The 144179-nt window shown below is 38.6% G+C and overlaps 1 long non-coding RNA gene across 1 annotated transcript; it reads left to right on the top strand.

The window, feature by feature from the left end:
- Positions 1-48297: 48297 nt before the first annotated feature.
- LOC135450564 (uncharacterized) lies at positions 48298-143576 on the top strand. The gene is made up of 3 exons (XR_010441095.1): positions 48298-48414; positions 142394-142521; positions 143333-143576. It is a non-coding gene; the product is annotated as an uncharacterized LOC135450564 (long non-coding RNA).
- The last annotated feature ends 603 nt before the right edge of the window (positions 143577-144179 follow it).

The following is a 144179-nucleotide window of genomic DNA, read 5'->3' as shown; positions in this document are numbered from 1 at the left end:
TAGTTACTTATCTGTTTAAATGTCAGAAACAATTCCAGACATTAGCCAACATGTCTGTAATATACAATGATATGCTGCCACAAAGGCAGCAGTTTTCTAGCACTCATAGACTTCCTCAGGACCCTCATGATGAGATGGACAGAAGCAGACAATAAATTCCACTTCTTGCATAGGGCTCTCCCTGTCACTACAGGAGGTGAATCTTTGCTTAAGGTCTGACCAAGTTAGTACCATTTTGCTGTTGAAGCAAAAATAAAATACATGGTTAGACAGTTGCCATGTTCCCACCTCCTAGTTCTTCACAAAGAGAAAAGAATTTTAGACAGTTTTGTCAGCTAGCTGAGCTTTCTGTTCATTCCTCCTAGGCCTTTTCACAGTTTGGACAACTTCAGAGTAATTCAATGTCAAGGACGTTGCTTCTTCTGAAAACTTCACATCTGCCATTTTCATAGTGCAGGGAGCTGTCTCCTGCCAGCTGCAGTACATTAATTTTGAAGGCATCAAAAAAGGCCACCATAATTGATTGTTTAAACAGCAGTACCTCTTTTCCACACCTGCAAATAAAGTGCAGACCTTCCTTGTCCTGTCACATCTGACAGCTGCCCTCACCTACTCACCAGTATTTGAAAATCCCTTTTAAGAGGAATTCTTTATGAGAGTTTTACCTTAAATACACTTTGCAACAAAACAAAATGCTACATTAGTAACTAAGCTGGTAGGCATTACCCCAAAGTGTTGATTTCTCCTGGGCTAACATTTGTGCTAAGTTTCTTCTCAGGTCTTAACTCTAAGCTCAACAAGACTGGTCCAAAAAATATTGTTGAATATCCTATGTCAGGTTTATATTTTATTATTTTCTGGACAGCTGCTGGTGAAGGTGCAAAGCAAGGGCAGGAGGGGTGATCTGTGTGACTGGGGACTAGTTTTAATCCAGGGGAAGTAGGGAGGGCAAAGTTTGGTATCTTCCTGGAGCCAGCCACCCCCTCCTGCTAGCCAAGGAAACTGAGGAATGGTTTTCTTCCCTGTTTTCTCATGAGCACAACGATCCTTCCATGCCTTTAGTCCTAGAATGTGACAAGAATGTCACCAGTTGTGACAAGAAAGGCAAAGGTCCCTTTCTTTCACTGCATCCACTCCTAATTCCTCTTTTCAGGGAACACACTGTGTCTCCTGTCTTCCTTAGTTCTTCTCTCCTAAGATCTTTGTTTTTATTTCTCATCAGTAATACCTCTCCATGGATCTCTTGTCAATTAAGCACAGAGAGTAAACCCATTTTTGTACAGGATTACTGGCGTAATTTGAGTAATATTTGCCTCTACTATTAGTTTGATGCAATTTACTGAGATGTGATGGGCATATACTCAAAAAAAAAACCAAAAACCAACCAAAAAACCTCCTAACTTTGGTGTTTCTTTGATACTCTTTCATCTTTGAGGATATTGGTGAAGATCACATAATTAGGGGATGTATGTGAATATGAAACATATGTTATTTACACCGTAAAAAATTTCAATTATATAATTTTATTTTTGCTTCTACATTTTAAAAGATTGCATGTTATACTGGCATGTTTGCTTGGGAAACTAACTCACTCTTGAGGTAAGTGTCCAGGCATAAATCAGTTTGACATATTCTGTCTCCATGGTTAGGAAAGGCATTGAAAAGAAGGTAATATAATTTTGAAGTTGAGGAATAATATGGGCCCCAACAACTGAGATAATAATGAGTCAAAATTGCTATTCATTGTGCAAACTTGAATATGAAAGAGGCCGTATCTGTGAAAAGAATCTGAGAAAAAAAAAGAGATAAAATCCAGCACCAGTTCTTATTTGCTCTTTGAAGTCTGATTTTGCCCACAGAAAATGCATAAAAGAAATTTGAAATGCATTTTTCTGATGATCAGGCTTTTCAGCTGTTGACAATTCCAGGTATTTGCCTGTTAATACACTGTGTCAAGTGTATATTTAAATATAGGTAATTGGAGATCAGGAAGATTCCTTTTAATCTTTCTTGGCTTCATTGCCAAGTACGGTGTTGAAATGACATGCATATTGCTGTTGAAATCAGTAGGGCAGAAAGAATCAGAGTAAGGAGACACCATTCTTCATATCCCAGGATGTTCTGCTTCATAGCAAAAAGAGTCTTAGAGGGGCAGATTTGCCTAAGAATTAACATTTCTGTAGAAAAACCAGCAAGATTTCAGTTTTAAGTAACATTTAACAAGAACTTTTTAGCCGTGTGGTAGAGGAGTTGATGTCTGATATCGAATATTTCCACAGCTCCATAAGCAGGGCAGGAAGAACAAACTGAATAAGTTTCTTTCATTTTCAGGTCACCATGCTTTCATGGTAAGATGACCTTCTCTCATTCTGAGTCCAATGCACTCTGACCACGTTCTTTTAGGTATTTTCCATGAGGAGGGTTAAATGTATAATACAAAATACATTTATTGGTTCCTTTTTCAGTTTTCATACCCTTTCACTGAGCTGAGATACTTCCCAGTATTGGTCCTACTATTTTGGGAAGAGAGTATTTGCATTTCTTTGATTAACTCTGGGACGAAGTTACAGAGGCAGTTGGTTCTCTCAGCTGATATAGCTGTTTATCAATAATCAAGACTGCCCTTATTGTTGAGCAGAGTTCAGCTTCCATTGTTCTTGCTGTGCTACATCAGCCTGATGTTCTTACCGAAAATTGATGAGGGCATTGCCCTTGCCCATCACCTGAGAATCACCTTCAGCTGCAGGGGTGTGCTGATTCAGCACACTTTCTCAGAAAATTTCTCAGCATGGTGGGTATTGAATTCCTTCACTTTCAGGAAACTGATTTCCATCTGCTTCTAGCTGTGGTCTCTACTAACAGGTCATGAATACTTGTTACAGTGGTTTAGTTGAGTAAGCAATAAGTCAGTTCTCACTGTGAGTGGATGAAGCAAATAGAGAACCAGATCTGGGATTGAAGTGAATACAGTTAGATTGTCTCTGTTCTTGGATCTCTGTTAAACACCATTTAGCACAATGCAGTTGCTATGGCTTAAATATTTGGGTTGTTCCTTAATCAAAAATAACAATGGGATCATCGAGTTTAAAAATAAAAACAGTAAAGCATTTTTATCTTAAAAATTCTGGCTGGATTAATAGTTTGCAGGAGTGCAAAGCATTTGGGGCCAACTTTTTACTTCAGAAGTTACAGCTGTTTGTCCAGTATTCCAAAACAGTTTTCTGCAAATTCATAGCAAGGAGAAAATGCAGTGGCAAGTGTCAGGTGATCCAAGAGCTGCTGTACATGTGTCCAGGGTGTTGTAGGACACATCAGCTGCATGAGCTGTGTGCTTGGTTGGGATCATGTACAGGCCAGGGATTGTGTTTGCCTTGAGCCTCTCCTTATTCTCCAGGATGGAGGCAGGAGGTTCAGGATCCGTGCTTTTGTCTGGTTTAATGGCTAGGTGTCATGGAATATGCTGGCTGCTGTTACCAAGGAAACTTGTCATGCAGACTTTAGAAACTGTCTGGGAAAGAATTAATGAGCAGTTAACTTGGTTTCAGATCTAGCTGAAACCAAAATTGTTTGTGTGAAAAATGAGGGTTCATCCGCACCAAAAACCTTTGCTGAAAGCTTGATTAGGGTTCTTTTATGTGGCTATCTGATTATTTTGAAATCTCTCTCAAAAAAATAAAATGTTTTATTTATATTTTTCTAACACATTGAACCTAACAAATGTTCAAATGAAAATATTTTGATTTCAGGAAGACTTTAAAAGAATAAGGCTGAAAGCACCCTATCTTGTCTTTTACTGTATTTCCCTTACAACAAGAACAGTTATAGCTGAACAATTTTTGGCTGATATTAGCCTAACCAACCCTTAAAAATCTGAGTTCCTATACTTTTTTAATTCCTTCTTTCAGTGCTAAGTCTTTCATAACATCTAGGTTAAACCTCCATTGCTGTATTTTATGCATTTCACTTTCATCTTATTTCCCAGTGATATAGGAGGCAATGTATTACCAGCTTTGTCTGAGTAACCTTTTATGAGTGTGATTATATATGTGTCTTCATTTTTATTTTCAAGACTGAACAAACCAATTTTCCAAATTTCCTTTCATTCAAAGCAAACCTCTGCTCACAGACAAAAATGCTGTAAGCAAAGACCTGCTAACAAAGAAAACATTCCTCTGCCTCACTGGATTCTTGGAGCAAGCTTTGCTAAGAGCTGAGGCAATCCTCCATGTACCTTACTGTGGAAAAAAAAAAAAAAAGCCAAACATCCTGTCTACCAGGGTGCATTGCAAACAAAATGAAAATTTGAGAAAATTCTGTAATAGAGGGATTTAATGGAGAGCACTTTTCAAACGTCTAGAAGAAAAGTAATTTATAATAGAAGCAAATGTATTGTTTCTGATTCTTTTATCTATATTCACTGCATTATTTTTTCACACATTTTTAAAGCAAATTGCTTTCATTCTAATTGTTATCAGCTTAAAGTTAGAATCTTATTTTTATAATTTATGTGTGTACATCGGAGGGTATAGTGGGCACATTTCTTCACCATTACAGCTCAATTGTAAATAGTGTGTTTGTTCTTGAACAAGTGAGACTGAAGAAAGTATTACTAGAAATTAAATCATGTAACCAGGTATATCTGCACTTGAGGTACACTGCTAATTTTTTACAGAATAAAAGGTGGCCTACTTTTTCTAGTGTTAGTATTAAAAATAATTTTCAAAAGTTGCCATTAGAATTATTTTGCCAACTTCTTTGAAGGAAGGAGTTTATAGCAAATTAAGGAAACCTCAGGAGAAGTAATTTATTTAATTCCAGCAATATGTGAAACAGTGACAGGTTTGCAAGCCAGAACTTTGTTTTCTCAAGTAGTTCCTGGATCATACATCATGTTAAACACACAGGTACAAGACTCTTGCCTTGCAGTTCATAGCTGGCGTTGCCAAAAGCCATCCGTCTAATCAGGAACTAAGATCTCTAAGTAGATAATAGATGCAGGTCCATAGAGATTCTCCAAGTGTCTCTCCTTGTTCCCAAAACCTAAGGGAATGTGTTAATTACTGCTGAGAACTAATCCTTAACCATTGTAGAACTTCAGGTGTAGGAGCACCTTTTCTTCATTCAGTCCACATAATGAAGAAAAAAAATTGTTCAGCTATTGCAAGGAAACTTCATCAGAAGGAGAAACCTTTTATTTTGTGACAACTTTGACCATTCTGGTTCCAGAGGGGCAAATGTAATTTCCTCTCCTTCTCATCCCTGCTATCACTGTCTTCACCCAAAAGGAGTCTGCTCTGCACCTAAAGGATGCACAAGTGCATGTGAATGTCAACCTGGTCCTCAAATAGAGGGAACAGAGATCTGTTCCCTAGGTCTAGATCTGTGTCCTAGATCTGCAGGATAGCAGGAATGCCGTCCTTTTCTTGAATTCTCCCTACTCTTTGTTGTACCTTAAGGCTTACTAGGAGAAAATTGAGCAAGGCTCTTGGAAGTCTTTGAAGTTCTTTGGAATGTTCTGGTCTCTGCTTGAGCTGTACTGGCACTCAAGGGCAGTTTAAATAATCTAAACAAAATTACATTTTTTAGTTACCATATTAAAAGGAGAAGGGGATCATTTTCTGAAAAATAGAAGAAAAAGAGTTTTGGAAAAGATCTTTAAACTCAAGAAACCTTTCCTTCTGTTTGACACAGCTTATGTGAATTGAGTGTGTTACTCATGTTCTTGAATGTCTGCAGTGCCCAGGGATTTTTGGTTCACTTGGTTCTTCTTGAACTGACACACATCACCTGCTTAAAGCAGCTATTTTAAAGCAGACAAACTCTGTAACATTTTAAAACAATAAGAATTTATTCTCAGGGTGAGCAAGTAGGCAAAAAATGCAATTTCTTTACTCAGTCACAAGAGACCCTCACCCTTTCCAACTGATATCTCTAAGACAGAGAGCATATTGTTGTTCTCAGGGATTTAATTTTATTCTTTTCAATATAATAGCAAGAAAAATGAAAAAGGGTTTTAAATGAAAGTGAGAAACATATTTTTTACATGTCAGTGTTACTGTGCATTATTGGCTATTAAGTATCATTTTAATTTTGATTGGTCAGTGAAGCTGTGAGACTACAAGAAATGAAATTATCTGTTTGTATTCCAGTAGTGACATCCTTTTACTTTGTACTTGTATGCACTGAGACAGAATGCCAGCTCATGCTGTGTAAATATTTATCTCATTTAGTGGTCTAATCTATAAATTAGAGTGCATCTATCTTTTCACTGCTTTATTGTAGTCCATTTCTGTGTACTGTTCTGTACTGTGGACATACTCCATTGGTCATTTTTCAAATGAATTTAGATGAAAATAATGGAAAAATTATTAATGGTTCACTGTCTATGATCAAAATGTGCAACCAGCTATCCTCATACCCTGCTGCTTGTACTTGACACATCCACCTGACCCATTCAGGAGAAAAAGCAGTGAGGCTTTCTCACCAAATCCAGGTCACTTCTGACAGGATCCTCTGCACTCTGCCTGCAGTTTGGGTGCCACTTTTAAGCATGTTAGTCTGGTAGAGTTTTTTGATAGCATTCATTGCTGCTTAAATGTTCTCAGTTAAATGAGGTTTTATCCATTTTGTGAGCTGCTGTTATTTCTTACTCTTGGGTGGTTTTTTTCACCTTGTTCATTGTTCCACTACCTATGAAGAAAGGATGAGGTGGTATCCTTAGTGTTCATACACATGTACTTAGAGTTTTGTGGAGAGTCCTCTTTTATCATTTCTTTTAGGACCCATAATAATGTAAGTATCTGTGTATTGGAGTGAAATATTCCAGGTGAATATGGAAGTGAAATGGAAGGAGCAAGAATTATGAAATGCTCTCCCGCACAAAAGGGTCCAAACCTCTGTACAGCCCAGAGAGTACCCACAATGATCTCTGAACAGAGCCACTGTCTTTGCCTCTGAACTTGAGAGGAGCCTTTCCTCACTTTTGGAAGCTGAACAGTGATTTCTGCCATAGGGTTCTGAGACAAATACATGCATACTGTTAGCATGATATGGCTACATTACATCTTTAGTGCAACTTTATTAGTGCATTCTACTTTACTGCTCAATAAATTTAAGCAAAACTAATCTGTGTAGAGCCTACAGTGCAATAATTATATAATTATTTCCATTCCTCATTTGCATTCATTGTTAACAGCCCCCTGTCCTTGTAAGTATCAGATGATGCTAATGATGTAACTAGTTAGGTATATAATTGTGCATATCTTATTAGGACAGCACCTTAGCCTCATAGTATAATATTTTTCATTGTCTTCCTTATGAATTCTTAAATCATTATGAAAATATTACCCAGAATGGTTTATCCATAGTTATTATCATTATATATTTATTTATGGGCGTCTTTTGCTCATATCTAATTTAGAAACACAAATTTTAAGTAAAGAAGGAAAGAAAAACATGGCATTTCAATGGCTCCAAAGCATAGAACTCTTCCCAAAAATCAACAAACTAAACAAAAAAGGTAGTAAAATCATTTTCACATTTTCTCCTTTTTGTAAGTACCAAGAAAAGCAAATTCAAAAGTTGTATTCAGTTACTTATATGTGCACCTGCAGTGTGCATTATGGAGAACCCTAATGACTTTTATAAGCATTATTTAAGAGCTGAAAGCATTAAAAAGTCTTGAAAAATCAACAGTAATCTGACAATCAGTCACTGTCTCTTGACATGTGATTGAAAGGATTATTTTCTCTTAACTTAAAAAACCGTTTCAGTATTCACTTTCCATACATAACGTAAACCATTTTAAAATTTTACTATCAAAAATGACTACTAGCAGGAAGATACAAAAATCTAGAAGGGAAAAAATTCACACACACACACAAAAAAAAAGACCAGAAAAATATAGAACATGATGGTATCAGAGAGATCTGAGTCCCATTCCTCTTAGTAAATATTTATCCTTGAGCAGATTTTGACAATAGGCAAAAAAGAAGCAGGTTAGTTTTCTGGCTGCAATAACCTTAAAGTTCATGCAGAGGCAGAAGGAAAACAAAGGAATCAAGTGCCTAAGTGACCCCTGAAAAAGTCAGTCTTAGAAACCAAGTTACAGTGCATGGCACCAGAAGTCATGGCAGCAAAATTTCATGTCTGTTTTTTTCTAGCAATTCCATGAAACACTAGCCAAGCACTCCACAGTCCAGTTGGTGTGCCCAGTGCTGTAGAACAGCCTGCACTTAGGTGTTTTTCCCACCCTTGTGCTTATCTTGTACCAAGGTATTGGTTGTCAAAGCCAGCAAAACTGTAAGGCTCTTAGTGGAAGGCACTTGCTCCAGAAGACAGAGAAAGGAAAAGAATAAAGCCAAATTAGGCTTCAGAGGTTTATTCTGTCAGTGGTCTGTGACACTGTATGAGTTTAATAAGAGCTTAACTGAATCCTTCTCAGAGAAAGGGAATTCTGTTGAAAGCCCAGGATTTTAAGAGGTTATCAAGGGACACAGATTTAGTTGATGAAATGTCATGTCATGAACTTTGCTCATTGTTAACAGCATGAAACAAAGAACATGCTGTAGGACCAAGCAAAGAAATCTTCTTGTTACTGATTTTATTTGGACTGAATGGCATTGTAGCTATCAATTGCAGAGAGCTGATCCCTTCTAAATTAAACCTGTCATTGGCCGTGTGTACTGTTCATAGGATACTGTGCACAAAGGAGAACATTGGGAAAAGAATTATGCTCCCGGTAGTCAGAAGGTTATCTTTACACTAATATTCTTAACAGTAATGATATCCATAGGACTGAGAGTCATTTATTGGCCTAAAACCCAGAGATTATCAGTATTTCTGCAGCAAGAGAGCTCCTTTGCCAGACAGGCATGCAGATACAGGAGAGGCATAATAACAATGTGATGAAAATCTTGAAGTAAGACAATGCAGTGAGGAAGTTAAGAACAGTTTGTCTTAGTTCTGTCATCCATCAATACTTTGTAACCCAAAGGACATGGTTTAATCAGGGGGTCTGAAATGTAAATGAAGCAAATTCTGACAGCCTTTGATCAAAGACAGAGAAGGATGGAAAGCTTCTCAGATAAGTCTCTAAGGGAGCAGTCAGAGTTATTCAAATAAACAGAACAAAAGTAAAGTATATTCACATTCCAAATTTTGCTAAATTTATCTTTGACGAAAGAATCAAGAGGTAGCCTTAAGCCAGTGTAATTAACTGGTTAAGAAGGTAGGGTTAATACATTTTGGTGGCAGGCTGTGCCCACTGCAAACCTGTCTGATAAAGGTGCAGGCTGCAGAGATGACACCATCAAAGCGACTTTGAACCCTTTGATGGGCGCCGAGAGACACAGCTGCTAAATGGGTATTCAGTCATGTACTGATTGGTAATTCAGGAGAAATCAGGTTAATACTTCCAGCTCTAATAACTCCGAATTAGAGATAGCTGACTTAGGATTCATTAAAAAAGCAGTCTGCTGGAGTCAGACTTTAGAGCACTTTGGTTACTGTGGAGAGGAAGAAAAGGCCCTTTGGAGTGTAAGTCCCATTGCCATTTATTTTCAGCAATGGAAACCAATTCATTATTATCATGAAATGTCAGACTAAGTACATGTCAGGATCTTACAGAGGGTACCCCACAAAATGTTGTTTCTTATGTTTGAAAAAAGAAAGTAAGCCCAAGACCTTATTTTATGTCACATTTCTCCATCTCACATCTCTGGCGGGGAAGCCAAGCAGAATTATATATCATTTTTAATCAGCATTTGTCATGACAGGGGTTAACCATCTTGCAGGCAAAGACTGATGGGTACATACACGATTTTGGTGACTTTAAATTTCAGTATTTCTCAGACAAACTACATTTTCATTAAGATTTGTATGAATTTAGGTATTTGATCTAAGTCTGGGACAGGACTTATTTATTTCTGTTGTTTTTATGGGAACAGTTTATTGTATGGTAAATTGATTGCTACTTTTAAGTTTAAACACAAGTGCCTAACCTTTTTACCCCTTGTTCAAGTGTGATATCATTCCTAGGAATGTTCATGAACTAAACATGTTCATATACTGTTCATATACTGTTTGATGGCAGTCTTCCTTATCAGCCTTAAACATGTAGAATTTAATCTACAATTCAAAGAATGAATATTATTTTACTACCCTACTGCTGCATTCCCAGTGGGATTGCTCTGCTCCATGAGGGTTTTCAGGTACCTATATGAAATTGTTTAATCAGCTGCACTCATAAACCAGCCCTGGGTGGTGAACAAAGCCCTCCCTTAGCACAGTGCTCAAGGCAATCACAAGCACATCCTTAGCACAGGTCTTGATCTTTTGAAGTTTTTGTTTTGTTTTGTTTTTGGTTTTTTGTTTTGTTTTGTTTTTTCTTTGTTTGTTTTTGTTTGGTTGTTTCCTTTTTTTTCCCCTTAGAAACAGTACTCTTATGTCTTTGAAAATGCATTAAATCCCAAATTGTTTTGATAGCACTTTGGAGACTATATGGTGGCTCATATAGCTAATTAGAAAACATTTCTTTCCAGATAAAAGAGGTATGGAAAATACATTATTAACATTTCTCAAATATTCATTAATGAGTCTTCTAGTGTAGACTTAATAACAAATGGGCGTTTACTAAGAAAATTTCCCTTCTGTTTCCTGAAGAAATGCTCTCAAGAGAATGTGTAGCAACACTGAGATTCACTGTTCAGTAGATAACTGAACAGCTACTCACATTGTTTTCTTTGTGCTGGAAGAAAGCTTTTATATAATTTCTCAGTATCAGAACAGAAGACATTTGAAAAGTGAGAGTATCTGTGAAGGAATCCAAGTAGTGTACTATGAACATTAGTAAAGGCTATTGATCTGAAGACAAATCAAAAGAACTGTTCCTGTGTTCTGAATTTTGTGTCCATTCCTGAGGGCAGTGGAAAGACCCCCAATGATTTCAGTAATTATTTGATTTTGACTTTATGTCCCCTTAGAGGATTTGAACAACTCAGAGTTGTAAAAGAGTATAGACATAAAACATATGTTCTTGCACAATATAATTTTATTGACTTTGACAATTATTTCAGCTGTACTAACATTTTCAGTTTGGGATACTTTCCACTGAAGACAAAGAAAGTCACAGGAACTTCTCTACCCAAGAATCTAAATGTACAATACTTACTGTCCTGCAAACAGTAAAATTATTCAACTGCACTTTTAAAATTATCTGGTTTTGCAGGTTTATAAATTTGTGCAAGTTCAAGTACAACATTTTAGTCGTAAAAGAAATATAAGTCCTGAACATATTTCTAAATCCTACATTAAAGAAGAATTTTTAAAAAGGGGGGAAAAAATAAGGCAGCTAGTATGATGTAATTTAAACTATTGGGCTCAGAATCTTCAGATTACCTTTCTTTTAGTCTGGACCATGATTTTTCCATGTCATCTGGATCATAAACTACATGTATTTTCCTTTTGGAATGTTACTCTCCATTAACTTGAGTGTACCCCATCCCTGATTCTATATTTGTCCTGTGGAAAGCACATCAGCAACAGGTGAGAGCTCACACTTGGGAATATTGTATGTGTATTTCACATGACTAACTAAAATCTTCAACTCCTCATCTCTGTGTTTTTTCCCTTGGTTTATAAATTCAGTAATGCTTTTGTAAATAGTTTCGCCAACTGCTAATACTCTGGAGTTTTGTTTAGGCATTCTACTGTGTGCCTTCTCTTTAGAGAATATATTCATAATTCCTTCTGGCTTCAACTAAAATCATTATTTTTTAAAATAAATTTTTGTAGAACAGACCTTAAAAATTAAAAATAATTAGATTGTGAGTTTTAAAATAATTATCCATCTTGATTATAGAAAAAATAAAAGGCATACTCAAGAATTTGCATGGCAATTTTGGATCTAGGTGTTTTAAGGAGAAGGAGCTCCATGGTGACGTGGACTTTTCTGAACAGAAGCAGGCAAAGCAAACTGATGAAAATTGGGGTTTAAGTTATGGAATAATTGGTAGGACACATCAAGAATATGTCAGTTCTCAAGAACAGACTGACTGTCCAGGCTGTGTGCAGCTTTACCTCCCAAGGACAAGAGCTCAGAGACCTCTGTTTCAGAGGGATAAAGATGCAGCCAAGCAGGGCATTCCTTCCTGTGAAAGAGAAAATCTTTTGGAGAAAATGAGAGTCTGCCTCAAAAGAGATAAGCCTGTATGAGCTGTATGAATGCTCAAGGGCAGCTGAGTAACCTGCCTTGCCTGGTTTCCAGAAACAGGCACAAACAGTTTGGCATGAGCAGAGACTCCACCTACAGCTTTGTAGCCCTTTGCCTTTGAAGAACCTGGTATATATGTTAGGATCATTTATCACCGCTTCCTACAGGCAATATATTGTTTGACTGCAGTTTTATCTTAATTTACAATACATTGGCTTTAGATTGTTAAGTACTAGACATCAGAGCTAAAAATATAAAAAAGAAAAATAAGCTAAGATTAAATAGCTGGGATTTATTCCCTGATTTTATGTCACAGGGAGTTTAGAGCAATAAACAGGAGTGAGTTAAAAATAACAATAAAAAAATCTCTGCCATAAAACATATTTTACCATTTAAGAATATCTTTTTGGTTGGCTCATAAAACTAAAATGGTCAAGAACTACACAATATTTAATTAGTGGGAATGGAGAATGTAACTGATTCTTTTTGGCTCTTACTTTCATTGAACTTCATATTCAGTTACATTATGAGAATATCAAATCAATTCCAAAAAACCCTTGGTGGAGGGGAGGTGCTGCAGATACATTCTACAGGGCCACAAAACAAAAGTAAGATTATTATTAGCAACCTTAAATTCTCTGTATAGGGTATCATATCTGCATTGGAAAAATGTCAGGGTGGCACTCCAAAAAGAGTTGATAATCTCCATTATGATATCTGGATCACAGAAATTTTAGATCATGAAAAATTTGAGTGTGGAAATTATTTTTTTCCCTTCATAGTCTCAGAATGTGTTTAAATTTTTAATTGAGTGCAATTTCCAGCTGTCATCCCCAGCATTCCTCCATTCTCAGCTGTTGTCTCATAAATGGCTAGAGAATGCTCTTTCACTATTTAGCACTAATTAATTTTGTTAATTAAATGTCACCCTGCTTTTTTCCTTATTAGAGTTTTTGTACCAAAATGGTTCCCAGGACACTGCTGCTAAAATCACTAAAGATTAAAAAGAAAGGATGGAAATTGAATGTGCAAGCACTAGAGAATTCATTAAACGCATTGTAAGACTTGCAAATGCCTCTTGACAAGCGGGATGGGAAGTGTAAGACATTTCCCTCCAAGGGTGAGTTAATAGGCCAGGCATTTCTGTCAAACCTTCTGTATATTGGTGAGCAAGAGTATCACAAACTGGTGCATTCAAGAACCAATGTCAACATGTAATCCTGCTCTGATATTTCTCATTATAGCAATTACATTGTCGAGGAATTTCCCTGTATTAATTATATAAAGCCAGTAGATAAACGTCTTGTTATTGCTCATTTCCTTTTTTAATCTAAAGTAACAAGTGCATGTGGGAAGAAAATGAGAAAAGCAGATTGTCTTCCAATTTATTGGTGGCTAATCCATCAATTACAAAAAAAAAAGAGGAAAGAGGAAAAAAATCTTGGATTGTTTTCTGGGGTATTCATGAGTGTATGTGGGAGCTGGCAAGGGGTCACATAAAATGAATGCTGCTTTTTCAACCCCTCTGAACTATGGCAGGGCATGATGCATCTGTTAATATGTTCTCTTGTGGCATTGAAGGGTTTTGCTGGTTTTGCTGGCATGGTACCCAAGCAGAGGCCAGTTGCATTGAGTAACATGTAAAACTGCCAGTATGGAATGTAGCCCAGGATATTATCGGGTGAAACATGCAATCTGCATTGATTTCCTGACACTGCCATTAATAACAAAGCCAGAGTTTCCCATGAGTCCCTGAAGTTTTTATTCAGCACATTCAGCTAGTTCTAATTGTCATTCATCCTCCTCTGAGGGCCTTTTGGGGAGCAGGGAGAGAGAGAAAGGGCTTATGCACCTGGTTGTGTTTCAATGGACAGGTTCTGCTCAGCCTTTCTCAGCTGCACGGGCACGTCAATGGAAAGTGCTGAGTGCAGCAACCTGGGAGAAACCTCTGCTGGATCTCATGTCAAGGTTCAGATGATATCAGAATTAAGCCTGGTATTTCTGTCAGCTTTTGGGAAAATTGGGTGGGGGCATCAGTGAGGGATATTTTGCTCAGTCCCCTTTGGTTATATGTGTGCTTGAAATGTCCAAGGATGGCCCAGATTGTCAAAGGGGGTATGGCAAGGAGTGATCACACGTACAGCTAAATTATACCAAGTCTACTTTTCTAAATGCCACGTTCAGCCTAATTATTCCCAGACAGCATCTGGAAATCTTTAGAAAGGATTACATATGCAATTGGAGTTTGTGAAGTTTAGTTCTCAAAAACACTGTTACTCACTCTAAAGTCTCTATTTCTCTATGGATTCTTCCCCTACGCACCCCCAACAGATCATAATCTGAGGGGAAAAATACAAATACATGCAATAGAGAGCTCCATTGCACTCTTCATTGCAAGACAGGGTTAGATTTACATTTGCTTCTTGAACCTTCCAACATTTGAATTTGCATGCACAGACACAGGGTCATGTGATCCTGTTGTATTAGTTTATTAGATAGTGTATTATTTAATGTATTTTCTGTTACCTCTCTTACTTGTTTCTATATGAGTAAAAAAGAGTAAAAAATTCGCAGTTGCTGTTTAGGGTATAATAACACTCTATTACCAAAGATCAGTGGGAGAGTTTTCTAATTCCAATGAGAAACTGAGACAAATAGATGGGACAGTATGCCTTGAGTAAAGTGCTAATATAAAATAAATATTTTAGTATAAATAGATATGTTGATATTAGGTAAAAAGCTACAACTTTGGGCCTGTAATAGATTTGTGAACGGAATTCTTTTGTTTGTTGGTGCATATTCAGTTCTTTAACTATTAGCTATTGGGGATCTGCTGTTCTTGAAGATGCTTTTGTTGCCCACATGCACATTTACATAGGACTGTTCCAAAATGTTCTTCACAGTTTAATGAAGCACAAGTGCAGGGCAGCCACTGATAACTGGGTATGTGCTGCCCATGCTGACACAGCATGGAATGCATTTGCTTTGCAGGTTCTTACAGACCCCTTAGAGAGCTGAAACTGCTGTCTCTCAATGTCCAAACTCAGCAAGGTCCACCCCTACCTTTCCTCATATGTCCTATAAAATCCTCTCTTGGCAATGGTCTCTTATTTTGGTAAAGTCTTAAGAAATACAGGCAGCTTGTAACCAAAAATACATTGAGCTAATCTATTTTCTAAACATTTCAAAGTAATGAATGCATTCCAAGAATTTTGGCCAGATTATCCACAAACAAACAAACATAGAAAGACAAACTCTTTTTTCCAAACTAGTTCTTTATACTTCAGTTAGTTCTAGAAATGTGACAACATTATAAGAGTGATCAGAACAGTAAAAATAATTAGAGGAGAAACTTCAAGAAGAGGGAAACAGTGCCTGACATTAAAAAGAAAAATGGAAAAGAAAGGGCAGAATTATAGAACAGATTTTTAAAAGTAGTAAGAACTATGTATATTGGCATCTCTAAAAGAAATGAGGTAAAAAATGCCCAACTAAATCATTATACATCTGGCTAATGTATAAGTATTACTGGATCTCAGTCATGCATAATATCACAAAAAAAGCAAATTTATTTTTCATACCCTAAACTCATAACTGGCCTAGAGTTACAGCATTATTGGAAAATTGTTTAGAAATAAACTATAGAAAGGGGACTATTGAGATAATCTTCCTGCACTGCCAAAGTGCAGGAAGTCAATTTATTATTATTATTACAGTCAATACTGTAATAATAATAATAGTAATAACACCCTTTATCCTTGATATTGACATGCTAGTAGTATCGAACATCATTGTGTCCAAAAAGCTCACATGCAACACTGATCTCTGAACCCAGGTGTTTGAGGTGAGCTGTTTCTAGACCCAGGAGGAAATTAGGCTGCCTGTGTGGCTGGACCAGAGGAGCATTATGACCTGCTCTTGGTGACAGGCTGTCATCAATTCCCTCTCTCCTGCAGGGTCACCGGGGTCTGGGGAAGTCAAAGCCAGCGCTGTAGCAAGCGAGATCTGAACCTCAATCCTGCCATTGATCCACCCCAGTGCCCTTTCCTGGGAGTGCCTCGTGCCAAGGTAAATACAGTTATTTGTGTGACTTCTCCCTGTTCGGTCCTGCCTGTGGCCTGCCAGGCACAGAGGCAGCATCTCTGGTGCTGTGTTTGCTATTAACTGAGCTTCAGCAAGTTTAGCTCAATTGCAGTCATGTCCCAGCTCAAGTGCCAGGGAGCCTTCTGTGATTTACTGCATAATGCATAATCTGAAGAGGGCTGAAATGGGAGATTAACTTGTAGCAACGGCATACTGATTGTGACAGAGCACAAAAATAAGAGTGAAAGCAAGATCAAGGATTAAACTCTAAATGCCAGTAGATACTTTTAGAGATTACCTGAGACCGGCCAAAGAGAAGAAATGTGAAACAGACTATAAAAAAAAATCTCAGAGGTTGTTCCTTTCCTTCAGGAAAGGAAGGGAGAACTTATTACACACATGGTAGTCATGTCTGAGAATGTAATCCTTGTGTCTGTGGAGATACGAGGGAAGAAAGGAAAGATGAACTCCTTGGGTTGTGACATTTCTCTACAGCCAAAATTTGGAGTATTTGAGGGATTTCATAAATTGAACAGGGCACTGAAAAAATAATTTTAGCAGCTTGTGTAAAAAGCAACATTTTTAAATTAAAACTCGGGCCTGGCTATAAAATTCCCGTGTCTGAATATGAGCTATGCTGTGAGGAAAAGGTTAGTGAATCTAAAAAGACAATAAAAGAAAAAGAAAAATGTGAGGTTCAATGAGAAGACAAAAATCTTCATAGGCTGGCTTATATTTGCAAGAAATAGATAATGTGGATAAACAGAAAATTTAGTTATTCTGTCTCTGTCCATGTTTTTGTTGGCACCATAAGAGCATTTTAGCTCTGCAAGCCCAAAGATTTTTGGTGGTGCTGCTGCAGAGGAGCCAGATCACAGTACAGTCAGGCCTTCGTGCAGTACAGGGGTAAAAATATCTGCTGCCAGTTACCTGTGGGACTGAGGCTTTGAGTGTTTGGCTCCACACATGAACACCTCAGGCACAGAGAGATTTTCAGCCTATAAAAACCAGTCTTCTCTTTAAAAGCAGGCACAGAGAGATTTTTAGCCACTGAAATCTGCTCTTTAAAAACCTTAGTAATAACAGGAGTTGGAGCAATTCCTTGTGGGAGCTGTTGCATTGACTTCTGCTTCACCTGTGCACATGGAGATTATTGCTGTTTTCTGATGTGGTGGTTTTGGTGTGGCTAACATAATCTATACAGTCATAAGAATCTAAGAATTTATGCTAGCTGATAACATGATTTGCAATCTGAGCTTGATTTGTTTTCTAAGAAACTAAAAGATGGTGAAACAAAAGAGAATGTAAGAAGTAGTTATTTGCAATCAGAGATTGTTCTATTTCGAGGAAATTAAAAGACTTGCTAAAACAACCCCCAGAATTTAACAAGAAATTAAAATATGGTATAATTAATTCCCTTCAGGCATTTCAGAATTGTGAGCTACAGGTACCTGGTCTGAGTAGCTTTGGTTGACCTTGAAAGTCAGGGTTGCTGGACACAAGATCCTTTCCCTGGCTTATGTGCAATGTTTATCATTGAAAGGCACACTAAACTAATATTGTGGAAATAATTTACTGGTTTAGATGGTCTCCTATTTAAATCTGCAAGTTTCTTGTGATACTGGTGAGATTTTTGTACCATCTGCTTTCTCAGAGATAAGGTCCCCTTTTCTCTACAGCTAACAATCCTCTCACCATACCTGTCATTGTATGGCATAACTGTCTAGGAATGCAGTTATAAAAAAAAAATCCATTGAATGAGTATATTTTTCCCTTATTATTTTATGGTATTGTGCTGAAATAGTAATGCATTATTTTTCATCCATACATGTAATGTTTCTTCTATTTTTTTTTATTTTGGCGTATGTCATCTGTTGCTTCTGCAAATACATGTATGAATATAAGATCGTTGGTAAAATCTGTGCACATTAAGTGAGTCATATGCAGCAATTTTGGCATTGAAGCCTGTATTTAGAAATCTAGTCTCTTAGACTTAAATAAATAAATAAATAAATATTTGTTGAGAAACAAGCACAGACAGTGTTACTCATGCTGAAAGCTATGTAGTTTTTTTAAAAATAAAAGTCATTTAATGGTGTGTGTCTCTAAGACTCAGAGAGAGTGGTACAGTGCAGTTCTGTAGGGGAAACAGGTAAACTGTGCAATGAGGATAAAAAATAAACTAATGAAAAATGAGACAGTTGAGCTGTGCCATGTTTTGTAAGACTTGCAATCCGTCATCCTTGGCTTTACATATTCAGAACGCTTTGCTTAACATTTTTTCAGGAGGGAAGGAGAACCAAGATGTTGACATAGTTGCTGAAATATTCACGTAAAGATACAAAAGTAGGGACTAACGCAGTTACAGGCTGCAGGCTGGTTTTATGTTCTCCTGTTCACTCACAGAATTAAGGCCTTCATTTAGTCTGTATTTCCTGTACTCAAGTAGTCTATATTTCTTTTCACCCATAAGTGAACATTTATCTATGCAAATATTAAGTCCATCATTTTCTTCTTCCTCCTTGTGATTGTCAGTAATTTTTTTCAAATACTCTGTTAGATCCTATTACTTTCAGTGAAATAATCTTATTGTGTGACAAAATTTAATTATTTATTGCCCTATCAGACTGCAATTATTATCTGATTTAATATCTGGCAACCGAAAACCAAGGAGAAGCTGAGATGGACTGTGAGTTAAATATTTTGAAATCATGCATTTCAAAAGAATGAAACAGTGGGACCCCATCCAGACTATGCCAAAAGGGCCCAAACTGTGCTTTCTTGTGGGAAATATAAAATATCTGTATTAATGAAAGCAGAAGGCAAAGATTTGGACATTCAGACTACATGTAGGAACATTTATCTTTTTTTGCAAGAAGAAAGCATACAATTATTGATGGCCGAAACACATGTGCTTTCCCAAAATACCTCATAAATACACAAAAAACTCTTCATCATTAGCAGAATAATGATGAATACTGACATTGTCATTGTTATATTTTACAGACAATCGATGAGTGGTTTAGAAACTCTTAGGAACTGAATGGAAAGCAAAATGCAAGTTCTCATTTCCTATTGAGCTACTTTTGCATCAACAAAGATAAAGTTCACAACAGCCATATGGTTTTCCAGCATTTTGTTTTCTCAGTTCTCTGCCAACTTCATTTGTCAAAGAAAAGTCAAATATACAAATCAAAAGCCACAAAATCTTTGACCTAAGGAAACTGTAAGCCAATTTCAGAAAACAATTTAGACCATAAAATTTTGCAGATTTTTGTCCAAGTCCTTTTTTTAGCAGCTGTGTATGAAAACATTTTAGTTTTTCATTGAGCAGTGCTTCTTGTTAGCTGTACTACAACACTGTCATACAAGTCAGAATAAGCTACAAATTCAAAGCACAAGAGCAAAGATAATTAACAGTGAACGGTATCCTTTCTGGATAATAAAGAAAATAATAGCTGACAGACTACACAAAAATCTGAGAAAGAAAAATCCATAAATCAAGGATGTTAATTGTTATTTCCACTACTTGTTAAGATGAAAGATGACACTATGTAGGCATTTTCTCAGCATGATCTCTCATAAACAGATGTCCAATGCCTTGGGTAAACCTGTACAAACTGAGAAGTATCTACTGACTGCATCATTAGTCTTCTTCTGATTTCAAGCCAGGGATGCTGGAGAACAAATTAGTCAACTGATCCTTGCCAAAGTCAAGTTTTATTAAGGAAAAGCATTTGTTGCAGGGTAGAAAGGAATGCTGTGTTTATGCTGAAATTTATATAACAAAGTCCCAGTGAAAAGATAAATTTTTTTTAATTTCACATTTGAGTAATTAATTGCAAACTTTACATCCTTCTTCCTTTGTCCAATTTATAATGTGCATTCATCATTCCTCTAAAACATGCACTCTTAATTCGTTAAAAAATATGAACATGCTTGAGGATACAACACTTGACATTCAAGTAAAATACCACGTTTTCCCAGCATCATTATTCACATGTTCTCCATTCAGCACTGCTTCCTTGCCTTTTCCACACCTAATAGAAGAAGTGAAGTGAATCACCAGGTCACCCATATGTGGGTTGTCAGCTCTAATAAGCCTGTAGGTACCAGCAAGCAACAAAACCACTTCTGATGTTGCAGGGCACTGTTACCTGTAAAGAGAATGATGCTGATCCTAACGGGTTTTCTCTTAAAAGTATGTGTACATTTAGTATGTTTTTCTGTATGCTTTATTTTCACTGAAGCTAATTATTTGTAAGATTTGAAATGTGACATTTAAATATCAGAAAGAAAAAAAAATAGGAATATACCCATCTGAAAAGTGGGGAATGATAGAATGAAATCAAGAAAATAATAATTTATATTTATACCAGGAAATAATTTTTGGTAGTGAGTGATTAGCTCATGGAAAAATACTGCAAAAGCCTTAATGGAAAAATGGGCATTTGTATCTCTTATCTGTATATTTCTAATAAATATATTATCTTGAAAATTACATTCAAGAAATGAATTAGATAAACTTAGCATTTCTTACTATCTTTGCTATCTATATATTTGTGCTTTCTTTGTGTGAAAGCAAAGAACAATGAATTGTCAGAAATTAATCATCAAGGAAGTAAGTGGCCTTAAGAGAAAAATTTACAGTTATATTGAAAACATATTTAAAGTAAAGCTGGTTCTTGTTCTATTGTCAGTGCTTAGCTCTTTGTGTAAGAGGAGACAACAAAAATAATTAGAGACTGAAAAAAACCACTTTTTTACAGAAACCCCTGAGAATTTCTCTCAGGAAAAAAATACCTTATTGCAAACAGGGCAGAGGTGCAAGTGAGCAAATCTTTGGTGGAACTGCAGCACCTTTTTACCACTGCTACAGAAATTAAACTAAATAGGAGCTGGGGGTACCTACAGAGATCTGACCTTAATGGCTCTAATAGGCAGTGCCTATTAGAGTGCAGCCTGAATAAAATCAGAGCAGAGCCAGGAATGCAGCCCTTTAATGATGGCCGTCCTCATGAGGGACAAAGACTGAGGGAAGTTTCCTGCTCCTACTGAGTGCAGCAGGAGTTTGGCCACGGGCTCCAGGCACAGCAGGGCCGTGCTGTAAGGCAGAAGGAGCACTCACTCTGCACTGGCAGCTCAGAGCCTCCTCACTCACCCCCTGTGCTCCCTCCCCAGAGCCTGCTCCTCAGGAGCTGCTCCAGCATCTCCTCCTGCTCCAAAATTCATGTATTTTCCTGCTGAACACTTTGCTTTGCACTGCAGGTACAGTAAGCAAGCCCAGTGCACACAACAATAATATAGTAAATATGATACTGAACTATGAAGTCTATTGATCTTGCCTGTGTTAGTGTTTCAGGGGTATTCTGGTTTCTCCAAAGAGCAGTTCCTTCCTAAACTAATCATCAGCACAAATATTAACGGTGCACTGGTTTGATTAGCAATTTCCCTAGCTTTGAGTAGACAGCAGAGTAGCTGTCAACATTTGTCTCCTAAAGTATGATAGTTAAAAATAACATTAAAAAATTAATTGGAAAAAAACTAATGCTTATTAACAGAAAATAAAAGTACAGGTTGTTTCATCTCTTTGACCTATTTCACACTGCATAATAACAAATTAACATTAGTTGTATAACAAGAATAAATGTCTTTGTGAAACTATTTGGAAAATTCAGTATGATTTTGAAATTGCTATATTTAAGTTCAAGGAGATACAAGTAAAATATGAGAAAGCCGTAGCAGCATGTAATTTCAAATGTTTTAACAGTTACATTTAAAAATGCATATTTTTTCTAGTCTTCATCACATCTGGTCATTAATTGGAATGCATCCATCAAATATTGCAGGTGATGTGATAAATCATAAAGAGAGATATCCAGGGCTACCATGACATTAGGATGTCTTTGATTAATATTGTTAAGGTGAAGCACCACTGGAAGCTTTTATCTACCACCAGTTCCTTTTTTTTTCTTCTTATGGGATAAAAACAAACTCCTCTTAAGTTGCATTTTCCTCCAAAACCAAGTAATAAATGTAGACAATTTGAACCTAAACTTATCTGAATTTGTGAATACAATTTGTCTACAGAGGCTGTAACTATATGCATTATGGCTCTATAGGTTCTAAAATGCAATAACCAGATATGCGACAAGTATAACCTAGCATAAAATGTGTTAAAATTTGCCATCAGAAGAAATGTTTCAAAGGATCTTAATGTTAAGATCCTGAATATAGAATCTGAATGTTTACTAAACACAAAAACCTACAGCTTGCAAAACAGAGATTAAGATATAAAAATGTTCATGTACAAAGCATTTCCTTAGTATTTTAGTTATTACTGTTGTTATTATTAACTGCAAGACTTGGATGCTTCTTTCTCTCTCAATTATGTTTTTCATAGTGTTAAAAAATAATTATTTCAAATTAAGCTGCATATTGCTGAATGAACAGGAGTTGAATCAACAGCACATTTAGGTAGAGGTATAAATTTAGTAATTCCAATTTTTTTATTTTTCTAACTCCAGTTCCCAATCAGAACTATGCTTGAGGGTCTCTTCTGAAAATAATATTGTCCCAAGAGTAATGGGAGGCTGATGCCAAAAAACCTGCACACAGTAATGCAAGGAGAGCTTGAATGTTTAATTTCATAAACAAGTTCTCGCTGTACATTAAAGTACCTGGTTACCATGGCTCTGGGCAGCACAACAAACCTCTCAGCACAGCACTGTGCTGGAAATTACTCTCACTGTAACTTTATTAAATATTTAGCTTCAGAAAAACTTAGCAGAGGCCCCACAACCCTCATTTTCCAGGGATTTCCATGTGTTGTGTGTAAGCACTGGTGGCTTGTGTGTGACCAGGTGTTCAGCCACAGGACCCAAGAGATCAATCTCCTGGCCTCTCCAGTGACTGAATCACGCTCCTGAATCGTGCTCTGCTGGGGAGTTTCTGTCTCTTGGGATGAGTGTGCTGAGTCTGACAAATTCAACTCCAACCTCAGTCTGGCCATCCCCTTTCTGGGAAGGGGTTTAATTGCAATTCTCGACATTAAATTGTTTGGATGGAAGGAAGAGGACTCAGACTCCTTTCTCTGTCTCTTTCTCCCTCAGTTGTGTATTCTGGGTAAGACTTTTGGAGGTTTTTTTAAAATAATATTTAAAATGTTAATATTATCAGAAAAAGGACATTGACTATAGGTCAGTGATACAGATATTTGCTTCAGCTGGAGAAAGTTGAGGTTAAATCCCTAGATTTATGGGCATGTTCCTCTCAAGCAGTTTTATTATTCACCTTTTTTCATGAACCATATGTAAGACACAGCTAATTATACCAGGAGTGTCCGCCATATGTTAAGAACAGTTTAAATGTCCTCAGTTTCAAAAAGCAATATAGAAGCTCCAGGTTTTGTGTATTTTCATAGGACAGGAGGGGAAAGTTGAAGAAAAAGTACAGAAAAATAATTTTAAAACCCCAGGAAAACAGAAGACATTAGGTAGAAGAACCTGAAAGTTATGAGTGTGCAAATCTTGTAAACTCGCCCACGTTCCTCCTTATTGCTTACAAAGCTGGGAGGAACATATGACAGCTGCTTAGAGGCAGGGTGGAAAATGATGAGTCGGGGAGAAAAGAAAAAGAAGTAGTAAAAGACATCTTATTCTCAAAGTACCTACTGAAATGCGGAGGAGTCTGTCATCTGGCACCCATCAGGATGTAAACCCTGGAACAGACACAAATAAATCCCAGAGGGAAGTTATCAATACTTCAAAGACACCAAGTTCACAGCTAGCTAGCAGTAGGCAGACCTCAAAAGTTTATTACAGAAATATGAAATATACTTCCCATGAATGAACAGTCCCAATATTTAACTCTTTTTCTGCTCTTTCTTAGAATGGTTATTTTTTTCTTAGTTAGTATATGCTGAAAACCTTGTGCTAATAAGCTTCAACCTATGTGATTTCCATGAAACATTCATGATTTCCTATTTGCCACTCCTACCATGTGCTTTTGTTTTTGCTTCCCAGTTGGACAAATAAAATATTCAGAAAAAAATCCCATCACTACACCAAATGCTTATAAACTTAGTTTTTCTGTGAAAGCTTAACTCTTCGTGAGAGCTATACAGGTATTAATATAGGGAGCAGCAATTTTTCAGCCATTTTTGCAAACAGAATCTTAATAGTCCAGATGTTCATGAATAGTAAATAAAAAGCAGCAAAAACATGAATGAATGGAGCAGCTGCTCAGAATGCTGAAGAATGTTTGCAAACATCATTTTGAAGTATGCAATCAGTACTGGTTCAGAGGGAAAACTTGGATAACCAACAAAAAGTTTGAATAAGCAGCTGAACATGTCAACAGTATTATCTGTTCTATGCTAACTTTGAGACTATTCAGCTGTAGTCTATCCAAACTTTGAAACTATTCAGCTGAAACACAACTTTCCTGTACTTTTATGATAATTTCTGCTCCCAAATGGATCAAAACTAGAGCAACAAAAATGCTACCATATTTGTGTTGATGTGTCTGTGTGAGGGTGCAGGGCACCTCAGACACATGCACTTATTAGCATGACTGCCTTCCTTTGTGATGCTTTAGGTGAGCAGGTCCTAAATTTTTAATTAATGAACCATCAGCTGTCAGAAGTCAGGCATAACTGGTGGGGAAAAGGTCAGGGTATTCCACCTACTCCTCTCTTCTGAAATTCTTAAAAATGATGGGTTTACAGATTGGTGAGTGGAAAGGAATGAATTTTGTTCTATTAACGGCCCTGATGAAGACTGGCCATAGAGGCTGCTCTTGTGGCTGCTCCAGCAGCACATTGTGCCTGGATGAGGCCAGGACCAGCTGTGTGCCCACAGGTGCTGCTGGGATTGTGCTCATCTTGAAACCCCAGAGCAGATTCCTCTCCTGTGCCTGTCTGTCCCCAGCAGTGAGATTGCAAGGAGCATCTGGAAACATAAGCTATACTTTCTGTCTTTACAAATTTGCTATTCTTTTCATTTTAGTGTGAGTTCAAGCTGACAAAAAACAACTGCTCCAGCCCAATTCAGTGGAATTTTTCGACTTTCCTTCTCCAAACCCATTGCTGCTGGATGAAGCATGTGGTAAGTTCCATTTTAAATACTGAGTTGAACCTTTGCAGAGAGTTTCATGTTGCAAGAGTGATGTTAACACCTGGAGCTGTCTGATGTTGGGTACATTCTTGTTTGCCAGATGCAACTTTGTGTGCCTGGAAAGCTTACAGGAATAAGCAGGAAAGTAGAGAGCAGCTAAAGGTCAGTGAAAAGTGGCAAGGAGACCACTGAGAAAAATAAGGCACAGGCATTTAGCTGGCCTCAGAGGTGACAGAAAAAATAAAATCCCTCTTAAAGACCCAGAGGGGATTTTGCAGAACTTGTTGCAATCCAGAAAGTCAGTCTAAGATGCTGAGTGAAAAACAGAGTATCAAGGATGGGCCGTGTAAACCACATCAGGGCAAAGAATTTTTTTCAACACAGGCTTTTATCTTCATTTACCTCACCCCATTTTTTTCTGTTTCTGTGTTATAATTTGTGCTCTGAGAAAACACTGATGTAGAATTTAAAGCCCCGTTGGGTTCTGGCTGTGCTTACTGTAAAGAAAAGATACAGCAAGATGCACTCAAAATCTCTGAATAGCCATCTGGTCAGTGCTGTCTGGCCCATTTATCCATCAAAATTAACTCAGTGCTGGTTCAAAGCTGAACACCTGCAAACCACAGCAGATAATGAATTTCCTCTCTTTGCTTACTTTACATCCCATCTGCAGGATTGTGCTCTTCTGCTGTAGGAACAACTGATATTAACAAACTGATGGTTCAGAATGAAGTAGATTTTGGAAGGAAGAGTACCAAAATTAGCAAAAAAATACTGGATTATTTATATTATTTTTCATTAATAATTTCTAAAATGCTCATTTTTACAACAATTATTTGTTTAAAATATTGGCAGCAACATTAAAGCAAGAAGACAAAAAATGCTTCTTTATGTACACACACAAGCTGGTTTCAACAATCAAGTATCAGAAATTGAAGATAAGAGATGCAGAGAAGATCAACCCAACTGTTTTGACTGCACACAGGCAGTATATAGCAGAGTTTTTTGTCTCCTAACAGCAACCAGTTTTTTGGTCTTTGTTCAAATTCTGTTGCTGACTCAGATTTCCTATTTAATGTGCCTTGTCCAAAGTTCAGTGAAGCCAGTGCAGAGGTCCCATTAAGCTTTAATAAGCCCCAGTTCAGGCCCATAGCAGAATGGACATACTTAAAGGCATAAAGGCGTAGCAGAATTAGAGCTTCACTGGGCCACCAGTGTCTAACAGGCCAAGTAACTGCCAAGATAAGTGTATGGCTTTGTGTCAGTAATTTTCTGGTTCCATCATTTTAAATTCATGTTGTCAGGCTAAAATCAACTCCCATTGAACCTAAAGCAGAACCCATACTGATGCAGCCTGGAGTTCATCCTCATGGCTTTTATGTTTTATGGAAATCCCTTGAGCTCAGAATATCAAGGACATTATTCTATGTTGGCATACAAATATCATCATACTTGCTGTCATTTTTTATTAGTTTTAAGATATATGGTACTATTCCTGTTTTGACTAAGTATGCTCTAAAATTTCCAGTAATCTGTGGAAAAGAAGCTGACTTGCATGCCAAGTCAGCTTATTTTTTTCATTAGCCTTTGCTCCACTTCTAAATTTTCTCTGTCAAAATATAAATATCCAAAATGCTCATTTTGGCTTAATGTCATCACCAGCTCTTAGTGTAAGGTGTTCCAGCTGATGCCTCATTTGTTTGTGGTGATCTCACATCATCTGTGTCGTTCATCTTTTCTTTCAAATTTGGCTGACCACCTTTGGCTCTCCACCTTTCATCAGGAGGGAGGAATAACAAAAAAAGAACTTCTTGCAAACTATTTTGAAAGCATTTCCCAACATTATTGTAATGAAATGAACAGGAAGGGGAGGTTCTATGCTCACAAAAGTAGCAGCATCCAGGAGACAGCTGGACATTCTTCTGGCATCTGGACTTTGAGCCGCTGATAGAATAATTTAAGATATCCTGTAAGGGAAGATACTTTTGCCTTCAGGGTCTTGCGGGGGGGGCAGGGTTTGCCTCGGCAGTGTCAGGGAGAGAAAGGATGGGACCAGATCAAAACCCCAGCACTAAGAATCAAGGTACATAGGTTTCATTCCAGAATATTCACTTAGGTTAGTCTCAGAATTCCAGGTGGAGGTGAAATACTGAGAAGCATTGTCTTTGATGATTCTACTTTAAATCTCTGGGAGGGCAGGAAGCTTTGCTAATGATTGTAAAGGCTTATTTGGATATATTCACACAGGTAATGCATCAGAAGTTGATTATTAAGTAATGTAAGACTCATAAAAGTGTAACAACTGCAAAACCTAGGTGATGATATAGATCTGATGTTGCATATTTGGAGGGTGTGGTGTACATAACCCAGGATTTTAATTTTTAGTGAATACACCTTAGGCATGTTTATAAACAGTTAACACAGAAGGATAAACACAGAGCTTCACTTAAAACAGCTTACACTTTTTCAGCTATTCCCTTTGATTTCCTGTTTTGTACATCTAATGCTTGGCCACTACAGCTTAATTACAAAATGCTGAGTATTATATCATTGAATGGTCAGAAAACTTGCAATTTTTTATCATTCTCCCTCATTTGAAATCCCACATGGTGTATTTTTAAATGGAAATGAATTATTATAGTATGACTAGTCATAAAGCAATTTTTTCCCAGAGAACCATGTCATGAAAGGGCATATGCACAGAGCTAAGTGTCTAAAATGAGGTCTTTATAGCCAGCTGAGACACTGAGAACAATGGACTGAGAGTGGTCACTAATGACATTGTTAATGATAGATACCATTACCTTAGAACAGATGTCAAAGTGAAATAGCATTATAGCCTTCAAGATGGACTGCCTTGTCCTTCTCAGTAAATCTATTAAGGTGGCTCGCAAGAACAAAACAGGGAGGTGTTTATTTTCTCTCCTTTTCCTGAAATGCAAAGTACTCTGTGCATTTGTAACATTTAACTGCAAAAAGCTCAAGTAAAAAAAAAAAACAACAAACTTCATGGGTAAAATATGCATGTGGGGAAGTAAATATAAAATATTACAGAGAAAATAATATATATTTAAAAAACAATAACTCTGATTCAACCAGCCTAGAATTATTCTATTCTGAAATCAAAGATAAAAATGGTGTCACCATGAATTAGGAAGAACAGAAACTTTGGATTGCTGTAGCTGTACCTAAAGACTGCAGAGAAATCTGCATGGTGATAGGTTTAAAGCTTAATTTTAAAAACTGCATTTCTAATCTAGGAGATTAGAATTCTTGTGTCTGCTTGGCTACAAATCTCTGTGAGTGTGATTGCAAGGATGTAGGCAGAAATGCAACAGTGAAAACCCTCAGTAAGGTAGGGATATGCGACAGTGCAGGAGTAAAAAGATTAAAACAGAAAAAGTTCCCTGTGATTCTCATTTTATTTCATTATGTCTTTTAAAACATGTGACTGTGTAAGGTAAATTTGATTTTAAAGTTGTAAATTGCATAAATGGAGCCAATTAAGCATACAAAGGCTAAAAAAACCCATGTTGAAATGTATCTGAGAAAACTGACAGAAGAGAAGCCATTTTGTTTTTTATTTTTTTATTTTTACTTTTTGATATTGTATTTTATTTACTTTCCATTCAGTAACAGATTCATAAACATGTGTATCAAATTCAACACATTATTACAATATGAATTGTACTTTTAAAGTACAATAAATACGGAGTGTATGAAGCCACTTCAGATGACTTATTTGGAGCTTAAGATTGAGTATTGGTTGCAAATACTTGTCATACAAGCTATATGGAAAGTTTATTTTCTAGTGTGTTATTTCTCTATATCTGTAGGTTTTCTCTGCTACAATATTAACTCCTATATGTGTCTATATTTCTGGTTTGATAATGAAAAAAAGAATGGACATAGTCTTTTGGCTAGAATTGTAGCTTAAATTATCATATCTGACAGTTAAATTGAGATATCCATCAAGCATACAAATGAATACCCAAAATATTCATGCATTATTCACCAGTTTTATCTGGATGATGTGCAGGGCCCCAGGATTATCATCTGCTATTGTGGCTCCACAAAGTGCTTTGCAAGGTACTAAGTGTGGTACCTACATTAGAAAGGTGGCTCAGGCAAAGGTGGATGCTTTTATGCTCTCAGAATTGTTCAGTCAAATTAAATCTGCAGTTTTAATGGGCTTTGAACATGTCCTGGAACAGGGGTCACTTTGACTTTGCAGAGGGAGGAATAGCAGAGGAGAGAAAATGTGGATCATAAAAACTTGGTCCAAAGTTCAGTGAGTGCCATAGAATTGGTTCAATTTCTGCTGATTTCAGAGTGCTCTGGATCAAGCTCATTGCATTGGTCTCAGATCAAACATACTCACAAATGCATTTCCTCACAGACAGGAAATTTTGGTCCAAATTTTTTAGCTTTCCTGCCATACAAATCGAGGGAACTTGTTATTCCTCTTGGTTATTTCATATCCTGAGTAATAAACAGGGAAACTGCCTCACTTCACATTTTGCTTCATGTACTGGCTCGTTATCTTTGAAGCAGAATTTTTATCATTTTGCTGCTGCACTGATCCTTGCCAAAAGAATCAGCAGAGGAGAGGTAAATGGAAATCCCTGTCCTTGCACTCCTAAGTGCCTGTCCTGCAATAGCACCGGGGCCAGCTGGGGGAATATGAAAAATTTACACTGACACACCCTTCTTAGTGTGAGCTTCCAAGACCCCAAATCTGCTTTTAAGACAGGCAGCAGTGCTTGGAGTTTGAAGGGGGATTGGAAGGGGGATTGACAGCCTTTGCAGTGTCATGGAGAGAGGAGCTGTTCTGCAAAGTGACAGCAAGCCTGAGCAAGCTGAGGATGAGCCTAATGAGCAAATGGAGGCAGAATTCAGTGATTTCCATGAGGCCCTGTGGGTTCTGTTTATTTGAGTCAGGAGCTTTAATGAGCAGCTTGCTGCAGCTATGGTTATTGTCAGCACCTGTATCTGTCGCTGCTTATTGGGATTTCAGTTCAAACTGCTCCTGGAAATGGGATTTGGCTTTACAGTCAGGCTTTGAAATTACTCTTACATGTTGCAACCTTGTACCATCTTTTCAGATGCTCAGCAAGAATCAGGGGTTGTAGTGACAGAGGACTTTTATAAGCTCAAACATGCTTATGGACACCAGAAACACAGCAAATCATAGAACAGGTGTGAGGCCAGCAGCTCTGTTACATATTTCCACAAATTAAAAGAAAAAAAAAAAAACCAACCAAACAGAAATTCCACACATTTTAGTGAAGAGCCTCTGTGCTAGAGAGCAACAAAATTTAAAGTATTTCTGCTTTGGGGCTCTAAATATGTGAACCAGCTGAATACTTACCTCCTTCTGTAAACAGGAATGTGAACATAAGAAAAGCAAGAGGTTTTTCTGAGTTTTCATTGATTTGAAAGAGATGTTCAGAGATAACAGCCATGTGAGTTATTCACATGTGCAAGTAAGAAAAAGAGACTTTCAAAAAAGAGCCTCCACATCAGGAGTTCCCTCAGTAAATCTTTTCCTAATACTTCATTCTCTCAATACTTTTTTTCCAATTCCAACACTGAATGTCTCCTCTCTTCCAAAATCAGCTGTGCCTTACATGTGCTCTGCTCCTGATTCTGAGAAGGTTGTCTGAGCATGTGAGCAGTGTAAGGTTGGGTGTTCTCTCAGAGCTATTTCATGAAGCAGCGTTTTAAAGAAACTTGAGGATATCAGAGATGGAGGGTACTGTGCATGAGAAAACATGGCATTGAAATATTTTATCTTTTATTACAGTCCCTGGAAGAAACACTGTTTTCACTAATTTCTGGCTCTCTGTAAATTGTTGGTATAAAAGTGGGAGAAGGCCTAATTTTAGCTCACAAATTCCTAGGAAGGATTAAAAAAAGAAATCTGATTTTCCTAGCTAAGAATACCAGTACAGTGGCATTAAGCTGATCCAGGTTCTGAAACAATGGTTCTGAATCAGTTTTATGTCTATATGTCTGTATTTTATAACTCTCCTTTGAAAACGATGAATTTTCTTTCTTGGCTATTGGAAAAGAAAACAAATGCCTGACATTTGATCTGTTGGAGTACATGACCATATTTTACTAGTCTTGTAAAACAGACTGTCATAATCATGAGGGGAACTGTTAATTTCATCCCACTCTGAGGTATAGAAGCTTGTAAACTCCTTTGCTAATGCTGATAAACCCTGCTCCTTCCAGGAAAGGATTCTTCCACACCACATCCTCTACAAGAGCAGCTCTCATTGCTGAGTTGTTTATGGACCAAACTGTCTCCCCCTGATTTATTTCACGGGAAGACCACTTTATCTAAGCAATTACGCTATTGAAAATTATGTGCCCTTCTGAGCTGTTTTGAACAGGCAGGGATTCAACAGATTTGCCTTCTTATAGAACTGCAACCAAGTTGCAAATCAAATTCTCTTCTCCAAATATTCATAAATGTGTGCTTGCTTTTATCTGTCTCTGCTGAAGGAAGACTAAAAGAAGGTGTTACCCTCAAGTCTCTGAGATTTCTTGAGTTCTTAAAAAATAATTGGAAAGTCCAAGGTCAACAACCTTATTTCCTTTTTTTCTCTTGTTCTCCTCTTTTCTTAAATGTAATGAGAAGAAATATTTTAACAAAGAAAAGCCACTCCTCTCCTAACACTAAAGAGAAATAGAGGTCTTTCCCTAAGACTCTGACCTGGAACTCCAAGAGCTTGCTAGGAAGGGAGGTTGTCTATTGTTGAAGTTAAATCATTCCTTTTGACCAGTCGTTTCTTTGGTCTTTTCTGCTCATAACCATGCTATGTCAGCCTAATGTTCCAGATGGATGTGTTCTAAAAAGCATCACACTGAATGCCTATCTCTGAGAGATTTATGAGAGACCAAATGAGGCCCACAAGTGCAAACAGGTGTGAGTGAACTTAGATGAAATGCTGGATTTGTCCTGATTCAGTTTTATCTCCAATATTATATCATCAGTCTTTTAAGTCTGAGAACTTAATGTGCCCTGAAATCTCTCATATATTGGAATGTATCAGTTCCAGCTCTTCGTTGTAGGTAAAATATGCTTTTCTTACTCCTATCAAAATTATGAGCTTATTGTTTCCAAAGATAACTTTTCTTCCTCTTCACATCTGGCAAAACAATCTATATCTTTTATCTGAAACCATATTGTTGTAAAATGAGATAAAGCAGAAGAAAGAAGAATCCTCTGATCTGTGTTGGTCTTCAGTTTTTGAACAAAGCCAACTATTTTCTCCAATTGAATAAAAGCCCTTTTTTCTGGTTTTTTGTTTTGTTTTCTTTTTCCCCTTCATTTAGCAGTTTAGGTGCTCAGACTCAAAAAGCTTTAGGTTCAATAGAAGTGTCAGTAAGAAGCTGTCAGAATTTGGTGGATATTGACATTTTTCAGTCAAGCTATGGATGAAAACAGAAAAGATAAAACTGACACTGTAAAACAAGGAGTAGAATCCTGTTCACGTTGAAGTCAATAACAGTTACTAAGATTTCACCCGAGGGGTTTGTAAAAGCATGTGGATGACCTGGGAGCCCTTATAATGGGGTTTTATGGTGCAAAGACACACAAACGCTTTTTGAAGTTTCTGACTGTGACCCAAATTGAGATATTAGCTGGAATGGTACATTGTGATTTTCTCTTCTTGATGTCTACACTGGAACAAGGAAACAATTCAAACAACCCACAACAACAGGGTTTGAAATCTCTGACATTATTCAGATGAGGGAGGTGGGACAAGGAACAAGTGTAAAAGGTTTTGTGCTTTTTTGTGAACAGTTCTTGCTTGTGACATGCTCTTCTAAAATTTTGGGAAATTCACTCTCTTCACTGAATGACTGCAGGTTGTCTAATAGGTGTTGTGTTTTCAGTCCTTCCTTATGATCCAGGCTTCCCTGCTATACTGCACCCTCAAACTGCAGAGAAGCTTTAGGAGCAGTGTGTTTACAGCATTTTCTTCCTTTGTGTTGCAGTAATTGAGAAACTAAATGATAAATGGTCACTGGTTGTTTTTTTCCATATACATTAACAAAATTAATACCACATTCATACAGAATACTCAGGAAACAGTTAAAAGAAAAAATATTTATTCATAGCAGGCTTCTCTCACTGAAGTTTTTCTGTCTCTCTGAAAGAGCCGCTTTTTATGAGTATGGCCAAAATTCATCTGTATTGCAGTAAACAAGGCTGAATTGGTGATTCATCCAGTTCCCTTTGTGAAGCTCCAGTTCTTTAGTATTTTATGTAGCCTGACCAAAGCACGGAGAGATTTAGTCAGTTAATTAACTTGAAGAAATGAAATAACAAACAGCATATATAATCTTCATGAAAAATAAAGATACCAGGAATGTGCAGTATACACGTCTTACAGATTTAAGCACATGATTTGATTTTATTTCTGCTTTTAGTAATTCCTCAATAATAATGGTAATAACACTCAGTTTATTTAGGATAAGAGATTTTGGGGAAAGTTTTCATTGAGCATAATGAGGATGTTTACAATGACTTTTTTTTTCACTTAGAAGAAATTGTGTCTGTCTTATATGTTTGATTTTTTAAAATTCAGACAGTCCATCCTATGGATTTGGGTTCTGGTTTCCAAAGCTGACAATAATTCTAAGTGCTCTAAGTATTATTTGTGGCTTTCTTTTGTATTGTGTTGAAAATAAAAACCTTCAAGATCACTGCCTTTCTTTCCTCATGCAATTTTGAGCTTGGCTACAAGATAGGCCATTGGATACAAAGTTGCCTTCATATTGTATTATGTCTTTACTTTCAAACCCCACATTTTCTGGTTTCACCAGCTTTGAAATCTCTTTTTTTCACTACTGACTGAATTTTTTCTAATTTCTTTCTACTGTGCTCCTGATGCAGTGCAGGAAGTGCTGAATTTTGTGTGCTGCTCAGCCCAGTGCAGGGCCTGTGCCTATCTTTGTTTAACAATTAACTGCTGTAGTGACTTTCACCATCTTCAGCTAAAACAAATGCCCAACAGGAAGAAAAAGAGATAATCATTCTTTAGCCAGACACACTGGGAACAATTAAAGGCAATGTTTTCCCCTTGCAGAAATTTGCAAATCTAAATTTCAATGCACTAATTGTGTCCATAGGCTCGAATCCCTGGGTAGGAGTAGCTCTCTCAGGGGTCTGGGTTTTGTGTAGCAGAACCCACAGGTGAGCCCAGTGCAGCTGTGACAGAGATGCTGAGCTCATCCTGAGTTGGGTTGGGTTGTACTTGGATATTGGATAGATCAGGATGTGGAGCAGTGTACAAGCATCTCATTTGTGAGAGGCTGAACACAATTAAAGACACACGAAGGACAACTTTAAGCTGTAAGAATGTAATGTAAAGGAGATAGTGCTCCTTTAATCCCACAAGTAAAAATATTTTTTGCAAAGAGGAAAGCTTAATAAAATCATTTGAAGTTTAAAGCTGACAGTAAGCGAGCTTTAAATGTGCCAACATGGTAAATGATATCTCTTCCCTGCCTCTTAATCATGGGAGGTGGTGTCAATGTCTGCCCTGCCTGAGAGCTTCACACACCCATCCCTGAGGCACACCATGCTTTCAGTGATCTAATGCACAGACACTCATATTTGCTGCTTGTAAATAATAACACCAATATTTGCTGCTTGTAAATTATAGCAGCAAACTGAAGATCTTAAGCTTTGGCTACAGGACACGTAAGATTGTGAGGTCATATAATGGATCATAGGCATCAAATTGACCTGATCATTCATTTTGAATTCATTCTAATTGTGCATATTTCTGCTCAGGCAAATTGTTGTTAAGGGCAGCTCTTTTTCTCTTTATTCTGTCTGTTTTGCAAACTAATACTTTTATTGAAGTGTCAGTAGTTTGTATGTGCACTGTCAGCTTGCTGCAGGTTCCACAGTGGTGTAAACATTCTCTTGATGTGTTCTGTGCATGGAGAATGTGCTGGAACCAGTCAGAAGATCACTAAAATTAAAGGTGAAATTGATGTTTCAGTGTAATTCTGCCACACCAAATGCAAGGAGGCACAAATAAAATGAGCATGCTTTTCTTTCTTATTCCAGATCCAGATATTATTTTCTTATAAGGGAAGAGAATATGTTAATAGAGTATCTGCTGTGGCTACAAATCTTAAGCAGTGGCAGGACACAAGCAATCACAGGGTGCCAGTAGTAGGTGTTGGGGCTGCTTACCTGATTACTTGATATCCTTTGGATATCCCTATAACTGAAAGAGTGGGATAAACACACAGTGCAAATTATGTCTAGGGCCACATCCGCTGGAGGGAGGAGCAGGTGTTATTCCCACATTGTTGTGCATTGCAGAACTTGGTGTGTTTTCATGAAAAAAACCAGTTTGTAACTGAGCCCTCCCAGGAAAATATAGAGGGGTGTTGAACAGAAAGATTATTCAGGATGGAAGAGATCTGTAGTGGTCACCTTGCCCAGCCTCCTTCTCAAAGCTTTTGATTTGCCTGCTGCTGCTCAGCCATGGTGAGCTGGCCTCTCCTCAGCTACCACCCATTTCATTGACCTAAGAATTTGGGGAGCAGAATTAAGTGCTTTCTTCCTACCTTTAAGCTTCTTGTTCCTACAAAGTGGGTCTGACTGGGCAGCCCTCTTTTCTCTGCTTACATCTCCTCCCTCCATCCCACTCCTGTGTGAGTGGCAGGCAGAATCTGGCTCTCAGTGAGCTGAATGCACAATTGGATTGGGAGCAGTAGCAAATCCCACCATCCCACTGCAGCTATGAGCTTTTAGTAAATAAATGGGAAACATTTCACATAATTAAATACCATCTTAGGAAACTGGGAAAAAAAGCGCCCTAATTTAGAAAAGCATTTAGAATTGCATATAAAACATGCTGCTTAAATGTATTTTATAGTGAATTTGCAGCAGAAGCACACATCTGAATATATTCATGAAAGATCACACTCAGCGTACAATCTTTCAATCTGTCGGGTTTTTTGGTGGGGCATGCTGTTGCTGACACTGCTTTAATAGCTTTGCCACATCCAAACTTCACCTGACTACACCCTGCCCCTGAAAACTTCCATTTAACCAGGGTTCTCATTTTATAAATCACATTTTGTAACAGAAGTCAGTTTTGTGTGCCCCAAGTGGGTAAGTATTTCCATCCTTATATCACGAATTAAGCATCTCCCGAGAAGGAAGAGAGGTCAAGTGCTGTAATAAACCAGATTCCATCAAGAGTGTGGAAAAAATGCTGCTCTGACCAAAGCTAAATGGAAGTATATCTGGATTGGGATGTGATATGAAAGAGTAATGAATAAGCTGAAGCTATTTCTAGAGTTTATGCCCACTGTGGCTGATTCCATCTCATTCTTTCTGACACTGTTATTTACCCTGAATTACAGTGAAAGCTCTTAATACATACATGATGTATTCAAAAGGCCAGGCCCAGAGCCAGCTCCAAGCACCTTGATTTCACAACACATATCTTTGCCTTTTCACTACGTACCTTAAAAACATATTGAACTCTTGGAAATGAAATCTGACTGGGGAGTGAGCATGAGCTAAGTACATGCAGGCAGGTACTGAATAGGAAAATAGTTTCACTGGACTTGTGGCCCAGAAAGAAAAGTGACTCTGGGAAATCTGTCACCATATCCCTGTAGCTTAGTAGGTTACTTTGCCACATTCATTAGACTGGAAAATCTCTTCTTGATTTCAGTGGAAATGCTATTTTTCACTGAAGATTTCTACTTGGTAACCTACCACAATATTATTTCCATTTAATCTATTAAATTACCAAAGAAATAAAATGCATGTTTTAGTATTTAGCAGAAACAGAAGGCTGTATTTATTAGCATGCTGTAGTATTTCTTTTGGGCAATAAATCTGGTAGTTTTCTTTTTTAATGAAAAAAAACAAAACAACAACAAAAAAAAAACAAACCACAAAAAACAAAACAAAACAAAAAAACCCCTGACCCTTTCCTGCTCCTTGCAAATTCTAAATATCCAACTGACAGAGATGAAATAAAATTTTGGTATTGATTATGAACAGGAGACATATTGCTTGAAGCAAAACATAGTTTTTAATCTAATGAAGTATAATACATTATTTAAAATATATTTTATCCCTTTGTTTTAATTTCTGATGGAATAATGTTGAATATCACCGTTAAAGTCTAATCTTAAAAAAATACTACTTCATATGCAAACTGCAAAAGATGTGGCTGAGAGGAACAGAGGCTTATATAATAATATTCACATTCTTGGTAGTTGGTAAAAGATGACATATGGAATACTCTGGGGCATAGCAGTCATAAATAATGATGAGAAATTTCTTCAATTTCTGAAGAATTACTTGAAAATCTTTAATTCGTACTCTTTATTTTTAGGGCCTTGTCTGAAAAAGATATTTTTGGGCAAATGATGATTACTCCTAATTTTTTTTTCTGTAATACTGTATTTTTCTGTATTGGCTGAAAATTCACCTTTTTCTTACAGTTATACAAACTAATACTACAAGGGATATTATCTGTTCCTGCAAGCTTTGTCTTTACTATGTCATACAGCTACAAAATAAAGACAAATCAGGACAGTACTATAATTGCCATCCACCTTACATTTTTAAAAGCACTGGAGGTCATTGCTGGGTGTTACTCTACAGGGACACATTGTCTTCTCAAAATAGGAGTGATCAGCAGGCCAAGAGCTTTTGAAAGTACCCACCAGCTTTCTGCTCTGTGTAGTGCTCTGCCTGCCTGCATTATTAAGTGGAAATAATTATTTTGAAATTTCCATTTTTAGAAGAAGACATCCTTCCTTGCCTATTACTCAGCTAAACCACCCCATATATCTGTGCAAAAGAGAAAAATGGGCAGCAGTCTGGATAATTCCATGTGCTGTGTGTTGAGTTCCCTGAATCAGGTCAGCTGGAGCTTCAGTGCTTATATTCTGTGGCTGATTATGGATATCAGTTTCTCAAAATGCTTCATCACTGCTGAAATTAACATTTTATAGTAAAAAATATTCTCATTTCTTTTCATATCTTTCAGCCAACATGGTTTCATCACTATTACTGCTTGCTTTTTATGCAAAAAATATTCAATCTTAGGTTTCAGTTTTTACTTTTTTCCTCCTGAACATACTAGATGAAACTTCCCAAGAATACTTTAGCCTTAAAGATGAATCAGCTTACATTGTTATTAGAAAGAATGCCAGGACAGAAGCAACTTGATTTTCATAATATTTCAATTGTAGTGGATAAGGAGATTTTTCAGCTCTTTTGGGTTTTGACAATTTGGAAAAAGGAAACATGTAGTTGTAAAAGGTATATTTAGGGATTTCTGGACAGACCTAAACCTGAAATGTAAAATTCCATATCATGACTATTCAGCTGTTCTCTGCAGGCATGTTTTTATTTCCATAACTTAAAGGTTAAGAGTAAGTACTGATTAAGAGTATATATGTTATTAATTCTAGGTGTGAATAACCATAATAAATCCAAATTATATGGTTTGAGAAAATTAGCAACTCTGAATGTTTTTCTCAAAAAAAAATTTTAAAAAATTAAGTATCATGATGTATTGCATTGAATTGTTTCTCTCTGAATAAAGGTTTTGTTTGTACTCCCCCACCTCCAAGCAAGTCAAGACTGGTGTATGCCAGCAAATTCCCAGTCTTTGCTCCAGGCCTGGGGGGACCCTTGCAAGTCATCCTGTCTCTAGGCACAGGTGGAAAGCCAAGGTCAGTGCTCCATAGCCTGGCTTGCCCATGGCAGCCTCACCAGTATCCACAGAGACATCTTTTTTTTGGTTCTTTGAAATACTTCTGGCACAAACATAAGAAAAGTATGACTAAAGCTTTGTTTTCATAATTAAAAAAGCAATTCACTAAGAGGAAAATGGAAACATTCTTCAGGAGACTTGTGGTGTTCAGTCTTCTAGAAAGCTTCAGGAACTGCATCTGTAGAAAGGTTTTTTTCCTGTTTACCTTATTTTTGGGCAAAGATAACTCTCTTGCCTTGCCTACAGCCACTCTCATGTTGCTTCTAAGATTGATGAGTCGGCCTCATGTGCATAATATTAATTCACAGATCTTAAGTCACCTCATAAAAAGATAAATGTTATTCCAGTAAAGGGACAATGTCAGAAAGTGCCTTATTAAAAGATCATCAATGTGAAGTCATGATGTTGGGTTGGGGAGTTTTTAATGAGGAGTAAAATGATATGGGACACAAGGATTTGATCTGTGATGGAGACACCTGACATAAATAAAGAGATCTCACTATGGTCTGGCCTTCACAAAACTGTCACTGAGAGGAAAAATGCTAGTCATGGTGGGGAGGGCTTTTCATAGTCTTAGCTTCAAGCTGCTCATGTGGATTATGCTCTCTAAAATAGTGAGGAAAGTACTGAAACACAAAATACAATGCTATGCGTAGGTTTTGGAGCTGTATGGGTGTTCTCAGTACAGATTTATGAGGTATGTGAGGGCTTGGGAAGTAAGGCAGCAGGTGTAGGTCAGAATTGCTCTCAGTCTGTACATCTGTGAAGGGTCAGCATTGGGAGTTCTCCCCACTCACTGATCATCCTTAGGGATTTGTGGTTCCAGAGACACACTTGTGAGGGGGAGTCTCCTCAGGGCTGGCTCTCCTTTTGTACCTCCAAAGCTCAAGGACAGGGCGGGAGAAAGAGCCACAGCAGCTGAGAGGGCATGTGGGGTGGGGACCAGCAGGGCCATGACAGTGACTCTGTGTGAGCATCCATGGAGTGCGAGAAATGAGGATAGGGAAGAGGGGAATGTGCCATAGCTCCATGGAGTGGCAGAAACAAGGATAGAGAATGTGCCATAGCCCTCAGGTGTGTGTGCACACCTCAGACACCAAAGAATCTCCCTGTGTAATTTGCTGCAACATGATTTAGATGTTTGTCCTTGGACTGGTTCCTGTCGTTATTAACTGGAAGTGCAATTTGCTTCTCAGAATTTTGCACAGGCTTCCTTTAATGTCCAAGTGATGTAATGAAGATGTAAAGTAAGTCTCAAATGGAGGTTTTGTGGCACTTAAAAATTTCTGAAATCCCTTTTTAGTGTTGTAAAACTAATCTCCCTATTGTGAACTCATGCAGGCATGATCTCACCTTTGGCTTTAAAATCATTGCATCTCGCCAAAGACTGTTGCTATTCCTCACCTTCTGAATATAATTTGATTTTCTCATGCAGGTCTAACAATAAGGTTTTTTGATGAGCTGAAGACAATTGCAGAAAATAACAAGTTGGCACAAGGGAATGTAAAATGACTGGTAATTTTGCAGAATAAAATACGAGCACGTGACCTCTGAGGCTGTAGGCCAGCAAATGTCTTTGCCTAAAGCCTATAGCAAAACTGAGACTTTCTAAAACATTTTTTATTTCCCTTCCTAGTGTTAATCTTCCAAAGTGCATTCTCATTTTTGCCTTTGCTAATAATTTTATCCTCATTAAAGGATACCATTGTCATCAGAGATTTTCATGTGGCAGACTTGCTTCCAACTATTTGTTGAAGGGATACAAAAATGCCTTCTAGACCTCTCCCTTGTTTGACTAATGCTTCCCTGCACAGTTGAGAGCCCAGGAGCTCCCCCAAATGCCAGCTCCATTACCATATCCCCAGCTAGTCTCAGCCTAACTCAGCAGCATCATTACATGGCTCTGCAGTCTACAATTCAGATACAAGTCCTTAGCCCTTGGCATGTCACTGTTAGTAAGATCATCTCTTTCAAGGTAAAAAATAAAGCACTAAAGAGGCACTGTAAATTTTTAGGACATTATTTGTATCACAAAGCAATTGCTGTCACTTAGCAACTGCTGCTGACAATGGTATTTTATGAACACAGAGCTTTAGCTATAAACCCCTGCTCCAAAAGTATCTTTGGGCATCTTGGTTTTGGGTGTAAAAGCCATGTCATTGCAGTGACAGAGACTGCTTGGTTCACCATGCCAGCACTGGATGGAGGGTGTTAAGGCTGTGATAAACTGAATAATGCATCGAGTTTGGAAGGAAAATGTATTGTAATGGAGCTATATACACTATTTATAAATATGTGATGGACTACTGTGATCACTACAACTCATGTTCCAATTAAAGGTAAAAGACAGTGCAAAACCAGACAAAAAAATTCTTCTGCTCTTTTCCAGGAAGCCTCTCTTGTTTATCAACAGATATTTCCCATTAGGGAAGGGGAAGGGCATAAGTTTGTTCTGATTATACTGATCATATTGATTGTATTTAAACCAACTGCTTTGGATATATCAGTTTTAGGAAATATCACTTCAAAAAGTATAAGTCAATTCAAAATTTGCCTCTGCAATCTGGAGCCCAGGATGGAATTTATAATGTTCCAACTTCCAGCCTGCTGGACTATTAGCATTAATTGCTTCCTGAGAATGCTACAAACCAAGCATATTAAGATTTCTTTTCTCCTTAGTACAACCCTAACACTATCATTATGGAAAGTTGATATAAATCTTGTTGTTCTACAGTCAGAATTGTAAAACACTTGAATTTGAATAAATGTATTGCAAGCAATGTTCAGACTTCTAGACATCTTTAATATTCCATGCATGTAAAAATAATTTTCCCCTTTCTTTTTCCATGTACTATAAAGCCTAAAACCAATATGTAAGATAAAAATTGTCATATAACTCTTCCACACCGATGTTAACTTGACTGAATTGTGAGGATGTGCTTAAATTTTCATCTAAAGTTGTTACATAAACCAGAATCAAAACATCACCCAAGTACAATATCTTTCCTATTACATTGTACAGATTTGGCTTAGAAAGTAGGGAGAAAATGTCATTGTTTTGTGCAAAATAAAAGAAACAGCTGCTGTAGTGGTGATGCATTTTATATAGATCAGTTTCTGTTTGGTTTTTCTTCCCTTAAATATCTGTGTTTCCATCCACATGGGATATGAGTGGAACTTGGTGTCCCAAAACTGACATTCCCTTTGGTGAGGAAATAGTTTTTTTCCATCTAGACTCTTTGCAAGAAATGACTGAAAGCTGGGTCATTCAAATGCGCCATGCAGGTTCTGAAGTTCAATGCTGATGATAACAAAGGTAATTGATAGTACTACTGTAATCATGATAAGGTCAGATTTTTACAAATTCACTTGTGACTTTAAGAAACTTGAAGGTATTACAGGCACTTTTATGTACATGTGTACATAAAGCTGCTTAAGAATAAAGCTCCTGATTATTTGATTCTTGTTTTACCAAACAAAAGTCTGGTCTAATTAAAGAAATTTCTAAGAATTTCTGCTTCCTTTTAAGAAGAATTCAGGACAAAAACCTGGGGTTTGTCCCCCAAATTCTACACTTGGCACTTCCATACCAAACTCTGTAATTTCAGAGTTGCTATACTGTTTTTCCTATACAGTGTGCTATAATCCACATAATATTTGGGAGACAGTGAAAAGTGAAAATGTTAGTAACCATGACTGAGAGATGTTGATTAGCAAGTTTTTGGCAGGAGTTTTAGTTGTGTGCTGTTGTATATCTGTATATATGCTCTAGATGGTCCAGTTAAGTAAATTAATGAATTGATAATTAAGTTTCTAGAGGCAAGTGTGCATCCTGGTCAGACAGAGCAGTAGCAGGTAATACTTAATGCAGTCACTTCCCAAACCTATCTCCATTGATTGTGTCTTCAATTCCCTGCAATGTCCAATACAGCTGGTATTGAACACTGCAGGGGGCAATCCAAACAGAAATATTTCAGCTTCTCATTAGGAAGGGATGGATCCTCAGCAGGCATCTGCTTTCTCATGATCTGCACTCCCAGGGTTTACATTCCAAACCTGGTGATTATATTTGATTTATAGCATTGTTGAGTGCTGAGGAGGCAGAGGCAGCTGGGTGTTTCACAAAAGTAGTCCCTTGCTGTGTTTTAGAAGCTCTTTCAAAATTTTATTAACTCTCCTAAAATTAAAACAAATCTACTGGAGCAGGTCTCTGGAGGTGTCTTAATTCAGCCCTCTGAATTGTGAGAACCCCATTTTCTTGTGTTACATTTGCTGGATAGGTTAAGGGTACAGATTGGTCAGTCTATATACTATCAATTTATCCTATCAATCTAAATTTCCTACTGATTGGACTGAAGTAGACTTGTGTGAGTGCTCTGTTGCAGTGAGAATAGATATTTCTAATAATCTGCAACATTTTATTTCCAGCTGAAGCTCCAATTGTCACATATTCCCCGTGGAGTATGATTGCATTTCCCAAACATTTGTATAGTATCCAAATTTATTTTGTATTCTGCGATTTTTCCAATATCATTATTTACTGTTAACAGGTGAGGAACAAAATCTTCTATTTCCATATAAAAAAGGAAACAGAAGTTTTTGAGAAGTGAAATATTGTGTGAGGAGAAGAGGAGCCTTTGATTTGGTTTTTTTTAGCATTGTTAGATAACCATCTGTAAATAAACTAAGTCAAACTTGAGAACATGGATTGAGAACAGGATTCTCTTAATCCAATTGTAACAAGGCTTTAGCTAATAATACTTTGACATTATTTTAACAAGGGAATTTAGAGTGAGTCCCTTCTAGCTTTGGGATTGATTGAAATAGTTTCCCCTGAAGCATAAAGCGCGTCTCAAGCCACTTTAGAAGTACAGAGTTCTGAATTCTAAACATAAAATACTCTTTATCAAAACAAAATTCAGTAGCAAATCCGTGGTACTTTTCCAGCTTTAACTTCTGCTACAGTTGTATTAAGTTTTTTGCCTTGCAAGGAATTTTTTCTGTTAAAAAAAAAGACATAATAATATCACAAACATCTGCTGTGATTCAGCTGAGTGAGGCATAAAACTTCTGAAGTCAGTCATTGATTGTCAATTGCAGTGTTACTTCTATCAAAATAGCAATAATTTTTATTTAGTAGTTTCTTTGGATAAGCGCACAAAACAGCAACTTAGTAGGCCCTACACCACCCTGCCTCTAGAACTCTTTGAGGAAAACTAGGGCAAATTTTGGTCTTTCATACTTGCATTAATAAAGGTCCTCAGTTCCTGTAAAGAACAAACCAATCTATAACATAATCAAAAGCTTTGATTTCTATTACGTCAGCATTTTATCACTCTACTGTAAAAAACAGATATATGCAAAAGGGTACCCACCATTTCAGAAATGTGTTGCTTGCATACAAAATATCAAGGAAAGGTCTGTCAAAGTGCTAGTTAATAAAATTTCTGAAATTCTAGGTGATTGCTACAAATGCATCTTGAGAGTATGATGGGTTACTTAGTGGGAACAAACAGGGCTGTCTAATGGGCTAACCCTCGCTGCAGAATGAGACCTTTGAAAGGAAACTGCTCTCTGAAAGAGTCATCCTTGCTTTTAGTTAATTCCTGATTTTCTGTAAAGTGATGTGGCTCACAGCAGGCAGCCTGCTCTGCAGGAGGACGAGATCCTCAGCCCTGGGGCTGCACACCTTCAGTGAGAGGCAGGGCCAGACCTGACACTGCGTACAGCTCTGGTGTCTTGTGGGGATTCAACATGGGAAGAGGAACTGGCTTCTCAATTCCATCACCTGCACGGCAGAAATGCCCTGTGGCACCCAGATTTGCAAAAAAGGTGGGAGTGAATCAGGTCAGACACAATTACTGTAAAAGAGGAACTTATCAGGTCCAGCCTCAGTGAGCTGGGCTTGCCATCCTGAGCTGACTTCTTATCTGGAATCATTTTTCCTATGGCTTCCTTTGTCTTTGTTATTTCAGCAAGTGTCCCAATTCCCTTGCCTGGGCATGAGACACGCCTGTGCCAGAGCTTCAGCCCTCATCCTTTGCAATCTGTGTCCCTCTCTCCTAACTTCTGAAGCACAGCCATTTCAACTACCTGATCAATTTTATTCTCCCACTTCATGGGATTATTTGGACTTTTTCCATCTAAGATCACATACTGAATTGCTGTGATCACTGATGACTAACAAAGGAATGGAGCAGCATCTTGTAACATACTTAAAATTGAGCTTGTACAGAAGAGACAAAAATAATTTAAAAAATCCAGAAGTATAATATAAAATATAAATAATAACATAAATGTTAAAAAAAGTAGAAAAGGTTAATAAAATGTGATAATCCAAGAAAAAGGGGTAATAATCCCTGCTCTGTGCATTGATGCAGCCAGGCTAGTCAGAATCAGTCTGCACCACTAGACAGAGCTGAGTCTTGGGTGAGGCAGCAATAATCAGTTCATAATAAATCCATTAACACAACGGGCTTGAGGAGGCATGTATTGGGTTACTCACAGGAAAAGAGGGAATTTAAGTCACCCCTTTCAACTCAGAGATCCAGCTGGAGAACATTATCAGGTAAAAACCATTCCAGTAACTGGGCTCCAGCCTACCAGCATAAAGCCTTTTACACTCCTGCATACAGGACAAGGGACAACATTTTTAAAAACTTGGAAATCTTTTACACAGCCTTGGAAAAAAGCAAGTTACTGTGGCAATATCAGAGTTAGCCATTGCCGAGCTTATTCCAAGCAATATTCATTCAGGACAGGAGAGAGCTAAGTCTATTAGGAGACTGTTAGTGATTTATTTGCTTTTTTTACAGAGTCATGTAGTGGGGAAAGGCAACTAATCTTGTTGGACTCCATTAAGAAAGTCTCTTCAGGCTTCAGACAGCCTCACATCCCCACACAGCCTTCTCAAGCAACATGACTGGAAATTTCTTGTTATGTCCCAGGCCTATTTGCATAAGCATGGAAGCAGACTTGCATTAATAATCACTGTATTAAGGGCCTAAAAAATCCTGATCACATCATTAGACATACTCCCTGGACATTTTCTGTACATCATAAATATCTTCTCATCACCTCCTTTATTTCTGTCACATCCACGATAGTTTTAATAACAGTTTTGTAGTACAGCTGAAGTCGGATTGAGAAGACATTTCTTTTAATTGATTCAATTTTTTTTTTTGAAAGAAGAGAAGGAAGAGTTTTAAAAATATCTAATAGTATCTGACTTACAGAAATATTACTCTTAAACCTTCAGGGTTTAAGATACGTAAAGGAAGTTTGGAAGATCATAGGCAGGATTTGCATAGGAGAGGTAGGAAAATCTGGATTCATTTTGCCATCTATTTAAGGGGACCTAGCATAGTATTTCTGCACTTCTCACAAGCCAGGATTGCAGTTGAAAGTGTTCTACATATGCAAAAATTTGCACCACCAAATTAGTAGGTAGAAGTAATTGAATTGCAGGGCAGGTGTGCCCCCTGTACAAGGGGGAAGTTTGTCTAGTGAGAATTAGGGGGTTTCAGAGCTTGCTTTTGTTTTCCCAGCCCAGAGAAAGCCAGGTTTAAACTGTGAAAACTCACTGGGAGATTTTCAAGCAGAGGATGGCTGCAAGCCAACAAGTACATTTTCCTCATGAAAGGTAACAGTGGGGCTCCCTGGCTGGCTGAGCTGCTCTGAGAGTTAGGAGAGTTCACTTGAAGGCAAGAGCTGATTTCTGCCACCCTCTCCTGACACTGAGTCAGACACCACTGAGGCCCTGTGAGCCCCCTCTTTGGGGCATGAAGCTGGGTCCCTTTGCTCTGGTACAGGGGTGGGGTCTCAGTCTGAGGGACCCTATTGACCTTCCCTAATCATGAAAAGCTGATAAAGGCTGTTATCAATTAGATGCCTGTAAGAAATCAACATTCCCTAGTAATTATGGTGCACTGGATTAAAAACTACATCCGTTTTCTCTTTGTAGCTTTCAGTCAGATCCCACTAACTTTTTATTCCAGCAACTTCTCAGTGAAATCCAGACATCCCAACAGTACTTGGGATCCAGCAGTGCATAAGCAGCCACACAGGACCTCACTTCCCCTAAAGTCTGCATGAACAAAAAAAAAAAAAGGGGTTGGCAGCATTCAAGCAATACATTCATGAAATCCTTTGAAATGGGAATTTCAGCATAATTCAGCATGATTGTAAATGCTGTAAAATGTGTAAGCCTAAATGGCAAAGGGAATTGTATACTGTAGTTAGTGATAAATGTTCCATGCAATATACTGGGTTTAGCTGCCCCACTTACCCAATGCTCAGTGGAATTAAGTAGTTAAATTTATGTGCATAGTACTGAAATTGTAATGCTGAGTGTCAACCTCAGACCTGTTTTTCTCCTAAAGCATAATAAAAAATATCAGTGGAAAAACTGTCCCAAGCCTTAGTCTGGTAAAAGGACTGCAAGTCAAGCAGAAAATGTAAAACATTTCTGGTTTTCTTGACCAACCTGTCACAGCCCAATCTGTTGTGACAGTGCAGGAGGCACAGCCTGAAAGCACCTTGGGAAAGGGGTCAGGGCTTAGGCTCCTCTCTTTTTGACAGAGGTGAAAGTCTCAGCACACAGTGCCTGCCTGCCCATGCTAACAAGGTGGCCTTTTAGCAAGCCATCAAAGGCAGAGGTGGGACACTGTGGGTTTTTTGTCCCCTGGGAGGTTCCAAGTTGGCCACTGTCCTTTGCGGTCTGGCAGCTCTCTTGATTTCCCGTGAAAGCTCTGAAAGTTCTTGTTTGTCCTTAGTGTGGAAAGGACAGTTACTAACTGTAACAATCAGCTCTCTCCGTTTGTATTTCTGATGCCATGGAGTACCCTGGTGGTTCCAACCCCTGGTGGAAAGGAGAGAGTGAAGAAGGCTGTGTCACTGCCCATTCTGCAGGCATGGCACTGGGAATGGCCTCACCTGTCCAGCCAAGCCCAGGGATTTGCTGCACCTGAGTGTGCCTTGGAGGAGAGGAGGGAACGAGCTAATGAGCTGCACCTGTGTGTGGTTAATGGCGGGGCCATCTCAGCTGTTCCCAGTCTGTGCTGATGAGGCAGCCTGGGCTGGAACCTTCTAGTTGCACACCGCTCCCAGTTCTGCCTTTTCTCAGAGAGGTGCTGGCTCAGGGAGAAGGAGTTACACACAAAGCTGGAGCCATCCTTTGTGGAGCTGCGTGCCCCAGGCGGAGGCTGTGAGGGTGAGTCACTGCTGATGGAATTACCTGGCTTTTCCTGTAATGTATATTAGATCAAGGGACTCTGACGCTCCTGAGTCAGGGACTTAAGGAGATGAAAGATTGGAAAACGTAAGGATGACGTGAGTTGTTCTGGCTGTTTTAGGGTTTCTGGAACATGAGGTGTTGAGGAGGTAGAATTGCTGGTTATGTAAGATAGGCATGTAAGCTGCAGTCTTTGAGAGGTTGGTCTTCTTAAGATGTACCCACTTTCTCTGACTCTGTTTTTGAGTAGTGAATTTTCTGACTGTACCTGAAAAAGTCTAGTTCTCTGCAAAGCCTGATCAAGTAAATATGTGCATCATGTATCTTAAAGCATTTCTGGGGTGCTAAGAACTGTCAGTGTATGCAGGGCCAGTAGCGCCTTGTGAAACTTGTTTATTTTCCACCACCCATTGCCCTAAGTTTGCTCCTGTATCTGAGGAACTTGCTTGAGCTTCAAGTTAATGCCTAACAAGTCTAGATCAGTAGAAGCAGACCTTGGTTATCTTGGGAACAGAGTTGTAAAAAATGTCACTTGTATATTGATGGCTGTAAGACTTCATACAAAATATGGGGAGATACTTGCATTGCTTAAGTGAAGCTTTCTGTAATAGAGCAGAGTCTCCTGAGTGGGTTTGGATGGGCCCTGGGGATGCCTGTAGCCTCTGGCAAGGAGCCTGAGAGATGCCAACATCAAAATGGAGAACATGTTTCCCTCTCTCTGCTGACTCCCTTCCTTCAGTTTTCTTAGAAACAGTGTCTTCTTAGATCTGCTATTGCTGCATTCTGCACTTTGCTTTTACTTCTGCAGCTGGGTCATAGGGATCTCCTTTTGCCTTTGTTTTCCTTCCCTTTTTTTGGTTAAAAAACCCCTCTCATGGTATCTTGAAGTTACAGACAAATGTTTTTGTTCCTCTTTGACTAGCGCAGTCCCAGGCTGCCTTTATTTTGCATCCTTAACTCATACATGTGATGCGGAGTGTTTAACTTTGTATTCTTTCTCAGCCTGAAATGAAGTTTATGTTGAAGTGCTTGAAAAGCACAAACCACTTAGTTTCTGTTTGATAACCTAAATGAAGACTTAGTTCAAAATGTATATTATGAGCTACTGGTTCAAGTAGGCCCTGAATTTCTGTGGGAGTACATTAAATTCTCTTTCTACTATCTCAGGAGATAAAAAGGTTTGAAATGTAAGTATTGGTGTTTTAATGTGGGGTTCCACCCCTGCCCAGATTTGGAGAAGTTCTTAAAACTTTTAGTCCACTGAAAAGATTCCCCAGTACTTCAAACTGAGGATATGTATTTTTGGATTTTGAATGCTTGATTAAAACAGAAATACTTTGGTTTGATTTTACATGGCCTTTATCTCCAGCCTGTGGGGGAAAAAAAAAATAATTGTATGTTTGTGTTAACTCATTCAATGTAAAGTTTATTGCAAGGATTTGAATTCCTAAATTGAAATGTGTGGTTTCTGGTGGTTTGTGACCAAACTGAGAATGGGGACATTCTGAATAAAATAAAACGTGTTGTGCTGCTAGAGGCCAAATACTTAAACTTTGAGATAGCATGAAAATGTATGTGATACTGAATGTGCCATAATCAAAAAGAAGAAAACTAAATAGCTTGAAAAAAGAGGGGGCAGCTGTAACTGTAGCAAAATTAGGGGTAGGAACAGAGGAATCTGTTGTGTATAGGAGCAGACTGATGGATTCTGAGCAGAAGAGCAAAGCACCTCTGAAAGGCAAGTTTTTCTTATTCCTTTTCACTTACCCCTACTTTTTGGTTTTTTTCTTGCCAAATTTCTGCAGGGAGGTTTCAGAGTAGCTGTGCATACTTGAATAGATTAGGGCCTACCAGACCAGGTGTTGGCTGCAGTCTCCCAGCTGTAGCTTTTGTCCTGCATTTTCCTGCACCACCTCCCTACAGCCTTTATTCAAGCCTGTTGCCTAGGGGAGGTTCTTTTGCAGCAAAGCTTCTGGGATCCTTTGGCAAATCCACCAGTCTGGTGCAGTTACTCCGTTCAAGTCAAGCCTCTGGGGTTATCCTGGTGCTCTGGGGTTATAGAAATTAACCAACTTCCAACAGGAAGTGCAGTCTCTCCTTCAAAATGAAAATATTTTAGTGAATAAACTTCTTTTGCATTTCACATGTGGTATTATTTCTGAATGCTGAGTATGTGGGTGGTAGTTTTACAGCAACTATCTCAAGGAAAGTAAATACGTGAGTTAAAGACCATATGCCATTGAATCTTTCTGCCCTATCCCCTCAGTATTTTGGAGATGGATACCTAACAATCTGTTCTGTTTGATCACAATAATTTTCCAAAGCATGATTATGGTTTTTGGGTTTTTTTGAGGTTTTGTCTTTAATGTAAATTCTGGGTGACAGGAATACCTGCATACTGCATTAGGTAATGGCATTAGATGCAGCAGCGATAAGTTAGCAAGCATGTAATATCCGAAGGCAAATAGATTTATATGTTCTCCTTCAGACTGGATGATTGTGTTGCACTCTCTAAAGACACTTTAGATCAGTAAGAATGTCTCCTCAGGGAATCATAGTGATAACTAGTTTTGACAAGTAGTAATAACAGAAGTTTGGTCCAAGCATGCAATGAGAGACTCATGCTAAAGCCAGGGTTACTGCTAGTGGACTGCAGGGGCACTGTAATTGCACATTGCTTGCTTTAGTGATGGCATGTCTGCCTCCACGCCATCTGTACTTGTGAATTCAGAATTGCCTGCTCCATCGTATCAAGCAAAAAGCCTAATATTGATTTGAAGGGATCAATAGTGAGAAGCATTGTTTTAACTTACTAGTAGGCAAGATCAATTCCTTCCACAGGAAACCACTGTATTTTATGCCGCAGTCCCAAATACAGGAGAAAATCCTGAATTCTGTGTGACTTTATTGATTAACATCACTCTTGGCTAATTAGACAAGACTTACCAAACCTTTCAATAGCTCAGTTAGGTGACAAGCTCCCCAGGTATGTGTATCATGATACTTCTGAGGGAACATTTGCAGTGATCATGACTCTTCCTTCATTCTTCCTCACTGTTGTTACTTTACTGAGCCATCAAAGGCTGTCGTTATTGTGCATTGACACAGTGCTGCAGAATGGTTGATAAATCTATATTCAAGTTGTGTTTAAAATCAATATTATAGCAGTTAGCATGCCAAATCAATATTTGCCCAGTTGCCAGCTCCCACTGCTTGATGCACTGCAATAATTCCTCTTGTCCCATGGAACATGGGGACCTAATCCTACAGTCACTGAAGACAGATTCTCATTGACCCCAGGCCTTGGATCAACCCATGCTTGCCTTTATTTACTCGTGTTTGCCATAGGGTTGTACAAGTACTCACTGGGAACAGAAGTCCTGTTCACCTTATTTCTCCAACTGATCAAAACCATCTTTGCTATTTATCTTTTATCTTTGCTATTACCAACAGGCACCAAGGTGTTACCTTGCCACTGCTGGATTGTGGAGCTGCTTTGGTTCTGTTGCACAGACAGTGTCTGCTTAATGCAGATAAAAAGCATTTGCTCAAAAATAACCCACAAGTTTTGATGATGCGGCAGTTCAGAAACAACACATTTGAGACAGATCAAGTAAGGCTAATTATCAAAATAGACTTGTGTAATCATCTATGCTTCCATGTTTTAATTGAACAGTGGGATATTTCTTTCGGAAAAGTGTGTTAATTGGGGTCTGCTCATGGGAAGGAGTGACTAATTGAACTGGCATGAGCCTGATAGCAGCTTTTTTCATTAAAATGTTAACTTTTAAAATCAGTGTTACATTGCAAATATTGTCTTTCTTTCAGTTGGACTAGTCTATCTGGCACATGCCAGCTCAATTAGCAGCTTGCTTTCATGAGCAGACCCCAATTAACACAGACTTCTCTTAAAGAAGTATTCCACAATTTAAATTAGCACATTTGCATTAGAAGTAATTATACTGGTTTTGGTTGTTAGTTGTTCCTAATTTTTGTGACGATTAAATATGCTTTAATGGAAAATGACATTTGTTGATTAATTACTGAAGTTGTAATGGATGTTTTTAGAAAATATTCAAATATGGAAGAGAGAAACGAAGCTAAGACCAAAATATATCAATGGATATCAGAGGTGGAATTTGTCATTTCTTATATGCAATTTCGACATAAATGACACCCTTTCAAGTTATAACTACATTAAATTTAACCTATTATTTAATGAATTGTTTCTGTATATTTGGCCTGAGTCTGTGTGACCTTAGAATGCAGGACCATGTGAGGTAGCAACCAAATAGGACACTTGAGCTCTAAGACACACGAGCCCAATATGTTTTCTGAGTGGAAATATCTGCAAAGGCATCAAAGAGGTGTGATGATGGAGGACTAATGCAGGACTTCATATTCAGAGCAAGAACAGGAGAGCAGTCTCCTGGAACCAACAAAAGCCTCTAAGCTCAGTGCTCTTGCTCTTGAAGGAGATTGTTCTCAGGGGACTCCTCAGTGGAAAGGGTCTTCAAGTTCTCTGTTCAAATACTTCTTAAATAGATGCTTAATCTGTAGCATGGACTCTGTGCTGTCATTGGTTTACTTCATGTCACATCTGAAGTAATTCATAAATTTTTGATCTATGTGAGCAGTATGGCCCTGTGTTTAACAGAGCTTTTTTTCTTTTTCATTTTTATTTTTTTCTTATAGAGTTAGAGATATTTCAGGTGAAAATGGCTGTGTTAGCTTAAGTTACATAAACTGTATGAAGGGTATTTTACAGTTTGCATTTAAACTTGGAAGGGATTGTTAATTTTAAACTAGTACCTGTATGATGAGATTTAATGAGTCTTTTTACATCTATGTAACTTTTCTTTAAGGCAGAACTTGTAGTTAGCTAGAACATTCCTACCTGAAAGGCATCCAGTCTTCAAGGTGTATTAGCTACCATTTTCCTTAACAGTATGCTGTGATGATTAATTGCACTCATAAGAAATGGTATCTTATCCATAAGAAATGGATAAGAAATGGTCATCTTATCCACCTGGATTTTCTACAGCTTGAGGTTTTGGCATCTAAACCTTGCTAATCTTTAGTTTTTTTTAAATGCACATCCTTTCCCAAGCAATAAATGACAACAAAAAACCCAATGAAACAGAAATACACAAACCACCCAGAACTCCCCAGCAACTCTGCTTTTTATTGTTGGAGTTTTTTTCCCTTTTGAAGAGGTTTCTCTCACTGTTTTAAAAATGTAGTCAGTGTTGTCCTGGTGTCCCTCTGCTCAGCTAACAAGGATTCTAAAGCACACAGAAGATAAACATTGTCCTTCTGAGAGCTTCTTCTGTTGTAGTTTGTCATCTCCAGCTACTGAAGTGTTCTTACACCGAGTGTATTTATGCAGTGTAATCATAGTAGTGTACAAATCAATCCTTTCCTAAAAGCACCATTCCCCAGTGTTCCCATATATCTGGTATTTGGGTTGGGGGTTTTTGTTGGTTTTATTATCTATGCTATTATAATTGGCATACATAAACCATAAGATTTGCCAAAAATAAAAAAAAAAAGGTGGAAGATTTGGTGGGAGCAAACACAATCGGGTTGTGCTTAAAAGCAGGTTTTCTTTTTCTTACCTCTCCTCTATGTAATGGATGTGAAAAACAAGAGAATGCTTTTTCCAGGTGAAATGTCTGTTAGGAACAGGCATCTATGCCATGTATTACAACATCTGACAGGAAGCCTCGCTCCAGAAATAATGCAATTCTCTGGAGGCTTGTCCAGCAAATGTATCATCCAAGGTCACTGCCATTGCACCTGCATGGAGCTGCCTGGCACTGAGCCTTTGGAAGGAGGCTGGAGGCTCACAGGAGAGCTGGGGTGTTTGTAAAAAGCAGGATAACACCTTGCTTGGAACAACAGAAAAAACAAGACTAGTCCAGAGTAAATATACATAACAGCAGTGGAGAAATGAAAAGCCAAATGAAAAGTTCTTTCGCAATGAATTATCAACTGTCTTCTTGAAATAGAGAGAAATTGCTCTATGCTGTTATTTCAGGGAGAATCATGAAACTGTAACAGGCTACTTAAGGGGATAAATTCCTTTTGGAGCAGGTTGTCTGGAGAATCTGTGGATGCCCCGTCCTTGCTGGTACTTGAGGGCAGATTGGATGAGGCTTTAAGCAACCCAGTGTAGTGGAAGGTGATGGAGAGTCAAGTAGAGAGAGCTTACAAAGCTACAGGCTCATCTGAGTCAAATTATTATCCATGAAATGGAAGTAGGGATATCATGAATACTGTGCCAGAAGTGTGTTAAGTCCTTTAGAGCCAGCAAACAAACCACAAAGCCCATGCTTACAGGCTCTGTGGGGTTGAGCCCAGGTGAGCATTTAAAATGAAGTAACCTCTTTAGGTAAAAGGGAGAAGCAGGAATTTCGCGTGGCAGGGAGGCCTATTTTGAAGACTGCTTTTTCTTTTGAGTAAGTACCCAGACATTTCTGTGGCTGTAGGCTCACTTGCTATTCAGGACAGACTTGCTCCTGTGTTTACTCAGCCAGCAGCTGAGTGTGCTCAGGGGGTAGCGTTAGAGAGCTCATTTTTGTGCCATCAAGGGTAAGAACAGAGTACACAAAGGAAAAGGGGGAAAAATGATAGTTAAAAGCTGTGTTCCTGAAGGAAGTGGCTGTGTGTGTTGTCAAGGGGAGGTTCCTGCTCTCAGCCAAGTGATAAAGTGTGCCACTGCAGGGGATGTGGTGCTGATCACAGAGCTCTGTGCTCCTGGGACACACTGGCAGAAGTTTTGTGTAGTGTTACCCCATTTTCTTAAATTCCCTGGTTGCATTTCCCGTGTGTGCTTTTTGCTGCCTATTAACAGCAGATACAATCTTGCACTTTGAGAAATGGCAGAATTAAAACTTCCACCCTGCCTTTTGCTTTTCTAGGAACATTTCCTGGGTTTTTCAAGTATAATTATTATCCTATTTTTTAAGATATAGCTCATTCTACTGAAAAATAAGCATACCATCACCCTAAGCAAAACAAAAATATTTAAATGAGTTGGAAATATGAAAATTCTGTATATGATCATGTGTATGGGCAAGAAAACTCTATTGTTACAGTGCTGAAGGTGAGTTTCTGACTGAAAAAAGCCAGGCATGATCTACTACTCTGTAGCAGACTTTAACAAGGACACAGCTTGGATGATTGATGAGATCTTTTCCCACCTGTATAGTCTGGGATTCTATGAAAGTAATTCCTTTGTTCAATTTGATGGTAAACTAAGAAATAAATGTGAGTTCCATCTTTTAAAGACCATAAGCAGAAAAAATGTATGAACAGTTATGGCATTAGCAAAGACCTGAATTATGTTTTGCTCTGGTATTAAGTATTTTAATCTCTCAGCTAAATTGGTTGATTAAGATTCACTTCATATCAGAGTCATTCAAAAGTTTTACTGAAGAAGAAATGTAAAACTGAAAAATGGAAGCATTGTGCTTATATAGACTTCCTGTGGAGGGCAAAGAATGTTGCAACATATATTTTTTCCAACTCTATAAAAACTCTGCTGCTGTTTGGACATACCTAAACTACAAGAAAACTGAAGGTGGGAAAGAGTCCTTCCAAAAAGCCCGAGTTTTTAATTTTTTTTTTTTTTTTTGGGTCTGATTAATAGGTACTGTTAGAATCTTTGTTATTCTTAACCTGGTGAGCACCAAAAAGGTGAAATGTGTAACCACGGTCCTCAGAGACAAGGCCTAATAACCTCCTGTGATCTTGTTCAAAGGACATTTCCATATATTTGTTTTCCAGTTTCAGTTGCATCTCCTCCCAGAACATGACTGTAATCCCCCAAAGTCACAATGGTGTAAGAAATCTACCCTGAGTAGGGAGCAATATTTTGTCCTAATGATGTCAACAGCTGCCATCTAACATTTAACCATGTAATGAGGGCAAAAATAGGCTCCTTTGACATCCAGAGGCAAGAAGTGCTGCGTGTCCATCGGGCAATCCATTAGCTAGCCAGAATGCTCACAGCTGGAAGCCTTTGTGAGATGGCATTTGATATCATCATTGTTAGCCTTCACATAATGCAATATTTATTACAGTAAGGGAAGAAGGGAGTATTTTTAGCTGCATCTTGAGTAACTTATCTCCATGGCAACCCTTTACTTGCCTGCCCTGTTGCTGCTATATAGAATGTTGTCACATTAATAATAAATGGAACACATCTAACACATTTGGCTGCCGATTGGCTTCCAGCCACATATTTCTCTTGTTCTAGTTGAAGGGTTTGCAAAGCTTAGGGGTCCATAAGCAAATTTCATTCATTTTGTTTCTTGGAGAAAATTGCCTTGGATTATGTAAAGCACTCAGGAGGTTTCATCAATGTATGCATTGTGTTTGTTGGGTTGGATTTTTTTTGTTTGCTTTTGTTTCTAGTTCCACTTTGAAATGCCAAGGAAATCCGTGAATAAATACAATTAGAAAAGCTAGAAACCCAGCAGCTGTGGAGTAATTTTATTTGACTTACATTTGTATAGATAAGAAAATGACATTTTTAAAAATTGCTTATGAGGAACCCCTGGGACATGTTTTTGAAGAACAATGCCTCCATTTCATGGAAACTTAAAGTGAGCAGGTCTCCAAGTGAGATTCTAGAATTTCTGATTGCTTCCCTGTGCATACAAAAAAAGCAGTTGCAAGCACTCAGCCCTCATTTTGTTGTCTAAATATATCAACGGCAAATTTGGTAAATGCTTCTTAGAATGGTGAAGAAATAGATGAAAGAACATTAGGTTTGGGTTGATATCCTCCATGTGTTTTTTCAAGAGATTATAACACTAGTGAGCAATACAGTGCAACTGGCTTTGAAGTTTGTATGTAAAGGCTTTAATACTCCCTGCTTGGCCTGAGGAACTATTTGGAGCCTATTCAAAAGGTACTACACAAATATTCATATCAGGGTGACTTAGCCCCTTTCTCCCTCTTCTTCCTTGTCAACTCTTATTTCCAAATCTCTGAAAAAGAGCAGCAAAAGTCTCTAAACTGTTACGGTTTTATTATATGAGAGTTGATCTTTCTGCAGTCTGTTTAACATATCTAATGAGAAATGTGTGTGCACAGAAGTAATTCCCATAGGAATCTTTATAAAACATCTCTTCCATTTTGGTTGATATTAATAATATGTTGCCAGTGATACCCAATGGGTCAAGGAGCTTGTACTATTGCTACATCTTCGAAATATCCTCATTTTCAGCTTCAAGACCAAAAGAAAAAAACCAAACTTGTTCTTGCACCAGCTTGTTTAGCTTTTCAAAACAAATCTTCTGCCTTAAGTTCATAAGCTAGCATTTTAAAAGAGGGAGAACATAATTTAACAATTTTTATATGAGACTTTCAATCACATGCATCATGCTGTTTCCTCCAGAATTAATAAACAGGAGAAAATAATAGTTCATGTGAGTTTTTGACTACTACTCAGGAGCTGAAAGTTTTTAAAAGCCTGATGCAAAACATTTAGTAGCATTCCCTGGGAACAGTGTACTGACCTCTGAGCCTTGAGTTAATCTCTACTTCATGAGGCCAAACTTTGTAAAGGGCTTTTTACTCAGAAGGCATTTTGGTTTTTCAGGGTTTTCTGAGGTTTTATTACAGTAAAATGTTGAAAACTGGCAGCATTTCCCTCATTATTTGTTTCTAGACAGCCGCAGTTTTCTCAAGGAAAGTAGCTCCTAGCACTTTTTTATAATGACATTAAACAGCCCTGAAACTCAAACTCAGTAAATAATCTTGCATTGCTGCTGTTTTTATGTGTCCAGTCCTGCTTTTAACAAGTAATAGCTAATTCAGGCTGAGTTGTATTGAGCTGGTGGCTTCCTGGCAGTGCTGCCTGCCAAGGTGAGACACTTTGTAGTGCACATGACCCACTGCTGCTCAACTGTGTGGGGGCCCTGTTTAATATAGAGCTCCACTTCTGGAGTGTCAGACATTCCTGCATGTTTATCTTGAACTGGAACTCACTTGACATCTGTTGGAAGGCCAAGAATTGCATGGACATGGGCAAGGATGATCATCTTCTTGCTGCAACAGGTCACTTTACAGGCTAGGTGTGCTTCTGGACTCTAAATGAGAGACTTTGGGCCAGGCACTGTGGTGGGTGAGAGACAGGCAAGAATCTCGCGGAATGTTCATCTGTCCTGAGCAGCTGGAATCCAGACTTCTGCATTGCTACATTTAGCATAGCAGAGTGAAAATTTCCTTAATTAATGAAATGTCTAAGTGCAATGGAGGTGAAACTTACATATATAATTGCTATCAAGGTGATTACACTTTAATTCATGGCTCATCTCTGCTTGAGAAAAATCTACACGAAAAGAAAAATCTTGTATAATTAATCTATAAGTGATTGATTTCAAGAAAAAAAAATACAACCACTGCTGTGCTGAAGGTTTGTATTTGTGATCCTTATTGGAAAGCACAAGAATTTTAAGGAAAGCAGCCTTTTTGCTGAGGACTCGTTTTGTAGGAGATTTGCACCTGACTTCAGTAAAGTGGGAAGGCAGTCTAACCTCAGTGAGCAATTTTGGGTGCAGGCTGCATTTCCATCTGGCTGCTACCTCTTTCTCTGTGGGCCTTCACAGGCACACATTCTTGATATGTGGTTCAAAACTGATTGCAGTGACTGGCTGTGTTGTGGAGTTCACTGTTTGCCTACACTAAATGTAGGAAAAAAATATGTATCTTATTTTGACTGTTTTATGGAATATTTTGTATTCAACTCTACCCTTTCTGAGAATTCTAGGTGTTGAAAGAGCTTGGAATGTATCTGTTCCTTTCAACTGTGATGCTACATACTGCCCTTATTTTACTTGGTGCTTCTTTGCTTTTGTTCTTTCCTCTCCAAAATGTGACAGCTGAAAATGCTGACTGAAAGTCAGAACTCCAACCTAAGCACAGAGGCTATAAAACTGAAATTATTTGGTCCTTTGTGTTCAGCAAGTCCTCTGTTGTCTGTGTAATACTGCAGGTTTGGAGAAATTATGTCAGAGATTGTCCCTGTGGCATGTGCAGTTGATGCATTCCTAGAGGAGGGAGCTCAACTCTAGACCAAGCAAACCCCTGATGACCACCCTGGGGTTTCCAGGCTTTGATTCTCCCTTACTGGCTCTGGTCAGAGTGAGCAATGACTTTATTTCAACCTAATATCACTAAATATGTTTTTCTACTGGTTCAAGGGCACAATTTATACTCTTTTTAATTTAACTTTTGGAGCTACTTTTGATCAGAAATCTAATGAACTACTTTAGCTCATTAGAAAGGAAGGGACAGCTCTGCTTCAGAAATAGTCATTAATTTGAAAAGCTGGGGAGGGTTCCAAGCCTGCTTTTGGGATCTTCTATTTTCCTGTGGTGTGTTTCAGAGCAGAAACTCAGTCCCAGTAGAAGCAGACAGTAAAAAAGCTGAGCCAGTACCAGAGACACATGCCTTCTTTGTGGTGAGATATGCATCCTTGAGCTTCCCACAATGGGATTTATCTTCCACCTGCTCCCTTACTGTACACCTGTCCCAGACTGGCACTGCTTTTGGCTTCAGTACAGTTGATTCTCAGTTTTGAAGCCAGATTTGTTCTTACAGTTATTTTCCTGGCACGTAATAAAAACTGTTTCCTGTGCTCAGCAAAATGCAGCTACATAAGGAGTCCAGGTGTGCTGTGTTTGTCAGCCTTTCTATGGTGTAATGCTAATCTTTACTCCACATAAAAAGCTATAACAGACTGTATAATAACCCTGTGGCTACCTGCCCCTGATAAGGAACAGGAGATAATCCAGGCCTCTGGACACAGGTTGGACAATGGATTTGGTTGAAGCTTGTGGCACAGGTGTCAATGTAATTGGAATAATGATCCATGAGGGGCACCCAGAGGGTTCAGCCTGCTGTCGGACAAATGTTTCTGCTGGAGTGGAGGGCAGCCTGTCATTAGGTCATAGGTGGGGGTCCAGCCTGACCCACGTGGGAGTTCAAAACAATATTTTAGGTTTTTTTCTCTATTTGTTTTTATTAGAGGTCCTCTCCCTCTCCCACCCCCACCCCAAAATAAAAACACCAACCCACTCACATCCAAGCTTTGCAGCTCCTAATATAGCAAGGGGTACTTTTTTTCCCAGGTTATATCTATGTATTTGAGCTAAACTGATCATACTTCATCTTGCTCCCTCTACATGTATTTTGGTATGTCTGTATATACATTTGTTTATGTTACACTTCATAAAAATATGTGACTAGTGATTATGAATTAACTCCTGGTCAAGTCTTTTTTCAACAAAGAGCTGCAAATCCACATAAATATGGATTCTGAGTATTTTATTGCATTCTAGTATGTTTTCATACATCTAGACCTTTTAAAATTAGAATGCCTGATACATGAACAATAGCTTTAAACACAAACATGAGAGGTACAAATGTGTGCCCTTGACAGATGAAAAGAGGTGCATCTGGAATGTCTTAATACAGACAATGGGTTGTGTCCTTATGCAAGTGTAATTCTGTACTAAGCTGCTGGTTTAGGACCTGAGCTAGGAAGAGCACTTAGCTATGATTAACTGTAAGGATGTGGTTACAGCTTTTGTGGGACTAATCACATTACTAATACGATACTTCTGCTTTTTCTGTCATTGTCATATCCTGTTTGACTGGGAATTCATCCTCTGTAAGCCAAGGATAGTTACACAGACATTGAAGGAGTGAATTGGTGTTATCCTCAGTGATTTAGGCAGACAGTGTGATAAAACAATGTTGTTAAGTCAGACTTCAATCTTAATTTGTTCCAAGTGTTTGTTTCCTCAGTTGTTGCAAGATTTTTAATTTTTGTTTGTCTGTGGATTATAGAGACAAACAGGTACTGAATGCCTTGAGTAATCTTCAACTACTCTAAAGAACACAGAAATGGAAGATGTTTGTACTCACCTGAATGAATACTGGCTCATTTGAGCATGTACTATGATCAGTGAACTTCTTGCTAATTACCCTTTGCTTTGTCTTGACTGTGTGACTAAGAGGAAGACCAAGCACCAGCTCAGACTTTTATTTCTTGCTTTCCAAAAGACTCATGAAGCTGGTCCTTCATGCTTCAATATGATTTTAAAAATCCAAATACTTCCTAGTGCTTGCTATTAAGTCTGATCTGCAAGAGCCTTTCAAACAGGTTCTTCTTCTGAACTTATTTCCTCATTTTGATCTTGAATTGGGAGCATTTAACTTATTTTGTCTGCTCTATCCTGTATGCTTGCTTGAAGTTGTTCTACTACCCTAATATATTCAGAACAAAGAATTCATTGCAGGTGGAAATGTTTCCAATGTCATTCACATCTCTTCTGCAAGAAATGGGTGTGGAGGAGCACCTCAATAGAATCTCATCTCTATTATCTTGGAAACATTTCATTATGAAGTTTCCTGTGGAGCAGTGGGTGTGTGCACTCTTGTCCTGTCTTTTCTAAATCTAACCAGAATTTAGGTGTCTTGCTTTTGGATCAATAGCTTTATACTTAGACATTACCAAAAGCTTGGTGAGCTCAGTTTTCTCTGTGGGCACATCTGCTATTTCAAATCTGGCATCCCCTCTTCAGAGCCCCACATTGGTCAGCATCTGGATTCCTGAAAGGCCTGGGGCATTCTGCTGGGGAAGATGGTGTCAGGATCTCTGAGGCAGCATAACTGAGGTTCTGGTAATCAATCCCTTGGGGTGAATCAAAGTGAAATGGCAATGAATGACCAGTGTATACATGAAGCAGATTTGTTCTAAAACAATTCAATCACAGTGGAGAGGAGCTACTGTCACAGAGTTACTCTGTTGGGATGGGAGTCCATGAAACAAAGAATTTGTCAGGTTCAAGTTATCATGGCAATGCCTAAATCCCTCCTCAGAAGATAACTGATTTCTAATTCCCCATCATAAGTCTTATGGAAAAATTGTATTGCTGAAATTGATAAATTATTAATTACTCAAGACTCCTGATAAGAGCTATAAATTCTGAATGTGTGAATGTGTTTGTCTGGTAGAGACATGGAGAAAAGTCAGCCAATTCTGTAACTGACTTTATCTAATCTTAGCTTGACCTGGTGTAGATCAGTGAGGTCTGTATGAGGTCTCCCACCCTTCACAGCCATAGTGAATAAATCTGTTCCATGGAAATCTCTAGTGAACTTTCCACTGTCAGTGGTTTTATATGTCTGGCATCACCCCTTGTGACATCAGAGGGCACAAATTGCGTCACTGAGGATGCAGCAGAACAGAAGCAATTAAAAGAACAAACATGGACTAATTGGACAACTTAATTCGCATTCTTTAAAAGCTACAAATGAAGCAGCTATGATGCATAATCAGAGAACCTCTATGTATAAACATTCATAGGCTATTTCCATGGTTACTTTACTGTCACATGGATGCTGGAAAAGTGAATCCCTACCTAAACAGCATGCAGGAAGAGGTGTTTAATTCCTGCTTCTGTTTCATTCTTGCTGAGAACAGCTTTGTTATGGTTGCTCATTTATTGAATTCCACCGTATCTGCTTCTTATGAATGGGAGTTTTGTGTGGGCTCAGCAGAAGATAACAGCCCCATGTCTGATACTCTTGACCATGAACACGCTCTCAACACCACTCTTGTCCTTTGTCACATTCCATTCTCATGTTGCAGCCCGCGGGATGTTGAGTGTGGTTACAGATTTCTCCAACACACTTGAGAGGCTGTGAAAGGGAAATACAGCTGTGGCTCATTGGTGCAGTACTCCAAGAAAGACCTTTGGCTGGTTTTCAGATGACACTCTGTAATTACAATCCCATCAGTAAAAGGAGGTCAGATCTATCTTTGTGCCATGCTTTATAATGATGGAAGGACTTTGGAACACCATTCACATGGATTCAACACCCAGTTACTGGTTATTGATTCTGCATTGTTCCATAGCAAATCACAGCCTGATTGTTTGTATCACACTGTCTGTTAACAGTGGAATTTACACCTCTGTTAGCATTTTGTTCAAGCTTTAAATGTTAGAGAAGCAGAAAGTATATTCTTTCATTTCTGAATGCGCACTTCAAGCATTTTCTCTGTTTTTACCAAGAGATACAAGAAGTACTTGTGTGGTTGTTAGTATTTACTTGAGTTTTATTGCAACTGACACCTTATGGCTAAGTGTTTCGAAAGTCTTTACTGCTCTTAGAGGATGTAGCTTGGCAAAACTTATAAATGGCTCATCTCATCAAATAGACCAAGTGTCCTAAAAAGCTTAACTTTCAAGGCATCTTATTTTTTGACATTTCAAATGCAGCCAAAATACATCAAAAATGTTGGTATTCTCTGTTTCCATGTGAATTATTGTTAGTGTAGTTACAACACTCCAGTTTTCTTGAAATATAAACTTGCATAAACTTTTCAGAAAATTCAGTGTAAAGACCTCCAAATGGTAGCAGTATTTTATTTCTTATGTGGGCTGTTTTATCATATTATTCTGGAAGTAGTTCCATGGGTGGTGGGGTAGGAGGATGTTTGAAAAAGAAAAAGAGCTGAGAGTTTTCACTAATCTATTTATAGTACTCATTAATTGATTTTATTCTTGTGGTTACCCTCCCATTAAAACCCATTTGAAGCTAGAGTGCTCTTGTCTATTAAGGTACTCACTAAGGGTTTTAAATTACTTTGATAGTTTAAGAGAAAAATTACACTTATTTCTTAGTGTGCCTTACTGTTGTGAAATGTAGTACTTTGTGCTCAGTCTGTAATATTCTTTCTAGAATTGCTGAGATTCTGAACTAATTCTGAAGAGGACAAGGAGGTTAAAATCAAAATTAGTTCATAGTGTCAGTCTCAAGCAGTTTTTGGCACCCTAAAGAGATCACCCATGCTTATTTTGTGTTCTGCTCAGCATACAAGTTTATTATTGCTTTATAAATAAAACTGGAAAAAGGCATTCAGGTGGAGATGAACAAGGAGTATAAATTGTACAAACCCAGGGATGGATAGTGTTAGACATGTCTGTGCTCTCCTTGTTCAAACACATGGGAATACAAAGGGGGCAGGTTATGGTGCTTGCCCTGTTCTCTTAAGCTGCTGTGGCTCTGCTGCTTAATTGCAGCTCGGACAGCTCTGCTTTCTGATGGTTAACCCAGCCCAGAAGATGGGCTCTCATCTCTTAGACTGGTGGCTCCAGTTAACAGCATTTTATCCCAGTGTTGCATGCAATTTACCTTCCGTTCTGCTGCTTAAAACTTCTCACAACAAAATCCACATTCTACTTTGCAGCTGAGTTTCAGTTGGAAAAGTATCTTCCGTGTCCTGTAATGAAATATTTTTTTATGAAGATGTCAAGGGAGAGAAGTAGTTATGAGCCCTTTTCATGATGGTATAAATTCACACATTATTCATGCTTCATTGGCCTTATTCTGCCAGATCAGCATAAAGCCATCTAGAAGAATATGTACCTTTAGCACACCGATAATACTCGACAACGAGGTAATAACACCGGTGACATTTGCCAAGCCTGACACACTTGGGCCTCTCTGAGTTGACATTAATAGAAATGAGACATCTCTTTCTTAGGCTCTAGTGGTTCAATGACCTTTTTCTTATTTCTCAGACTTCTGTTATTTTTGCATGCTCTTTGTGGCCATTGTAAGGAAACAGGAAAATGCTTCCTTTTCCTGCTCTTCTGATTACTTTAAAAAGTCTTCCCTTTTTAAATGGCTGTCAAAAAGGGTTTCCTCATAGAATTTTCTTGTGGGCACCCTAAACGATTTGGGCTGTGGAGAGTTGATTTCTCATTAGAGCTGACTGAAGAAGTGTCAGTGGCATCTGGAAGCAGCAGAGTTGTGATGACTATTTATCCCTGCCTTGCAAAATGGAGTACAGGACATTGCACTGCTCATGGAAGTCAGCAGAATTGGCCTTAGACTTCACTGCAAACTCTCCCCTTAATAGAGGAGTACTCCAGCCCAAAGGCTATTTATATTTCATTTCTCACTATAAAGGAAGGTAGAAGATTGACAGCAGTGCACTATGATTTTGTAGTAATTGATCTTTTTCAAAGCACTTTGGCTTTCTCTGAAGAACTGTCATGTGGTTCTGTACCTCGTTATTGCTATAGGTACATTTTACCGTTGTTTTCAGAAAGTGGCCATCAAGATATCACGGGTTTTAACCACAGAATTGCCTTTATTCTGCATTTATTCTGATCCTAGATGTAATATTAATGGAAGTACCCTTCTGGCAGGGTAAGCCACGTTATCAGTAAATGTGTAATTGACTTCTGTACGGAGTCTGAGGGAACAAAGGGAGCGTGGAGATCAAGAGGCCTGTGCCTGGCTGCCAGAGCAGTGTGATTGTTCTGGCCGCAGCCTGTGATCCTGCTTACACAGGGCAGTGCTGCGAGTTATCACTCGAGGGCTGCTGCTGGTGGTTGTGGTTTGATCAGCCTAAGTGGTAAATGACAGCGCGATTGTATCTGGCGCTGTTCATCGGCATACCTGCGTATCTACTGAAAGAGGAGCAAGGAGAGCTGCTCTAGTACTCAGTGTTAAAGATCTACATAAGCATGGACCTGAAGGGAATGGGCAAAAAAAGAGGAGAATGTCCAAGGTTTAATACATTGCAACCAGTGTTAGGTACAAGCGCTGTGGAAGGACTGGGAAATCAAGATAAAAAATGTTTGAAGTTTTGTGTTTAAGAATTTTTATTTATTGAGGGGAAAATGTTTCTTGCTGTGAGGAAAAATGCTTTGCTTCTTTTTAAACTGTATTTGTAAATCAGATCATGAGAGCTTTGTATGAATATAAGGAATTCAAAAGGGCGTTTTTGACACTGTAAATATGAAGCTCTCAATTGTTCAGGTGTTTTAAAGATTTAAAGTACTCAGACCTCTTAACATTAAATCCATGTTATGATCTCTCATATTACAAATCAAAAGACAGAAGGGGAAAACACAACTTTTACATAATGCTATTCATCATGACAAATGTTCTGTATCAAAGAACATAACATCCTGGCAAGGCTTCAAGATTACCCAGAGGAGAGGCAATGGACAGACTGCTGAGCCAAAGTAATTTTAGAAACAATTCCACACCTTATTTATCCCTTGTGTGGAGCAGAAAGGCTGTAAAACCCTCTAGCACAGTCACTTTGTGCATTTGTTTAACCTGCTGACCTTAACTCACACCTGCCTGGCAGCCTCATGTTTCTGAGCATGGATTTCTGTGCAACTCAAAGCATCATGGTTTCAAATCTTTCTATGAGAGGTGATTCCTTCCCAGCTCCCTAACCCAAGCTCATTTCAGACACCTTCACTGGGCAGCCTCGTAGCATCAGAAGAAAAAGCTCTCCTTTCACATTAATGTGCCTTTAAACAAATTTCAAATTATACTGCATATAAACTTCTGGCTCAAAATTGAGCAAATGAAAGCTATTTGTTTTCATGAACCTCGAATTTAATCCTCAGTAAGTGGGGGCTTTTTTGTTTGGTTGGGGCTTTGTTATTGAACTTTGAAATATTAAATCAATTTATTCAGTATTATTAGCACTGGATGATGCAACTTATCTGTCATAATACTGAAAACTAGAAATCTTGTTTATGCAAGTCAGGGTAGAATAGAAATTATGTAGAATCATCTATGTAATTCATCAAAATTACATATATTTACTTGTTGGTAGCAGAATTTGGCATTATACTGAGGGCTGTGGAAGAAGTCCTCATGCTCTTACATTACTGTCTGTCCACACAACAGTATCTAAATGAACTAGTGTGGTACGGTTTGAAAGATGTCAAAAAAACATCCTAAATATATTAAATTAACTCTTTGTTCAAGCACATAGTCAGGACATGCAAATCTAACCAGAAAGGAGGGAATTGTTTTTTAAACAAACCAAAAAGCCATGGACAAACCCAAAAGGATCCCACCCCTGTTAACCCTTAGTTTGGATGCCTGAGGATAAGAGCTGAGTTTTGGGGTGGACATTTGTACTTTGCTGTGTGGGAGGACAACATATTTTAGGTTTCCTTGCAGCACAAAGTCCCTACCTGCTGTTGTGTTAAAAGCAAGTCTTGATTTAAATTGGGATATGCTTTAAAAGGGCATAGAGAGCAAAGGGAAGATTTGGGTTGGCATCTTTTTTCACATGTTGCCCATCAATTTGCCTCGGTTTGTTGAAGTTAAGCATCTTCTGTTCTAACAAAAGCCAGCTTTAGAAAATGAAATTCACCTATACCATGCTTAATTTTTGAAAATCCCATTCCTGACACTCAGATCTCAACCAATTAATTTTAATATAACAATAAACTTAATATCTTCCAGGGAACCACTGTAAATGTTGAGGTCATTCTTGATATTTAAACTCTGAGAGAAGACAGGCTTTGTATTTGCATTTCAGATTGCATCCTGTCATGGGTATTTTTTAAAGTTCACCTTATTACTAAAATGCTAACTTGTTTTTTTTTTTTTTTTTTAACTTGTGAAATATAAAGGCTCTTGAGCTTATTTGTATTTTACTGCAAACTGCAGTTCACTCAGTTCATGGAGCTCAAAAGGGGCCCTGGGAGGCCTCATCCCGGTCCAGCTGGCACTGATTTAAGGCAGTGACATCATGATGATGTCTCAAGTGTTGCTTTGAGATGTTGGACTTGCTTGAACATGAGGCTCTTAAGGTGCAAGACCACATGACTAAAATCCAGGAAATGGTTCACCTACCTATTCTTGTGGGGTAAGTGTGCAGTTCCTGTAGAAGTTCAGGAAAGAATAACAGTTTACAGTAGTCAGTTATTATTATGATGAAAATAGTGAGGCTGTCCTTTTTTCAGAATGTTTTAATGAAAGATGAATCTATTAGAGGAAACATCATACTGAGAGGAACATCTGACATAGATGGGATCTTAAGTGGATGGGGAAGGTCCTGATTCATCTCTGGGGGTTCCTGGTTTGCATGATGACTCTGAGCCCTTAAAGTGTCCCAGGACATACCAAAACTTTTAATGATTTTGCCCAAGCCAGGGCAACAAACTTTTTTAAACCTGGAATACCCAAGATGTTCCTTGTGCCTTTAGCATAGAAATGCCTTTTCTCTACTTTTCAGCTCCTGAGATAAACAGTGTTCTCTGGGAAAAGAATGGATTGTAATTTCAACACACAATCAGCATAGAGAAACTTGGTAAACAGAAAACATTGCTGATGGCAGTCAAGAGAGGAGGCAAGAGGAAAACCTCATTAATCTGATTGTTATGGCACACAGTGATAATGGTCTTGTACAGAAGATAATGATTTACCCAGTGTCTCAGGAACACGATAGGTTATATAGGTCTGTGGGCTTTTGTTTTAATTGAAAGAGCACCTATCGTTAATGGCCAGTGAAATAATTGAGTAAATCTTTGTGCTGCAGAGAGGGGAAAAAAGTTAGAAATATTGACATAATCCAATTTCATCCCATAGTGAACCATAATTACTAATGTTGGATGTGTGACCTTGGCAATACAAAGTTTGCAGAGAACTTTATCTTTCTGTGCTTTTGAAACTAGCAATGATGTAACACAATGGTGGCATTTAGTGGCTGGAGTTTGATTCATGCTAACACAGAGCTTACAGTCCTGAAATAACTTCTTAATACAATTGTGTGATTTGAGTAAGAGTGAGTCAATACCAGTCACCCTCTGATTGTACACCTGAGCTCATGTAGTGAAGAAGGAAGTGTGCAGTCTAGTTCCCTGTGCTAGATCCTGTCTCCAGCCTGCTCTTTCCCATTCAGAGCAGGGGCTGTGGTGGCTGTGGCGGTGGGGCTCAGTGTCTGCCCGAGGGGAAAGGAGCTGGTGAGGTCCTTTGTGCCCTGCTCTGCCTGCAGGGCTGGGGCACCCTGCTCTGCCTGTGCTTTCTGCCTGCAGGCTCACGTCAAGTAGAAATAGGAACCAAAATGTGGTCAGCAGGGGTGTCTGAGCGATGAGCTGACACAGCAGTGCAAGGAAGACCTTCTGTCACTGCTGAGGTTTGAGCTGACTCTTTCCTGTAGCCGACTGCAGACAGCATCCTCCCAGTCACTGCCCTGGCCAGGGCTTGAGGACTTGACTGGCTTCAGCAGCCCAATCCCATGTCCATTTATTTTCCCCTACAATGTCTTGCAGAGCCCTGCAGCTGTCACATTTGCCACTTTTCTCATCCTACTGAAGGCAATCCCCTCAGTCTTTTGAAACAGCAGCAAATTAAAGCTCTTTTTGAAGGCTTCAGACAAGCTAATATATATTTTATATGTTCTGTATATATACATGCACTAGCATATCCTTCAAAGTTGAAAAGAGACCATTTGAATTAAAGAGAAATTAATATCTTTGCAGATCAAAAGAAAAAATTAAACTTTTGTTTCTGGTTTTAAGAGGGAATTTTTCAAGTAATATCCAAACCTTTAGGGTCTTTAAAGTATTTTCAAAATTGCTGGCAGCTTATCTCTGAAGTTCAGCTCTATGAATTGATCTAAAATTCACTTACTGGTCCTTATCATTCCATCTGTTTCAAGATGCTGCAATTGTAATGAAACAATTGTTAGAATAGCTTATCTACAACATGTGATCAACGTGTTTTCCCTGATCGTGTGCTCGTGGATCACATAATCATTGAAATCTGCAAGTTCCAGTGCATGTATTTCTCAAACTGCTGTGAAGTGCACGTATGCCTGTGGTTATAAAGGTTTGTTTGTAACCACATTATGGGGTGATGCAAGTCATGGCACAGAGGAGCTATCTCATGTTTTTTAGGGTATGCACATGGAAAATGAAGCACAGAGTCAGGGAAAAGACACTCAGTAGCAACTTTCAGAGAAAATCCCCTTATCAGTAACCATCTCTCCCTGTTGGTTGAACAGGTTTTAATTGGCACTTCAACTGGGCAACAGTTTCTTCTGCTGAGTTGCTTGGTAAAATTTGCTATTTTTGTTGAGATTATTAATAATAGCAGTATCTGCAAGAAACTCACAAAATTCTATTCCAGCATCTCCATGCAAAGGAGACTAGAATAACAGTATTGGCTCAAAAAAATCAGGTCCCTCAGCTTTGGGAAGAGAAAATGCATACAACTAAGGAATTATTGGAAAAAGAACTCTATTAAAGAGTGAAAATAAAATAAGTACTAGTCTTGAATGAAAATATTGTGGAGGAAAATTTGTTTTTCGTTTAAGATACTGGCTTGATGGAGATTCTCCAGAAGTGACCATGGGAAAGTAACCTCAGAGTCATGACCTCTTTTTGCATTTCTGACTTAAAGTTCTTTTGTGACCAAGGCACTCTCGGGAAGTTTTGATTATTGTACTCCCAGTTAGCACCCTTCTGATCACTGAATGGGTGCTGAGGGGCAAATTTATGTTGTAAGTATATTGAGAAATAAATTGAACATGTTTGAGTAATGCAAAATAGAAAGGGGATGTAAGCATCTCCTAATTGCTGGTGACAGAGTCTAACACTAAAGCTCCGTGTTTGCTGTTGACATATTTCCTATGGAATATGTGAGGAGATACAGATGAACTTTCTCATGCTAACATAGGAATCCAGAGGAAAGGATCAGATTCCACCCCCCTCCTTTTTAGCAAAAAAGGAACAGTGAGAAAATCCATAGTCAGACCATAAAAATAAAACATACTGCAAGGTGATAGTGTAAGCTTCTGAGGATGCATAAGGAAAAAAACCCAACATTTATAAAAATGTCTGACTGAGAGAATGAAAGTAAAGACTGGATTCCTTGCAGTCAGCCTGACATAAAGCTGAGAAATTTAACACCCTGGATGTTATGGAAGAAATTCAGGGTTTTTTTTCGAATAACATTCTAACACTCCAGTGGTTGGAAGTATTCTTTCACTTGTAAGGGGTTTCCCTGCTATTACTTAAAAACAAAGAAACAAGCCATAAAACTTGTATCTTCTCGAAACTCAAGTAGTGTTTTTTCTTCTTAATTATGTGGCATTATATTAGTACCTGAAATTTTAATTAATGCTTGTAGTCAACATAAAAAAGATCAATACTCTACAGTAAAAAAATGTGTTCTTTTCATACTCTTTCAGTATGGCAGAGTTTGATCTATATCTTGGTGTTCTCAATTTTCTTTTTTGTATCTTGTGCTAAAAGATGCTAATCAATGGGATCTTGCATGTGTTCAGATCAAAGACTATTCCTCCACCTTTTAAAATCGCGTTTATGTGCTACATGCTATACTTTTAGGTTCAGTGGGAAGGGTTTCAGTGCCGTTGGTATGCAAACGAAGCCTTATTATGGGATGTCAATGGGTAGTTGAGCCTGTGTGAGCACCGGAAGGATGCCAGTGCCGGGATACTGGGCATCACTTGGGTGGCTGCTGGCAGAGTCCAGCAGGAGGGAGCATTGAGCTACCTTCCTCTGGTGGCTCAGGGAGAGCTGGTGCTGCTGAGCACAGCCTGGCACTGGGGTTAGAACAGGAGCCCGTGCCTCGTGTGTCTGCACTGCCTCTGCCCTACCCCTGCCGGCGGTGGGGTTAGTAGGAGACTTATTTGCTGGTGCCTGCAATGTCCAGGGGGTTGAACTGCATGTACAAGAATCGTTTTGAGTACTTGGTGTTCATTAAAATAAAGACGGAAGAGAATGAAGGAAGTCACGGCTTAACTCAAGGTTAACTATATGTGGTGCAAAATCTGTGTGAAATTCAGTTCTCTTGTACCAAAGCTGACAGACAAATCTGTGTGCTCTCATTAGAATGTTCTTAGTAAGCAAGAAATACATAAAATTATACCCGTATACTTGAAAGCTCCTTCCAGATGTCACAAGACATTTTTAATAAAGATTTTTAAAAAATTTTTACACAGTCCTGTACCCCCAAAATATAGGTGTTCTGTAACACCATACTGATTTTTTTCTAGTTTTTTGCTTCTATACAATAATGTAAATGTATATCAAAATTATAGTGAGAATGAACCTGCCCCTGGTGTGCATTCCTCAGGACCTCACAACCACACTGTCTGCTTAGTGTGCCTTTGAAGTGGATGCAGTATCAGTAGGTTGCTTAGTTAATAAATAAATAACTTTTGGATAATGCTAACTTGGAATGAAAAACAAATGCTGCTGATGAAAGTAGCACAACTGAAAAGAAGTTATAAGAAAAATGCATTTGGGTGAGAATTGCAGACAGTGGTACTTGAGATCCATGTCCAAGTGATCTACACACCCTCTGTTCCTCTGGCTGACTGAAATTCTGATTAAGCCTAGCTAGAAAGCATTGAAGAGTTTTAGAAACAGCCTGGGAAGGAATGAGAAGAGCAGAAAGAGCTCTTTGAACTCAGCAGAGGCCTGAATGAAGGTAAAATCCTCAATATTATCCCAGCTGGCTAATAACAGGAAAAGGTTAGAGTAATATAGTAATTACTCAAACTTAGAACTGCTTTTTCCCATTGGAAAATAACACCAGCTTTAAGTCATGAATAAAACATGTTGGCCCAAATCTATTACCTTAAGCAACTTCAATAGAACTAGGGACATAATGTATATTTACTTGCTTGAGGAAAACCTACTCATCACTGAAAAAATCCTCACTGTCTAATTAGGATGCCTAATATATTTCAATGCTTGATGTATTTCCTCCTGCATATGCTTAAATGGGTCAAACCTTGAATCTGGTTAAAAACATAAAAGTACAGTGGAGCACTTTATTTGAGCTTCTTATTCTAAAAAGAATAAGCTTGTAGGAGAACAAACAATACGTTCTGACACTTATTTTCTTAATTAAACAAAATAATATAAGGCAGCATCTCTAGACAATTGTCTGCAAGTCTTTAGTTTTATGTTCTCTTCTGCCAATAAGCTTAAAAATCAAACTGCCTTTCCAATAAAATGATAAATTGAATTTAACCTTTGCTTTGATTATACTGGTATCTGTTGATATCACTGATGACTGAAATTCCTACCTAATGTCTGTTCAGCAGTTTTAGCAAATTAACATGATCGGAGTTTCACTGTCAGCAATTAAAAAAATCTGCTTGCTGCACCTTCATTCTTGATTTTTGTAAGTGAAATCTAGTTACTTGCCCTGCATTCAGATACGTACGTTTTTACACTCAGATACACACTGAGTGTGTATAAAATGGACATGTCATTAGGTTGAATCAATGCAAATATTAGAATAACGATTATGATTCCATCGACTATTACACATGAATTAACATGATGCATCTATTCCTAATCTGTAGTTAGTAAATAAAAATTCAAGCATCTACTTTATCTGAGTCTTCACTTCTCAAGTATTAATGAGTGGCTGACTCTGCCACTGTGTGTCTCACTGAAAAACAGGAAAGTCAAATATTTGTTGGTGATGTGTAAGATGCCACATGGTATCTCTGACAGCGGTGGGGTCAGAGATGGACCCCAAATTCCTGCCTGAAGCAATGCCCACACTGTGTACAGGAACTGCAGTGTTCCCAACAATGCACTAACTATATATTAAAAAAAAAAGATGATTATATATGTGCCCTATTGGGGCAGTTTCTCATCTGGAACTAGCACATTCAAATTAAAGTACTTTGTTCATTATAATTCACCCATACTAATATTAGGATAACGCATTAATGGGCAGTTACAAGTATGCTGTACAGAACTTTTAGACAAAGTGTTAATCTTGATGGGATTAAGGAAAAGCATTAAAATTAATGAAATGATTGCATCTCAATCTGCATATGCAAATTAGGATAAATCATATGCCCTACAATAGTATAAGCGAAAGATTATGATAATAAATTGCGTTATCTGAATTAATGACTGGCTAGCCCCACTTGATAAGGTCATGGTAAGTCCCAGTGCACTTATTACTAAAATTTATCATTCAAGCATGTGTATGCATTTAATTATTACAGCCTATTTAACAAGCACATAAACTTTGAGAGCAGTGGAAAGTTTTCCTCTCTGTAAAAGAGAACTTTTCCTTGTTCAGAACGCGTCAAATCCCAAGAATGGAAGATATGTAGAATATTGTAATTTGACTTAAGGATTAATAAATAATTCAGTTTAGTCCTTGCTTCTTACTATTTTATAGGGTTAAAGATTTATGGCTCAGATGGAACATGTTAAAGCTAGAATAGCCATGATGAGAGAAGTCACTAAGATTGCTTTATCCTTCTATCTGTGTGTGTTGATTTCCCAGCAGCCCAGTCTACAGACCATTATTCCAGGCAAAAAAGTATTTTCTAGCTGTATACTGCAAGAGTCTTTGAGTAATATTACATTATGACTAATATAAATATTTAGTAACTTTTACCTTGAGTTATCAGAAGGTTCCAAATAAAGGTTTGAGGTTTCGTTCTTGAAAGGGTATCATAATCTTGTTTGAGATGGGCAGTAAAAGACCTCTTTGCCTCACTGGAATGTCATTTCAAGCTCCCTCTTGCTTGTATGACAATTCCCTACTGTCTATAGGCATCCTTACAGATAAGTAGCTAATTTCTCATACATGGGCACTTCACCAGTACTTGCTGAAGATACATCTGTTAAGGGTAGAAATATGTGTGTGAGACCAAGCACTAAAAGCCTGTAGAGGGGTTCACTAACAGCTGAGACTGTCAGGGCAGATAAGTTGCTAAAAAACTGCACCCAAAAGAGCTCAAAAACGTCAGGTATCTGAGCTTGTCAAGCAGTTGTGGAGCACATCCCCTTTAGTAGCTACTGACTAGATGGAGGCCAGTGCCACCATTTCTCCGAGCCTTTCAGGTTGTGGTGAATATGGAAGAAAGCTTATCCACTGCCTGGGGAGGTGTAAAAAGAACTGTAAAAAATTGGTAGGCCATTTTGGATACACTGGGTGCTCCTGTTTGTTCACATACACCGAACTGCTGTGAATTAACTCTGAGCTCTGGGCAGCAGTGGCTGTGCTGGCCACAAGCTGAATCAAGGAGAACCTCATTATATCCAGAGGATCAGAAAAATTCTGGCACCTTTAGCAAGGCAGAAATGTTTTGAGGCTTTAGTACATAAATTCTGCAGAAGCACAATAGCCACTCAACAGTATGATGCCTTGGTTCAGAACTATCAAATTAACTCCAGTAAGAACACTCTCTAATGAATTAATCATAGTAATACACATTTTACTCCCAGAACAAAACATAGATGATCCAATTAACCAATTTCTACTAAGGCCTACGATTACTTTATTAGGGCTCTAAAAAATGGTTTCTGCAAAGCAGTGTTTATTCCCAGATTGCTGCAGTTATCAGACAGTGCTAAGACCTGCAATTGAGGCCTCTGCTGTCCCTCATCTCATTAAGTGTGACATAAACACCTTTGATGAAATGAAATGGTAAAGTGCAGCAAATTGAGTAAACACTTTCTCTGCTGAGCAGTGCCCTGCTACATGCTTAAGATCTGATTTCGTGGCCTCTATTGACAGATGATGACATGTTTTGTACCCATGCCAGACAAAGATAGCCATTTAGAGCTTCTAAATAATTAAATATTGATTAATCAACCTGGAAACATATAGAACTTTTTTTTTTCCCAAAGCTTGTGTTCATTTTTAAGCTCTTATTATTGCTGCAAGAGAAAGCAGGGGATTCTTCCATACACCTTTTGCAGCCATCAGGGGCTTAAAAACTTTCAGGTTTGTGCTGCTGTGAGAAAACTGGCATGGCTGCCACACTGCCATAGCACAGACATGCCTGACTGCATTTGCTGTGCTTCTTCTGCACGGGATCCGTCAAGAGAAGGACCCAAATTTTCTAAGCCACAAAAGCCATTAGTAAGGGACTGAAACCACGTTTTAAGTGTTAGACAATGTGTCTGTAAAGATGGAAATGTGTGGTGGCTCATCTGGCTCATGTCTCTTGGCACAACTGTGTTGAAAAAGCGAGCAGTTCATGGGTTTGGGGCAAAGTTCAGGAAACAAGTCATCCTCCCTGAAAGATTTTTAGCGTTTGTTTTTTGCTTTGTTTTGTTGGGTTTTTTTCCTTTAATGTAGCAAGTGTGTGACACATGCATGTGAAAAATAAAGCATTTGGCATAGAATAGAAACTCCAATGAACATGATAATGATTGTAAATTATTATTGTCATGTGATCTGAGCTACTTCATTCTCCACATCTTGGGGAGGATTTCAGTAATGCTGAGCTAGTTTATTTTTCTTAGCCTGCAAACTGAGATTACTCTATAGGTGGTAAATAATACACATGTATTGGTTGATGAGATTTCTTATGTATCACCAATTACCAAAATGACATTTACAGTAGGTGAGTGGGTCTTAACAATATTGTTGTTTTTATTATTATTATTATTGCAATCAGAAAATGCTGATAGGAGTTTTCATTGGGCATCTGTAAGAATTTAGAAGCGCTGGTTTATCCAGATGATGATAAAAGCTTTGAAAGATGCCTCCTTACTTCCATATCACACAGAAGATATTTGGAGCATAGTTCATGTGTTTTCTGCCTGAAGTAACACTCCAAAGCATGCTTCTCTCTGGGGTTAAATGCAAGCTCTTGCCCCTGTGGCATTGCAACTTTGCTCAAGGGCTCTGTATCGTTATAGTGGCTGGATTTTGGTTGTAAGGTGCCTGCTGTAATCTGTGCTAGATGCAGAAAAAGCCCAAAGCTCTATGTTTGCAGTAAAACACAGCTTAACTTGGAAGCTCTCAAGCAGAATGTGACTGGCTCATTGTGTGTGGCAGCAGCTCTGAGTGCCATGTGGTGTGGCAGACCTCCTTCCCCTGCCGGCACAAACATGCCCCATTACAGTTCTGCTGGAATGTGGCAAATCCCTCAGCAAAGTGAAACCCGAGCCTGTCTGTGCTGCTAGCAAAAACCAGGCAATTTTTGTTGACAGGGTTCATAGCTAACACTTCTGCAGGGCAAAAGCAAAACAAGTTTTCTGTGGTACTGTGCACAGAGATAGTCTTTTGTTAGCCACAAATGCCAGCTGAAAGTGGTTTTGCCCTAAAACCACAGGACATCCTGCCTTGGATTTGAGAGAATAATGGAAAATGTGCCGAGTGATAGTGATTTCTGATAGTGAAATGCCTGTTTGTGGGTGACAAATTGTTGCAGAGTAAGGCTAGATCAAGATTTTGAATTTTTCTGACACCATTGGTAATCAAGGAAAAGAAGCCAAGGAAGAGGAGGATTATCTGTCATGGACCTCAAACATATATAGGATCCTCTGTTATGCTCTTTATTGTCTATTGTAATTCAAGATACACGTATTGCCTAAAAAGCTGTCTAAGATGTCTGAACACTGCACCAGTAGCAGATTTCCCAGATCAGAATAAGTCTTGATAAATCAGGCTTCAGGGGATACTCCAATTAGATGTAAGAGGAAAACTTTTCACAGCATTCAGCCATTGGAATAATCTTCCCAGGAAAGTGGTACATTCCACAACATTGGATACTTTCAAAATTCTGGACAGGATGCTGAGCCATCTTGTCTAGACTGTGCTTTTGATAAGAAAGTTGGACCAGATGATCCTTCAGGTCCCTCCCAGCCTGGTATTGTGTGAAATTTAATGATAAATATGTAACTGCCTGAAAGTCTGAGTTCAGCCTTGCTGCTTGTTGGCTGCCTAGTTAAAGCTCAAAAGTCACAAGTAATTGCCAAATTCTTTTTTAAAAAGTGGTCATTAGTTCCAGTAACAAGCCATATGAAGTATTGTTGTGAAGGACGAGGAAGGGATTGAATGGCAGAGTTATCTGAATGAGCTAAGATGCTAATGACCAGTAACAGCTGACAAGGACATCAGCAGTAAGATAGAAATAAACTGAGATTTGCTCTTATGTGGGTGAAATAGCAAATATATCAAAAGCTGCTTTTTTGCCAGTTTTGTCACTGTTGAAGAAGAGTATTGACGCATTTTGCTTGGAGGGTCATATGTTTTAGAATTATGATTGATTATGTAGGAAGTTAGGAAGGCTTGTGTCCAAAAGCTGGTTGGGTTTTTCCTTAGATTATAATATGTTATCTGATTTTTATTTTAAAAAATCTGCCTCAATTAGACCATCACAGTAACAAGAAAAAACATACCCTTAAATCATAAAAAATTATACTCTATAGAATGGATGACTGAATGGCCTGGAACCTGAACTAAAGATGCCCATGTTTTGTCCAGTAGCTTTGTTCTCCATTGTGCCCATAGACCTTATCCATTTGTGATTGTAAATCAAGTTCTCTCCACAAATCTGAATTCTTTCATAGTGTCTGCTGCACCAAAGCCTTACAACTCTGAGCTGTTTTCTTTGGGTTAGGCTCTGGGGTTTTTCGTCTCTACTGCCAACAGCTCTATTAGCATCGGCAGTGACTCAATTTCTGATTTACTTTTCCCCCTCATAGTTAACTTTATGTACCTAATTACTCTCACTTCTTTGTCAACAACTGGAGTTGTTGGTGATACTCAAGCTGAAGTTTCCTTGGAAAGTGAGGCAATGCAGCAATTAGAGGTTTATAGCATTGCATGAAGAGTTTGATGCTACTTAAACAAAGCTATGATTAAGCAAAATTGTCTCCTGCTCCCTTGAATGATAAACATCACCCTATTTTCTCTGGCTGCCATAACTTCTTTCTGCACCCTTTTACTCATCTTTTGAGGGTAGTGGAAGAGAAAGATGCTGAGCAAGCTTGCTGTTATCCAGCTCTGCTTCCTGGTACCATAGAGGGAGCTTCTAAGACCTATGAGAAATAACAATTTTTGTCTACACTACTGAAAACTGGGAGGGGTGCTTGATGAACCAGGATAATATAATGTGAGGGGAAGGTAAGAATGAGAAAGTGACACTGCTTAAATCTCAGCCTGATTTGAATTTTGATCAGTACAAGGGTAGTTGAATTGTCTTTGTATTGAGGTGCGCTTTAGTTTTTAATATCTTACATTTGACTTTTGATCATTGCTTGACTTAAATAAACTTTATGGGAGAGAGTTAATGAGGAAGACTGAAGGGAAAGAAGCTTTATCTAAGGACTGAAATACTTGAAATTACTTTTGTCATACTTTCTTCATTCTAAGTTTAGGGAGAATGTAATGTGCTCAAGGGCTAAAAGACTGTTTAAATTCTCAATTTGCAATCACTGAAACTTGGGGTGAAACAATCAAATTTCTGTGCCAGATTAGAAACCCTTCAAAATCAAGAAAAACCCCAATATAAGAAAACTCAGTATGTTCATGAGCTATTCACTAAACACTGGAGCTGTGTTATGGGCAGTAGTGAGAAGAGACCAATTCTTAAAAGTAGTTGCTGACAAACCTTTTCCTTCTTTATTCTACCATGGGGGGGAAAAAAATCAAACAAAAACAACAAGCTGGCTTGTGTGATGAAAAGGAGAGCTAGATGAAGGTGCATAACCTCTTTTTCCAACACTGTTCTGGGGTTGTTGACTGGGAAGTTGTCCTGAGTATGTATCTAGGCTTAGAAGAGCAGGCTCTACTACTGATGTTGAGCTCAGTGAAAAGGTTTTCTTTAATAGAAATGCAGGCGCAGTGAGCATGGCCACTCTGGGATAAATGTTGAGCTATTAATATTTTTCTTAGTGATCACAGGTTCTTGCTAGAACAGAAAATGTACTGCTTTAAATAGAACAAAAAAAAGGAATACCTGCATCCTTGTCTGACAGCTCTTTATACCATTCTTTGCCACAGCATGAATTATTTGTGCTAAACTAAGGAATATGCAATTTTATTTGGTTGTAAAAATGAAATATACAGCTTTGATCTGTTACCTGGATATAGATACCCTTATAATGTATTAAAATACTTGGTGCTCTTTCTATTTTGAAGTATTTTAGATACAAAACCCAATAATGACATTATAACTATTGCAAAAAGAAAATTAATTCAAGATTAATAGAGAAATCTAAAGAAAAACAGAATAACATAGATGTATTTAAAAATAATTGTGTATTGATCTTTTTTCAGCCTCCGATTTAAATACACCATCTTGCCACCATAAAGCTTCAGCAGAATTGTGTGTGTGTTTGGTTATTTATAAGTAATAACTTTACAACAAATATTGAGAATGAGGTTATTTCAGGAAGGAAATTTAGAAAAAAAAGTTAGCTCAGGCTTTTGTGCTAAGACAAAAGATTCTTATAACATAGGAAGGGTGGTGAGGAGGAAACATAAAACAGAGAAATATCAAACTGCTGTTGGTTTTAAGTTTTGGGGAGAAGGAAAATCATCTTCAGACTGTTTTTAGAGGCATTTCCAGCTTACCCAGAATGAGTTTTTGTGAAATTTTTGCTGTGCCTGGCTTGGGCTCTGTCGTTAGCTCTTGGTAAGCAAACCAGAGAGAGATGACCCATGAGGGGTACAAAGAGCGTTTTTCTCCTCTCAGCATTGGTTCACACAGCTTGTGAGGGTAAAAAAAATTGTGCACATGATAAAGATGAATTGTGAAGAAGAAGAAATCCAAAAAGAAATAAAGAAGAAATAAAATAGGAAATTGCAGCATCAGAAAAGTAACCAATGGAGTTTGGGAGGTCTCACAGCATCACACACAGTCTGCAGCTTTACTACTCTGGTTTTGGGGCTTTCGTTGTTTGATTTGGAGGGGGTTTTTTGCCACAGAAGTAGAATTTGCAACAGTGAAGACTGTCACAGAATACACTGTCCTGAAGGGTTATAATGCACTTGTAAAGAGAATATGCATTGGGAAGATTTTACTCTTACAAACACAGTCAAGTTATAGAGATGTCTTGAATCAATACTGAGGGCCAAGTCTCCACACTCTTAATTTTGTATCAGTGTGAGATTATTGATCTCTGGAAAAGTTGGAAAACTTTCTGTAGCAGCTGGATACCTATATGTAATCTTTTAACTTTTGTTCTGAATTGTATTTTTTCAAATCTAGAATGCAAAATTAGTCTTGGAAAAATATTATTGTGCCCACTCCATCTGATGCTTTCTGTATGCATGAAACAGTGAAAAAGGCATTATCTCTGAAAGATCAAGTGGATCTGCTCCCCAAAGTGGCTAGAAAATGCAGCATGGTTTTCAGTGAACGTAGACCTATTAAATAGTTCTCTCTCATTGGAAAAGACATCTTTTGACATGCCTTTTTTTTTTTTTTTGTCCTGTGTGATGCTGTGGCTGCTCCCTTGAGGCCAAAAATCCATGCATTCAGTCTACAGAGATAGTTAACCCCCCTTGTTTCTAAAATTTAAATTATTTTATGTTTAAGCAAAAGCTAGTAGTTTGATGGTCCACTTTTTTATATTACAGTTGCTTTTAATAACCCCTCTTCAAATTCTAGTAAGTCGGTAAAATTCCAATGTGACTTCAATTTAATATAAAAACATTAATCATGCAACCAAGCAGCTACTTTTGTATTTATTTTTTGGAAAACAAGTATACAGAACCATTGTTATGCTTTTGTTGTTCAATTCAGGCTAACTTGTAGCTAAAGAATGCTTTTACAGTTGGGGATTTTGTGTTTGGGTGAAGGGGAAGATTCTGGTAACACTTCTAACCAGTTGCCCAGAATCAGCTTAATTTTCTTCAGCTTCTTTTTCCATCTGCTTGGTTTTCACTTCTCTCGACAAGCTAGCAGGCTTTTCATATTTACAGTCCAACCAAACAACTGAGTGTATTCAAATTTTTCTACATAGCAGAATAAAGTGAAATTGTTTTCATCCTTCAGCAGTTCCAGTCTTTCAATAGTGTCATAGCAATAGAAATAGGGCACTTGCACTTCACCATTCAGTAAAGGCTAACTAAGTGTGCTTGAAGTACTCTAAGGTTGAGTGACCTCCAATGGCTTGTGTGTATAGATTATCAAACATCATAGCTGAGCTAACAGACCATGAACACTGTCCGTTTCCTTTCAGGCTAAATAGTGCAGATAATCATAATTATTCTGGGTGCCAGGGTCACAAGAGCTGCTCATCACTTTTCTGGCTTACTGGAGAATCTTTTAAAGTACTAAATGATACATCATCCCTGTCAGTGTGGTATAAAGGAATTAAGTGAAGCAAGTTCTAGAAGAGATTTTTGACAGCATATATCTGATATGTCTCTGTCCTTTCATTCATATCTCCTCCATTTTTTTTTTAATGCAGATTACCAGTCTGTCACTCAGATGCTTTATTTTGTAGTGAGACAGTTTTCATCTCTAGTAGAATTTTCTCCATTAATCTAAATGGACATTTTAAGAAGCAGTTAATTAATGCATGGGATCTGTTCACCATAGGCAATCAACACTGCATCATTTTTCAGCTTATGGAATAAACCAGGTGTAACATTTTTTACATCAGATTCTAGTTTCTAAAGGTATTATGAAGCAGCTTTTGTTAGGAGAATTCCTTACCTAAAACCTGATTCAAACTAGCTTAGAGTAGCAAGGAGGAATGAATATCATTTGTGACAACAAAAATTGGGCTGATATTTTTCTGGTGGGTCACAATTATTTGGAATGCACTGGAAAAATTATACCTTTAAAACTTATATTTATTGTTTCTAAAGTTCTATTACCACGATACCAAGATTATTCAAAAGAATGTATGAATAATGTTATGTATGTATGCATATCTAGGTATATATACATATAAAGCTCTGTGTAAGTCTATGAAGAAAGGAACATTTTAAGATGTTCCTAATGTTAATACAGAAAGTTTAGAATGGAATCCTTAATTAAATGTACTACAGCAATGGTTGGGAAAAGAGGAATGGTTATAAAACAAAAGAATGAAGATGAAGTCTAGAGCAGCAGTGAGATGTTACATTTGTGCCAAATGAACATTGGAAAGCACAGGTGAAATCACAAACTGACTGACCAGTTCTTTTCATGTGCATGTTTTCTGCCTCCTGAGTTGTGGCATGAGTACAATGGAATCAAGGTATGCAAAACTGAGCAACAATCTCCTTGGCAAACACAAAATAAACATTTAAATCAACATTTAGGTGAATGTACGTGTACTAAATTTGTAGAATTGAGAACCTTGACTTCGTGGGAAATAAAAATATAAAGGGAATAATCATGAGTCTAAAGGGGAAAGTAGAGCAGAGGATAATAGTTCTGTGTACTGAAATCATTAGGTATTTTACTTGTACATTTGGAAAACACAATCCTTGACAAACTGACTGCAAAAGATTATTGTTCCTCTGAATGAGCACAAGTATTTTAGGTCTACAGTTCTTTTTCTAAGAACATAGCAAGCCACCAATTTGGCTGGTGCAGTGCTCAAATGCTCTGATGGCATGAAGTGTACCCTGAACAAACTGTGAGCTCTATTTGAAAATAAAGTTTATAATTAAAACTGGCACTTGTGGGCCTCCAGCTGGTGAATGCTGTTTTGCTGACGTGAGGCTCCTGACACCCACAGTATGGTGGCTCATTGTCAGCCCTTCTGCCAGGCCCTCGCTATTCCAATGCCTCAGATGTTGCCATCTCCACAAAATGGTGCCCGGCAGCAGGAGGCTTGCAAAGGCTTCATTTCCCTGTTGGTGCAGAAAAGGCTTTTGCATGCTCTGAGACTAAGCTGTTTGTTTTATTAGGCAGTGAACCTGACTTTGAGCTCTGTGTAGAATTCAGCCAGTCTCTTGTAGCAGCAGGGCTGGTTGCTTTTCTAGAAGGACCCACAGGTCGCTGCAGGGGGAAGCAATTGGGCAGCAGCGTAATGATGCTGCACCAGAACTGTCCATGATATCAGTGGCAGTGAGTTGGGTTTCTTGTATGATCTTGCTTGCTGATGGCTCTGCATTGTCATAACCAGATTAGTTTGGCCTGATGCATGTAGTGCTGTAAATGGAAGAGAATTTGGTTCTCTGTGTCTTCAGCTACTGGTGGACACATGGAGAGCTTCTGGCTATGAGAGTCTAAAAACACGACAAAGCAACCACTATGAAATTCCATTTATGCTCAGTTTTAAAAAAAATTGGTTTTTTAATCTGTATGTGCTTATGTCAGCTTCAGGTGACTTTATGTTGTAACTTCAGCTTTACTTAAGCAAGATTTCAGGACAAACTTTCAGGGTTCGATTTCAAACACTATTAATAATAGCATTAAGCTTATTTGTTCAGTGGTACAGCCCCTCCTTGTTCTTATTAAACTAGCAGGAAATAAGACAGTTTTAGCATCACAGTTCTCATCTCAAGTTGTTATTGATCAGCTATAAACACAAAGGATGCTCTTGCTCATTACAAAACAACTTTACACTAATCTTTACTAGCTTATATCGACAAACATTAAGTAAAATATGAAATGGCAAGCTTTGGATCATTATAATGTTGCTGTTTAAATAGTGTGTCTGCACTTTTGGGGAACTCTTCTGGATGTGGAGGTTTTCACCTTTATAAAGTTGTCCTTGAATCAGGTAGCAACAAAATTACCCCCTCATAGACACTGTAATATTTTGACAATACAAGTTAAAAAAAAAGTTATGCAAAAGACACTTATTGCATGCTCTTTTATTGCCTTCAGTGGTGCCCTGATACAAATGTGGAGGATGAGACAATTACAGTAGCTTGAAGGCTCACAGTGTAAATAAATCTGTGTAATGATTAGCTGGGTTCTCAGAGCAATGAGACTAATATTTTTAAACAAAATTATTTATAAGAAGCAAACATGCATCATTTCTGGTGCATCATCTGTTCAAAATATTGTGTTAAGCTGGTGGGGAGGGGGAAGAAAAATTCATCTGAGAGATCCAAATATTTAGACAGAAAACTATGCAACATGTCTGCCAGCTGCAAGCAGGACCAATGCCAGACCATGGTCAGATTGCTGGGTACCCAAGCAGGTTTGGTGAACTTTGCCACCCCCCTCAAGGTGCCACTTAGCTCTGTCAGCTTGCAAACACATTAGGGCTTAGCAATGCATCATGCTATCATTGCTAGAGCATTTAGACAATGAAAGGAAAGAGCAATGTTATGCAAACTTTTTGTTATGTTGGGTTAACAGAGAGTCAGATTAAAAATTATTGTGCAGATATAAGAGAGAAGGTAGAGAATGTGAGAGGTGTCCTAAATATGTTCCTGTCAAATGAAGGTCCAAGGGGGAAAAGAAATCACAATTTCCTTTTGTGATTTTTTGTGGAAGGCATTTGTATAGCTGGAAGACTTTTTCTATGCTGTAAAAATTAATGAAACCCCATCAGTGAGATGGGGATGTATGAAGGCCTGGAGAGAAGATAAGCTAAGCTTGTTTTTTGGAACTCTTCATGTGTTTATTATTTTCTGCTGCCATCATGGGTGTTGATGGTTTAAGGATGTTGATGAGGATTCTTAGGGCCTCTGGACAATCCTGCAGCCTGGCACTGTAGAGGAAGACTTTTTTCCTTGAGCAAGCACTAGGAGCACTTGAGTTTCACTGATTAGATACATGGGCTAACTTGATTAGACAAATGGAATCAGATCAGTGTGATGCATTCCTTGCACTTTGTTTCTGGTAGGCAGCACCTTCTTAATCAAAATAAGCCATGGGTTTGGAAGAAAATTACTTCTTTTAAACTCTATTCAAGTTCAGACACTTTTTACAGGAGTCCTTCACCAGAGAAAAGTCCTCTGTCTTTGAATTTGTCCTATTCCTCTCTTCCTTCCTTTGTATCAAACTGTATTACAGACAGACTACTTTGGAAAAAGTGAAACATTTTCCAGAACAAGGAAAAGAAAATCAGCATGCTTTTATCCTTATTAAAAAAAAAAAAAAGAAATAAAATCTTGTTCCTCTACTTCTCGGGGATGTTTAATCTTAATAATGTTGCCATAAGCCTTTAATATTTGAAATGAAAATTAGTGGCTCTATTAGAGTCCAAACTGCTACATTCAATAGAAGTTTCATGTGTCAAATAAAAAAAAAGCTTTCTCTCTGGGTTGTTCTTTCTACTTGTTTTTCATAACTCTAAAAAAAGGCATAGGCCTCTCTGTCTTTCACTTTTTTTTTGGACAACTTGCCCTGGTGACTATAATCACTAATTAGACACCTATAAAAGGCACCTAAATTGTTTTTTAAAAGTTGCACTTTGTTGGCTTCAATTAAGCTTATATAAGCTTTTACACATGGGGACTTTCAAAAGAGAAGGGAATTTGTGAGCGTGGCAATTTTTCTTCAAATTCCTGTTGCACTCATCAAAATGACATTGATTTGCTCAGATTAGCAACTGATACCTGACACTTCTTTATTTGAGCTACTTGACTCAAACTAGCAATTGTTTTCTCATAGCCCGGGATCTGCATCTCAACAAGTACAGGCTCCTTTCCAAACCAGGCCATCCTTCAACTACTGCTCTGGCCAGCAGCAGGAAAGTTTCTTTCCCATAAGCTGATTCAGGAGAGAGCAATGCCTGCTGGACACTGCACATCAGTCCTGTGTCTTAAATCTGTGTTGCACTCTTTTAATGCAGCTTTTTCTCCATAGTCCAAGTATCATTGCATGCTTGAAATCAATATAGCTGGATTTCATTCTTTCTTGAAATACAGGGAAGCAGGAACAGAAATCTCATATGTAAACCTTCTCCTTGCAGAGAAGAAAACTCAGTGAAAGTTTCCAGCCCAAAGATCCTGTGCTGCCTTCCTTTGATTTCATGCCAAAAAGCTGATTTTGAAATTATACATAGGAGGCTTTTGCTAGGAAATGGCCACTTGCAGCCATGCACAGCAGAGTTGTAATAGAGGCTGATCTAAAAGAAATGGAAGTGTACAGCAGGCTAAACAAGCCTTTCTGTTCTTTTGCTAACCAGGCCAGAAAATCTTCTGTGAAATACGTCTTGAAGTACCTATTCTATAACCCAGGATATAGAAATAATTCTCTTTGATTATTCTCTGCAAAATGAGAGCACTGGAAAATGTGGGGAGAAGTCATCTTGGGCGCAGAGGAAATGTGCTTGCATGGCTTGGTTTGCATAAAGAAGGATGGCTTGGTGGGAGTACAAAGCATAAATAAGGCAGATAAGGAACTGCTTTCACTGGAACTGAATGAGAACTCCAAGTGGTAAAGTATTCTTGAAACTTATGAGCTTTCTAGAAGCCCACAACCTTTCAAAACACTTGAACCTTTTGAATAACCTTTCAAAAAACTCTTTCTCTTGCACAAACAACCAAAGGTGCTACAAGGTAATTCTTGTTTCAGCTAAAAAGGCTTCATCTTATTCAGTTGCTGGTGTGGCACAGCATTAGAAGCAATCTTCTCTTGGCATCTCATCAGCATCTAATTTCAGTTGTCTGTCTGCTCTCCTTCCGCCCGGCGCTGCGTGACAGTGCTTTAAGCTGGGGGAGTTTGGGTTATCAGGATAGATTAGGGAGCTTCTGCAGCACAAACCCATGGCAATTGCAGGGCCTTACACGGGGCTAGTTCAAAGTTTGCTGTGTTTATTTAGACATGAAACTTGCAGGAAGGACACAAGTGGTGCCCCAGAGGTGCATTTTCCATTTTCCAATCAAAGCAGTTGAATTTAAAATTGGCTATCAAATCTTTCTAGCAAACTTGCATCGTTCTTTGCTAATTTCCTTCTAGTGGCCCCTTGAGAGATGCAGACAGTCTCAATGCTGCATATTAAACTTTAATTACTGATTTCTGTTATGAGGTCGAGATAGAACTTGGCCAGAGATAGCTGCATCATAGCTTAGAAGATCCTTGTGCTGAAAAACACCCATAAAATAAATGAAAAATGAGTCAGCAACCTCTCACCAATCTCTGTCAGTGCATGCTGCACCTTCAGCTCCGCTGTAGAATGCCAGCTGGTCTTCTATTAACAGTAAATTGTAGGCTTTTATTTATTTATAAGTGTCATTAATCTGGTAGGTTGAATGCAGTTGGCTTGCCAAAAAAAAACATACGGGGCTTAGCATTATCTGGGCAGACACAATTGGTGGTTTATGAAAAATATCACAATGAACAACCCACAACAGCCATGCTGTTACATGAGGTTGGAAGCATTTGGCTTATTACATGGCACAAAGTACAAGCCCAAAATCAACATTGCTTGACTGACTTTTCATGAGGAAATATCGAATGCTTTCAGGCAAACTGCTTAAAACCCCACATGCCTGACATGGAATCACTTTAAATTCTATGCAAAATTAACACACAGGACTTTAGAATTATTGATAACCTTGCTGAATTAAATGAGACTAGAGATTTCTCCTGAGATGGCTGTATATCTTCCAGACTGGAGCAGGTATATGTGGGCTTGCAGAAGTAGGTAACATGAGAGAGTTTATTATGGAGGTGAGGGGGAAGTGGCAACATTTATACCAGTGTTTTAGGAAATTTGTACTGGAATTCTGTAAGTGTTCTGACAGGGCACAGACAAGTGGTTTGCACTTGTATAGAATTAGGATGGTACAGTATTTTCTTTCTATGTCTGGCATTTTCTTTCTGTATCTTCCTTTTGCTGCTTGTGTTATCCACCTGCTCTGGATTTGTCTAACTGTGCTATTCCCTCCTTGGCTGTTCTTCTGCCTTTCTCCCAGACCTGCCTGGACTGTCATCATGTGGTGTTTGAATACTGCACAGTATCTTTTGACACTCAGAAAGTGCTTTGGAATAATGAAGTCCTAGTTCTCAGCGTGGCAGTTTTTCCACATACCAAATTAGCATCATTTTTCTTCTCTTTCTGCTGCCATGTCACTTTTACTGCTTATCTAAATAAATGGGATTTCAGAGGAAAATCCTCTTTTTAGAGGGGAACTCTTGACAGTCTGGCACTTACTTTGTAATACCAGGAAATGAAAGGGAAATAACTGCAGTTTGTGGGGCTGCTTTGGGCTGGCAAAGGGTCTGCTGGGCTTCAGAAACTATCTGTATATTGAAGATGGGTATTATACCCAGCTTGGCTGCTGTGGGAAAACGCAAGGGAAGCTGCAGGACCAGTGTGCTGCCAATGTTCTCTGTTTTAAGACCTTTTTAAGACTCATTTTATTAGTTATCAAGGCCTGTGTGTTTGCGGAAGTGTTAAAGCAAACATATTGTTCTAGGAGTCAGAGTAGAGAGTCTTCTGTTTGCTTAGACATTTTCAAAGTCACCGTGTGAGACTGGCAGAGTTCACTAGATTACAGTGCAGTGGATGTCATAAGTAGCAGCAAGATCTCATATCTTGTACAAGCAGATGCAAGCAGCTGAATGTATGAGCACAGATTTTAGTTATTACATTTAAAATATTAAACAACCACTTTACTTTCATGGCCCAGTCCACAAGCCACCATTCCTCTTGCCTCCCTGCTTTGAAGTTCTTCTGTTTTAACTTTCAGTGTTGCCTTTTGTTTAATGGGATATTGGATTGTGAATGGTTGGGGTTTGGTTTTGTGTTGAAGTTTTTTTCTGGACAAGGCTTGAGTTGATTTCTAAATTGCAATTTATTTAGGCTATTTAATAAATTGCTTCATATTTGTAGTATCTACAGTTTTGGGTCCTATGGGTACTGGTATTAAACATGGAAAAAGTTTAGAACTTTAATTAAAAGTAGATGTGAGTGCATAGTTTTTAAAAATGACAAAATACTGCTAAAACAAATGTGTATTTTATACATGCAGCTAGTAAGTTTTCAATTTGCTAAATATGTTATATGTTTGCTTTTAATTGTATAACCCCAAATATCGCACTTGTCTTCATTAAAATTTATTAGTTCACTCATGCAAAGAAATTCTTCTAAGTGTCTCCAGTAAACATTCACTCTTATGGACTATGAAAATAATTATCTCCTTAAAGCCAGTGCTGTCATCGTTCATTATATAGTAAGCAGGCAAAGTGAATTTCAATGTATTTGCTGGTCTGCCTCTCAGGTTTTTTTTTGTACTTTTAAGTCAACTCAAGTTTACTCAATTAAAACATACCAGAAAAGCAAGTGACCAAAATGTGTGGAGAGCTGTACAATGGACTATTTTTTATTTATATACTGGGATGGAGGAAAGAAGCAATTCAAACCAGCAAAACACTTGTCAAGGTTGGACAGCAGACTGTCAATAAGTGAATTGTAGCACTTGGGAAGTGGGAGCTTGGGTGGTTGTCCTGTTCAGGGGGCGCTGACAAGAGCCAAACACCTCTGGGAGCTGTTGCAGCCAGCATGAGGCTGTTCCACACAGCCATGCTGCCCAGCAGCTGGCTGGCTCTGTCTCCTCCTTCCCCTGCCTGAGTGTTCACAGCATTCAAACAAAGACCCTGACTAAGGTCTAAAGTTCAGGAGCAGATTGACGCACATGCCCAGACTGATGGTTGTGTGTCTTACTGCAAGGTATGCTCTAGTTTATTTAAAAAACAGTCCTAATGTGCTGTTTTCTCCAGTTCTGCTGAATTGCCTTCTTTTTACTGCAGCCAATAGCCATCTGATCAGATCGTTTTGGTATTTTTCTCTGAGTTTAGACTAATTTCAAATAAGCACCAGAGATTTTTGTGGACCCACTCAACAGTGAAAAATGTACTTATACTTCAAAAGCACTGCCAGTAATATAGATTGCTTTTAAAACACATTTTTTTCAAACATTTCTACTGGGGTTCTAACACCTAGAGGTCATGTTGGTTTGCTTATGCTAAAATTAGAAAATGAAGATACAATATTAAGTACATTTCATAAATAGATTCATATTATATTTGTTTGTTCTAAAACATCTGTGTTTTTAAAATTAAATTACTTACATTTTCAGGTTCTGGAGACTTGGGCAATTTATTATCTGTGCATTCTTATTGTGGTCAGGAGTGGCGTTAGTGTTTTTTGGCAGATTTAAAATGAGATTTCTTTTGAGGGGTTATTTTGTGTGAGTCAGACTCTTGAAACTCCTGATGGTCTATTTTGACATTTTTTTGTCCTTTTTTTTTCTAATAAGATAAATGGGCACAATTTGCAGTAGTTTGGTTAACAGGATGGCATTTTATTCACCTGTAGTGATATTCAACAATTTCTCACATTTTCATAAAATGTATCTTAAATGGAACCTCAGGTGTTCCTGCTTACCACAATTGTATTCCACCCTGAAAGAAAGTATGCTGTGATTTAAAAACCAGATGCATCTCACTGAACCTCTTTTATTTGTAGTATTTGCTTCTTGCAACCTAACTTGGCAATCTGTTTATTAAAGGTACGATTTGGTGCTTACTTTATCCATGCCCCATTTATAGTTACAGCCAAAAAGGGAAGACTCATTGTAATTCCTATTTTGCATTATGGATTTGAGAAGGGATTAAAAATAGGGAAAATACAGGGCAATAGTGAGAGGCTATATCACTACTCACAGGAGTAGTGAGCCATAACAGATCTCTTAGGTTCTCCTTGCTCATCTGTTTTGTGCTGACACCTCCACTGGACAAACTCATTTGAGGAGTGTGTGGGAAACAGTTTGTGACTGAAACTGTTCCACTGCCTTTTTTTATTTTATTCATTTAAAATTTATGAAGTAATCCTGGGTAACACAATGTAACCGTGATATTCTAAGACCATGTGATGCTAAAACAACAAAAATAATCTTGTGGCTGGATTTAAAGAGATTAAAGTAAAACCAGCTTTTTTCCCAACAGTGTTGTGTTAGATATTCACTGAATGTTCTCATTTATTAGAAAATCTGGCTACATCTATGTAGCAGGAAATACTACATGTAATTCTTATTGCTATATTTGCCTATTCAAGGAACACCAAAGAAGGAGAACACATCTTTTCTTCTGTGGGATCTCTTATGAGTGAGGCAGGACAAGCCCAACCAACACTTGCTCAATGAGTCTTGCACTGTGCCCTGAAGTTGATGAGACTATTAACATTAATTATTCATGTGCTGACAAAGGCTGCTGCAGGAGACACAGAATGAAGACTAATAAGCTGAAATAGAGAAAACTGGATGCCTAGGAGAGCCTGGAGAATGGAATATCTTTCAGTATTTTTCCTCATTAGTTTGGCCTATTTCCCACAGGGACAGCAATACAAGACTTTGACACCAGAACTTTCCCTTAAGTGTGCCGGCAAATTCCAAGCCACAGTCCCTCAGTGAGCAGCACTCTGCCCATGAGCCTTGACCCTTTTGTCAGCTCAAATATGCCTGCTGATAGAGGATGTCTTGGAGTCTGACAGACGGGCCTCATCTGCCTAGGGCGTGGTGCAACACAGGGAAGAACTCAATTTTGAATTCTGTGCTTGAAAAAAACAAAGTCAAAACAGGTAGTAAAAACACCTGTGGAAGTCAGTGACTTCCCCACTGGGCTTCTGATTCCATCTTCTCACAAAGATGCTCTGACAAGAAGGAATTTAATAAGAGGCCCCCTCTGTAAACAGAAATGCTATTTCATTTGAAGCTTAGTGAATATTGGGGCAGGTAGAGCAATAGACAGAATGCTCAGAGGGAGTGGTTTTTAATGAGCTTTCTCTCCCCAGGGATCATATAAAATTCTGATACTTGTATTTCTAAGTTTTAGAGCTGTGAAACCAAAATACACCTTTATCTGTAGTATGCTGGATGTTTATGGCTACTGGCTATCAAAAGGAAAATCTCCTTTTAATAAAGTGTTTGTATCACCTTTTTTATTTTTAGACATGCAGTTTTGCAGAAATTTTTGAGTCTCTGTTCATGATAGTGTTCCTAAGATTCCGAACTCTTGCATCGTTCCAGTTTGCTTGACAGTTTTCCTAACAAAAAAGAACACAACATCAAGGGTTTTTAAACAACTGACCAAAAAAAAAAGTTCACATTTTTTACAATTTTTTTCTTGCACAAAAGAAAAGAATTTTCATGCTGAAAAGGCTCAGAAACCAGAACCCTTCATTCAGCAAGCTGATTGGTGCTCTGCATTTATAAAAATTGCAGGAAGTGAACTTAAATAACATCAGTGGTGTCAGAAAGCTGTCACTTGGTTCTTAGGTGTGCAGAAAGTCCACAATCCTGATAGCACTTGTATGTGTTCAGTTAGTCACATTATTCAGCCAGTCATCTACAAGAAAAAAAGCCCTGTGTCTTTTCATCAGAACAAAAAGTTGCTATAGCATGGAGTCATCCAAGGGTGATCCATGAATATACATCCGTTAGTTTTAGATCTGCACACTTGTGTCATGGAACAGTTATTTTTAAAGCAGTGTCTCCTGAGCAAATGTGTTTAAAAGTCTGTTTGAAGTCATTCAAATGCTACCTGCAAGTACAATTTACAGTTGCAGGTGCAGCTCGGGCCGATGCCCGTGCCCCGGAGTCTCTTTTCAGCACCCCGAACAGCGCCCAGAGCCGCAGCCAGAACTCAAGCTGTCCCTTCCTTCATGTGCCCGAAAGGGCGGGCACAGAGGGAATTCTGCGCTCTTAACCGGGTGGTGTGCATGTTCAGCAGTCACACAGATTCTTGCTGCTTCAGCCAAAAACTTGCTGAAATAATTACTGCATAGGGACAAGACTTTATTTTTTTTTTAGGCATATCACAACCTCGGATATGTTATTTTTGCTCGAAAGAAATGAGAAGCCTGGCTGACCTATGTTCCCAAACTGTGCTAGTTAATTATTAAGATGTGTTGAAACATGAACTATTGAGTTGGTCCTACAGAAATACAATTTTCTTATGCTGTACAGCTAAGCAATATTGTTAAAGCCAGACATTCACAATACTGAGACTTGCTTAAAAATAGCGATTTTAAAGAAACTCCCTTGTGACACGCTTTTCTAATTATTCTTTTAGATTTTTTCAAGTTATTTTTTCGAAGTTCTCTCTGCAACTAAATTTCCACTTGTTATAGAAAGAAACCTGGGGCTTATACAAGTGTAGGAACCCTAGGACAGAAACTTTCAGACATTATGACTCTCAAAATTTTAATAGTTGGTAGCAAAGTGATTAGAAGAGAGTCAGTGGTTGAAAAAGCCATAAGTGCAGAAGTCCAAGTACAAGACTTATTGCAACAGAACTACTCAGTAGGGGAAAAAAATTATTGAATGCTGCTCATTGCCATAGATAAGAACAGGTTAAATCTCTCTTGTTAGTCTTTAGTTAACTGCAGTAAAATTGTTAGTATCTTTCTCTCTGTCCACTTGGTCAATGGGAAGTTCAGTTTCATTTGCTTGGTAGAAACCTGAAAGTTGAGCTAAGAAGTACAATTTCATTGACACAGTTCTCCTAGTGAAGGAGAAAATCCTTTTCCTTCCTCTGTTAAAGATAAAACCTGGAAGAAAAGAGATGGCACCAAAAGCTGTTCTGCTTTAGGGGAGAGAGGGTAGTGTGGTAAGATTAGTGAATACCTGAGCTCTGAGTTACTTCAAAGAGGCAACCATTGTCTCTTGCCTGCCAAAGGTTTGTTGTAGTTTTCTGGTTGACTGGCTATTAGTTGTTTCAGCAACCTGAATCTCATAAAACATTAAGCTTATAACATTAACTTTTAAAAAATTATTTATTTTTATTTGAGCAAAGATTCCAGTTTCTTTCACAGAAGTGTTTGGTCAGGCAGAAATTTGAAATAAATAGGTGAAAGTTTGAATTTTAGCATGGCAATTTTCTACCTCTTGTTGTGGTTGATATCCTCCATTTCCATGTCTTCAACTGGAGGTAGACCAGAGTATACCAAGCTTAGAAGCTGTTCTGCTAAAAAGATGATGCACCAAGGATGTAGTTCTGTGAGAACCTTTGTAAACTAGAGATAAGCTAATAAAGAGATAAACTAATAAACTAGTTCGAAGATAGTCATAAGTGCTAATTCAGAGAATTTTGCAGTACAGTAGAAAGCTGCTTTGTGACAGAAGGATATTGCTGTAGTGAAAAATGTCTATTGCCATGGAAGGTGTGAGGTTTAGCTACACCTTCCCAGCACAATAAAGGAGAGTTCCATCTCTCCAGGGCAATGTATTTGTACAAAATAGCAGTAAGTATTTGTTGGGCTAAGAGTATGGCGCATTCATATTTGGAGGCTACTATAAACTTCTTCACAGTTTTTTTCTTTTTGTCAAAGTTTAATGCAAAGCCTGTCAGAAGTAACATTTAGCTCTTTTCTTTTTATTGTGCAATGATGCTTTTGTGACTCTCTCCTAGCTAGTTTGAGAAATAAAACTGAATTTGCTGGACCTGAAAGATTTCAATTAACTCAAGTGAATGCCAGAGCTCAGAGATAAAGTGTCCTGATTTGCTTCTTGCCCATCAGTCTAGGTATGTCCTAACAAAGATTTTTCAGGAAAGAAAGCAAATAAAAGATTAGAGGAGAGAGAGTGGAATGGAGTTATGAACACAAAATGAGTGTATGGATTAACATTTTCAGAGGAAAAAACACAAAGAGAAGGAATAGAAAAAGAATTTTGGCTGTTGGTTTTTTTTTTTCTCCTTGTTCCTTAACATTCAGAGATAGTAAATCCATTCTGTCTTTACCCAGGCAGTGACATGTTGCAGTAAAATTTAGTAGCAAATATTCTTTCATCTTTGTGGAAGTACATAGGCTTTACTTGGGGAGTCATTCTAATCTTCAATTTCTTCTGTTTTGCAAAGAAAATTATGATTTAGAGATTAGAATAGAAATAATTTTAATCTTTTAAATTAAGCACATTTTTTGCAACAGAAGGAATTACTGTGTTTATTAATATTGTGTGATGGAAACCAAAACAAATTGTGTCATAGGTTTGCAAAAAGAGGTGATCAGAAACCTCTAGAGATGGTTTAGTACAACCTAGTGTTCAAGGAAGGTCAGCTGGGCCAGATTGCTCAGGATTGTATCTGGGTTTTGGCCATTCTTAAGGACAGAGACTCCAGAGCCTCTGTGGTAAATCTGCACCATCGTTTGACCACTCTCACAGTCAATAAGTGTTTTTTCATTCTGTTTCAATGCCATGTCTTTTAATTTTATGTGCCCATTACTTCTCTTGCTGATAGTGGATAGCTCTGAGAAGGATCTGACTTCATCATCTTTGGGTATTTATAGACATGAGTGAGATCTTCCCTGAGCCCTCTCCTCTCCAGGATGATCAGTCCTGCAGTGTCAGCCATCCCTTATGTGCCAGATGCTCTGATCCCGTCACCTTTGGGTCCTTTTATTTGGCTCCCTGCAGCACATGCTCCTGTCTGCCTCACAGTGGGAAGGCCAGAACTGGACACAGCACTCAGATGTGTCTCACCAAGGCAGAGTAGAGGGGAAGGATCCCCTCCTTGATCTGCTAGCAATGCTCTTCCTAATTCAGCCTCGGACAGTCTCAACCTTCAATGTCACAAAGGTGCATCATTGGCTCTGCTCAGCTTGCTGACCACCAGGACCTCTAGATCTTTTTCTGCAAAGCTGCTTTCTAGACAGTTGTGTCAAGCCTGTAGTGCTGCTTGGGGTTATTCCTTCCCAGAGCTTTGCATTTTCCATTGAACTCCATTATATTCCTGCCTGCTCATTTCTTTAATCTGTTGAGATCTCATTGAATGGCACCTCAGTCATCCATTGCATCAGTCACTCCTCAGAGTAGATTCCTGAGCATTTGCTGAGGGTATTTGCTCTCCCATCATCCACAACACCAGTGGAGATGTTAATTTGACCTCACTGTCAGTCTCTGGAGCACAACACCAGGGACCAGCCTCCAGATGGAATTTGTGCTGCTGGTTACCACACTTTGGACTTGTTCTTTTGGTGGTTTCCATGTCACTGTTTCTCCACCCAGTAGCTGAATCTTCACACTCAGTTAAAGCAGTGTTAGTTCTGAGAAATAGGAATCTTCTGAATATCAATAAAGCTTTTAGCCCATTCCTCCGGGGATGTCTGAGGGGAAACATTTAACTTCATTGAATATATGATCCTTGAAATGTCCAGATGAACTTCACTCTGAAAGATTTAAGCAATGTCTGCTATTTCTGAATAGGGTATACCCCCAAGGTGAAAGGATAGTACTGTAACCTATTTTATAATGTGAAAGTTGTAGGCAACTTTGTTAGTGCAGGAAGGTTCAGCAGAGCTTTTGGAGATTAATCCAAATGTGAATGACCTCAGAATCATGAAACATTTCCTCTCAAGTCATGGCCATAAATGAAGACTTCTCTGGAATGTTTTCATTTGGGGAGGTAATATGTTGTATCTCTGTGAGAATGTTTCTACTAAGGAGCATATCAGAAGAAGAACCAGATCAAATCGCTAGCCAGGAAGAAATACTATGAGGCCATGAACAAGGACTTAATAAATGAGATTGTGCTCATTCAGGGCTGCAACTCAATCCACAGAAGCCAATGGGAGCTGTTGCCTTTGATGATCAGGTAGCTTTATTGCTGGTCTAATGAGCTTCCCCCTGCAATGCAATTTGAAAAACACTGTTCTGCCCTGCTGCCTTTGGTAAAGAGTCTCAGAGCTCTACATGTTAATCAAAACTCCCAGCACACTGAGGTGCATTATCCAGAAAATGGGATACAGAGACTAAGACTGAAAATGTTTTTGCTTTACTCCAAAAAGGGACACGAGCACAATTGTCAGAGCAGTTAGACCACAGCAGCCCTGGGCAGGAGGCCACACTTCCCACATAGTCCAGGTAAGATCTGGTCAGACCAGAAGACCAAAATAGGAAGAAGCAAGAGGGCAAGGTAGAGAACAATTAGTTTGTTCACTGAAATTCAGACAGTGCCTTAGTAACCAAGTTGACTTGTGATCCTTTTCCTGTGCTTTAACGTGTCAGAAAGTCACAGAGATTAAAACAAATGTGTATTTGTGATTTCAAATCCACTGGAAGAAAAAGGTAAAATTGTAGGTAGTTTTTTAAATTACATTTTTATTATCACACTTTTATGTAAGTTGTAGTCTTGCAGTGCTACCCAGAAAAGATTGTGTAGTTGTGGTGCATTTCAGTGGACCACAAAGGGCTTGAATATTGTCCACAGACAAGTCAAAAATCCTAATTTCCCACTTAAACATCAAAGCTTTGCTTATTTAAAAACTTATTTAATTAAGAAAAATGAAAAAGAAGAAGAAATAGGGGAAAGAAAAAAAAGAAAACCACAATTTGACTCCTCAGATGTATAAAATATGAAGAATACCTGCAGGCTTCCCAGGATATCAAGATGTGGAGCTCATAAGCACATAACAGTGTGAGTCACAGATGGAAAGGGGCACTGGAGTGATATTTACATTATCTTTTATCATTGCTCTCCCACTTAAAGCTTGCATTGGAAAAAGTCTGTACAGTCAATTGTATTCGCACTGTAGAAAAGAACTAATTTTTAAAAAGACTTTTTGATTTAATAGGCTTCACTTCGAAAGAGAGCAGAAAAAGTGTTGTGATTTTAAGTGAAATTTCTCCACACGTGTTTAAATACTCTGAGTTTCACTGAGAAATAAACAAGGGATGCTGCATTCTATAGCCCTTTGAATTTGGTAGAAGGACTCTTCCTTCTTGGCTCCTTCATTTCCAGTAATTAAACCATCTGGTTGATGAGGGAAATTAATTCAAGACCACATTAATTCCTACTTCTAAATTTCTTTGTGGAAAACACTTCAGGAGAAAATTATGTTTGCTGGATGATCAGATGTAAAATTAAGAGAATGTGTTGTTGATCGTCCTATAGTGCTGCTTACAAAATTAATCATGGATGGTTAGAAAGTCTTGTGATAAATCTGGTGTCAACATTGAGATGGCAAAGAAAAGAGTAGAAAGATCATGAAATTCTCACAGATTTGTTTAGGTTGGTACATAGAATGAGAACAAGTGTTCAATTTATTGAAAAATTCAGGCCAAGCTTTTACAAGATATGGAGGAAGTAGAAGAGTTTGTACAGCTTGCAATTGTATGTCTGTGCTCTTCACTATAGAATGCTGGGCTATTATGGTGTGAGACTGACAGTGAAAGTTTGGAACACAAATTTAAGTGCTATTCAAGCTACTTTTGAAGTTGTTACTGTTTCTAAACAACATTGGAAGGATGGGGTTTTATTATGTTGCTGAGCAAAATCCCCAAGTCATCCCTCGATGTTCCTCCACTCCAACACTAAAAGAGGCTGAGGCTGGGTAAACAGAAGTTACAGCTGGCTGTGTGCTCTTGTGGATCCTGGAATAGCCTCTCCTGGCCACAGAAGAGTCAGAGTTGTTTGACCAAGCTCAGGCTATGAAGGGTATGCACAATTTGAATCTCAACCTTCTGATAAGCACTGCTGAGGCTCTGGACCCATAACACATGGTTTAGCATCTCTGCTTCAGTTGCACATGGGAGTTTTTCTTTCATTGTAATCACGGCCAGCCTCTAGCAGAAATTTTGGGAAAAAAATATTGCAGAACAAAATATGAGAGTAACTATTTTGGGCATAGCATTTTGTCTGAAATGTAGAGCATGAAGTAGTGCAGTAATAGTAATATAGTGAGAGCAGTGTTTTTGTAGTTAAGTGGAAATGATCTTCCAAAGGGCACTTAAACTCAGTTTTTCTAGGAAAGTAAACAGAATAAAAGCAGTGGCTATTTTCACAACTACAGTGAGTTGCAAAATATAAGTGTGATGTAAGTGCAGGCAGCAATATTTCTTCTGTTTTCAGATTACCCTTCACATTTCTCTCAGTGAGAGGCCTCACTCTCCTCACGGAGCTCCTTCACGCCAAAGCATACCTTGCTATCTTTTTTTAACAAAGACTTCTGCTCCTTCTTGCCAGCATTTTGCTAACTGGGCAGAGGCACCCATTACTAAAGGAGCCAGTGCATTTCCAGCCTCTCAGGGACAGCACTTTACTGGCTCAATTACTTGAGATATGAGGAGCAGGCAGCAATCATGTGTCTATCCTTCCCTGATTCAACAGATCTGGGCTGCTCTTCAAACTCTGACATGCCCGTTAATCTTGTAGTGACAGTGATGCTGCTGTCTGTGTGCACTGCCACCACAGAACTGTCACTGCAGTAGGTGTTAATAAGCAAAGTGGCTGTTTAATGAAACACTGATTTCTGGACAGTAAGTAATGTGTTTAGGGCCCTGGGCTGTGCTTTGGAAGACAAAGGAAGGCTATTAGGCTCAGTTTGTGCCTTGCCCACCCGGGTGAGCAGGTAATGATGTGTGCCAGACACTGGTGCTCCCATTTGTTTTCCCTTCCATTTCTTTTCACAATGCATCAGAAATCTGAAAATACTCACATTCTGTTTTCTCAGAAGAGGAAAGCATTTGACCAAAGATCAAGATATTAGTTCAGGTATTCCAGTTGTCTAGGATTGTGAGTTAGTTTTGTTCTAAATTTCTGGAGAAAAAGGCTTGATTCTCCACAGCCCTCTTCACCACATGGCCCCTCATTCAAAGTTCTGCTAGATCAGAGTAGCAATTAGTTAAGCACATAATTTTGCTCTTCATGTTGCATAGAGCTTAGATGAGATTTTAATAATCATACCTGCAGAAGTGTTCTGGCACGAAGTTGAGAACCACAAACTGTATTATTGTGCTTAACCTGTGCTTTTCTGATCATTTCACCCCATTAAACTGCTTGAAGAGGGGTTAATCCTTGAGACAGCAAGCCACAATCCTGACTGGTGTTGGCCATTTAGCAGCGTTCTAGGGATAATTAAACCAGATAATAAAACCAGAGTGGCACTACCATGAGCCAAAACTCCGATTTTCAGAAATTTTTAAGCCTTCATGAAGGGTTCGCAGAATCCATTTTGGCATATTGCCTTAGAGTTAGCCCTTTGCTATGTGTCTGGGATTCAGGATGCAAAAATTATTTGCTTCAGGGTTACTTCAGGGCTGCAGTGTGCAATTTTTAGAGTGAAGGTGTGTTTGTAAAAAAATAGAATAAAAATGTTTATTCTGTATAAAAATGTTTATTCTATTAGATCTCATGGGTATGGCAGGAAGCCAGTCAACTCTTCTAACTTAGCATGTACAGGGCATGAAGAATCAGCAACAGTTTTTAAACCACAGATGAAAACTGCAAATTCAATCAAAAAAGTTTTCATGTAAATTGTTGTTTTTCCTGAACAAGTTGTGTATTACACCCAGTGGTGCCAGGATAAGTTCTGAGTGTGCAGCACAATGCATGCCCTCCTACACCCATAGTACTCCCTCATCCCACTCAACTAATTAACAGCAATTAGATAATTATGGTTCATAAAAGTCTTTGAAAGATGAAGATCTTGCTGCTTGGGACTCATTAGCCCTTTTTAACACATTTATTATGCTTTTTATTTCTGACCACAAAGGAGAAAAACTTTAAAATATTCTGTTATTTGCCATATTCTGCTCATGAAGCAAAGCCTGCAAAAGCAGCCTTTCTCCCAGATGTCCAATATTAGCTGTGTTTTGACTGAAAATGACAGATAATGATAGAGAAAGGAAGCTTCCATAAAACACCTTGCTTTTGATCACGAAATTTTTACTAGCGTTCCAAAGCAAATGTCATGTTATTTTTATATTGCTGGTAAAAATCTAGCCACTTGTTCTCTGTAATAAAAAATGGTAGGCTTAATTATGTATGCAGCATAGAGCACACAAGACTGAAGAGCTAGAGTAGATTTTTCATGCAAGGCAACCAGAGCGCGAATAATTTGTGGAACTGACCATTTTTGTTGTAGTTTGAATCTTGGGGTTTTTTTGTTTGGTTGTTTGGGTTTGTTGTATTTTAGTTGTTTTTGTTTTGGGTTTGTTTTTTAAATTTAAAAATCTCTTTTTGCCAAAGAACTTCCCTTCAGTTGTGTTCCTGAAAGATGCTCAGTTTTCTTCTTGTCCATTTTACTGAGTGACATGTAGAAGTTTTCACATCACTAAACATTAAGCACTAAATAAGGAAATGAATTTATTTACAGTCCTGATAATGATGAAAGAGGATCCTCCAGAAGGCAAACTGCAGCAACATTGTTTTCCTTTTCTGGGATAACAGATTATGTAGAATTCCTGTATTACTTGTGGATGAGAGCATTAATTGAAGAGTGGTGCTGCTCTCAGCACACGTTTTGACTTTATTATGTCCTTTAGGGTCAGGAGCCTGTTATGAGTAATGCTGTGGCCACTATTTTCCTAGCCTAATAAAGGGTTGGTTTATATGGAAGGAAATACTTGTTGACTGTTTGAAGCAGCCTTCTTATCCCAGCCCTTGAATTTCAGAGGTACACTAAGAGGCCAATTGGGACCTGGGATTTGAGCCTTGCTTTTGATATTTTTACTAAATCTGCTTTCCTGTGTCTACACCTTTATCACAGTCAGTGGGGTAGAACTAAACCACCTGGGGATTAAGTGATTTTCTGTTGCCTATTCCTGCACTGCAGGCTGAGTCAGTTATTTGTCTTTTGACACAATGGGATTTACAAACCACTCCAGCAGCTTTCTGTAGAGCAGAGATATAACAAATGAACACAATTAAAACAATGGTATAATAAGTGGTACAAAAAGTGAAGTTAATAAGTATCTCCCTGCTTTATGCAGAGCTCTTATTTACTATTTTATGGCAGTATTAGAAGGAGAGTTGCATTATGTTATACAGTCCTTGAGTCAGGAGTGGCAGTGGTCACACTTTTTGATGGGTGTACTTTGATAATGGCTGGCTTTATTTAATGAGAATGCTGTCAATACAGCTCCAGCCCCAGCTGTCACTGCTGCCAGGCAGGAGTTGGGGAGGTGTAAGGATCTAATGATGGGCTGGTGCTAAGGGAGAGATTAGATTAACAAAAATCAATGCAATGGTTCTGTTGGTAATTCTGATTATTATGCTCTTCACTGCCTGGACTGAAAGGCTGATTTTGATTGATTCATTAGACTATTGCATGATCAAACATAAATCACTTTACAGTATGTGTCAGCAAACTAAATAGTTGGGGGGGGGGATTTGGTCATGTGATTTTTGCGTCCATGAGGTATAGTCACCTAAGAAGTGAATCCTGCGATTTTATTTTTATTTTCTCCCCTAACCAAGAACAGCTATAAATCCTGTTATTCTTTGTGGGTCCCATTCAATTCAGGATATTCTATGACTCTATGATAATTCCTTGTGTCAGGGAAAAAATGTTTATATTTCAGGTTTGATAGCTGGTGCTAAGATAAATCAAACATGGTTGGGGGATGAAGAAGACAAAGAATTCTTTTGGTTTCACAGACGTGTGCTTACAAGTGACACTCTGCTGCAGAAAGAGCATGAGTAATGATGGAGGGAAAACAAAAATAGTACCCAAAAGGATAAGCAAGGTGGATTGTCTCAATGCCTTAGTGCATGTTTATTTACCTGACTGCACATACAGAGAAGACAGAAGCAGATCCATGTTATTTTGATAAGTTTTATCAGGATAGGAAGATGTGTTTGCCAAGAGACAAATAATTTTTGGTGGTGGCATTATAAGGGAATTAGTTGTATTTAATTAAGTAGACAGCTCTTTTCTCTAAATTTCAAACTTTATCAAGCAAAAATACTCTAGTATCATGAAGTATAATGTACTCTAGTCACCTTCCTGTAGAAAGGGAGGTGGGAAATGTATTGGTGACCTTAGGCCTGTCTTCTTCGTTCCCTTTGAAAACAGAGGGAATGCAGTGGAGGGAGATTCCAGTCTGTGGCAGTTTCCTCATTTCCAGCTGCTGGAAAGGCCAAGTGCCTCTGCTGTTCTCCTCATTGTCCCCTGTGTCATTTACCATCATGACTGGTTTGGTGGGAGTAGTGATCCCATGTCCCTGCACATTTGAAGGCAAGGAAGTGGGTTTTTTGTTTAGAATCAAAAGTAGAAGTGTTCTTCTAGCCCCCGAGAATTTTTAAAAGACTTTTCTTCACAATTAAGCGCCAAAAACTTCTAAGCTGCCTTCAGAAATTGGAAGGTACTTGCTTGAAGGTGGTTCACAGAATCTTATCTAAAGAAGAGGACTTAGTTAAAGCCTTGTTACACACACAGCAAAAAGGTCTATAAGTTTTAAGGTTCTGCTTAGGCACATGCTGTAGATTCCTTTCTCCCTTACTCAGCCTCACCTGAGGTGAGAAATCTGCTTTATCTCTTTCTTTTAACCCTCCTCTTTGACCCTGCTTAATCCAGGCTCTTAACAAATCAAGATTCATAAGCATGACTACTCCAGGGTTTCTTTCCTTTACTCTCTGAAAACTAATGAAGGATGTTTTAAGACCTGTGTTTTTCTTTGTTGGCTAGGAGAGTACCATGTTATGAGCCATGATATTTCAGCTCCGATGGTATTTCAAAGCTTAGCTGAGGGCTATGCATCAGTTGTTTAAAAACATGTGTCTTGTAGCTGCACCCCTCTGAAGTGGGAGAGCGGAATTCCCTGCCTTGTGATTGCTCAGGCAAGTTATCACCCCCCATTTGTCAGTAGTGCAAGCAGGAGCAGCTTGCACAGCTACAACTGTGCTCATAGTCCTGCAGGGTTTAGTGATGGTGGATACAAACTGGGAATCATTCCTGAATGCCCTGGCTCATTTTCAGGAAGGTCTTTGCAGAGTTCTGGAGACCACAATGGGATCAGACTGACTCTTTTATGAAGCAGGCCTGTTTGAGGCAGACATGGTAAATGTAGTCGTTGCTGAAATGCTGTCAGAACTGATATTTCTGCTCTTGTAATGGCTGGTGTTCATGAAATGGTGATGCTCTCTCTGCCCTGTCACACAAGAATGGAAGCACTTTAAAGAGAATCATCTTCTTGGTGTTTCATGCAGGTAGTGTCTTGTGTTGAGGCCCACCTGGCTGTTTTTAATGAGAACTAGATGCAATTTACATATTTTTCCGGCTTTTTCTGTTTCAAAGTGCAGAGCAACAAAGAATTCTGTGCAGGTCTCTGACTATGAGTCTTAGCTCAATTTTGCAATTCTATGGTTTAAGAAATCCCCTTATGTCTCTGAATAGTAACTTGCTCTGTTTTGAGGTCTCTCCAGTCATTGGTTCCTAATCCATTTAAAATGTGTTCTACTGATACAGCACAGTGCTAATCTTTTAATCAGAATGTCATGGTATGCTCAGTCAAGGGACTTAGAAAAGTCTATAATACATCTACCTAGTGAAATTCCTCAAATGAATATAATCTAAAACAAAAGAGTCAATCAAGGTTATGTTCAAACAGTGATGGCGTGTGTTTAAATGAAGATGCTTACACTGTAGCTGAACTTTTTGATGAATTTGTTTTATTAATGTAGCTTTCAGGGAGGGGAAACAAGTGAACAGAAAACACATGGCCTTATTTCTTCCCATCTGGGCATGGGAAGTTGCTGGTATGTTTAATTTTCACTTTTATAAAAAAATGCTAATCTCAAAAGTGTCTTTGGCTTATCAGGAAGAAAGATTTGAATAAGATCAAAACAATATTTTTGAAAGAGATAATATCATAAAAACTCACATTTCTCTGCTTCATTTGGCTTCAAGACTAAATAACTGAAGTGGAACTACATTCTAAATTATAACCATGAAACTGTCTAGCTCTTTTCTGTACTAAAGACTATTTATATGACCCTTATGCTCTGAAAGATAAAACAGTCTCCTTTACATGTGAGATGATAATTAAAAGGAAGGAAGCCAATATCTGGACCTCTTGGCTCTGTGTTCAGCAGCCAGCTCAGCATTCCCAGCAGAGGTGTGCAAAGCATTTTACTTCTGACAAATGAAGCAAAGGCAGCTCCTGAAGATTATCTGCCTGATGGTAAAACCACATCCATGTGCTCTATAGCACAGCATAATGATGGCAGGTACAAGAGAAAACACAGGAAATTCATTAAGAGGTTGATTAACATCATAAATATGTAGTTATATGGCACCTTTGTTCCAGCTCTGTTTATTTTTCATGTAGAATATGGACATCATATAGTTGAAAGAGAAAGTTTCTAATAGGTTTAATTCTTCCTCTAGGTTTTAGAGCTCAGCACCTCAAGTGGCAGCATTTGTTGCCTGAATGGCATCATCTTGAGGGCAGTATTTGCTCTGAGTTCATGGAATGATGGAGTGGTTTGGGTTGGAAGGACATTAAAGATCCCCTAGTGATCTGCCATGGGCAGGGTACCTTCCACTCCACTGGGTTACTCAAATCCCCATCCAGCCTCGCCTTGAACACCTCTGGCAAGGAGGCATCCACAGCTTCCCTGGAAGTGTATAAATGTATTTGCAGAGGACATTGTCTTTGTCATGGCTGTACTGTAGGAATTGTTGTATTCTTTAAGCTGTGTTCAGGTGTCTTCATGGCCAGTACTTCTCTTGCTTTTTTTGTAACAGTTCGCAACTACCGTAACATCAGCCAAGGTGAGCTGAGAGCTATTGTGCCCTGGCAATTCATCTGAAACACAGAGCAAGTTCACATCACAGTGTATTTGGAAATCCTAATTCCTTGGCCTCTGCCTTGAGGATTGTGTCTACATCTCATTCTGTTGCTGTCACCTGCCCTGAGCATGGATTGTCAGGGTGGTTTGAGTGCTCCAGTTTGCAGTAAACATGTGCAGTTAACATTTTCTCTGAGTAGCTGTGAACAGATTCTTAGCATAGGGCCGCTTAACTTGATTAACAGCAGTTTGGTTAACTGAGATAGGGAAAAGTGAAAGTATACAACCAGAATTTGTGTGATTTGGCACCAGGACTCCTAGATGGGAAAGCATCTCAGTGTCTGTTCCTGTTCAAAGAAGGTGAAAACTGTAGCTTAGTCATGTACTAAGAGTGTGGTTTAAGGAGGGCACAGAGGTATGGGGGCTGCTAGTGGAATTCACTCCTCATCATCAGTCAGAGCTGAGCTGAGCTCCTGCGACACTCTCCAAGGGATTTAGGTTGAGGTTAGAGCTCTCAGAATGGTAAATCCAAGATGCTTGGAGGGAACAGAGCTCAGGATGCCTGCCAAAGCAGAGGATGGCCAGCTGTGAGAGCTGTCCCTGTGCAGTCCTTAGCCATGGAGATCAGCGTGTCCCAAGCCACACGTTGCAGCCTGGGGCAAGGGCTGGTGGGGCTGGCTCTGGGTTTGGTGGCAGAGGGACCTGTCCCTGCCAGAATCCCAGCAGAACCAGGCTCATTCCCTGCCATGGTGCACAGGCAGTGAGCACAGCTGCCAGCACCAAGCCTGGCTCTGGGCAGCAGGGCTGGGAAAGAACGAGATGTAAATAAACACCATGAGCACACTGTGCCTACACATTGGCTTTAATGCTGCAGGAATGTTCCTGCCAGTTAAAAAACATTAAGGACACCATTGATCCCAGTGAGTCCCCCCAAAACCTACTTATTTCAGACATTTCAGTGCAGACTAAGGACATAAGGAGAATTGAAGGTGGTGTGTGTGGGGAGAAGAGGCATTTAAAATGCAATTCATTTTCTTAAGAACTATATTTAGGTCTGAATTTGTGATAGCAAGAAGTGTATTGAGGTCAGAGGTGTTAGGTGTTTTACAGTTTTCCCAAAACAAACAAACAAAAAAATACAGTGGCATTGTGCTATCAGAGCAGAATTTTGGTTTCTGGCTATCAAATTGTGTTCTTAAAAAGTGATAACTCTTGCTTAACATAATTCCTATTGTCTGTTGTGTAATTCCTATTGTCTATGGTGTAATTAGCACCAGATAGCTTGTGAAAATAGTAAATTAGATTTAATATGAGGAATGAAAGTGAATGCATTGCAAGTGTATTGAAATATTTCCCTACATTGATCAGAATGACAGAGGGCTGTGTACTTACAAAGAAAGCCCATGTAAAGGGTGGCTGTGTTGTGATCATGTCTAAGATGGCTGTAAATGAATTTGAGGAAGTTTTGCTGATGTGAAGATGATGTGGTTTGAGTTTAGAAGCTACTCTCAGGCTTCTTTGTCAACATATATGTGTGCCTTGCTGCTCTCAGCGCAGTCTCAATCAGAGCAAAGGCTGACAGCACAGAGGAGCTTCTGACTGCAGAAGCTGTAAGGGACGGTGCTTGGGAAGAAGGTAGAATGTGGAATAAAAGTTGAGGGTTATGGCAAAGTTCAGTCAAGACCTTAAAACTCATGGCTTTTGGTGTTGTGCAAGGTAAAACGTCTCGTTAAGTGTCTTCGTCTTGCTATATCTGCCTTTGTACTGTACCTCTCTGGAACTCTAAAGCACTTCCTTCCATAATGATCATGCATGGAACTATGTAAAACTCTAGAGTAACAGTGAAGGAGGGAGACTTACAGAAGAAAAATAGCAGACTTGATTAACAGAAGGCAATGAACTCTGTTTCCTTTTCTGTAAAGGTTCAAACCATCTTTGAAACAAATGTAGAGCCTAATCGTAGAGGATCAATGTAATTTATTGAGCATTATATAAAAAATGCTCATACCTTTGGGTTTATGTTGTGATGGAGTCAGAGGAAGTGTTCCCTCAAAAAAGCTCTAGAAATGGACATAAAGGTGAGAAGAATTTATTGAATTATTCAGTCAAGAGCAGCAGTATGTACATATACTATATCTGAGATCTAGTTTCTGTCGAATTCCTCTTCCTCAAGCAGAGAAAAAGCATCCCTTGTATAGTAATGAATCACTTGGACATGAGTGTTTCCTATTTATGGAAGTTTCTCATAAAATGAAAGCACTCTATGCTGCACTCCTTTGCACAGCCCTCATCACTTTTACTGGGTCTTGAATGAAAGATTTTACAGAAAAGTCTTACACTTCAAAAATATTGTAAAATAGTTGCTTAAAACCTGCAATTGAGACTGTGTTGGCTTTTAGGATATATAGAGATTCCAAAAAGTGACATTTGTCCTGAATAGGGCTGCATCTGCAGCTACCCTGGAGCTTACAATATTATGTGCCCATTCATGGGACTCTGTATCCTCTACTGTGAATATGTACCATGGTGCAAAACCAGTCTTAGGGCTATTTTACAAAGACTGTTCCTCTTGGTTGCCAAAATCTTTTAGTGGTGTGGGGTTTTTCCAATTGTTGACATCTTAGAATTTCTTTACTCTTCTTGCTGTGGGGTATGAAACAAACATAAAGGAAAAAAAGACTAGGAAAGGAGGAGTTGAGGGTAAATATAAACATGAGGAGAAGCCACTGCACTGTTTTTTGTATTCACATCTTGTCAAGTATCCGCTAGTTTCTAGAATCACTGATGAGAAATTTGCAGCAATTTGCAGGGATTTCATTCTAAGAAGCAGCTGAGAAGTTTGTTGGAAAGATATTGTAGCTTAGCAAATGCATCCCTTCTGTGATGCTGAGGGAGATTTACCCATGAGCCTCACTATTAAAATTAGTAAAAGTTAAAATACTGTTTCCATTTGCAATCCTGTAGAATGAATACGCATTTATTGAAACAGTCTGGGGTGGGGGAAGCTAAATAACCTCATATAAAATGAAATGAAACCATATCTGAAAATTCAGTTGCATGGCAGAGAGAATTGATTCACAGCTCTAATTTAATCAAATGAGAAGTGTATAGTAAGCACATATACTAAAAATGACATCCAAAGTTAAGCCAATTAAGAAGGCATCAGAATAATCAATGTAGCCAAATCAGTAAGAGATAAATCAATTCACAGCCATGTGAATTAATCTCTACAACTTTGCAAGTGCCAGTGTGTTTAGAATTGTTGAATCAAAGGTTTCATTTGAGGATAACACACCTTCTGCATTTATATAGAGTCACATGCATTTTTACTTTACAAATATTGAGGGATTGTCATTCCTAGGCTTCAAATTTGTCTAAACAAAAACCACAAAATGGACTGAGAAGAGGAACACTCTTAGCCTCCTCTGATAAAGGATGAAAAATATGTTTTGTTTCAGGCTACTAAAGGATTCTACTAAAATTATGGCTAGTTTATTATGGCTTAGGTAGAAAGAAATTCAGTTCCAGCTCTGTTATGCAGAGCATCCCAGCATTCCTGTCTGGAAGAGCATGCTCAATGTAATTACTCTGGGTATGAAGTCACTTAGGCTAAATACTGAGTAAATTGCTGAGATTTATCCAGTATTTTCTAAACTACAAGTTTGTAGTGAACATCTCAAATTGACCTACTGTATCCTTACAGCCTGCAAGTTAACCAGTTGCTTTCTGGAGTCCATATTTATGCAAAAAATGTATGTCAAAAAACATTTCACTCCCATAGCTGTAGCTGGCCATGTTCCTGACCTGCTGCAAGAAGATCCCTAAAATCCAGAATTTATCAACAGTAAATACTTTTTCATATTTTTATGACTGATGAATAAGGTGATGACACCTTTGCTGCTTGCTAAGTGGAAAAACCTTGTAAATGATCAGTGAAAAATAGCTGAAAAGCTTTTTTTTCAGAGAGAAGTTCACATCGTAAAAATACAAACAGATTTTTTTCTATAAATCATTGGGAGACATAGAAACAACAACCTGCAAAAATCAGGCTTTGAGGCTGCCTTGATTGCTAGAAATTAATAATGAGGTTTATAGCTCTGTCCAAAGAATGATGGACATGAAACTAAACAACCTGCATGAAAAGCAAATAAATGGCCCTGAAATTTGATATCTGAATTGTGCATAAATCTGTTACACTTGAGTTAAAGAGAAGGTCTCAAATTGTACCTTCCATCAAATGAATTTGTTACCTTGTCATTTAGCAAATTTTTGAAGGTGTTTGATCCATGCCTTCCAGTGCTTTTAGCCTAATTTCCTATATTAGAAGAAATTATTTTTACAAGTGATTATCTTGGGATATCTGTGAGCATTTTTACCCAACTTGGAAGGTAGACAAGAAACAGCCACTAATGTAAAAAGACTGCAATGCTGTGTTTCCCAGTGCTTTGTATATCTCCCTGGCAAAGCCAGTGTGTTTGCCATTATTTTAACTATTTGAATCATCTGAGCTCATTTCTATTTTGGATGCACTTGGATGCCCTAAAGAGGATATTTCCAAAGAGCAAGCTGGTTTGTTTAATATCTGTGCTGGAATACAGGTGCAGTGTGTAGCAGGTGAGTGCAGTCTCTCCTAGCAGTGATAGTCAAATGATGCAGGACATTGCCACTGTATTACAGACGTACTGCATGGTAAATTGTACAAATATGTCAATAGCTTGATTCTTTAAACTTAACCCCTTTTAAATGTGAAAAGCACTTAATGAGCTGAAGCTCCAGCAAATTGAAAATTGATGTTTAATGAAGATGGTGGGGATTTAAGTGATTGAATTCTCTGTATCTCTGCTGCTGTGCTGGGCAGTCATTCCTATCTTTCTCCTTCATGCAGAATACTTCTATTTCTAGCTTTTTCCAGCTTTATGAGATGGAGCAGCAGCCATTCAAGCTTTCAAATACCAGAAGTTAGAGCTTGTTTTTCAGCATACTGATGAACTTACTTTGAGGAATGAGGTTATTGGATGTAAGCAAATAAATGTCAGAAAAATCAATTACCTTTTGTTGGTCAACTCTTAGCCATCATTTAGATGTGCTTGATCAACAAAGAAAGGGAAACATTGTTAATGTTAATTTGGACAGGTAAGAGCATCTTTCTGTGCATTTCACAATATTAATGAAACTAGAAAAGAGCTACATTATGTTCTGCAGCATGTCCATGTCAGACAAATGAGTAAAGCTCACTATTATGTTTGTAATCAGGTAATGTAAACTAGGGATATTTTGATTGATTTCTTTTAGAGTTGTGAGCTCATTATTGTTTTAAGGACAAATGTGCTCTGTAACAAACCATTATAAATAGCAGGCTGTTTTCCATAGGCACAGAATCCCTGTTGTGTGAGCAATGCCATGGACACAGCCAGCTGGGTGGGTTTTGTATTGGCTCACCCTCCAGTCTGGGTCTGGCAGGTGCAACATAATACAAATATGGTTAAGTGGCTTTCAGATCCAACTGAGGCCCAGAAGCAGGCTGCTTGTTTTCCCAACCAAGCCTGGCAGTGCACAGAGCCTGCTCAGGTGGGTCTGGGCAGCGTTCCCAGAACCAGGAGTGAGGGGAGCAGAGTGGGAAGATGGAGAGTCAGCCCCTCAGCAGAGCTTGGCCAAGTTCAACAGGGCTCATTGGCTTCAGGTTGGTGCCAGCCTTCCTGGATGTGCACCAGGATGTGCTCTGGTGCCTCTGCAAATAAACTCTCCCAGAGCAGTGAGCAAGGGGAGAGGCTTCTGAGCTGGCTGGAGCCCAGCTCAGTAGTACACCAATTACCTGCCATCACTCAGTGTCCTATCCCTTGGATAGTGCAGCTGACTCTACTTGCAAGTAAACACAGGAGCCACAAGACAGTAGCTCTGGCATTCCTTCTGTAAAGGTATGAAATGTTAATGATATACAGGAGAGAAATCCAGGCCTAAGAGAGGCAGTGCTAAAAATTCTTGGTACGAAGGAGGTTTGTGATGGCAGTGAAGCCTTGCAATGTATCATCTGTGTGTGCTGTGAAACCTCCATCAGAGGACCCAAAGTTACGACAGAATTGTTACTTAACTTTTCTTTACCAAGGCAGAAGAGTGACAATACTTTAAGAGCGCTGGTTGGAAATAATAATATAAAAAAGGCCCTGGCAACCTTATTGAACTGGCCATGCTTTCATGAAGAGGGTGAAGTAGATATTTTCTTAAGGGTCTCTTAATCCTACATAATTTTATGGCCAGGGCACAAATGCTGTTACCAATGCCTCATTTTATATGCAACACTTATTCCATGGATTCCATACCCAGCATATTCTATGGATTGTATGCACCAACTGGTGTGTTTCAGAATAGGTGGCTGCTAGTTAGTGCAGCAGATGTTGCCAGCACTCTGTTTTTATCAAATTCTGTCTTTTAGTCATGCAGGTTGGTGTTTAGTTCACACAAAGTTTGTGTAACCAGCATACAGAACCCTTCTGATTTTCACCCTTAGTAAATCCTACTCGGTAACTCTGATTAAGGCTCATAGATGGCACATGAAAACCCAGGTAGCTAATGTGGTGACTTACTTTGACAAGAGACAAAATTTGTCTGTTGGGAAGTGATTGAAGATGTTTTAAGTGGTCCCTAGAAGGAAAAGCAAAATACGGATTGGTCACAAGTTCTCCATGACAGCTGACAGGCAAAAGTAGTGTGCCAGGGTAGAAGTGATGTATTTTGAACAGTGATGACATGTTGAGTTAGAACATAAGGCAAATAGAATAACAACAGATTGATTGAGAGGGTGAGTGGAAATGTGAAATTCACGAGAGAAGATGAGTGTTGTAAAGTGGCCTTGATCGTGTGCCCGATATGTTTGATTGCCATCTCTGCAGGCCTTGTGCCATTATCTTCAGGTAGAAAAAAATATGCATAAAAATTATTCAGCTCTCACTTGTAACAGTCATGTAATACTGTAATAGCAACACAAGCAAGTAAAGAACCAAAGTGTTTTAAAATGTGAAACTTCCCATAAGAAGTGTAGTGGGGCGGTGGAGGGAAAGATTCCCTCATCAGAAATTGAAAAAGAAATTAATCCAACATCAAGGATTTGCTGTTTGCTTGTAAGCAATCCCATCTGGGTCAAAGCAAGGCAACACATTAGTCTTTTATGCTGCTATGAAGCAAAGCTTCCCACTGGAGCGGATTTTCTCTCTGTATTTAACAGACTGCATGAAATCAGTTGTGTGAGCCGGGCTGCAGTTCAAGTGAATAATGATCATCATGATGGGGTAGAAGGCTTGTAACCATTCAGGATTAGGCTGACACTGATAATCTGGTGTGAATATTGTCAGAATGCTGGCCATTTCCCAACCACCCATCTGTTTTTTAGGTTAAAAAATTTTTGATCTGTACATTTCCAGGCTTGACAGTCTCCAAACATTTATTCTGCTTTATGTGCAAGGTCAAGTCAAAACCTTGATGAGCCATGAAAGGCCAGCATTGATGACACCTTTAATTTAAATGAAAGCATTTAAATACAATCCTTTTGGATACTAAATCCTGTGGACTGCATAGCACATGAGCAATGTCAGAAGTTACTTACACAACACTCGTGGGTAAAAATTGAACTGTGGTAGTTTATCGGAGAGATACATTTGAGGAGTTACTACACTGTTAAATGAAACGTTTCTATTGAAATGTCTCCTGCTGTTTATTTTTCCTTCCTCTCTCTTAATAGTGCTCCTTCAGTGTGGTCCTCCAGTGATATTTGTTAGGCTATTTCCCTAATGGTTTGCAGTCTCTTTGCTGTTTCCTTTTGACAGACCCTGTCATGAGCTGTCATTGCAGAATGCAGTTCTCAGCAGCATGAAATTACCAGCAGGCTTTGCAAGCAGTCAATGAGGTCAGGCTTATGTGTCCAAACAGAGCCTTTTTAAAAAGCCAGCTGGGAGGCAAGAGTGGCCTGAGGCTCTGCAGCCCATCTTCCTCCTCTCAGGCACCTTGCATAATGTTGGAGCTTCCAGGTCTTGCATCCAGAGATGAGGTCTTCAGAAAGCAGAAACCAGTCCAAGCCACAAAGGATGGAATTGAGTTCAAACCATAGAAATAGTTAAGCTACCTGGAGAAATTGTGTATCTTGTTTACATGCTGAAAGCTGAGGTACAGACATCTGCCCTTTGCACCTAACAAGTCCTAGGATGGAATCCAGAGATCCAGTTTGGTGTCCTGTCTTTAAGGGAATACCAGTGTCAAGATCTCATGACTGTGCATATCTGTATCTAGATACACACGTGTATCTGTCTGTCTGTCTATCTCTCTCCACACACACAAAGATCTTGTGCAGTGTCCTTTAGTTTTCAGGGCAAGGAATCACTGTTGCAATGACCGGGCTCTGGGTCAGGTTCCAAACAATCCAGCAGAGAGACTGATGTGGACTCTGGAAAGCGTTTAATGCCTAACAAGTGCTTAGCACAGAGCTTCGTATTAATCATGCTGCAGCAAAATCTGCCATGTGCTAGATCTCATGAAAAATTAATCTGCAGACATTCTTGGGCTCTGCAGAAAAAATAGCCCAAATCCATGTTTCTCCTGAGAAAATTATCTAGTTCGAGAGTTTTTAAAAACATTTCCCACTGCTGTTACCTAAATCCATGGTGACTGTGAAACAAATGAAGAGTAGCTATGAAGAAAAGTAAGCATGAGTATCTAAAATAAAGTTTTCTTTGGGAAATACAGGTACTGTGCAGAGTAACTGGGGCAAAAGTACCCACTATTGTGCCATACAAATTTGTTTCCCATGTGTACAAGATGCAAATATGTTATGCTGTGTACTGTAAGTACCAGAATGACTTATTTATCCCATTTTGCATAGTAACTCTAATTATGTTTTACTGAAAATATCAATTTACTATAAACTGAAGTATATTTCTTATTACTGTTTTGCTGTTTTCATAAGTCCACAGCATAAATAGAGTGAAATGTTTGTTAGGAGATATTGAATACTGTAAAAATGTCTTGGCTCTCCTTTTGAAAACTCTCAATTAACAAGCATTCTAATTAAGAAAAAGAAAAAAGAAAAAAATGCAGTTAAAATTGAGACTCTCCATAAATTGTAATTTTTGCTTTTCAAATAACATGCACAGTTCTGTAATATAGCAGAACAATGTAAATGAAGCTCCAAAAATACAGCGTACAAGAAAGGGATTCTAAAACTCATGTATGAACTTGTAATAAAAATAAGAAACTGACCAAGTAACTATTTGTGGGCTGTATAAGAGAATAGCTCTATGCAATTAATTGAAAAAGAATCTGTGGTATTTTCCCTGTTTCATGGCATATAAATTTTCATTAATTCAATGTGCTGACCAAGCTTGCTGACATCCAGTATAAACTGATATCAAATTCAGCAGAGAGAGACTGGATATAAATTGGCCAAAGCAATAAATGAATTCAGACCATTTTGTATGAAAGAACATTTTTTAAGAGAGAAGATTTATAAGCTTTCGTGGAATCTTTGAGCAGTGCACACTGACCTAGATCAAAATGCTGGGATTTTACCAGTCGAGAGTGTGAAGAGGAGGTGTTCTCAATTTTTTAAAATTATTTTGTGAATTGACAACTTCAGAGGCCCAAATATGTTCTTAGGATCTCTCCATCCAAGATTTCCTGCAAGAGACAGTTGAGAAATGCCATCTCCCCAAGGGGAGGCCTGTATGCTTTTTGAATTAGATAAGAAGCCTGGAACTCGGTGTACCTCCTTAACATACTATTCATCACTTTGTGTTTATTTTGGGATGCATTTCCCTGGGCCTTTTCCTTGTAGGTGCTCCTATTTCAGTAAAAAAATCATTGTTAGAGAAGTTTTATGGGTTGAATGCCCTCAGTTAATAAAGTGCCTTAACTAACAACTGCCCTTACTAACAACTGCCCACTAACTCAGGTGTGTTGTCATTCAGGTATTAACAGGACAGCAAAAATTACTTCTGCTGCAAAGGGAGGATTTCCCCAGAATACACAAAATGAGTGATTACACTAATGAAGAACTTTGTAACCCTTTCTTCATTAGAGAAGAGAGGGTTAGAAAGTTACAACCAATTCTTCCATGTCAAAGAAAAAGCTTTTAAAGAAGTTTGGGTGTGTCCCAGTGCATGTCAGAATAGATTATTTTATAAACTGAAATTTTTATAGCTCGAGAGAGCTGTTTCTGACCAGGTCTAGTCTGAATCAGTATTTTCTTGAGCTGTTCACTCACTCTGCTCCCTTCTCTCCATGCACAGTTTAACTTACATTGAGCTAAGGCAGTCCCTTCATAGCTAATAGCATGCCCCTTTTTTTTCAGTTCATTGGTACCCATGGCTGTGGCTGTGCTCAGATAGGTTTTAGTTCTTTTATTTTTATATATACATCTGTATGGCTGTATATGTAAGTTTTGCACCATTTACTAAGCAGTGATGTAGCTCAGTAGGAGGAACATTAGTAAAATGAATTCACTGTTGTTTTGGGAGCAAGAATGTTGCCTCTGCATCTTCAGAAGGCATTTTAGAGTCCACAACTACATGAAAATAAAGCAATTCTATGATCACAGAAGAAGGCAGTGAAAGGAGAGGGAGGGAACAAGATTGCCTACATTAAGGTAGGAAAAAAAATGTAAGAGAATATAGTTGTTTTGTAACAAGTATAGATGCAAACACCCAGATCAGCTAAGGGTGAGGAGGAAGAGAGGGTTGGTAGGAGGTTAAGAGAGCTTGGGAGCAAGGGAGCAGATTTAAGGAGTCAGCAGGCAGGAAAATGAGACACTTCTGAACTGGAGGTGGAAGCAAAGAAGGGAAGAAAGTGAAGGGGAAGTGTTAAAGCTGCAGTTAAAGAAGGCATCAAAGCTGTGAGTGAGGATGAAAAGCAGTCATGCAAAGAGTTGGAACGAGGATGAAATATTGCAAGAATTGGACAGAAAGGATTTTAGAGGAGAAGCAAGAGAAGGTGATGAAATGGGACTAAGAACAGTGCATTGAATGATTCCCCTTGCTCTTCTTTTCATAGGACTCGGGGAAATGCTGTGCTCACCCAGCTCTAGTGGTGCATTGGTTCTGGAATGGGTGAGACGAGATGGGTGCCTCACCTAATGACACTGTTTATCTTTTCTTCAAGTCGGGTATAATTTAGTCTTTCTTTAGTGTATTTCTGTTCTGGAAACAGAAACACATGGTTACAGATTAAAGATGTCATGCCAGAAGAAGAGAGGCTCCTCTCTTCACCCTATCAAAATATTGCAACAAGCATGTGGGAAAGTTCTGTTGATTTATAGCTTGAGAATCCACAGTCCATTTGTGCTGAAGAGAATTTAAACTTGGCAGGGTTTTTGCATGTGTGGATTATTATGTACCCTGTGAAACCCTCATTGCTTCCACAATAAAGGCCAAGTAGAAGAGGTGGAGGGAAGGGTTATGGATATTAATTAATTTAGGATGGGCTTCAGGAAAGTGGTGAGGAGCTACAGTAAGATCTCAGTGTCAGGAGTGAACAGCAAAAGAAAAGGATGAATATGGAAGACATAGAATGATATTTCAGAAACATGATGGATGCTGGTAAATAAAATGGCACAGAACACAAATTTGAAGCTATGTGTAGTTGTTTTAGGGGTGGGAAATGAAAGCACCACAATATGGTAATAAGCAATTACTGGGAATTTAATTCCATTCTGTGTTTTTTCTACATTTGAAAATGATAAAACACACAAGACAAATCAGTGGAGGGGAAAGTCAATTAAAGTAGCAAATCAATTAGGGTGAAGAGTCAAACCAATCAAAACTGCAAGGTAACTAATGAAGGACAATTAGCAACAATAAATGGATTCAGCATTGCTCAGATTCAAAAAGGGAGACATAAGTGACATCAGGCTTAAAAGAGTACAAAGGATGCTCTCTTCAGAGGGGAAGCACACTGTGGGCCTGACTTTTCGTATTCAGTAGCTTTTAAGTGCCAAATTCAGAATCCTCAACCAGGATGAGGGAAAATTACTTCATAAGCTTCTATATTTTTCTAGTGATATTTGCTGTCAGTGTCAAAGGGAGAGTTTAGTGCCCTGTGTAATTTGTCTCTTACCAGTTTGATGACTAATTAAAAATCTACCCAGTATACCCTGTTGGCACCTGTAGGCTTTATTGGTACCCCAACCTCTTGGAACCAGCTGTATTAAACTGTTTAAGTCTAGATGTCCTCAATGGAAGAAGTTCCTTTACTTCTGAAGGTGGAGAACATACCAGATACAGAGCACATTAGCAAGGCTGCCCTGTGCCTAAAATTATGCATTGTTAACATTAACACCCTCCAGGAAGGAAAGTGTTTGTGTGCCATTGTCAGTCTTAAGTCATCTAATTGTTGATTGACTAATCCCTGAATATAAGGAAAGAATGGCTTAGTTTAAAGTTGCCTGTGTTGACTCTTACTTAAACATTTTTATGTTACAGATCCTCCTTAATTTCTGTGAAGGACCAGTGATCTTTTTGTAGCAGCCAAAAAAATCCGAAAATGCTTTGGCCAAAAAACCCAATAATATTTACTGTAAAAAAGCAGAGATTAGTAATCTAAACTGTGCTGCTGTTGGCATCTTTTATAGATTTCTCTTCAATCTTGGGTAATACTTGACAATCTTCCTTATAGCGAAGCACACTTCATTCTAAATTGTCCCCACAGAGAACAGCACTGCTTGATATATTCAGAATTAGATTGGCTAGATGAGCTTAATTCAAGAAAGTACTGAATTTGTCTGTGGTTCATCTATAATGCACTAAAAGGAAAATTCCCCAGCTAGACAAGTAAATTATTAACTCATAAGTCTATGTGTTGTAATTTGTGTATAGTAATAACTTATCTTTAAGTAGGATTGAAAATGTATGTGGAGAATGTGAACAGAGTCAGAAGTAAAATGGTTATTTTCAAACTCAGGGACAAGATGTAAACCTGGCCTTAGCTTGAGAGGTCAGACTTTTGCCTACCTGAAGGTCACTGTGCCAGTCACAAAGTCACTCAGACTGGTACAAGTGCGCTAGCAGCTGCTACGGAACAAATTTTGAGGTTATTGGTCAGGGTAAGATAAATCCAGGTGCATTTCTCCCAACAGATCCAGTCAAGAACAAAGACAAGGTGATAAATGATGCAAAAGAAACCTTTACTCCTGTCTAATTCAGTTTCCAGAGATACCAACAACTGTATTCTTGCTTACAACATTTTTGTAAGAGAATTCTGATATAAATTTGTTTCATTAATTGCTCTGTCCATATGACTGGTTTGGAAATACTCAGCAGCTTTTTAAAAGGAGCTCGTAATTCTTGCCCTTAATCCAATTTACTTCTTAGAAGCCCTAAACTTTTTTGACTGAAGAGTACCTATTTTATCCCTAAGCCCCAAAACAAATCAGGTAAAGATTTAATCAATAATTATACTCTATATTTAGGTTGCAAATCTGTACATAACACACTGCGAGCATGTCCAACTAGCTACTGGGCTGTAATAATCTTGATAACTCCGGTCTTTGCAGTTCTTTGTCACGCTTATTGTTTTGGCCTCTCAGAAATGCTTTGCTCATGTGAAGTGGATGCTATTTATTTGGAGTGTTTTCCCTGTCTAAAACAGCCAACAAGCCCCTTTTATAGTACAGAAGTCATGGTGTGTTGCTGCTGAGGTTCTTTTCCCTCATGGCCCTGCTGAACAGAGTCTGCTGTGGTGGATCAAGACTCTTCTTGATTTTCCTGTCTGCTTAGCTAATTAAAATAACAAATCTTCACAGCTGTCTGCTTTGGATTCCTCCTTATCGCCATAAACTAATTAAAATAATGCAACCAGTTGCAACTCACTAAATATCAACTATGCTTTTCATATCATTATAAGCCTTCAAAAATCCACAAAATGAAACAAAAAACTTGGTTCCTCTGCTCCTTCTTCCTTACCTAATTGTAGCTATTTTCTTAAGATGCCTACGTATTAATTTACATTTTCATCTGTGCCTTTTTTTTCTTTGATGTGTTCTTGGAATTGTGTTTTTGTAGCCTCCCACTCCATATTTTTTCCTGTTCACTCTTTAAGTTTTGTCAAGAGGGAACTCAATATACTTGGGGTTTCTAGTCAGCCTAGCTGGGTACCCTACAGAATAAATGCTTGTTCAGAACTTTCAAGTCAACTTAATGGAGTAGGGAAATTGCAATAGGAAATATAATTTAAGAAAGCATTTAAGTGCTGGCTTAATTTGGTTTCCCACTGGTACCTTTATTCATGTGTTTTAATATGATACTGATTCAATACTGTGGTTTGCATGTAAAATTACTTCTGAAATGAAAGTGATGCAGTTTTCTTACTGTAGAGAGAGAAGATATCTCCAAAATGGAAATAATAAACTTATTTTCATTGGATTTTTTTAAATCCAAACTAATATAGGTGTCTCCTGAAAGCCATAGGGATTCTAATGTAACTGATTAGGCAGGCATCTCTGTGTTTTAATGCTCTGTTCATAAAACAGTTGGATTTTTTTACTACTCTCCATTAAAAACCAAAAAAAATTAAAAATTTTGTGGGGGATTTTTCCTACACTGTAACTCTAGCATTCTTCTTAGAGAATCATGTTTCTACACACATTTGAAGCAAGTTTAATCATTTATTTACTGCAAGACCTTCACTTTTAATTAGGTCTTTCCTGTCTTTTTTTTCCTTCCTATTTTCCCAAAAGAAATTTTCCTTACAGTGTTCTGGGCTGAACTTTTGTTTTGGCAGACCTACTTTTAAAGGGCTTCCTTACCTCTTCAACAGCCAACAGACATTTTTCTAGCACAAACAATTTAATATCTTCCTGTTTTCATGGTCCTACTTTTTCCTATTCACTGTTTCCTAATTTGAAACACTGTCTGATCAAACTGGACACCAAACCTAAACGAAAATCTAATTCTGGTTTGTTCCTCCCTCGTGTCTCTCTTTAGATATGAAATTTCTTTAAAAGCCCAAGGAAGAAGATTTATCCCAACTCTGCATAGTAAAAGCTGTAAGAAGAGATCATTTTTGTTACCTCTGCAGCATTCCTTGCTGTATCTGCCAGCAGGTAGCCATTTTAATCCCATAATGTTATTCCATAATGTTTTAGAACATCTCCCTCAAGGAAGGCACTGTAGCCTGTACCCCAGCTGTCCCTCTCTGAGCTGAGCTCTGAGCTTGTGTTGCAGCTCCTGCTCTGTGCTCAGGCCAAGTGGTGAGATGGCAGCTGCCCTTGCAAAAGGCCCCTTGTGCAGCTGCCACCTGTCCTGCAGCACAAACACCTGCATGTGTCCTCCCTTAAGGCAGTTTTCCAGAGGGGCTGGCATGGGGGTTGCTCTTTGCAGGTATAATTAGCTGCATTTTCCTTGTTACCTAAACATCTGGCTATTTTGACACCCTTTGTGTAGGTAAAGAATTAGAATCCAACTCTTTCAGCCAGACCGTGTTCAAAATACAAGACAAAATTAGGTATTCTGCCTTTTCCCATTCTAGTATTAAATGTGAAATGAAAGAGCTGGAGTGAGTCATAAAGGATAAGGAATGTCTTCTAAAGGAGCAGCTCCCAAACTTTCTTGCTTTGTCTGTCTCCTTGAAACTTGTCTCTCATTTCCTTTCACTTTTATGCCTTTATCAGACTCGTGCTTCCATGCTCTCTGCTAAAATAAGTGCCAGAGAAAGCCTAAACTGTTCAGTTTATGACATCCTTATTAAACATTGCAGGTACGAGACAATATATCAAAGGGAATCTCAATGAAGCAAGCATTATTATTAATGTTTTCGAAGTTTAAATTATAGGAAACAATCAAAATGCTATAAATGACTTGCTCTCTTGCGCTATGCTGCTGAGCTGCAACAATGATTTGCCTTTTCAAGTTATTTAATTTGTTTTGAGCTTCCTGCCCATTCTTCAGTGTAGTATTGGTGAGCAGACACCAAAGTTCACCTTGCTCACTCTTGACAATATTTAAATGAAGAGAAAAGCTATGATTTAAAGTAGCACCTGGGGAAATCAAAGGCTGGCACTGGCAGGAAGCATGCACTTGCTCCACAGTTGCTTTTTATCATTTGAGATATTGGTAAGCTTCAGTTAAAAGTCTGGTTTACTTATTTTCAGTGGTGAATAAGGCAGAGAAAGCCATTCTTGCAGAGAAATGTGGAGCGTAAGGGTTCAGTCAGACACCAGACTAAATTCATTCCTTCATCACAGAAAGTTGCTAAGCTACGCTTTGTTGGATTTGAACTTGAGTTCATCATCACCTGACAGTTCTATCAAAAGCTTTTTTTCCCTCTCTTGTGAAGCCAGGTGGCAAAATGTCTTTGTGAAAATTGGACCCCTGTTCAAACTCTGATTTTTCACTGTCAGTATAGTATCAATTAAATTCAGTCCCCAAATATTTATGTGTACAAATCTCATACATCACAATCAGTAGTTTTGTGTAGGGATGAACTTGAAATTTCTTTTTAAGGAGGGATGTAGTATTTGGCATTTTTCCCTGTTTCCTTTGTGATTTATAAATTGCCCTGCCTTTAACACTTGTCACAAATATTTAAAAGATTTTGGTTTGGTTTTCTTATGCATTCTCTGTTCATTGAGATGTGCAAGCAAGTTAATTGACTGGTCTCCCTGGCCACAAGTCATTCCCAAAGCAACCTGCACCTTCAGATCCAAAATCACCATGAAAAGCTTTACCTTCAAAAAAGATACAGCAGACCTGCCAAGGGACAAGTCAACACCTTTCCACATGGGAGCTTGGAGAAGATTGTGATCACTTCCCACTTCACTGAGCAGAACTGGAAACAAAAGTGAGCATGTCTCTTGTGCTCTAATTACGTTTTCCACCTTTTCACCCTGATCTGGGATGACTTTCAGCTTGATGGGGAATCTGGGGCTACTGGCAGATTCTGAAGGATTCTGCAGAGAGGAAGTGAATTGAGCACTGGCACTGCCCTTTGAGTTCCCTGTGTTCCCTGAGCTCAGTTCATGCTCCCTCACAGGAGAAGAACCCGTCCTCCTTCTCCATTAACCAGCTACTCCAGGAACCAAATGAAGTTTGCTTTCCCCCCATCGTTGTACATCTTGACATACCTTTGAAAAGTGGCAGAAGATCAGTGATGTCAGTATTTGTTCATCATTATTAGGGGGTGTTCCTGTGTTTCACATGTCCCAGCTCCATTTGACAAGCTGCATATTGATAACTCTGTCATGAATGGTTTAAGTAACAACATAACAAATCATGTAAGGAGCACCAAATGTGTCTTAGGAACTCATGTCCTTTCATGCAGATTTTCAAATTTGTGGGGTTTGGCAATTACAGGCGATATCAAGCTTGCATTGTGGAAGGGTTTTTCAGAGATTTTTAATAATGCAAACAAGAGTTTAGGTTTTCTTTTTGTTTCAGTTTGCTCATCACAGACATTTCTCTCAATTTGTTTTTTTTTTATTTTTTTAAAGACCTTTACTCTGCATTAAGGTGTTCCTGAAGCAGGAAATGTTTCTTTAGATAACAGCCCATGACAAATGATGCCCCAAAGCACAAAGACAATTTGTTTTCTTCACCACTGGAAGTAAATCCAGATGACAGACAGTTGGGAACATGCATTCTTACACTCTTCTTCTGTCTCTTACTTGTACCAAGAAGCTACAGACAGGCCAGATCTCTTCAGCCTTCTCATGAAGGGTGTAATTCATGCAGTCACCTTTTTCATCAACAACCCTTTGTGTTTTCTTTGTGTTTTTCCACTGAAAGTACTGCCATCAGCTGAAAGTTAAAATATAAATGTGAAATAACTTTAATCCACACCAAATATAAATTAATTCAATAATTTTTATACAAAAATTGAAAATGAAAAATATATTTTAAATTAAGTGTGTAAATCCTCTAACTCTAGACTTATCATCACTTTTGGATGAAAGTTGCTTTAAAATGAACTGTAGTTTTGCTTGATCCAGTAGTTTAGTATCTGTATCACTCTTAAATATATATTTTATTTTACTGCAAACACCTCTGCTGTCATTTACCCTCTAAAAGATTTGTGCTGGGGGAAAATGTATAGGGATAAGAAAATACTAATGTTAGTGAGATTATTCTTTATAATTTTTATGTTTAATGCTCTAAGAACTTGCAAGTTTTTGGAAGTTTGTATTTGTAAACTGTGATAAATGGCCCCTTTTAGAGAGAGAGAATTATGTCATTGAAATATTTTAATTCTGTGCACAATTCAGTGACTAGATTTCTTTGGGAAGCTGGGGACATTCAGGCACTGAGAGCTACAGGGCACTCTTGAGTTTACATGTTCTGTATCTGACAGTCCCAGAGCTCTTCCTGGGACCATGGCTTGTGTCCCATCTGTTAGAACAACTGCTGGGATTGGCAGGGCTTCAGATCAACATGTGATTTCTCAAACTTCTCAGTGTTGTGTAAGACTTGATAGGAGCAGGACTAACCCCAGCAATGCCTTTTGTCACACTGGATTTCAGTATGGAGGTACTTTAAATGCTTTATAACTTATTTCAGTATAGAGATTGACAGTATATTGTATTTTTTAATAAACAGATATATATTTTACAACAGGCAAGGAGTTTATCTCTAAGCCTTACTGACCTACTCCCAAATTACTGCTTCTGGGAACTACATCAGCGGCTTTGCACTCCCATGGCCTATAGGCATATGCTAGGAAAAGTTTGGGGGATTTTTAAATCAAATTTTACTTTCTCTTCAGTCTTCTTCACAAACAAGCAGTGTGTGAGCAAGAGGTAAGGGGTATATCCCTTTACAGGCTGGTTCCCCTGTCAGACTGTGCTGCAGCAGAAGGAGGAAAAGGCATGAGATGGTTTGAGGAAGGGGTTTAGCAAGTCAGTGTCAGTAGGAGCACAGGGTGCCTAAGGGAGAAGCCGATCCCTCAGTTCCCATGCTGAGCATGTGAAGACAGCCACAGCTGAGGGGCAGTCCCACAGGAGCAGAGGCAGCACCTCTCCCTGGAGCTCTGTGAACATGCTGTTGACACAAGGGAGGTGACAGAAAGGGGACAGGGAGGGATGTGTTGTGTTGCATCCTGGGGTTCCTGGGAAAAAGAGGCTCCAGCGCTGCCTTCTCCCATTCCCTTGGAAGCTCCTTCTGACAGATGCCAGGCCCAGAGTCTTCTCTGTATGTCCCCAAAGGGTGAATCAATAGGCTGCTGAGACATAATTACTTACCTACTGTTCCTAAATTGGTAACAAATAAAGCAATTGTTCATTTCCACCTGATGTAAGAAAAAAAGGGAACAGAAATCTTGTTGGCTGATGCTAGTAACTCATATTATCATGCACAATTATGATCCATAATTGTAGAAACTTTTGATACAAACCACTTTTTTCTCAGCTCCAAAGCCTGAGTATATAATGCTTTGTACACAACCATGGAATATAGCTGCTTGCTAAGGTTGTTTCTATTTTTCTGCTTCATTTATATAAATATATGTATTTACCTGTCATTGCAAATATATTCTTGGTTTTCTTTCATAACTCCTGTGATATATTTGATGTGTAGGAGCATTTTCAGTATGAAAAACTTAGACAGCTCTAATCCTACTCTGCTAAAGCCCAGAATTTCACAAGAAGCTGCCAGTGGACATGAAGTGATTTGAGCCAGTCAGATTCTACCCTGGCACCATATTTTTCTTTAATTGGGGGGTTATCACAAAACTAAGTAGCAGCAGACCTGTGAGAAGCATTAAGTCCTTACATTCATGTACAAGGGGGGGGGAAAGGCAAAAACTTGGTAGCTGTGCCACAGAACTTGATATTGCCAGAGCCTTGAGGGGAAATGCCTCCAATTAATACAATGGAGTCTCAGTAGACAAAAAAAAAAAACCTGAACAATATATTTAAAGAGGAATATTTATACAGAGAAAAGTCAGATACTTTGCTCTGCAGATGAAATAAATTTTAACAAGGAACATGTTCATTCCTTGTTGTGTCATGGCTGGACATATCCTTGCCTCTAGCTCTGCTTTCTGGCCCAACAACTTTCTAAGACTTTAAAGGTGCTCAAAGTGATTCAACCATGTGCAAAGGCAGGCAATGTAATGGCGAAAACCACAGAAGAAACAGATAATATAAACTGGTATATGTTACAGATAACTAAAAGGTGGGCCTTAATTTGCTCACCACCTTTGATGTCTTTATTGTCATGCAGTTGTCAGGCTACAAATTGTAAAAATCTGTGGCTCTCTTCAAGGAACTGGTCTTCAGGATCAATAAATTACCATCCTTCAACTGTTTGTTTTTTTTTTTCTATAGGACTTCATAATTGTTCACATCAGTGTTTTTCTGTCTTGAACTACAATCCATCCCTGTCTCAACAATCTAATCTCTGCTTGAAGTTTTACCTCTTCCTGGCTGACCTTTTAATGGCTTTTGTCTGCATACTCTACAACAGCTGGTTCCTGGGAAGTCTGAGCCCAGGTTATGCAAGTTGTGGGTTGTTTCACACGAAGCTGAGCCCCTGCAGGGAAGGTTACGGATCCCTGCATGCTAAGAAAGTGTCTCCCTCTTGCTTCTCAGGAATGTTTTGGAATGTTTTTCGCTTCCCTCAGTGCAATCCCATTTTTCGAGTCACTTGGCTCATCCCTGCCTGTGTTTTCCCGCTGTGTTCATGTGTTGCTCTCAGGATAGACAGTCTCTCCTCCCTCTGGAAGACACTGCCTGACCCAGAGCATCTGAGGTGAACAGGCAGATTCCTCCCTATTGCCTGGCTGCGCCTTTTTGTACCTGAAGGCAGAACAGGCAGCACATGCCATAAACTCCAAACAAATGAATCAAATAGTTCTGCAGCCTGTCAGAGGCAATAAGATTTTTGAGTGAGCTGTCTGCCTCTGGATCTCCAAGTTAGATACATGCTTTGGCTCCTTGATGCTGTGCTGCCAGGCTCCCCAGTAGCCATCCAGTGGGAGGCTGTGTTACACTTACATAGAAAACTATTTCAGCATCAGGGGGTTTCTCCTGGCTGTGGAGATCTTTGAGCAAACCAGTAGGGAGCAGAGACCCTGTTGGCAATTCTGATTCACAGGCTGCACGGCAGCAGGAAGAGAAACGCTGGAATCTCTGCTGGCAAAAATAAGATGTAATAACTTAAAAAAGGTATCTCAGTAACCCTGCACAGAAGAGAATATATTTGACTTGCTAGTGTCAATAGCAGGTATATTGGAAAACAAGATTTTGTGTCTCAGTGAAAAATCACAGGTAGGGACACTGGCAAAGAAAACATTAAGCCTTTACTGGCAAAAATGCTGAGAGTGTTGTCTGTTGTTAGCTGTAATAAGATACAGACAAAGGTGTGGGAGCCAAGCAGGGGGTTGTTAACAGGCAGGTTTGGGGCTGACCCAGAAGCCCCTGCTGGGAATGCATTCCATAGATGGCCAAGCATCTGGTGATTTTCCAAAGGACTGTTTGAGGAATAGCGCCAAGGTTGTCAAAGCTCAGCAAAGGAATTTCTGGGCTTGAAGGTTTAGCTTTGGCAAAAGACATGAAGAGGCAATAGAGGCCACAGTTACCTGGTCTTTAAGGTACACTGTTTATAGGAGTTTAAAACAGAGAAATAATAAAAAACCCCACATTAATCTAGAGACTCATCTTTTAGATAGTTTTACAAGAACTGATCTCAAGGAGGGAGGCTTCTGCGAGCTTGCTCCTTGTCTTTTTTCAGTAGAAAGAAACAAAAATAGACAACTATAGACAATAAGAATAAACAATAGAACTAAATGTTCTACATCTAGTCAGAGAAATATTAGTGATGTTGTTAGTAACTAAGCTAGTTAATTTAATTCTACCTTCTTTTGTTTTTGTGGGTTGGGAAGACAACTTTCCACTGCCTTTGCTTTCTAAAAATGCATCTCCTGCTTGATGGCTTTCATTCATATGTGTTGAAATGTTTTGGAGAGAAGTCTAAGTGTTCAAAAATGTGGTTTCCCTGCCTCCAGTTTTTTTTATTTTTTGTATTTGGCTTTGTTTTTAGTTGTAAAGGCTTTTGATAACAGAGCTGGCTGAATACTTTCATATAAAAATGCTTTTTTGTTAAGCCCTAAATATTTCATTCGTAATGTCCATAGCGAAAGTGCTTGCCAAGCCTGGAGCAGGGTGCCAGGTGAAGAGTGCCTGGGTTTCTGAAGGTTTGTCTTAAGGGGTATGGATGCAGGGAGCTGCCAGAGCTTCAGACTTTGGTCAGTCTTCTGCTGCTGGAGCCTGAGAGCCATCATTTCCTGTTGCTCCTCAGCAAAATTGTCATCTTCACTCTGGTCATGAAAGCTGACAGGAACATCAATATCACTAAGTGGTTGCAGGGCCTGGGGAATTCAGCACATGTTAGTTTTTGGCCTGAATTGGACTGTAACCTAGAAGAGTGAAACAAAATCAGCCATGACTGGAAATCCTGCTTTCCAGCCAGTTCTTTTGTAGCCTTCACCTGGTGCTAATGAGGAATAGAAAATCAGAGTCTCTTTTGGTGGAGGCATTTACACCCTCTTCAGTTTGATATTCTGTAATGCTAGTTTGAATTTTATCACCATTAATGCATTTAAGACTTAATGCAAAAACTTCTTATTGTTTGTGATTGATGTCCCCCCTCAATTGAAAAACAAAACAAAACCAAAAAAACCACCCAGAAAAATTATGACCATACGATTCAATTCAATCATGTACAGAGATCAATATGGGAAAATTACCTATTTCCTCCACTTTAGCTGAGTAGAGACTTTAAGGCTTTCCACATGTCCAGGTTTTAGGTGTCTGAACTTTAACATCCAGCTCAGCAATCATTGTACAAACCAGCAAAAGTAATATTGGTCTTTTGCTGTTGGTATGGAGAACATTACCAATGCTGCCTTTTCCAAGCAAAGTAAGATAGGAGTCCTTCCCCATGGAAAAGGAAAAATGTGTAGTCTTGTTTCAGTGCTGAGCAGCTTATGTTCCTTCTGTCCCAAACAGGCACAGGTTTATCTTGCATTTATATTCTTAATTTGCCCATAATTGCTTTCAGGCATCACATCTGAGGCCAGCCTTCATTAATATGTTAATTGTGCAGTCCCTCCCAGTGGGTTTTTCTGAAGCTAAGAGTAAACAGAAGGGTTTACTCCCCTCACCTTCCCCCAAGCCTTCTAAATAGAAAAATATTTTTATGAGATACTTGACTAGGCTCAGATCACCATGATAATGGAGAACATTTATTTCCTGGTTTTGGGTCTGCCCAAAATAGATGCTCAGATTCCCTCTGTTGGAACAGATCAGAGGCTCATAAGGTCAGAACAAAACGGCAATTTTTATTGAGGTGCAGTTTGGAACCACTGTACACATTTCCTCCATCCTATTCCACGTGGATATGCTAAATGGGTATAAAAAAAAAGCTGACATTATCAAAGTACTACAGGGAATTACCCACACACTTGCTGTTAATTAATGTGAGATGTGCAGAGAATTTGCCCACACTGCTTTGAAAATCTCAGCTAAAACATTTTAATGGTGAGTATTTTTGGGGAATGAAACACAGAAGAAGCCCTGTGAGCCAGACTCCTTAACTGTTTATTACCTCTCTCTGCTCTTGAGCTGGATTTATAGAAATGTCATTTATAGAAAAGTCTTAGACTTCTTTTTGAGTTGTCGTGAGGACAGCCCTCATACCTTTCCAGCCAGGAAGCATGATGAACATGAATTAAAATTATTTTAGTAAATAATTTAAAACATTTGTTGGAATTAGGATTCTTACAGCAATTTCTCTTTCTCTGCTAAGATTGATGATGAACTGTGCAAAAGTCCAACAGCAATGGGTGCAAAAATAATTCACTGCCTATTCCTTTATTTGTCTCTTCCTTTTATCCTGCCACAAATGGGGGCAGCTTGTGAAATCCCTGTAGGTTGGCTGGCTGAGTAGGGGTGTTAATTGTCAGCTATAATTGATGTGCCAAGGGCTTCCTGAGAAAATTTGTACTTCTGTATCCATTGATATCCTTCTTTCCTTTGCTATCAAGTCACTTCTGGTTCCCCCTGCTGCCAAATGTTCCCAATTCCACCCAGTGCATCCTGCTGTGGCCAAAGGCTCAGGGAGCTCCTGACATGTCCTGCATTATTCATTTCAAACTTTCTGAGGCCAAAACTAAACCATGACAAGACAATTTAGGCTGGTTTAGGACCCATTCCAGTAAAGCCTGCAGTGCACATATAAGCAGGAAAAGAATGTATGCATATACTTGCAAAAGCTACAGAATTTTGCTTATTTCCTTCTATTTAAATACAGCTTCTAATGTTTCCATCCCCAGGCCTTAGACATTCACATACATGTTGGTCATCCTTGCAAGGACATGGATTCAAGATGATCACAACAGGCATATGAGAAAATCATTTTGGCAGCTGGAAAACCAACAAAACAGATGCCTACCTCTGCTCCTTCCCTGAGCTCTTGCAAGCTCACTAAGTCCATCAGATTCCTTATTGCAGGTCATGATTCATTCCACAGCTGAAATTGTGACTTGGGTACCTCATCTTTCCTTCTCTGAAACTTGCTGACTTGTGCTCTCTGTCAATCCAGCATTTTGGATCCATGTGCTTTCCATCCTGCTCATGATGAGTGTCTGCTCCTTTTCCATAATGGCATGTGCATTCAGTGTGACTGTGCTCCCTGCCTTTGTACTTTAGGCACTGTCAATGAGATGCAAAGCCTTTATTTTTCATCTAAATATTTCTCCTACCTCTGCTTCCCTGAATCTGCCATGTATCTGTATTATCTCCTTTCCAGTCCATGTGCCCCTTTGCAGAGTACTGATAAAAATTGATTTTTGTTCTGTGAGTAAATTGTACTTGGATGAAAGGAATTGCTCCTACAGGATGTATGAAAAATTTTTGTGGAAAGCACCCAAGGACCATTGAGAGGTGTTTTTCATAGCTCTTAAGGCTTTCCTATAGGTTTGCTGAAGATAAGCCAGATGAGAAGGTGCAGTGGACTCCAATAATAGGGGCCAAGGGGCTTTACATCAGTGTGTTACTTCTCTAAGCTGGCATGGCACTTACTTCAGGTGTGCTCAGTCTGCAGCTAAATCCTTGTTTGAGGTAGTGTTTAACTCTCAGTCTTCTCCCCATCCCCATGTATCCTCCATAAATCACCTCCAGGGATCATGAGTGAGTCTTTCATCAAAGCTTTACGGAACAGATGTATTTCTGTTTCAGTCCACCCTTTCCACAGGGTAATAAGTTTGACTTTTGTAGAGGGGCAATGAGTGTAACTGTTCAGATATTTCATTGCATATAATGCTGAGTCCATTTCCTGGTAAAGTTCATTTCACTACGCTTTTCCTGTTTCCATTTCCAAGCTTACTGAGTCACACATTAGTAGTACCCATTGTAGCAAATAGGAGCCAAGTTACCCAGGGATGTCAAACATTGTCTGTGAAACCTGTCAGGTCAGGCCTTTCCCATCAGGATCCAGGTAATTCTCAGCTTTCCCATACAAAAGGGTGGGAAAAGGATGGTCATACAATTGGCCCCATTTAACAGTTTGTGTTCCTGCAGTCAGTGAAAGCCTCTCCTTCTGTGATTTCCAGTATTGCCCATCTAGGCTGTGTTCAGAAGTTTCACCTCCAAAACCGCTGTAAAAGTAGAGAGATGACAAACAGGTGTCAGGTTTGAGAAGAAGGAGGTTCTGCAGCTGGTGCTGCACTGCCCTACTTTGGGGCTAAATCCTGTGGCTGGGGTGGCCTTTGCCTCACAGTGCACTGGTCATGCCAGTAAGGGCTTCAAAGTAATCTAAATGCTTTAATTTCTATTCAGTGCATTAATCTTTTTCAGTTTTAAAGAAAACAATTTAAAGCAATCTGGAAGGCGTGTAAAAAGTATTTTAAATTGGTGATATTTATAGCTGTTTCATTTTTTTTGAAGTCTCCATTCTTAACAGGCAGTAACAGCAATTCAGTAGCAATCCAGTTCCTGCCAGCAACCTTCTCCTAGGAAAAAGGATTTCAGTAAGCTTTATCACTCAGCATAGCCAACAGAAATATTTGATACTGAGAGCAGTGGAACCAGAAATCCACTTCAGATGTCCTTCAAACAGCTAGATGAGCAATTCAAGGGGATGTGGAATAGGAAACTCAGAAAATGGAGCTTGACTTTGATACTTACTTGGTGTGATAGAGTAATTTACTCTCCATATAGATCTTACTGTATAAGAAAAAGGAAGAAAGAGGAAGCAGTAATGTGTCACCTTATCTAAATAAGGTACCTGTCATTCCTGAAATTCTGTTTAAACTATGATGGATGCTCTTATTCAACAAGAGAGATTTTTCCCCACAGTGAAAGACGATCCTTTCAAACAGAAAAGGACTATGATGAGACCAATTTTCCTTCTTATGGATGAGGCTGAAACAATGCAAAAATAGCTGCAGAGCAGGTGCCCTGGGATTCCTCTCTGACCACTTGCAATGTGTACAGTCATAGAAAAGGCAGTGATCTGAACAGAAAAACAGCTGGGCTAATTGTCTTGCTAGAAACATCTGTAATCTTTGAAGTGGTAGCATACTCTCCTAGGTGATGTGTTTATTTACTAAGAAAGTTTTGTTTTCTTTTCAGTTAATTTTGATTGACTGATCTGTCATTCCAGAGCTTAAATCTTTTTGCTATTTATCCATGGTTCTAATGTCAATGCTAATTTAACTAAAGACATTAGCTAGAAATAAATCTGTGGTGTTTACTCTTTTTTCTTTTGTTTTCCCAAAGTAAATGTCCTTTTGTTTTTCCTTGTAGCTCCTATTTGAACACTATTTTTGAAGCAGTTAATCTGGGCACTGCATTGACCTATTCCTTAGTAATCTGGAGGATAACTCACTGAAATGTATGGTGAGCCTCTTGAGCAGTGAAGTCATGCACTACACTGTACATATCATAAAGCAAACTCAGTGATCTCTCTCCTGGACTAATATAAATAGGTATAGTAATGGAAAAGTGATTTGTGCTGTAGTAGTGTCAATTAAAACCTACTTCAGCACAATAAAGAGTGTGACTTGAGGCCCTGGATATAAACAGTGGTACCTGTGAAGGCCCCCTGGTACAGTGCATGCATGGGTGCTGGGGGGAGCACAGTGAGCACTGCCTGCCTGGATCACAAATTGCCATTATTTTGTGTTGATTGTAACCTCAGCTGGAAAGCCAGGGACTAAGCCAGCTACTGTAAAGCTGCAGAATAACTTAAAATCCATAACTCATTAGGTGCACTAAGTCACTGAAGCCTGGAAGGGTGGCCCAGGCATTCTAGGAGCTGATCAACCTGTCAGCATTCTTGAAAATATAATCTCTGCAAGAGCTGTGGGGTTCCCTTCTTCACTGTTTGGGAGCCTTTGTGCTGCACCTATCCTTCTGAGTGGTGATTTTGGAGAATGGAGATTTAGGAGACAGCTATACATCCATGCACAAAAGAATATTTGATGGTCTTTGTGAGTTCTTTAGTCCAAAGCAGTCGAGTGCCGTACCAGCAGTGACGGCGTTAGTTACAGGAAACCAAGTGAGCAAGGGCTTAGACAGCTCTTTCTTACAGCCCACCCACTGGAACCACAGGCTTCATATTAAAATGAATGAGTTGCATTTATAGAAAGTTTATTGAAAGACCTTCCTAAACTACTTTGCTGTGCCTCATGTATGCATTGCTCTCAGGAGCCAATTATGTTCTAGGGACACAGCGGGGCTTTGCAGGCCTGCCTAGAAGTCCCAAACCCTGCTCTGACTGAAAATCCTGCAGAAGCAAGTTCATTTACACCTCTTTGATGTGCTGTTTCATTGTTTACATGGTATTTTCATCAGTGTGCTGCTCATTAAGAATGGGACAACCTGACAGACGGGACCTGGAACACTTGCCGTCAAATTTAGCCCAAGTCTATCTGACATCTCAGCAGGGGAAGTGGAGAGCTGTGATTCTGAAAAGGGCGTTTTGCAGTCTCTAATCTTGAGTATACAGCACTGAGAAGAGCTGTTTCTGCATAATGTAATTCATGCCATCAGGAACTGTACATTTTAAAACACAGATCTGTACTTCTTGAACCCCATTCTCTGAAGTCATTTTCTTTGCTCACTGACATTTTAAGTGTTCTGTGTTTGGTGGCACTAGATTATGACATTTTGATGTTCAGTTAGAAATCCAAAATAGCAATTAGGGAATTACAAATTGCAGAAATCTTGCCATATAGCTATTAATTATATTCCTTATTGTCTTAACTAGTAAATGATTTTACAAAAATGTCTCTTGAATATAACATGCAAAACCTTGTTATAATTAGGGTATTCCTGAGATGTCAGTCCCTACTCAATAGAACTGGCTTATCTCTAGAGCCTGCTGAAGCTGACAGTATTTCCAGGTGAAGAACAGTGCTCAGGAAGAATAGAAGTCTGTGTATGTGTGATTATAACCTGGAGACTTAGATTTTGACTTGAGCTCTGGGAGATGTTGAAATTCTTGCCTGATCTAGGGCATGATGTGTCATCCTGGATTGCTGCAAGTCAAGCAAGCCTTATTGGTATTACCTTTTGTGAAGAGATTTATGGGAGTGAAAATATTTTAACTTTGATGGTGTAGGATATTTCAGCAACAGCTTTCCAAACGTGTCATGGAGTGGTGCCTCGGGAGTACTGCTTGCTTTGCTGCCTCACTACAGCAGAAATAGTGCTTTACATCTGTAGGCAAATTAAATCTCTCCTTTTATCCTATTTACTACACTGACTTTGTTCCAATGCTGTCCTGCACCCAGCCCGTCCTGGTGCTAATATTTTGTTCAACAACGCTGCAAAAGTGTAAAGCTCCCAAGTAATTCTGGAGCAAAGATGAAGTCTCTGGGGGAGCAGCTTCATGACATACATGTCCAGAAGATTAGGTCTTGTTTGCAGGTGGAAAAGCAAGGATATAGTAGAGAAGGCTTAGAAAATTACTGAGAAACACAGCCAGCTTTGGACTTCCAACCAAGCTCAGTGGTTGTGCCAGGCCCCATAGACAGTCCTAGTTTAGATTAGGTTAATTCCAGAATAACAATCCCTGCCATGCACAGATATTGAATCACATCAGTTTCATTCTGAGGGTCTCCTAATAAGTAGTTTGAGGTCCTGCCTGGTCTGTTCTCCTGATCCCACCAGGGACTGGAACACTGGCTTGGCTTTCCCCCTTAGGAATCCTGCTCATGTGCTCCACAGGAAAAGCTGCTTTGTTAACTGCAGCCACTGCTGCCGTGCAATCTGCACCTGCTATAGAACAATTAGAAAAATACAAATAAACATACAGAAAATTCTGTCCATTGCACACCCAGATCGCCTGTGTTTAAGTGCAGCTCTGAATTTCCTCAAGCTTTCCAAGTGTAGCATGATAGACACACAAAGAACTATACTGAAATAGAAAAAATGGTGTTTGCCTATAAAATAAGATCTTCTAAGCACCTTTTCAGCAAGATTAGCTGGGAAATAGAAAAAGAAACAGCTTGAGAGGTACATTTTCAGTCATCTCTAAATGCCCTTTTCTCTCTCTAATTTAATTCCAGACAGTACACACATTTAAAATGAATACTTAGCTAAAAACTGAAAGATGTTAAAAAATGAGATGAATACATTGTGTTCTAAAGAAGAATTGGAGACAGAGGTCATTCAGATTGTTTTAAAAAGGTCTGTATCTCTTAGTGATGATGACAATACTGGCAGTGAAATAATGGAAGCTGGGAGACAAAAGCTCTGAAATAAAGCTCTTACATGAGCCATGCTTTTCCCAGGGGTCAGTTATCAAGGATACTAGGAATGTTTTCTGACTGGTGCTGGGGTATAGAATGGGTATTTAAGTTGTAATAAACTGTTGGAAATAGGATGTGGTGGAGCACTGGCAGACTCCATGTGTAACCAAGTCTGGAGACCTGGGCCAGGTGCAGCACCAGGAGATTTGCTCCTGTACCAAATGTACATCTGTTGATGTACATTATCATGTCACATACTAAAAATGCTTAAAAGCTTAAGGAGAAAACATTTCAATTTCATGTTTCAGCTTTTGCTGACAATCTATGGCAGAAATGACTCTTAAATTACTTTAAGAAACTACTCTTATGTGTGATTTTGGAGTAATTTACGTGAATCAAGAAGCTCTGGTGATAATTTCAGATGTATGATTTGGTTGACATTCCTGAAGAATTAGTTGCCTATGGAAACTGAAATTATATTAAACATTTCAAGAGGTTACATTAGGAGTCCTAAAGGAAAGTAACACTGGTTCCCTCCACTCCTTCATTCAGAAGACCCTGATTTACTTATAAAGGGTTGCTGTCCTATAATACTTTTGAGCAAATGAGTAGGTTTTGGCTAAGTTCAAGTCAAGTCATTGGGATTCTTTTCTCTCTTTGAAACCCTAATTAAGTGTTAACCTCATTGTCAATATTAAAAAACAAATTTTAAAAATGAGGACAAAATGGGAGAGAAGGACCAGAAATACCAGACTTCAAAACAATAAAGAACTGTTTGAAAGACAGGAGAAAAGGTGCTTGCAACGAAAGAAAAGGGAACTGTAAATCTTTTAAAACTAGGAAGCTGTTAAAAAGTAAAATTAATACTGTACTGTATAGCCAAATCATTATCACCTACTAAAGAAGATTTACTAGAAATGTAAAAATAAGTTTTAAAAATTTGGAAACACATTATTGAAAGTCCCTAGGTGAATTAAAAAAGATACAACAAAACCCCCAGCTTTATTTCTATACACACTGTATAGATAAATCCCAAATCTGAAGAATAAGGAAGGATAATTTCCAACATGTTTATTGCCCTTTACTTGAGAATGAACTCTTGTTCAGCCATAGTTATTTTTGTAGAGAGCTGTGACCATAAGAACTGCCATTCAGCAGTGGGCAGCTTCAGCTAAATCCCAGAAGGATGCACACCCCATACCTACCTCATCCTGATCACTTTTGCTACAGTTCAGTGAAAATCCTGGTGCAGGAGTGTTATCTCTCTTCCAGAGTGTTACTCATCATTAGCTATGGCAACACTCAAAAATCTGCTTAAAGCATAAATCCAAGTAAATAAATTTTACCTCTAAATTGACTAAGACTGTCAACCTGAAGTAAATTACTCATTTATGGTCAAGAAAAGAGATCACTCAGGCAATCAAAAGGTTAGTCACTAAAACTAGGAGCAGTATTGAGTGTTCAGATGTTTTATTTATATGAAAATATAAATATTTCTGTTACTCTTTATATTCTGAGGAGGTTAAAGTCACCCTCCATTCTGCCTTGAGGAAAATCTGGTTTTATTAGTGCTGTCCTGCACAAAGGTATTTTTATTTCTCTGGCTGGAAGGTGTAGTGCCTTCTTCAGTCATCACAGTGTAAATGTGGAGCTATTACTGAGAGATCGAGCCTTTCACACAACAAGGAGGATAACAACCCCTAAAAGGAAAATATATGGGAATGGGGAGTTCTGTCTTCCCTTTACAACAGCACTACTCCATAGCAACTGGTTTGAACTAGACTGTGCAAGGGAGGTTGCAGGCTTCCTAAAAGGCCAGTAATTCTCTCTTCCTCATGAGAGGAAAAAAAATCAGCCCCCTGACAATACACACATGTATCAAAAGCTGCCAGGCTTTTCAAGTTCCTCCTGCATTGCTCCATTCCCTTGGTATTTTCCAATGTACTTGCTTTTCAACCTCTGTTTTGTATTGGACCTTGGAAGTTCAGAATATTTCTCAGGTTTTTACTTCTCAAAAGTGGAAAAAAAGATATCTCCTAGCTTTTTACAGGCATGTCTTTGATTAACAATCATGTCAATAAACCATCTGTGGTAATGTAGCTGTTTCACCCCTTTTTCTGTAACTGGAGATAAATTATCACAGGATTGTATAGCTAGTATATCAAGATCTGGGTTTGACTTCTGTAAGGAATTTAAAACATTTCTAGAGTGCTGTGTTTGTCTCAGTTGCCTTATAGTTGAGCAAAACACCCAATTACTGAGTTCAAAATTCTAAATTTGCTATTAAACAACTTTTCACATCTGACAGTTCTGGTTCTGACAGTGATGCTCTCATTTATAGCCAAGTTGCATAGACATTCGTCATTGTTTTTAAGTGAACATCAACAAGTTTTCAAACAAATTTTGACCACTATTTTCCATAGGCTGAAACACTGTGGATGCCATGAACTTAAGATAAACTAAAAATCATGTTCTCTTGCTGATGATTTACATTCTTAACAGGCAAATTATGGTATTGTCTGACAGTCTCTTAACTAGCACATGGCATCTTGCAAAGAGAGGATTTTATTTCTGAAATTAAATGGTCAATAACTATTATCTAATAAAGTTGCAATAGAGATTGGAACTGGTAATTTGGAACCAATATTTACCTCATTTTCTAGGATATAAAAACAAATCTGCATTCTTTTGGGGCTCCTCAAGCTGAAGTTTCTTCAACTGTGTTTTAAAGCACAGTATCACACTCTAGTCATAATCCTTGTTCTCAGTACTGACTCCATATACATATCAGAAAAAATAATTACTTCTATAAGATATGTTAACTCCTTGGGGTCCTGGCTCTTACCCTTTTTGTTATTCTCATGGATGGTGCACATGTTCTTCTTGCTCACTATCTGCTGTGTGCTACAGTCTGTTATTTTTTTTAAATGTGTGACTGCACAGCCAAGGAGGAAGCCAACTGTTAGCCTGGTTCTGGCTGCCGCACTGGGTCGTGCAGACCTTCTGCAGGGAGTGCTCAGTTGCTTTCAGCAAAGGAAAAGCTCAGCCAGGAGAGGTTTTTCTAGACTAGGAGTTGGAGTAGGAGAGAGAGGAGCACATCTGCAATGAATCCAAAGGTTTGGAAACTGTTAGGAACAGGGAGCAGAAATATCACAGCAGGCTTCAGAGCCAATGGAAGAAAGTCCTTTTCACTGCACAGAGCAGGCATAAATCCTTTTCTCTATAAAAAGTTCTACTTCTCCTGTAGGTATTGGCAAAACTGAGTTGCTGCTTGAGCTACAGGAAGTTTCCGAAGACAGGACATTGCTTTGGTCTTCATCTGTTTCTATTGGTCGTGCCTCAAATTTAGTCTGGTTTAATTATGCAGATTTCTCCTTATTTTTTCCCCCCTAACCCAGACTAATGTTACATTCTGTTGTTTCATTTTCCAAACTGTCAATCTGCTCCAGATTCATTCTGTCTTCTTCACATTTTAATAGCTTTCTATAAGTTTAAACTGTCTGGGGCTCTTTTTCAGTTAGGAGTCTGTGATCCCCTTTGCCATCTGGCCTTGGAGAGTAATTCCACAAATTATTTCAAACAACATGTTTGCCTCAGCATAATGAAATCTATTAAATCTTGTTCTTGGTTGTTCATATGAAGCAGATAATTTCCAAGAGATGTATTATTTTTAGGAGTGTAAAATTCTATAAATTTCTGTAACTGATAACTTAGTCTTCATCTGATAACTGAATTGGTGTTCCTCACTTAGCTTTTAAAATAGAGATCGCTCAAAGTCAGTGCCACTAACTTGTAAGATTAAAATAAACTGGTATCTTTTTTCCTCATCTTTCATTTCAGCAGCTCAGTTTCCTATTGCTTATATATATAAGTATGAAATTCTTGCTTGAACCTGTTTCAGTGACTTGCTGCATTCATGGATATTTCTTGGAGATCTCCACCGGCTTTTCCTTCTAATTTGCTGTTTTTTTCTCAGTTCTCCTATCAGCTTCAGTTCAAGATCTCAGTTAATGGGAATCATGAGTTTCTCTCACTCATTTTGATGGTTCTGTAGTGTAACTGATAGATTAACCAAGAATGAAAAGTTCTTAGAGTGGGAATAGGTTCAGATTTCCTCTAGTTTGCTAAAGCCAGTCTCTCCTATTGATGTCACTGTTGTCAGAGATAGAGTAATCCACTTCTTCTCAGCAGTTCTATTTCTTACCTAACAATGTGCCAGTGAGCACAGTGAAGTTACACACTTGTGGCCATGTTTCCATTTGAAATCCTCCCAAAACTTTCATGGGCAGAGTATCAGTCTTTGCCATGTTGTTACTCCACTTTTTAAAAAGGTGCTGGGTGACATAATCCCAGCACTGTTACACCTCTTTGTGTTGGGCCAGGTTATCTCACTCAAACTGTTCTTCAATGCTGTTGTTTGGGCAGCCAGGCTTGGGGATTAAGTTCAATAATACCTTGTTACAAGGAGGCTGTAAAAATGTAGAACCAAAATATTTTATGATCTGGTCTGAGGGTGGATTATAAAAATGGAAAAGGGAAAAAAAAATTTATAAGGACAATAGCTCAAAAAGCTTTCAGAGTACCTGAGAAACATTACAAAGAAGGGTGAGTGTAATGCTGGCAGACTATTGGCCTTCCACCTAGTATTTATGAGCATGCTTTTGTGTAAGTTGTGGGACCAAAAGACATCTGTCGTGATGCACTTTAACTCCTTGACCACTTGGAACTTTTTAAAATCTCCTTTATTTTGATATTTATTTAAGCTTGTGACCTCTGTAGATTTCAAACTTTTTTCTTTGAAAATCCAACACAGTACACATTGCTCTTTTCTGCTCTTCACTCTTTCTGAGGGCACAGTTCTCTGCTTAGTAAGAAAAGCACTGGCAAGGGCTTTAAGAAGTTCCTTATTTTCAGCCTCATAACTTTGTTTGCTCATGGATTACGATAGCACATCCAGCTCAATGATGTTGTATGTTGTAAGTGTTGCATTCCTGATAAAAATTCAAAAAGCTTCTCAGGCACTATTCATACATGTAAATGTTTAAGTGTAAAGCAAAATGGTTTTATTGTATTTTATTACTACAAAATAGTGCTGAAACATTTTCTGCCTATCCTTGTACAAGCATAAGGCCAAAATCTCCAGGGAGGGAATTCTATTCTAGCTTTTTTCTTCAAACTTGAGCTATTTACCAAATGTGTAAGTGCTTCTTGGAATTCCACAGCCAAGTGTGCAGTTGGCAGTTATGTTTCTTGGGCTCCAACTACCATTTATGTGATTGCACAGGAGAACAGGAGGCAACAAAATCTGTTGCCCTACTGGGTCCATCTGGGAATTAAAATGTCTTTAGATTGCTAGGCTATGACAGGCATAGGTTGGATATAGAATAGGTGCTGAAAGGAAGGAGAATTAAATTGCACTGGAATATAAGGAAGGGTGCATACATATGGGAATACAGCAATGATCTTCAATTCAAGGACTATTTATTTAAAAATTTGCTCTGTCTGCTGAAGATTTCCAGCTAAACATAAGGAAAAAGTTTAAAAGAGAAATAAGCCTTTATTCCTTAAAGTTTCAGACACAATTTCTCTTGTCCAAGTTTAATTTTTATTGCCAGCTACAAAGGAATCTTTTAAACAATATTCAATTGAATTTTAAAACATCAGGTTTTCACCTATCCTCATACAAAAAAAGCTATGTTTTAAAAATAATTTAAAAAATTGAGTAAAGCACAGATTGGTGCATGGCTCCCATAAGTTAGCCCTCAAATCTTCATCTCACTCTATTAGGGAACCTTTTACCAGGCTTGGACATTTCAGAGCATGGTCATATGGACACAAAAACTTTGAACACACAACTGTTAATCTACAGCACAGATTTGTGGCCTGAATCAGACAGGTTGTTCAGTAGGGCATTAAATATGATCACACTTTAGGTGCCATCATCAGTGAGTCCCTGCTGGCCACAGTCTTCCACCCAGTGACAAGGGCCAGTGGAACCTGTGGGGTCTTGGAAGGGGCTAATTTTTCTCCTACAGCTTTTATCCTCTCCCTCTCTGCTTCTTCTCTTTAAATTTTGGCATCTTGCAATATGAATTCTCAATTCACGAAATTTTTTATGATTTCTTCATTTTGAGCTTTTTGTAGCTGTGGCATCACCTCCTTGTTCTCACTTCCTTCTTTGCTGGCTTACTGGCAATGCATGTATTCTTTCTCACAGGCTAAGGTGAGAATTGAAAACTGCTGTTTATCATTAATTTCTTTCAGCAAAGCCTGGCCTTAGAGTCACATGTGAGCCAGCATAATTTACTGTAGCACCAGGACTGGCAGCCACAGAGATGTCCCTTCTCCTTCAGCACTGGAAGTGCAGGCAATGCTCCATACAGCACAGCCAAGTATGTGGAATGACTCTTAAATTCTGCCTATGGATTGCTTTAGAAACAGTATTTCATTTGGCAAAATACCGAAATATTCTATGGAAATAATTTATGGTACTTTAAAAAGTGAGTTTCTAAAGTTGAATTATAAGCATGTATTTACTTTAAAAGCTTATTTTCAAGCAGAAAGAGTTGAGAAATTATGTAAAGTGGTTACAGTTTGAGCAAAAAGTAGAAAGTCTGACACAGCAAACTAGAGAGCCACCTTGCTTCTTCCCAGCACAGTTTGTTTGTGATAGCTGCACCTCTTCTGTTGCTGTTCTGGATGATTTAGTAGAGCTTTTCCTTATTTCCCCCTTCCTCCCACCTTATGTTTTAATAATGCCTCCTTAATCCTTTGAGAGTCTTTGGCTTTCTTTTTTTATTTCTCCTTGTTTCGCCTGCTTCCCCCATTTCTCACACAAACCTATGCCATGTCTTTCACACCTGCATTTCTCTGCTTTCTTGGCTCTGTTTCTGCATCTCACTGAACCCCTTGCACATCACTGTATTTTTTTTCTTTATCTCAAAAATGTGCAACAACCTGAGGTCTTGGTTTTCTCTTTCATTCCCCTGATCAGCTCCCTGTGGAGTTTAGGTTTTCCTCATCTCCACCCTTTCCTGTTCTGCTGGGTTTTTTCCATCAGACTCCTCTTATGTTTCTGTGTCCCATGAGACTGTGTCACTGTGTTGGAAGATTTCAATCAGTTCAGTATTGTTTCCTTTGACCCATGTGGGATGATGGTCTCTACACTGCAGTTTTCTTTTGTTTTTTTTTCTCCCTTTGAAGCATCCCTAGGCACCTCCAGCAATACTGCTGATCATTACAGAAGCCATTTCTCCTGAGTAACGTGGTGTCATCTCCTGCTTCTCTCTTGCTGACATGCAGACAAACAGAATAATGGGGATTTGTGCACTGTTTGTGGCTCCTGCTTGGATAGTGCACCCTCAAGCAAGCAATCACAGCAGGTCTGTGGCCATAACAGTTTTTGAAGCTCAAAGTAAGGAATGTCTGGCTGCAGTGACTTAAAATGAGCACCTGAACTTCTCCAATGGCTAGAATTCCACAGGCCATGAAAAAAATATTCTGGAGAAAAGACAAAGCAGATTTACACTTTGTCTTTCCAGTGACATATATTCTCTGTATCAGAAGTTGTCTTTTTGTGCAGCTCAAGATAAAACAATAAACTTTAAGTGTCTTGAGTTGGTGCTTATTCCTGGCACATCTGGGAGTATCAGTACTCACTGTGAAGTCATGAAAAAATATCATGAGGATTTGTTGATCTCAGCATCTTTCTCAAGCATCAGTAGAAGTTAGTGCTCCACAGATATATTTCAATGCAGACTCTTCCTAGATCTTTGGGAAATGTAAGGATTGTTTTATCCACGGTATCAAATCACTTAATCCATAACTTTAGCAAATGCAGAAATTAGTGTGTTCATGTTTTAATACCTATCTGTCATTCTGGCTTGAGTTCCTCTGCAGATTTCAAATGTTTTAGTTGGAGATTCCCTAAAGAATGCAAGTGTTGAGAGCAGAACATCAAATTTATTCATGCAGGATCAAGGCCAAAGCTGAAGTTTGGTGACCCAAGCTTCACTTGGCCCCTTTGTAGCCCCAGCTGTCTGCTCTGGGA

Source organism: Zonotrichia leucophrys, chromosome 7 (genome assembly GCF_028769735.1).
Source record: "Zonotrichia leucophrys gambelii isolate GWCS_2022_RI chromosome 7, RI_Zleu_2.0, whole genome shotgun sequence".
NCBI lineage: Eukaryota > Metazoa > Chordata > Aves > Passeriformes > Passerellidae > Zonotrichia > Zonotrichia leucophrys.
The sequence above is the reverse complement of the archived record's forward strand: the minus strand, read 5'-3'. Positions and strand labels throughout refer to the sequence as shown.